The 141,240-nt window shown below is 37.5% G+C and overlaps 2 protein-coding genes, 1 long non-coding RNA gene and 1 pseudogene across 6 annotated transcripts; 2 read left to right on the plus strand and 2 right to left on the minus strand.

Annotated features, from left to right (window-relative positions):
* Positions 1–16,278: 16,278 nt before the first annotated feature.
* Positions 16,279–21,739, minus strand: LOC148876201 (uncharacterized). 3 transcript variants are annotated; one of them, XM_088965450.1, is made up of 4 exons: positions 21,037–21,504; positions 19,636–19,694; positions 18,446–18,635; positions 16,279–16,512 (listed from the first exon to the last, which is right to left on the minus strand). In XM_088965450.1, the coding sequence occupies exons 1-4, from the start codon at positions 21,291–21,293 to the stop codon at positions 16,398–16,400; spliced, it is 621 nt and encodes a 206-aa protein (XP_088821576.1). In that variant the 5' UTR covers positions 21,294–21,504; the 3' UTR covers positions 16,279–16,397. The 3 variants fall into 3 exon arrangements, 2 of the variants coding, with proteins under 2 accessions (XP_088821576.1, XP_088821577.1); XM_088965451.1 differs by lacking the exon at positions 16,279–16,512 and having other exon boundaries at positions 17,911–18,635; XR_016105271.1 differs by lacking the exons at positions 16,279–16,512; positions 19,636–19,694 and having other exon boundaries at positions 17,911–18,635; positions 21,037–21,739.
* Positions 21,740–25,280: 3,541 nt separating this feature from the next.
* LOC148876202 (uncharacterized) lies at positions 25,281–26,238 on the plus strand. The gene is made up of 3 exons (XR_016105924.1): positions 25,281–25,465; positions 25,574–25,654; positions 25,770–26,238. It is a non-coding gene; the product is annotated as an uncharacterized LOC148876202 (long non-coding RNA).
* Positions 26,239–27,835: 1,597 nt separating this feature from the next.
* LOC148876203 (PH, RCC1 and FYVE domains-containing protein 1-like) lies at positions 27,836–56,361 on the minus strand. Of its 2 annotated transcripts, XR_016105923.1 has the most exons (10): positions 55,623–56,361; positions 53,152–53,238; positions 52,142–52,231; positions 51,946–52,032; positions 51,706–51,825; positions 49,066–51,174; positions 48,828–48,974; positions 29,072–29,622; positions 28,630–28,854; positions 27,836–28,321 (listed from the first exon to the last, which is right to left on the minus strand). XR_016105923.1 is itself a non-coding variant. In XM_088966864.1 (9 exons), exons 1-9 carry the CDS (start codon positions 55,668–55,670, stop codon positions 28,683–28,685), a joined length of 3,411 nt encoding a protein of 1,136 aa, XP_088822990.1. In that variant the 5' UTR covers positions 55,671–56,361; the 3' UTR covers positions 28,444–28,682. The 2 variants fall into 2 exon arrangements, 1 of the variants encoding a protein (XP_088822990.1); XM_088966864.1 differs by lacking the exon at positions 27,836–28,321 and having other exon boundaries at positions 28,444–28,854.
* Positions 56,362–104,833: 48,472 nt separating this feature from the next.
* On the plus strand, positions 104,834–107,276 carry LOC148876204 (G-type lectin S-receptor-like serine/threonine-protein kinase LECRK3; annotated as a pseudogene).
* Positions 107,277–141,240: the final 33,964 nt, after the last annotated feature.

Raw genomic sequence — 141,240 nt, forward strand, 5'->3', positions numbered from 1 at the left:
TTGGGCCCACTCGAAGTCAAAGCACATCGAGAGGAAGTACCACGTACTACAGGAGATCGTTGGTAGAAGGGACATCCTAATTCAGAAGGTAGCATCAGCGGATAATGTAGCAAACCCATTGAATAAGCCACTGACACAAAAGGTGTTTGAGAAACACGTGGAAAGTATGGGACTCTGACTTGTACCAGATTGGACCTAAGTGCAAGTGTGAGCTGTTAGACAGTTTTTTATGCCCTTAGCTTCAATCGGATTTGATGTACTTTTAAGATTTTGTGTAAATAAATAAAGTGCATGTTTGATTCATGTTGTTTGGTATAATTCTGTGTAAGACCCTAAAATTGGACACTTATAGAGACTCGTGTTAGTTTTAAATATTCACAGCCATTGGATAAGTCTGGGGAGATTTATCCTACCAAGGCTAATACTGGTGTGCCACCAAGTGTTGGGATGGCCTATCTCGGCCACCGGGATAAGACCCAAGGCACATGCAGTATGGGATTACTTGAATCCTTGAACCAGACCAGATTTCTAGTATTGCCCTAGACCTTGGAGACAGATGGGCAAAACTGGAAAGTTACACCTGACCCCTAGACTCGATTATGACACTTCACTAGGTGTCGGATTGGGCTGTCTTTGATATATCAATCAATGAGATCCTTAGCGGGGGTCAAAACCTAGGCATGTTGGGGCAGTTTGAGAATTCATCTGAGTGAGTGATCATAGTGACAGGATCAACCCCTTTGTCGGACAAAGGTAATGATCGGGAATGCACTCTCTGATAGAAACCAAACTGCCGACAGTTGATTTCAATCATTGGAATTTTGTTTTGCAAAATTAATATATATATGTATGGTTTTAAAATGTTTGCAAATGGTTTTAATTCCCGAGATCCAAGTGAGTAGAGAGTGCAGCACTGTTCCTTGCAGCCAAGGGAGAGGTCCTATCTTGGCGGGCAATTCTTGATCATTAAGGGCCGAGAGGTTAAGTGTAAGACCATTTAGGATAGTACCTGATGGGCTAATCTTGCACCTGCCCACAGTCCCTGTGTTTTTATAAGATGGCTTGGCCCAGGGACCATTTAATATAAGTGTTGGACCCATAGGGTCCATGTGATGGGCTCAGGGGTTCATTGAGCTTTTTAGTGAATTCGGCTGGCTTTGTAAAAAATGTTGGGCCGAACCCATGTGGCTGGTGTGTAGATCAATGCTTGGGTCCCACGCCATACAAAGAAGCCCAACTAGGTAGCAAATTGGAAACTAGTTTAGCACTAAACACTTAATCGGCCAAAAGCCCATTTCGAGCTGGGCTACTATGATCACCCATCTATGGGGCGAATCTAAGATTAATGTTAGTAAAAGGATTGGACCTTTTACCTTATCCACTCTGGGAGACCAAATTCAAATCAGATTTGAATCTGGTAACCTCCTGATAAGATCAGGAGTAAGCTAACTTAATTTGCAAATAGGATTAAGATAATCCCCTATCCAAATACTGATTTGGATTGGGATAACTCCTAATTAGGAGGTTTCTTAATCAAGAAGAAAAGAGGAGAAACCCTAAGAGAAATATATCAGATTTTGAACCAGGGTTTGAGTGAAAAAGAAATTATCATGCGAACTGAGATTATATCTCATACAGACTCTAGAGAGAAGAGAAGCAGTTCAGCCATCTTCGTCCCAGGAGTTCTCTTCCAGCCGCCGCCATTCCCTCTTGAAAGATTTGATCTTTGCAACAAAAGGAAGTCATGAAATCAGTTCTTGACATCAGTCTGGCATGAAAGACTGAAAAAGATTCGGTGTACAGAGTTTCCAAAGGGTTCTTGCGAAGGATCCAGTGTGTAGGACGCACCCTGCTGGTTCTGTTCCACCCACAGTTGTGTCATTTTCAGCAGGAGCGGATCTTGGTGTCTTCTTTGGGCGTGAACACCAACTTTGGGAGATACTATTTCTTCGGATCAGGTATAATCCTCCCTTTTTCCTTTTGGTTCAGATCTGGTTTAATTATGGTTCAAGTAGGATCCTTAAATATTGTATTCTAAATTTAGGGAATGCGATTCCCAGTTGGGAGAATGTAGGAAAATTTTTGAAATTCGCCCACCCATTCCGCAACCTTTATGGCATCCATTAGATGGATCCTACAATTCTTTCACAATATACCAGGTTTTGACCCCCTCTAAGGATCTCACTAATTGGCATATCACAGACAGCCCAATCTGACATCTAGTACAGTACTATTAGATGGTTTTGCCCATCTGTCTCCAAGGTCCAAGGCAATACTAGAATTTGGTCGGATTTAGGGTTTCAAGAAAACCCACACTGCATGTACCTCAGGTCTCACCCTAACAGCATGTACCTCAAGTCTCACCCAAACCCACTTGGCGGCACATCAGTGTCAACCTTGGCAAGAAAAATTTCCCCAAATCTAATGGCTGTAAAAATTCTAAACTAACACGAATCTCATAAATATCCAATTTTAGGGTATTACATAGAAACATATCAATATAACATGAATTAAATATGTACTTTATTCATTTACAATAAATGTCATAATGTACATCAAGCTAATTGGAGCTAAGGGCATACACTAACATCTCATACAAACCCTATATTTACAACACTAGTTTTCAACTAATTCTAAATCAGAAATCCAATTTACATCGCTGTATCCTTTTAAAAGTAAAGAATAGCCGCAATAAAATAAGCCATAATTCATAGTTCCTTTAGGATATTTCAATAGTCTAACAAGAGCATGCTAGTGATCATTACTAGGATAGTGAGTGTACCTACTTAGTTTGCCAACAACATATGCAATATTCAAATATATCAAAGTTCAAACAATTCTAGAGTATTCTAATTGAGATACAACATTTCCTTTGTTCTTAACCAAGTGAATAATATGATCATAAGGGGTTTTAATTGGCCAAATCTTTCATATCAAATTTGGACATTAGAAAATCTTTTGTATCTTTCACAATAGACAAGTCGGTTCCCATGATCAACATGTAGGCATATTATTATCCTAGAATTGTCACTAAATTTGTTGTAGACACAAGTGTCATTGTCATTTATGATAAAACCATTAGAAGTTATTACAATCAAGTTTTTCATGCCATTGCTTTGGTTCTTGTTTAAGTCATATAAGGATTTTACTAATTTACATACCTTATGTTCTTGTCCTGGAGCTTGAAAACATTCAGGTTGATTCATATAAATTTCTACTTCAAGTTCTCTATTTAAAAATGTGGTTTTTCTAACCAAATTGTGTATAGAAGCTATGGCTATGAGTGCTCTAATTGTTGTTATTTTTGTTAATAGAAAAAATGTATCAAAATAGTCTTCACATTCTCTTTGTTTGTACTCTGTAGCAACTACCCATGCTTTTAATTTGTCAATAGTTTCATCAATCTTAAGCTTTTTTCTTAAAATTCCATTTGCATCCAATTATAAAATAGATTATAATTCACTATTGATTGTCTCTTTCCAAAGGCTACATTGGAAGATGTTATGGCTTCCATATAGGTTTTAGGATCTTCATCAACCAGGTATGTGAGCACACTATCACCCAAGTTAGTTTCTTTTCTTTCTCTTTTACTTCTTTTAAGATCAAAACTTGACTTAGAATTATTGTCAGGTACTTAGGTGTTAGGATTTTCAATTATTTTGTTAGTTCTATTTTTGAGTTAGTTTCATCCCTTTTATAAGGAAAGATGGTTTCAAAAAATTCTGCATCTTGAGACTCTAAGATAGTGGGCTCTACAATATTGCCTTCAAATTTTAACAGTAGAAACCAGTAGGCTGCACTATTTTGTACATATCCAATAAATGTACAACCCATAGTTCTTGGTCCAATTTTCCTCTCTTTAGGTTCAGGGATTCCAAATTTTGCTAAGCACTCCCATAATTTTAGGAATTTAAAATTTGGTGTATAACCCTTTCAGAGTTTATAGGGTGTTAGGCCTATTTTCTTACGTACGTAGAATTCTGTTTTGTAAATAGCACACAGTTATTATGGCTTCCCCCCACATATTTTGAGGCAGACCATAACTTATTAGCAAACACATCATCATTTTTTTAAAGTCTTATTTTTCCTTTTTGCAACTCCATTTGACTCAAGAGAACAGGGAGGAATGGTTTCATGTATTATTCTTGTATTTTCACAAAATTCCTTGTGAAAATACATATATGGTTTCATACATACAATATATATATAATATATATATATATATATATATATATATGGTTTGTCCATGTCACCATACCTCTTCTTGATTCAAACCCCCCTTCCTAATTTTCAATTTTTTTTGAATTTTTTATGTTTTAAATTCCACATAATTATCCATTAAACCAATTTCTAACAACCATATATATGTTTAACTATTTCTAACAACCATAAAGAAAGAGGGATTTGATTATCTAATGTTTAGTCATGTGGCACCACTATCCCCCACTTCCTCCTAAATTGTCTCTAATTCCTATTTACCTCTTAAATTATCTCTAATTTAGTAGAGAGATTCTCCCCTAAACTATCTCAAATTCCTACTTATCCTCGCCCCCACTTTTTATCTATATCTATCTAAAGAAAGTTTAAATTAAAAAAAATTAGAACTATTTAAATGTTATAACGAAATTATATACTAAATTTATAATATTTATTCAAAACACAAAAAATTAATATATTTCATAATATTCATATAATTAATAAATCAATATTTTTACAAAAATCATTAGAAATTATGTATTAACAATATAATTTATAATTTTATGAATTATTCAATTTAAATGTTATTCAAATAATAATAATTTAACATTAAAAAATAAAACATTATTTAAATATTTCAATAACTAAAAATCTTAACTAAAAACATTAAAAATAGCTAAATAACATAACAAAATATATAACATTATGTGATAACATTAAAATAAATAAATTTTAAATAATGAAAAATTTTAAATATTTAAATAACAAAATCTTTAACATGAGAAAATTTTGAATAGTTAAAATATCAAAATTATGTAATAAATTAAAAAAAATCTTAAAAGTACAAAAATAATTATAATAGAATTCATAATATTCATATTAATAATAATTTAATATTTTACAAAATTAATAATGAATTATGTAACTATCAATTAATAATTATAGAAAATAACTATCAACAAAATTATATTTATTAGTAATAATTTTACAATAAGAGTGTATATTCATTATATATTTATATATACTATAATTAATATTTATTTTATTTTCAGTAATTATTTATTGTCTTTTTATAAATATGCTTTCAATAATTATTTATAAATGTATTTTTATTTTGTTATTTAATAGAAATCATGAATAATTATTGGAGATTAAACAACTATTATTTAACTTTTTAAATTTAATTTATTATATTTATTGTATTTTTGCTATAAATGTATTTTTAGTAATTATATATTTTTATAATTTATAGATTAATACTTATTAGAGATTAAACTATTATTTAAGATTACACTATTTATTGACTAATTTAGTATATTTATGTAATTATTATATATCTATTATATTTTCATTATAAACTTATTTTCAATGATTGTGTACATTTGTTATAAATTTTCAATAATTATTGGAAATTAAACTATTGTTATTTGTTAGAGATTAGACTATAAATTTAGTCAAAATTAGGAGTGTTCAATGATTGATTCAGTTCAGTTATAGGCTATTTCGCCAACCAAATCGATCTGGTCAAGTCCATAGTTTGTCACTCAAAACCAATTGAGCATTAGCAAAAAACGCACCAACTCGAGTTGTATCGATTTGGGTCTATTTTTTGTTTAGCTTGTTTGTTCAAAAGATTTAAACTTAAAAATTAACTTTAAATTTCATAAATTACAACGATATTATTAAAAATAAATTCTAAAAATTAGCTCTATGATATAAAATATTTTAGACTAACAAATATGGGAATTTTCCTACTTTCCCGTATTACAAAATTAAATTTAAAATATAAAATATTAATATATATTTATTAAACCAAAGTCGATCTGAAATACTAGAAAATCGACCAACTTGGGTTGAATTTGATCAGATTGTTTATTAAAAAGTTAAAATATAAAACAATTATATACTCTTATGTATTTCTATTGTTTAACTTTCGCTTAACAAAGCACGGGTCCCCGTCACCATGCCGCATGCGGCCTGACACGATTTTGGACCAGCCCGACCCGGCATGGCACGACAGCTAACGGGCCGTGCCATGCTGGGCCAGGGGTTCGAGGCCCATGGGCCGCCACGGCACGACAAGAATATTAATATATATTTATTAAACCAAAGTCGATCTAAAATACTAGAAAATCGACCAACTTGGGTTGAGTTTGATCAGATTGTTTATTAAAAACTTAAAATATAAAACAATTATATACTCTTATGTATTTCTATTGTTTAACTTTCGCTTAACGAAGCACGGATCCCCGTCACCATGCCGCATGCGGCCCGACACGATTTTGGACCGACCCAACCCGGCATGGCACGACAGCTAACGGGCCGTGCCGTGCTGGGCCGGGGGTTCAAGGTCCATGGGCCTCCACAACACGGCAAGATAGCACGTGTCATGCCACCCACGGCCCGCGTGCCGACACTACCCGACCTGCGATACGACACAAAGCACAGCCCGCTAGGCCCGTAACGGGCCGTGCTCGACCCGCCCAAGAAAAATAGCCGTTGGGCCCCTTTGGGAGGGGGCCCAACGGCTAGTTTTAGCTTTTGGGGGGGTCTACAAAAATACCCCCAACAGCTATAAACAACCATATTAGGGGGGCATTTCTGTATTTTGCTTATGGGGGTTTGAAAAGAATGACATAAATGCCCCCCCAACAGCTATATAACAACTAGTTTAGGGGGGCATTTGGGTAAAGTTATAAGTAAATTTACAATGACCAAAATAACCCTCCCAACAACTAAATAACAGTTAGTTTTTTGGGTATTTTGGGCAATTGAATTATGTTCAATTCCTATAAATAGTCCTATCCTCCACCATTCTCATCACACCAATTCAACAATTCTCTTAATTCTCTCTCTCTCTCATACTCATACATTCTCAATTATCTGCAATCTGAGAAATTCTTATTAGCTGATTGTCTGATTCTACATTCTCCGATTCTCAAGTCTCAACTTTATCGAAGTTTCAACTTTCAACAAGAAGAAGGCTTGCTTAACCAGATCAAGTATCTCAATTCGGGAGGATTGGTTGTTGAAAGGCTTCAACCGTTAAAATCAAGTTGGCATTTTGAACCGGCAATCTGAGTAAGTCAAATTAGATTAATTTTTATCTTTTTAGAATTAAAAAAAATGGTCGGCCCTTATCAAAACCGATTCCCCGACATGTTCACCATGGATGACATTCAATCGCATGACGATAGTATTAGTGTTATCACTGATGCCGATGTATTTGATGTCGATTGAAGTGGAACTTTCACCCCTGGTAGTAGTGATACTAGGGGAAAAAGGAGGGATTTTAAGCTGAGTAGCCTGGTTTGGAAAGTTTTCAAAGTAGAGGATATTGAGGGGAAGGAGAAAAGTGTCGTTTGCCAAAAATGTAGAAAAGACTTTAGTTATTGTAGCAAGGGTGGTACAAGTCATTTGAACAGACATCTGCTCACACATGAGCGAGAGGAAGATGAAGGGAGAGAAACAACCCAAACACATATTAGGAGGGGGACTAGTTTTGGTACTTTTAGATATTCACAAGAAAAAATGAGACAAGAACTTTTTAAGTATATTGTACATGCAGAACAACCATTTATATTAACTGAAGATCCAAAGCTAGAAAAATGGTTGTATAGTTCTGTAAACCCACAATATAAAAAAGTTTCTAGGAATACTATAAGAACTGATGCTTTAAAATTTTTTTATTCATATAAACAAAATTTAATTTCTTTGTTAGCAAATCTTAATTCCAAAGTTACAATTACTTCAAATGTTTGGACATCCAAATTTAATATTACTTATATTTGTGTTGTCGGCCATTTCATTGATGAAAATTGGCTTTTGAATAAAAGAATTTTAAGTTTTATTAGGCTTAAATGGCCACATAGTGGCCCAGCTATTGCTGCAAGTATTTTAAAGACTTTGCATGCTTTCTATTAGTTTTGATAATGCTAGCAATAATGATTATGCAATAAATATTTTAAAATCTCAATTAAAACTATGCTTAAATGGTAAATTATTTCATATTAGATGTGCATGTCACATCTTAAATTTATGTATTCAAGATGCCTTGAATATTATTTCAAATCACATTTCAAAAATTAGAAATTGTATTATATATGTAAAAAGTTCAGGGGGCAAGAAAACAAGAATTTAAATATTTATGCCAAAATTATGGTTTAAAATATAAACATTTTATATTAGATGTAAAGCATAGGTAGAATTGTACCTATGCTATGTAAGACAGTTGTATATCTCATAAACAAATTCTTTTTTATTTTTATAATTTAAAAATGCCTAATGATATGATATTTGAGGAAGACTGGGAAATGGCAATCTGTATAAGAGATTTTTTAAAACATTTTTATGATGCAACAAATGAATTATCTGAAATTTATTATCCAACTATTTGTAATTTACCGTATCAATTAATGATAATTAGTGATTGTTTTGCCAAATATAGAAATAATCCACAATTTCAATGTATTGTTGAAATTATGGAAAATAAATTTAAAAAATATTGGGAGAACATTTATCCCCTTTATTGTTTAGCTACAATATTAGACCCTAGGATTAGGAAAGGTGGTTTAGATATTTTACTTGAAACGTATTATGAAAATATGAATATTGATATAGGAAATAAAAAAGAAGAAATTAATAATTTATTATTTGAAATGTACAGTTTGAGCCCAGTAGTAGAAGAGAAAAGCTTTTTTATTTAATAAGTAGAAGGCACAAATCTGCTAGTTCTACAACAAGTTCAGTTACTGAACTTAATTTTTATTTGCAAGCAAATTTTTCTGATTTAGGTGAAGTATCAAATAATTTTGATATTTTAGCTTGGTGGAGTGAACACTCAAAAAATTATCCGATTCTTGCCGCCATGGCATGTGACCTACTAACCTCTTCGGTGTCTACAATTCCATCGGAGTCTTGTTTTAGTGTAGGTACCAAGGTGCTGGATGACAAAAGAAGCTGCATGAACAATGAGAGCATAGAGATGTGCATCTGTTTCAAGGATTGGCTAGATGCAGAGCATAGAGATGTGCATCTGTTTCAATTTGGTTAAGTATTCTTTTTCATTTATGTATTAAATAACTTAGATTTCTCATTTCTTAATTTTTTAAATAGTTCATAATCCTCAAAGTTCATAGGAAAATTAAATATTTTAGTTTTACAATTTTACTTAGAAAAGAAATCAAAGTTTTCAAATAAAAAATAAAAAAAAACAATGCAGCCCGGTTCGGCCTAGGCCCAAGGCCCGCCCTGTGGCCCAACCCGGCACGACCCAAGCCCATAGCATGGCCTGTAGCCTGGCTCGGCCTAGGCCCGCATGCTGGCACAGGACGACACGGGCCCGCTTGGGCCTAGGCCATGGGTCGTGTCGGGTCGATCCCCAAAATTTCCACCGGGGAGGATGGTACGACCCGTGGCGGCCCTCGAGCTAGCACGGCACAACACGGCTCGCCTTTAGGGTGGGCCGCCAATGGGCCATGCCATACCAGCCCGACACGGCCCACTTTACACCTCTACCCTTCCCACCACTCCCATCAAGCCGTCACCCAACTACCTAAAAATATTCCTATAATCTCTCTCCTAAGTTATCTCATTTAAACCTATAAGAAAGTATCATGTTGCCCCACTCTAATCAATTCCTAAAATGCATCCCCCAATCTATATCCACTCTCCCTCATTTAAAATATTCATGTTAATCAATAAATAGTTAAATACAATTAATATTTAATCTCACCCATATTCAACGAGTATTAAATAGTGTTATTACCAAAAGTTAATAAATATGATTAGTAAATTACCAAAATTTAAATATTCTTATTAGTACGGTTGGTAAATTACCAAAAATTAATAAATATTGTTATTAATTAACTCATTAACAACATTTTATAGAAATTGAAAACTCTTTAACTAATTTCTATAAAATTGAGAATTACATTTAACAATTATAAAAAGTATAAAATTTTAGTTATTGTTATTATTATAATTAATAACCAAATACAAATGGGGGAACAAATTATTATAATGTTAGAAATTGAAATTATTAAATAATTTATATTGAAAAATAAAAGATAAATTAGTGTAATTTTGTTAGTAAACAACCAAATAAAAAATATATTTAATAACAATTTAAAAAAAAATCAATAAATCCCAAATGTAATAAATTTTTCAAAAATTTTCGTAAAATAACATTTTTGAAATGAAAAGGTATAAAGTATTTGAAAGTTTATTTAAATGCATTAAATAATTATCGACAATTATTAGATTATTTTGGAAATTTTAGGAAAACCTAATACATTTGATAGATTTTGGAAAACCATTGAAAAATTATGTAATTTTAATTGCAAATTATTGAAAATTATTAAACATAAATGACTATGGGAAATGGAAAACTACAATTTGAACAGAAAATTACACAAATTATTAAGATAAATTAGTATAATATTGGAAAAAGGAAATTATTGGTTAGTTTATATTAGAAATTATAAGATAAATTAGTATAATTCTATAAGTAACCATTTAAAAAGAAATAAATTATTTAATAAAAATTTAAATAAATTTGAATAAATTTTTGAAATTACACAAGTACAATAAATTTTCCAAAATTTTCATAAAATTACATTTCTGAATATTAAAGACAATTTAGTGTACTTTTAGAAATTTACCATGTGGTTGATACTCAATATATCCTTTTGATCATTTCTATCATCAAAATGAATATTGGATTGACGAGGACAATGTTTCCAAAACTGGATCAAACTATATTGTTAGACCAGAAAAATTGAGAACCGAACACTGTTTCACCTCAAAATCACCTTTTGTCCAAAAACTATTTATTTGGTTAGCGAACCGCTGACCTGGGTGGTCGAACCATTAACCCATACATTAATTTTTGGCCTTTTTTGTTTTTTAATTTTTTTTTTGTCAGAGTTGGTCATCCATTCGGACCGAACAGTCAGTTTGTTCGACCCTAGAACGGTTCCCTATCTGTAGGGTTGTTCACGGGTCGGGTTGGGTCGGTTTATAGGGGTTTTCCCAACCGACCCAGCCTGGTCGGGTTACATGAGGTGGAAACCAAAACCGACCCACTAATAGGCAAAACCAACCTGGTCGGTTTGAATCGGGTTGGGTCGGTTTTGGTTTTGCTCCTGTACAAAAATGATAGAGAAGCCTAGAACTAGAGGGACACCTAATTCTAATTGTAATTGCCTAATGGGTTGCCTATTTGGTATAAAAGACTATAGAAATTAGGATAGATACAATTTAGTCAAGTAAGAACTAGAAGATAGGGTTGTTCTAGTTCTAGTAGAAAACTAGTTAAGTAGGAAACTAGGAACTACCAAACTAGAAAACTAATTGGTTCAGTTTGGTTAAGGTCATTTTGGTTTTCACATAAGAAAACCGAAACCGACCTGATATATTGGTGTTGATGAAAACCTGACCGACTCGAGTTGGGTCGGTTCGAGTTGGTCGGGTTGGGCCTTCTTATGAACAACCCTACCTATCTAGTCCAATTTTAAAAGCCTTGGACTAGGAGTGGGTGCCTTGCCTTGAGCTTGGCTTGGTGTGTGGCATGGTCTGGCCCAAGGCCTGACACATGGAATGGCACGGGCCCGTGTGGGCTCGAGCCGTGGGCTATGCCGAATTGACCCCCAATATTATCCTAGAGGTGGTCTGGGACTCCTCGTGGGCCAGCAAGGCACGACTCACACATTGTGCGGGCCACATACGGGTCGTGTCGTGCCAACCCAACACGACCCAATTTACATCTCTACTTGAACCCGCCCAATATTGGTAACGAGGCAGGGAAATTCGAGGATTTTCCATCCTTGATGAGGAGTGGGGTGTCTTGCCCATGAACTCGCCCGACATTGAGGAGTGGTTACCTTGCCCTAAACCCGCGTGACACTGTGGACGAGACGGGTTGGGGTAGAGTGTCTTGACTATGGGGCAGGGAAAGGGATAGGGTGCCCTGCCTTGAACCCACCCCGTTGTCATTACTAATAAAAATGTTAGCTTTTATAATTATTTTTATTTATTTAAAATTAATCAAAATTTCATTTTAAAAATAATAAAAAGAATAAAAATTATTAAAATTACTACAAATTATTAATAAAACTAAATTTATTAAAAAATATTTGTTCATATTCAATTAACAATATTTTTTTTTATAAATCGACATTAAATGAAAATAAAATTATTAAATCTTTTAGAGTTCCCGTGCATCGCACGGGTCACTGCTAGTATTTTAGTAAATCTGAAGAATTCATCAACAAAGATTATGTAATACAAATTTTCTCCTCTAGACATAGTGCTAAAATTAGAAACTAATCCTACTTGCGTCATTTTTAATTATGGAACACTAACATGTCCTAATCTACCATGCCAAATATCAATAAAGTCAACAATATAAATAGAAGTAGAAACATTTTCATTCATGATTTCAAGTACATTCAGAATTAATTGACCATTGCTGCAATAACCCTTCCCGATAAATTTCCACTTTCTGCTAAGTATAAGTTTATTGGACTCAAAGGAGAGTTTTACTGCAACTTTATTGAGTAGGGAGCTCAAAATCAGGTTTCTACGGATGTTGGGAACATAAAGGACATTAGATAGGGACAAAATTTTCCTAAAAGTCAGTTTTAAGAGAGCCTTTCCTTTGCCAATAATGGGAGTGGGCCTAGAATCACCTAAGAACACCTACTCACCTTCCCCAATTGAAGTATAGGAGCAGAAACAACTTATGTTGATGCAAATGTGTCTTGTAGCCCCTGAATCCAAGACCCATTCCTTAGAATATGTTACCATACTAACCTTAAGAAACAAAAACTACAACAATTGCACTTGATTTAGTCAAATTAACTAAATTTTTGTTATTATTTCTATTTTCTGAGTTCTTAAGTTTGCATTGTGGTGTCCAACGTCCTTGCTTCCCGCATCTATGACAGACACCTTTCTTCTTGAAATTGGGGTTGAATTTTTCTTCAATTTCTTTCCTTAGTGGTGTTGTCCTCTATTTTATTCTTCGATTCTTTCATGCTTTTTACCTGTTTTATCGTCAATCAAGTTTGCCTTCAAGGCCATTTCATTGCATCAACCTGTTACTTTTCATCATTATTTTCTTCAATTCTGGTGTGAACCACCAATTCTTGCAGTGTCATTTCCTTCAACTTCTGCTTAATGTTGTTTTAGTAATGCTTCCAAGATGCAGGAATATTCTCAATGAGTCTCAGTAACAAAATGCTCTTGGGGTGTGATGCCTTTATTTTGCAGATCATTAATAATTATATGGTAGTCAGTAACAAAATGCTCTTGGGGTGTGATGCCTTTATTTTGCAGATCATTAATAATTATATGGTAGTCAGTAACAAAATGCTCTTGGGGTGTGATGCCTTTATTTTGCACATCATTAATAATTATATGGTAGTCAGTAACAAAATGCTCTTGGGGTGTGATGCCTTTATTTTGCACATCATTAATAATTATATGGTAGTCAGTAACAAAATGCTCTTGGGGTGTGATGCCTTTATTTTGCACATCATTAATAATTATATGGTAGTCATGAATTTGTTATGAAACAGACTTCTCCTCAATGAAGGCAAAGGATAGGAAGTTGCTAATGATATATTTTTGGTATCCCTCAACATCCTTAATAATATATTTAGATTTAAGAGCATTCCAGATTTCAACCACAATGGGGTGCAGACGGTAAACATCAAACAGTTGACTGATCATAGCATTCAAGGGTGAATGGAAACAGATTTTATCAGTGAGTGTCCAGGTTTGAGTGAGAGCAGATTTAATAGCTTCATATTGGTCTTCAATCAAGTTTGTCTTCACCAAATACGTTGGCAACACCATGGATTTTCAATAGAGAATAGATTTTGTGTTGCCAATGCACAAAATGAGTTCCATCAAAAGGCTTAATTTTGGAAACATCAAGAATAACAAATCCAGTAGCATCCATGTGAATAAACAAAACAAAGAGAGAAGATCAATTCTACTTAAGTTGTGCGTGAATGAGGATACTACCATGAGCGTGCAGATGACAGAAAAGTAAATGGAGAGTTAGAATGACTTATTAGCTAAGGTGTGTCTGAAACACTGTCCTTAAGTACAATTTCGCCTCCTCATGATCAAATGCGGTGCAATACAGGAATTCTAACATTCTGCTCCAAGATTCAATAACCTTGAAGGCACTCAATAATTGTGCACTCGAAATACTGAGTCTCACGACAACTTGGCAATGGAATGCAAAATGCAAAATGAGTGAATTGAGAATGAGGTCCATGCATGGGTATAAATAGATTTACCAATGCAAATAGCAAAAAAAAGGGTAAATTACATGGACCCCCTGTACTATGGGGTCAATGACAAATACCACCTTATATTTTAATTTGCGACAAATATTACCCCTTCATTAAATTACTAAAATATCCCACTAAATTTTCTTTATTTTCTTTTTCTTGCCATTTTCTCTTAAAACCTAAATGACCCAAAAATACTTTTGATCGTCGCCCGAAAAGGAAAAAAGTCTAATATTCTTTGGTGAGAAATCTAATTTTCTCACCGGTAATCGTCACTCGGAAAAGAAAAAAAAAATCTCTAGCAGTGAGAACTGGCTTCTATGTTTTTGGGAAATAGAGTACCTCCAAATTGAGACCAACATGAATGCCCTCAATTTCTTTCTAGAACTTAAGAAACAACTTCAATGGAACCGAATTTATGTTTTAAAGTTCCTCACATGAAGTCGGTTCTTCGTTGTTCAACCCCTACTTCAAATCCAATGGAATCACAAGCATTTGCTCTCTGCAGCCATGGCGATCTTCACTCAACCTGAGGTGGATCTCTTCAACAGATGGTCCTTGGACGATGTCTAGATTTTTTTTTTTTTTTTATCAAAAAAAAACAGTTTGCAGTTGTCTATTAACGCATGTACCATGTCAAATTCAAAGGAGCAACCAACAATAAAAGGCCCTAGCTCCATAAACCAGAGACAACAATCTCCTCAACTCTGTTTTCCTCCTTGTAAGAGTAGCATGTTGGTGAAAGTACACGTCCTTGAGCAACGACGCATTTACAATGTAATAGCAGAACTATGAAGCCACAAAAGTTTACCTTCAATTTATTTGCATTGCTTCTTAATGGTACTTCTCTAAATCAACACCAAGATCTTCTGCAAATATCTACTCACCACGGTCTCTTCTCCATCTACAGACCCTTCCAAATCCACGACCACCACCATCCCTTCGTTGTCCACTTCTGGGAACACCATTTGGATTTCCAAATCCGCCATTTGTAGTTGGTGGAACAGCAACATGCGTCATAATATTAGTTCCTACACTACAAATAGCGGCAGTTTAGAAGGGGGCTAAAGGCAGGCTGCCACTAGAAATAATATTCTATAGCCGCAGTCATTTAAAACTGCCGTTAGAGAGTATAGCGACTGTCGCTAATAAATAATGCGCGAATTTGGGATATTTCCTCCTATTTCATTTTCGATCCCATTCTCTTCCCGCCCTCTTTCTCTCTCGTGCGCTCTCTCTCTTACAGTCGACCTCTCCCCACCGGACGACACCCAAGGACACCAGCCAGCATGAATAGATAATAATATTTCTCTCTTTCTCTCTCCCTCTCTCTTTTCTACTGTCCATCACCAGTGGAGTTTGTCTCAGACTTCCACCAAATAGCACCAATTTGCGACTTCAACATCAGTGGTTGATTCAATCTCTTCACCACAACATTGAACCAACGCCTCGAAGGATACATTAAAGGTAGGTTCCTTCTTGTAAGTAAATTAAGTAGTAAAAGTAGCATAAGATACAAAGCTAGGTCTATCATTTGGACAAATTAGGTTTCCAAATTCCAATGTTGTCTTGTGTATACAGATCATAGGTTTCTAGAGCTATGTCTACATATTCCCCACTCTCAAGGTGAAGGAATCCTTACCACTAGTAACTTCTCCCCAAATCCGTTTTCAAAAGGGACAAGCCTATTGTTGAGTGTTGAATGAAAACTTAGTACAAAGCTGTTACACGTCATTACCAACTTCTGATCTCCACCTTAGCAGGAGTATAACGTTGATGAACATCTATTCAAACGGTTATCTACTAATTTCAGCGCTGCAGAACCTGGTTTTAATGCCCTCAGCAGGCCTGGTATTAGTCCAAACAAATAGTTCTGACTTCTGAGTAAGAGCCTCATCCATTTGAATTACAACTTTTCAGTAAGAGAGTATCATCCCTGTAAACTTGTTGTACTCGAAGGACAATGCTGAGAGCTTTATCATCATCGCCATGAAAACTGACAATTATCCTGAAACCCATTGTAACAGAAATCAATCGCTATCAATTCATTTTGGGTGCCCATGGTCGGGTTTACTGATTACTACTGGAATCAAACACTTGTAAAAATCTGAAATTTTTAAACATCCCTAGATGCTAACGGGTTTACATAGAGGCATTCCAAACTTCAGCCACTTAAAAAGCTCTTCAATTGAGCTTTAATTGAATTTGTCTTTCATTTTTCTTTGGTTTAGTATTTCCTAGCTACTCCCTAGGGCCTCTACATCCAGGTTCTTTTAATGTTTAATTCTATGCATGCAATACAAAGAAAAAATCTCAGCTTGAAAAAATACTAGGTTGGGTTCTAATTTGGATGTATTTCTATGAATGGAAGTTGTTTTGTAGTTCAGCAGTTTTTCATGGTTCTCGAAGCCTTCTAGTATGTAGCATGATAGCAAGTTGAATAAGATGTTGAAGCAAGTTGAAATTGTCTTCTCTGCATGTAAATAAAATTACCACCGTAACCAACCAGGAATGTCAACCATGGATGACTACTTTGCCATGCATTAATTTTTAATGTTTCCTCAAAATGTTAACCTACTGGATTATAAGGTTCATCTAAATTGGTTCGTTGGTTTTTGGTTGCCCCAAGATGGGCATCAGTTGAGTTATTATTCAATTCCTTGTTTCGTACTATGGGATGGTCTAAACTCTAATAACCATATGACATCTAATATTCAGTGTAATAGAATAATCATGAACTTGGAGTAGATGAATTTGTGGCGATTGGATGGGTATAACCCTTTAACATGCATCTTAGATACTTTGGCATCAATTTATTACTTTCATAAAGCTGGTATCAAATCAATTACTAGACAAACCTATCACTAATTAGCATTTAGCCTCATGATATATGATTTTGGCATCACCATTTTTTAGCCCCTCTTTTATGTTTTGTATGGGAACTAATGAACATGGAAATGTAAACTTCTAAGTTGTTATTTGTTTTCCCCATTTCCAAAGCAACACAGTACAACTTCCTTTCCTGCTCAACTTGGGATAAGATTTGTTTTCAACTTCCACTATACAATTAGACAAATCAGGTTAGAAGAATTATTTATGCATATGCTAATGTTTCTTGGATTATCAAATTGTCTATTCTTTACCAAATCTATACTGGCATCTCTGCTCTATTTGCCTGGCAAAGTAACTCTATCAACAATTATGTTGCTTGGATTTGGTTTGATTGTCCATGCACATAATTTCTTTTCTCTTCCTTTGTAATAACTTGGTTTATTCTGTTCTTGACTTTTACCTCTTAGAATTGTCCATGCACATAATTTTCATATTTTATACTAATAAAAAGCAATGGTGAAAGATATATCAGTGAGTTTTTGTGATTTTCTAAACATTTTGGAATATGAATTCCTTTTCCATGGAAATTACCATACCAGCTTGACATTCATAAATATTTTTTTTCCAAAATCCAGTGTTATAACACTTCAATCTTATTGTATGGAATTGATCTATTATAGACTAGTAGCTCAAAACTTATCCAGCATACTTATATCAGAATTAGATTTGGATTGAATCCCATATTACAATCTACTATTAGTTATTACTGAGAATTTTTTGAAATGAGTCATCAGAGATTTGGCTCATATCCTCTCAAGATGGCCAAAGCCTTGATGGATGTGCTCCCATCTACAGTATTGCCCTTTCAACTGTATAGAACTTAGGTCCAGGATGATGTGGACAAGACACAAATCATGGCAATGGCCCATATTTGTGCCAAAAGGTATGCCATAAACCATCTACAATAGTATGAAGTCTTCCTAAGTAAGATACCCATCCTCTTTCAGATCATTAGAAGGATACAGTAAGGCATATGAAAGAGCTTTTGAAATAAGGTCCCTTCTAATGCATAATCAAGTTTCTGCAACTCATCAACAAGAAAGGGATACCTAAACAATTGTTTCCCCTCCTCATTGCTTGAAGATGTCCTCCCCAGAACCCAATATTCAATTTCCTGTGTAAATGCATCAACATCAGAAAGTTTCCTTGCATAGTCTTTTAGACGCATGAACACTCTTCTAGAAATGGGAAAATACTTGCTTGAAGTTGAAACTTCAGACCTTCTATCAAAAGAAACACCTGAATAGCAAAGAGTTCATAACTGTTAATTGATAATCTCATTAACCATCACATACATATCTTGTGGATTTAGTAGCTATGGTTTACTTTTGTAAAACTTTCCTGTGAATTACAGAATATAGTGTTTTCATGGCCAAAGAAGAAAAGAGGATATGACCAACCGCAGTAAATCCAAGTTTTACTTATTCTACTTGTTTCAGGTGGCAAAGAAATTCATCAAATGGAATCTATAAGAACAACTTTTATTCGATAGGCCAATATTGTGTATGTATGAAATGAAGGAGCATCCAACTAGAATTCCCATAGAATGAAAAGAAAATGAGAAATGACAGCAAACATGCATAAAAGCTAGGAGAAAGTTAACCAATTATAAAGTAATAGACATATTGCAGAAACACCAAAAAATTAGTTGTTATTCTAGACTCAATTGTTTCAGGCTATTCTTTATGCTTAATGTTAAAATGTGTAATTGCCTATGTAAGGGCATCATAGCCTTTGTATTTTTTACTAGGTTGTTTGGGTTTAGATCTGTTGATTTATTCTTAGGATTAGGATTAGGGGTATTTTTGTCTTAATACTTATCATTACCTAGATACTATTCTTTAAGGGTGACTTGCATGACTAAGGTGGTGTAAAATTGTGCTGCTCCAAGTGCTCTTCATCCCCCAACAAACTACTACCCTCAGTTTCTAGAATTCCATAATCTAAGTACTCTGGATGTGGATTACTAAAAGATTCTCCACACTTTTGCAGGTGTCTTCTATATTCAGCATGAGCAAAGTGACCAGGTAAAAGGTCTACTTTGTTGCAAATGCATAATAATATGTCAAACTTCTGAATATCATTGCAAGAAACCCATTGCTGGAATAATAATATGTCAAACTTCTGAATATCATTGCAAGAAACCCATTGCTGGAGGATGGTAAAAGATGATAGCTATAAGTCATATCAATACAAGAAAGATAAGAAACTAGCCACATCCCAATAGAAAACTCCTCACCAAGATGAGCCATCCATATAGAAACATCAGCTATATAATACTTTGCATCAATAGTCCACCTAGTCAATGAAAACCATTAGCACTTCAGATGCAAAGTTTATCCATTTCAAAGAAAGTATAAACCAGGTGTTTCTTGCATAGTAAAAGCAATTTAATGTTAAGATCCTAAATAGTGGGCATCACCAAAAACATGTTCTTTCCTCCAAAGGTATGTTCTGATTTACTGAGCAATTCTAGAAAGATTTCCTTAACTAGCTATTTAAGTACTTAAAATACCTTCAAGTTACCATCATTTAAATTATAGAAAAGAACATAATTCTTTTGGAAAACTATGCTATATGAAAACTTTTAGAAATAAAATATTTAAGCCTTCCCCCCTTTTGGTACATAATGTGGGGAGAAAAGAGTATAAAAGCCAGGGATTAGACCTTCCCTACTTTCATCTAAGTGGGAGATCACCGTCAAACTTTTTAAGTAGAATGCTCTTTTTGGATAGCCAATCATCCATTGTTGCCTTCCCTCCAAGAGTGAGAGAATTGCTTCTCTTTGCAATGTGGAAATCATTAGCTATATTTAGAATTGTTGGCAATGATATAATGACTCAAACTTTTGTCACTACAGAAAGGGTTAGGGATGATTGTTGAAGGTGATTGCAAAGTGGTTATCTCATGGCTGTATTCTGAGGAATAACCATCATGGAATTTCAGGGTCTAGCCCCTACTAATTTTGATCGGGTATGTCCACTATCTATCTTACTAATTGAATACCCATTGCAACCATCCATACTTCCCAACCTTCAATTGGGCCAATTGGATCATGCAAATGGGTTGGATACCCTGCATCATGGCTAAGGCTTCTATGAACTTAGTCTGGGAGTATTTGTTTTCTTCTTAGGATACAGTAATAGTTATTTCATAAAAAAAAAGAATAAAAAACTAGTGAAATATGCACAAATACATATTTTATCAAGTTAAGAAACACGACTAGTGGAATATGCAGCTTCTGAGCAGTATCTATTCACTGAGCAACAAGAGTAGCTATTAGAGAAGCCAGGAAGGAGCTTCTTAAAAGGTGTAGCTCAGATGAACTTTATTCAACCTTTCAGTTGGACACCCCCACAACCATGCTTGTTGTTAAAGAGCTATGTGGACTTGACAATGTGGAGAGATACTTGCATGGAAAAGACGAGATGAGGGAGGATACATGATATTTGTATTAAAGAATCTATCAATTTGAAACTAAGATGTATTAATTTATGATTCAAATCTTTTGAATGGAGAATAGACTTCTAGAGACACTTCTTTTAGCAGCATTTTTCCGACTACCGCTAAAAGTCATTTTTCTTGTAGGGCTACAATCTCTATTTTCATTGGCTTCCCATCAAGCTGAACATTGTTATACCTCTTGAAAACTACCAGGCGTGAAAAGATAATTTCTGTTGTCCCCTTCGATCTTTCGCTTCTATCATAATAGATCGAATATTGTTTTAGGTCACCAGCCTCTAAAAAGAGCTCTTGATGTCCTTGTTCGAGACACCATAATCTAAGTTGGAGATGTAAAGCTTGGTGCCTATTTCTATTGTAGACGCTCGAGCCACCTGCGCCAGATAAGTTGTCACCTGATCTATGAACATCGGGAGCTTGAAACGGATTTATCATGAATAAGGGCCTGAACCGCTACCCCTGCCTCTGAAATTAGCCCCTCTAGAGGCATGGTTCTGCTAGTGTTTTGAAGCATCAAGTTGTTGATCTCTCTCCTATGAGGTGTGTTGACCAAGCAATATACCTAAGACTCTACTTTTAGGAGAATGAAGTCCATAGCTGAATGCTTGGAAATTGAAGAATGATCGCAAACGATGAAAAACTTAGCAAGTTCCTCGTCCGATGCCTTGTCCTCTCTTCATATTTTTGGTTTCTTGCTTTCTCCGTTTACGTTTTAGCGTAGTCACCGGTATCCATGGCTAACAAAAGGCTAACAGAAGGGGGTCTTTGCCTAACAGCTAAAGCTCATGGCGGTCTTAGGAAAAGTGGCTTAAGAGTGGAGGGAAATTTTGAAATTTGGCAAAAGTCAAATAAGCTTGTGTGAGCATGAAACAAATGTGGGTGTGTGCAAGAAGTGCAAAAGACAAAATAAAAGGTTTTTGATGAGATAAAACTATCCTTTCTAAACTTTTGAATCACAACACCTAAAACTATTACACAAGTTATTGGGGCTCACGCGCTAAATACTCGAACTCAACTCTATGTACTTGAGTCAAGTAGTTGGTTGAGCCAAGTTTGAACTTCAAACTACCTAGCTCAAGTAGCTCGTAAGCTTAATTGAGCTCATAATAAAATACTATTTCTTAATATATTTGTATTTATAATATAAATAGACATTAATTTTTTAACATTAGTTTATTTATAATACAATAAATAAATTTATAATCGATTTTCATAATATATTTTATTTATAGTATTTAGAATATTAATTAATCTATATTTTTTAAGACATACTCAAGGTTCTTAATATATTTTTGTTTTCAATCTGTTTAATATTAGTTTATTTATAATTTTTAATACTAATCAATTTATAATTGGCTTGAGCCAAGCTGAGCTTGAATAGCTCATGAGTACTTACTCAAGTCAAGTTTGAGCAGGAAACTTAAAATTTGGTCAAGCTTGAGTCAAGTTTTAAGCTTTAAGTTTTTGGATCAAGCTCAAGCTCGAACAACCCGACACTCAACTCGACTTGGCTCTATTACACCCCTACTCGTATCCACCAAAAACAAAACGAGGGTCTCTCAATTGAGGTGAGAGTTGAACTGTAGTCAGATTGACCTGTTTCGATGCTTGGTGGAACATGGGTGGCATTTAGATTCCAATTTGACTAAAGAGAACTAGAGAAGCAACCCCTTGTTGGTAGGGATGCAAATGAATCGGATCAGATTCAAATCAGGGTATATTCGAATCTGATCTGACTCTGTTCATGTAAGATCCAATCCAATCCGAAGATCCGATCAGATCTTATAGGACTCAATCTGAATTTGAATCCTATCTTTGGATCTGATTTGATCCGACTTGTTTTCTTTAAAAATTATTAAAAGAAAAAATAAAATATACTAATTTAAATAAAGAAAAAACAAAAAATGCATGTATTTTTTAATTATTTTCATCATATATATACATATTTTTATAAAAAAATAAATAACATAACAAATTTATAAAAATACAATATAAATAATATATCTATAAATAAATAAATAACATATATACATATGTATTTATATATATATATATGTGTGTGTGTGTATTTATAAATATATAACACATTGGATCGGATCTTCTCGAATCAGATAAGAATGATCCAAATTTGATCCGATATGAAGATCCGACTAGAGATGATCCAAATTCGACCAAATAAGATCGGATTGGATTACGATCTGATTCATTTGCACCCCTACTTGTTGAATCTATTTTGGCTTCCTCCTTCCTCCATGCAAAGTTGTGAGTTATGATCATTGACAAGAAGCTTTTGCCTATATGCCAATAACAGGGATGACTTGTGGTAGGAGCCCAGTCTTTCTCAGTACTGTTCCTATAGGCTATAGACACGGGTTTATTGAAGCATAAGAGATATGATTTGACTCTACCAATACGCTATATATACACATATATATATGAACTTTGCATAGTTAATTTGCAGCTGAGATGGATTCTGGACTCTGTTCTCTAGCAAATTGAAGTCTGTATGTATGCATGTCAGTCATAAAACAACAGTCTAGGGCTTAGATGGGAGCTTGGGGCCCAACATAATCTTCCATATATCTTCCATGAATGAAACCTTCATGTAACTGATATGCTAGCTTGTCAAATGTCAAAGAGGTCTTCATGGACAAAAATATATTCCGGCTATATTTAAGCAGTCAGAACCCACAAATAGTTAATTTGGAAAAGAGAAAGGATTAGCTGAACACCATTGCATTAATTGCAGAATCAATGATAATGATCCACGCCACGCCACGCCAGTAATAAAATACAGGGCATGGGAAATGGGATGGACAACAATTTAACTTTTCGTTGTGTACCATATGTATATGTATTTCATCATTGGCATATTTAGCTGAATCCAATGGCTGTTCGGCAGGCAGTGAAACCAATGATAATGCTCTATCCCAGTCATTACGTTCAGCTATGGGTCCAGCTAATCCGATTTCCTACAGAAATGATACGTTCATCCTAATTGAAAGCAAAATCTAGAGAAGCCATCGGCCAGTACCATAGTACCGTACTGAATAATACGTGTTTGAAGATAGAAGAAATAGGAATGGGTCTTTTACCATTAGTATTGTTGGATTTTAATCTTATTAGATATTAAATCCAATGGGTTTGATTGGTCAATTATATGAAAAATTATATATGTACACATGTCTTGAAAATAACTTCTTTTCTTACTAAAAACAGTTTTTTAAATTGTCACATATTGGAAAATTATAACTTTTATTTTGGGTGTTTTAATAGGAACTGATTTATATTGCTTAGATAAAGAGAAGAGAGTATGGAGGCTTACTACTATGTAACACGTGCGCAAGCGTGTATGCAGCACGATAGGTGCTTAGGCACACTTTGTTCACAAATGAAGGCTTGATTTTTGGTGTGAGACTGACTATTGATGAATCAACGGTCATGATTTGATCAGGTATGATCAAGAGGTACCATTCAAACTTAACAGTCATTTAAGGAGCACAAATCAAGAGGCATCATTAACCGTTAACTACCTTCTAAAAAAATTGTGATTGTTCAAGAGCATATTATTTAAGGAGCACAAGTCAAGCATTTGCATACACACAAAACAATTTTCAACTTTACTAGTTGTAGATTCTCGCCCAAGACTCTATTGTATCTTGGGAACGGATTTGCCTATAATGCAACAGCAAACTTAGTGAAACTAAATAAGGGCAAATAATGTTATAAAGACAGTATCTCCAGACATGCCTCAAAGCTTTTCTTCCAAGTTTTAGTGACCACATTTGTCAACAAATATTACATATCACAAATCCCATGATTCAAGGGTCGAGATTCACCATTGGATGCTTACCATGTGCACCTAGAAGATTAACTATGTCAAAAGTATGTATGGATTGTGATCCCAAATGTTTTTTGTTTAGTATATAGTTAATAAACTAAAAGAAAACATAGGAAAAAAATGTTTTCTAGGCCCCTCTTAGATGGGAGGGGGGAGGGGTAGGACACATCCAACATTGTGAGAGTTCTATATGCAATAAGACGAGTGAAAGTGATGGCTCAATCTTCTTCCTCCGTCGTTTTTCCTTGTTGATGATTTTTGAGGATGGTTAGAAAGGCAAATATTATGCATTGAAAATACTACTGTTTTCAAAACCGAATCGGACCGAACGATCGGAAAAGAAAAACTGGGAATCGGTCACCTAATCGGTTCTGTTTTCCTCTAAAACCGCTTTTTCCCCCTGGTCAACAAACCGTTGAATCGGCTGGTTAACCGTTCGAACAGTTTTGACCGTTTTTCAATTTTTTTTATTTTTTTTGTCAAAACGGGCCGACCGTTCAGGTCGAACGGTAAGACCGTCAGAACCGGTAACCGAACCCCTAACCGGATCGTTTTTAAAAACCATGGAAAAGACACGCTAAGAAACAAAGTTCTTGAGTCTGGCTTCTATCAGGATCAGGCAGGCTCTATACTCTCACCGTTCGTGCAGCAGGAGGGCGCACCACACATCTTTTGCCTCTTGCAGCTGCTTAAAGCGTGTGTCTTAGCGTAAACACCGTTGCCCATCAATGCCGTTAGACTTTATTCGAATTCTATACGAAAACCTGTAATATTTTGTTCCATTCTCCACTTCCCACTCCTCTCTAGCCAAACTGATTCCTCTTTCTCTCTCTCTCTCCAACTGGCGGAAACTAACAACAATCACCGGTTGCAGGAGAGAACGGACTACGGGGAGACCCAAGGCTGCAGGCTATCTCTGAAGCGATTCGAGTCGTGTCTCACTTCCCCAAACCAGGTCTTTGTTGTATTTCCTTGTTCTATTATTACTTCATGGAGCTTTAGTCGAACAACTCTGTTTTGAGTGTCTTATCTCTTTTTCTCATCTTTTTTAGTGTGGCTTTGTGTTTCAGGAATCATGTTTCAAGATATAACGACGTTGTTACTCCATCACAGGGCATTCAAGGATACTGTAGACATATTTGTTGATCGTTACAGAGACATGGACATCTCCGCTGTCGCTGGTATTGGTCTTTGGCTCTTCCTCTCTTGCATCATCACAGACACACACTTCTCTCTATTTTAGTCACTTGGGTCCCCCTCCCCCACTGCTGAGAGATGTGGGTTCTGTGTAAAATTTGATTTTTCTGTTTCTATTTCAAAGTCTTATTGTGGACTGGTTCAAAATTGGTACATTGGATTTGGTGGGTCTATTGTTTTTCCCCTAAAAGAGCTTGTGAGAACTGGGGTTGTATGTTTGTTTCTTTGCCCTATTTCACCTTTTTCTTCCTCTCGACATTTGTTTAGTCTACTTTTTCCATGTACAAATTATCTAAAGATATTTTTCTTCTCACTTTGGTTCTACCCGGTTTGCTTATTCCATTTGCATGCTTCTCTTTTTTACCAAACAAGGTTTTTTTTTTTCTTCTCTTCTTTAAATTTCCTCTTTTTGTCTGAAAGTTGGATCAAATGAAAACATCTACAAGCTTGTCTGGTTTTAGTTTTATTATTATAAAGAAGAAGAAAAATGACCCTGAGTTGAAGCTTCTGATCAGTGAATGACCTCTAAACTTCAACGTCTTCAGACTGAGGAGAATCAAAACGCTTCTTCTATTAATAATGTTAATATTGTGTATGGCCTTAATTGTTTCTGATTTGATTGTTTGGATATTTACCGTTAAGCCTGCATCAGCTACAATCATTATCGCAGTAAATCCTTGGAACCATCCAACGAAACATGGACACGCTCAATAGCAACCCAAACCCAAACCAGATCACCCAAAACGATGTCCATGGAATCCGGCTTCTATCAGGGCAAGCTCTTTCCTCCGATCGCCGGTGATAGTTGTTGGTCGCCACTGGTTGGAGAGAGGAATCAATTTGACAAGAAAGGAACGAGAAGTGGAGAATGAAACGAAATATTACAAGTTTTGTAGGGAATTCAAATAGTCTAACGAGGTGAAAGACACGTGGCACATTGCTGCACGAACAGTGTGAGTATGGAGCCTGTCCTGATAAAAAACAGACTTTGGCGATCTACCAAGTGCCAAGACTCCCAAGTTGCAGGTGTCAATTCATAGAGCACGATTAGTCGTGCATTAAAACATCTCGGTACTTGAAAATATTTATTCATGGGAAGATGTTCTCACTGCACGGCTAAAGCTTGCTGTGAAGAGCAAATCCAATCTCTGTAAGTGTGGCAATGCAGTGAAGTACTGTCTGCTGAAACCAGACTCAATCGGTGGAGTTTGGCTTCAGTCAGAGAGCAAGCCCATGCTTACACAGTTCCAACGGCCTCTTGTAATCTGAATATCTAAGCATGAAATAAAGCACATAAGTGGGAAATATTCCCAATGCAAAGCTGTAAAGGTTATTCCAATAGACTTTGCTATGACTGAAGTTGGACTTCAATGGTGCAAGGTCCATTGGAACAGCCTTTGTAGTCTTAGATTGAGAATATTTCCCCACGAAATAAACCACACAAATATGGAGATATTCCAAATGCAAGGTTAACCGCTCAAACAGCCTTTATAGCCTTTCATTGGGAATTTGCAAGTCAGGCCGGGTTAGATCGGGTTGAGGCCAACCCTAGTCCAACCCTAAGTTCTAAACTCTAACCCTAACCCCAACCTTAACTAAATTCCTTCAGCTATAAACCAACCCGAAGTCAATTTCAGGTTGGGTTGGACTCGTCTTCCCATCCTTTAAAACCTTATAGAATTTCTTAATTTTAGACATTTACTCCACTTTCACTACATACATTAATCCTATATTTCATTAGCATTTGTTGGTTGACGTTACTTTTTTTGTCATTTAGTACAAAATTTAAAAAAACAAGTGTTAAAAATTATTATAGTTTATTATGACTTGCGATAGATCTTTCTTGGGCAGAAAACAACATAGAGGAGGTGAATAAAATTTTCAAAAAACATAAAATAATGTTATTAAGGTTTTAGTCTTTCTGACTAGGATTAAGTGAAGTGATTATCTTAAAAGAAATACATCATACTTTGTGGTAGTGGTGAGGGCTATACAAATATCATGCATCTAAACAAATTAATGTATATTATATATTACATATAACATATATTTATATATGACATGTACTATAGAGTTGGGTTTGGATTGGATTGGATTGGCCAAGGGGTCAACCCTAACCCAACCTTAAGTAAAATCGGGTTCATGAATTTCAACCCTAGCCCAAATGCCAACCCGACCCAACCCAACCCAACTTTTTCGGGTTGGGTTCGGGCCAACCCAGCCCAAGTTGCAGCCTTACTGCTCCTACTACAATTTCCTCGTTTTGTTCACGTTGTTGTTTCACGGGTGGCGTTAAGCTTTCTTGCCTTCCACAACAGTACACTACATAAGATGGCTGTGAATATTAATCACCCAAACAAGCAGCTTTTAGATAAGAAATCTTATTCGGACCAGCAAATGGTGAAACCCCACAATCTAGTTCAGCCTGTTGATAGAGGAAGACAAAAAAACAGAGGATTGAGAAGATTAAATTAAATAACAATACAAGACTGGAGAACAGGCAAGGATGGAGTAATAAACAGATACGTATAACTATACCAGGAGGGGTAAAAATGAAAAAAAAATTCCTGCTCATTATCTAGGATGATTTTATATACAATATACAATACAACAGGTTGGCAAGGGCAGAGACCCAGAAATAAAATGAACGAACAAAAAAAAAACCAATAAATTGAAGAGGCATGGGGAAAAAAGGCGGTATCCCATCCAGTTGATCAGGGATTTCCTGCATACCTTCAAAACCATCACAATACAGGATCCAAAAAAGAAACATATCTGCTCTGCTGCTACGTTTGAGAAGATGGTGAAGTGGCTTCCTCAGGTCTGCGTACTGAATCTACTGATTGCCCAGTGGCACCTGATGATCTGTCTGACACCCTGACATTATACCTCTCATAAACCTTCTCACGGTTCTCTGACCACCAAATTTCTGCTTGGTGCTCTCCAAATCTTCTGCGGCTGTAGTAGATGCATTTCCAAATTAGTTGCAACATTACAAATGCTAGCTTTCAGACCTAATCTAGTTCTACAAGACCATATCATGGCGACATGTTCACAAAGATCATTTCCGTTTTCTGACAAATTCATAAATGATAAATAAGGGGCCTTATACAGAACAGGTATTCCCACCACACACACACAAGATAAGAAAATATGGATGTTTGAGCCCAAGTACCTGAAGCGCACCCTCTTTAGATCTCTAGTTCCATCACGTAGGGCCACAAGTGTTATATATACACCAGGTTCATATTGTTCGATCCATTCAGCCTCAATTTGATGGCTATTTCCTGTTAGAGAGACACTCCTGGATTTCATACCATTCTCACCATTCTGGAAAGGCTCAGGCTCCCTGCCATCAGCATCAGGTCTACTATTGCTACTATCATGTATTCCTCCATTACCATTCTGCAATCCCATGTCTGCATGGTCATCCATCCCGTTGGAAGCTAGAACTCCCTGATTTTGTAGGCAGGCATTGGTTTCTTGGGCTCCGGGTACATTCCTCGGCAAATGAGCCTGACCTGGAGTTCCATTCATGGCACCACATACGACTCCTGTGGTAGAAGCCAAAAGAGTGTCATGGGTTGCATCAGATCTTGAGTTGAGCTCTCCATTTGCATCAGGATGATGAATGCCATTTGGATCCAGGCCATTTGGTAGGTAGACTGGCCTCAAGCTTTCAGTCTCATAGGCCCCAGGTGGAAGCCTCTCAGCCATGTCTTTGAGCTGGGCGATGGTAAAAGGGATAATTAATAAAAAAAGAAAAAAACATAGCACCAGTTGCAGACTAAAACAACAAACATTTCTTGCATATTTATGTTTAAACTTAAAGCAACGAATCATGTAAAATATGAAAATAAAAATGAAAAGAAGTTTATGGTTTCTTTGTTTCTTTATTTTTATTATTTACTTATGATCACTTATAGCTGCGACCAACATTTGGTAATGACCTTTTATTTATAATATTGATGCTTGCATAGATGAGCATGTAACCTATTCCCTTCTTATTCAGTAGATACGTAACACCATACTTCTCCCCCAACACCTATTAATGAATTCAATGGGAATTAATTGTCTAAGAAGAGAAATTTTATTTAAACTAGTACAGTAGTGACTCAAGAAAAGATGACTGAAAAAAGGAGCCATTACCCAGTGATGGTCCAAAATATCCAGGCTCTTGGGAGGGGTACTGGATGTGGACCTAAATTTTATTAGTAACCATTCTTAAACTTGAACATGCATTTCCGTGTTTATTAGCTTGAGGCTTACCATGGCACCAAGTACCCTGTTAAGGGAAAATTGATATCATGGCTACCATTTCAGTGTTGCATTGGCACGAATCCTTTTTTACGCAAATCCAATGGTTGAAAGAGAAACCTTATTAATGGCAGGAAAACTTCTTTAGACAAGGAAGACTTATAGTGGTTGGGGATCCATTTTAAACCATATATTTAAATGCATAAAACCAACAGCAACAGACAGAGGTACCTACCTAAGAGCATGTATATTGGAATCAGGACAAAAAGCATAATTTAGGTAACTTCAAAGTGCACCAACCAAAACTGGTACTAATTGCACCTTAACCGAAGACTTGTTTTTTTATGAGTGATGCTCAAACCTTATCCATGAAAAGAAGAGGAAACTCTTATCCACTAGAAAGAACCAGTGAGAAGGACACCACAACAGTAAGAAACAAAACAGCATAGAGATTAGACAGAAATAAAAGCACCTTAAACAATGGTTAGTGACATAAATTTGTCAGTACTCAATGAAATGGTGTAAAAGGGTAGACTAATCCATCAATCCTGTTAATTAGGATTTTTTTGATAGACCTGTTAATTAGGATTTAGGCATTTCTTTTCTAATCATCACCAATTTTTATCATATGGATGATTGAGATGGCAAATCCAGGCCATCAATCAGATAGGGGAACTTCTAAATTGGCTATTAATTCACATACCCAATCTACAGCTCCATATTCCACCTCATATATCCCAAGTAAGAATAGCTCCATTAAGGCTATATTTGTCTGTACATAAAATGGGCATAATTTTTTCTGCCCGAAATATTCCAGCTATTACTTCTGCCCCTTCTGCAGTGTTGTTTTTCACCACTTGTAATTTGTTTTATGTAAATGGCAAGGCAAAAATAGTTTCTATTGTAAAATGGTCAAAATTATAGCTCAAATATTTTCAGCCCCCAAAAAAAAAAAAAATCCATCCATTTCATATTGTAGCAAACAGAGCCTAAGTTTCACTATTCTAATTCAATAAAAACAATGACCACAAAGAATGGCCTACTTTGAACCAAGGTTTTAAAAGGCTAAAAGCAGAGGCAAGGCATAAGAGAGAGAGAGAGAGTGAAACTAAATTTTCTCCTTTTTTTGAGAACAGGTAACAGGAAACTATCCTTTTAAAATTACATACCTTTTAATATGAATCTTATGTTTTTGAAACATTATTTTGTATTTTGTTTATGCTTACAACTTTCTCTACCCAAATCAAATGATCTGTCAGTTCATTTACACATATTTTAGTTTATTCATACTTTTTTTTTTAAAAGGGCAAGGTAATAAATATATTAAACCGCAAAAAACATGAAGGATATACAATCAGCCTGATTCCCTGTACAATGAGAAACTGTACTAAAGGAAAAACAACCCCTAGACCCACACAAAAAAGAGCCCAACATGCAAATACAAACAAAGAAACTATCCAAAAAAGAGCTCTTTGTTATTGATAAAAAAAAAGGAGCTCTTTGTCAAAAAAAGAGCTTGTATGTCTAGATTTAAAGAGTGAGTGGTTAGTCAGCGACGAACACAGAATGCCCATGATATTTTTAAGAACTTCCTCTTTTGTATGTTGACACCCTTCAAAGACTCTCTGGTTCCTTTCACACCAAACTGTCCAAAACACAGCAGCAGAACAGGTGTTCCATAGCACTCTTCCAGCCTTGTTTAAACCCTTTAACCACCAGGCAAACAGAAATTTCTTCACATCAGCTGGACATCAGAACTCTACCCCAAGCAAGTCCAGAATATTCCCCAAAATCCAGTGTGTGAACTGACAATGAATCAGGAGGTGATTAGAGGTTTCTGTACTTCTGTTGCACAGGGGACAACTTTCATCCTGCACTTGAATGCCTCTTCTGACTAGGATATCTCTGGTCTGAATTCTGTCTAGCACCACTGATGACACAAAGAATGATACCTTAGAAGGGACATTTCTTTTCCAAATTTTCTTATCTGGGAAAGCATAAGCACCCCCCCCCCTGTCAAGCTGTTATAGAAGGATCTGACAGAGAAAATACCTGAATTTTCAAACTTCCATTTCCTTTTGTCCTCCTCAGTTCTGCTTAGTTTGACATTATATAAAGATTGCAGCAAGCCTGAGAATGAGTTTATCTCCCAATTATTCAGATTTCTCTGCAAAAGGGGGTTCCATACCATTACTCCATTCTGTCATTCCATATAATCAGCCACTGTTGCATTCTTGTCCACTGCTATCTCGAAAAGAGCAGGAATCTGTCCTTTAGCAGGCCACCTTCACACCAGAAATCCTTCCATACCAATACCCCATTCTGTCATTCCACATAATCAGCCACTGTTGCATTCTTGTCCACTGCTACCTCGAAAAGAGCAGGAAATCTGTCCTTTAGCAGGCCACCTTCACACCAGAAATCCTTCCAGAAGAGAATCCTTTGACCATTCCCAACCTCATACTTAATTCCTTGTAAGAACTGAGAATCAATTTTTTGAACTGCCTTCCATACTGAGCAACCATATGAGAATCTAGAGTTCTCAGTCTCCCAATCTCTTGCTGTAGGACTATACTTTGCTGAAATTTACTTCCTCCACAAACTGTTTGGCTGATCATTATACCTCCAAAGCCATTTTCCAAGCATTGCTGTATTTACTTCCCTTAGTTTTCTAATGCCCATACATATTGTTAGAGTTTATGTTTTATTTAGGTGTGTGGGGACATGGGCAGAGTTCCCATGTTTGAGCAAGGATAATCTTGTCCGTCCCCTTTGACAACTTGCATAGGGATAGACTTGTAATTATGCTCTATGTCTAACAGAATATATATATATATGACACGTCACTAGATGGGGACTAATTTATAAGTCTCCACCTAACGGGAACTGGAACTCTTTCTCTATATTCTCTCTTTCTCTCTCTTCTGTATGATCTTCAATAATATTCTTGAATCTGAACCATTATTACAAATACATACATAATATAAGATCAAAATATAACTTTATTTGCAATTTCTTCATGGGTTTGGCATAAATGCCATTTCCCTCATAGCCAATTTGCATATATATTCCTTTATAATATGATTTACATGTTTTTAAAATTTTATAACAATTTCCTTTTAAATTTATAACCTTCTCTAACTAAATGAAATAATCTATTTAATATATATAGTTTTTTCATATAAACTAATTTATAAATATGTTTCGATGAATATTTTCTATTATCCAGAAGAGAAAGTGAAGAGAAGAGAGAAGGGGAGAAAAGAGAGATCTGTGAGCAAAACTTGGTGCTGGCAGTGCCAGCTTTTTGGTATTTATATTAGGGCAACCATAACATAATATAAAAGAGGGAGAATTACAATAGTACCCCTGCAATACTAAACAGAAATAAAAACAAGAGACAAACAGCCTATAAACAGCCTTTTAACACTCCCCCTCAAGTTCGGACATAGATGTCAATCATGCCCAACTTGTCACATAGATCATTATGCCGCAAGTGATGTAACCCTTTTGTGAAGATCATAGTTTTCAAGGCGCCAAGGCGAGGCTACGAGATAGGGGGTGCCTTGTCACCTAGTCACCCGCCTAGGCAATGGATTTTCATAAGAAAAGTATAAAATTCATGTTAACGTAAAGAAAATCAACATCTTCCAACATATTCGTGAGAAGAAAAATAAGAAAGAAAAGAAAATTCAAAAAAAATATAGGGGCTGAACCCCTATTTCTGTTATAGGAAAAGAAGAGAAGAATAGGTGGGAGAAGAAGAAGAAGAAGTGTCGTGTTGATTAGACAGCATTTTAAGTTCTTACTTATTAGTTCAGGTTTTGAAGTCATTAATGGTTCAATATAGCGTTTGGCAATGTTTGTGTTGATTAAACCCTAACACACAAAATGATTATTTTAGTTTAATAATGTATATTTTATAATTATAACCTCAAAAAGTTAAGAATATAAAAGTTTTTTATAATACACTATAGAAAATTGCTTGGCGATTAGGCGAGGCGAGCTCCCAAGGGCACCTTGTCGCCTAGGCATCAACTTGACAACTATGCTTGCACCAAGCAAAACTAAATTTTGATAGGAGTAGCATGAGTAATCCAGGGATTCTAAATATAAATGGAGCATTCAGGGATCAAGGATCAGGGACCTCTTCTTGTATTTGATTAAGTCTTTAATAAATGTTGTGTTATATATATATATATATATATATATATATATATATATATAGAGAGAGAGAGAGAGAGAGAGAGAGAGAGAGAGAGAGACTCTACAAGATCACCATTCAAGAAAGTGTTTCCGATATCCAATTGATGGAGATCCCAATCAAGGTTTAACAACCAGAGCTAAAAGGACTCTGATAGAATTAAACTTAGCAACCAGGGCAAAAGTCTCCCCATAATCTACTACATACACTTGAGTGAACCCTTTCGCCACTAACCAAACTTTATACCCTTCCATTGTGCCATCTACCCTTTGCTTCAATGTAAACACCCACTTAGACCCCACGGGTTCCTTTCCTTCAAGAAGATCCACCAACTTCCAGGTACCATTTTTGTGCAAAGTAGGGGTGTTCACATTAAATGTCAAACCGACCAAACCGGTCCAACTCAACCCGAGTTGGCCAATTTTTCAAAACCACTTATTGGTTTCGGCTTGTATGAGAAAATAAACTAACTCAGTTCGGTAACCAAACCGACCCTATATGTTTAAGTAATTATCAATGTTTTAAAATGCAGAGACGTTCCACTACCTAGAATCGTGAGGCGTAGTTTAGAAGGCAAGAGGCGTAAGCCTGTTAAGGGCCCGCAAATAGAATCTCGTCACAAGTCGGTCAATGGGGAGAACCTCTTGTTCCCCCTTGTTCCTCCCTTTTCTTGAGGTACCTATCTTGGCGCCTTAATGGTGATTGTCCAAGAGATCACCAACTCTCCTCTACTCTGTCTTGACTGAGAAATTCGATGCTTTATTGAATATCATTAGCTCCTTTAAATAGAAGATTACAAGAAGATAAGAATCCTACTTTTTGGAGGACCCCTACTGATCTATACTACTGAATTTAGATAAGAACACATAACAGATAAGACTCCCTACTAATCCATAGACTCCCTACTGATCTATACTACTGAAAACAGATAAGATAGACACTGAATTAGATAAGATGATAACACTGAGATAAGATGAGAACTGAATTAGATAAGATGAGAACACCCTTTACTGTTGTTGTCTGCGGCGATACTGCTTCCCAATAAAAGTGTCCATAAACATTACTCCCCTCCCGGACTAAGAGCTTGTCCTCAAGCTCGAATCCAAGAAATGTGTCTTGAAACTCAGTCAAAGGGATCCAAGTAGCTTCGGCCAATGGTAAGTTGGCCCATTCCACCAGGACTTCAAGAACACCTCGATTAATTCTAAAGCGAACAATAGTCCGACGTTGGGGAATGAGCTAATTTAGGAGCTAATTAGCTCCTAAAGCGAACAATAGTCCATAAAACTTAGGAGCTAATTTAGGAGCAGCCCTGCGGCTCAAGGAGCAATGTCGATAAGGCTGAAGCTTCAACCAAACAAACTGCCCAGGTTCAAATGACAGTTCTCGACGATGCTTGTCATAGGCATGCTTCATGCGTAATTGTGCCTGCTGTAAGCGAAGAGAAACTTCAACCAGAAGAGCATCTCGCTCTTGTAGGGAACGATCAATCTCCTCCAAACGAGTAGAACCAGGTTCATAGGACAACAAACGAGGAGGTTCACGGCCATAGACGACCCGAAAAGGTGTCATTCCTAGGGAAGAATGATAGGCAGTGTTATAGCAGTACTCGGCCCAAGGAAGCCAATCAACCCACCGTCGCGGTTGATCCCCAACAAAACAACGGAGATACATTTCGATCGTTCGGTTCACCACCTCAGTTTGACCATCTGATTGAGGATGATAAGCGGAAGAAAGAGCTAAAGTGGTACCATGTAACCAAAACAATTCCCTCCAGAAGGTACTAGTAAAAATTGGGTCCCTGTCACAAACAATCGATTCCGGTAACCTGTGTAAACGGAAAATGTAGGTGAAAAAGACGTGGGCGACAGAAGTAGCATTGTACGGATGTCACAAAGGAATGAAATGGGCATACTTAGAGAAGCGGTCCACCACCACGTAAAGAACCGATTTTCCCCCAACCTTGGGTAGTCCCTCTATGAAATCCATGGAGATATCGGCCCATATTTGTGTTGGGATCAAAAGGGGCTAAAGAAGGCCAGCGGGATGCAGATTTTCCCATTTGTGTTGTTGACAAGTAGAGCAGTTTTGGATAAAGTCCCTAATAGAAGCTTTCATACCTTGCCAATGGAAATCTGCTTGGGCGCGATACAGTGTCTTCTGAATGCCTTCATGGGTGGAGTTATGAATACCGGAGATGATGGAGGGAATTAAAGGGGAATCAGCTGGAAGATGCACCCAACCTTTATACATCACAAGCCCATCTTGAAGGGACAAATTGGGGTCGGCAGTTCCGGTTTGAATTTGATGAACAAGTATCGTCCACTCCGTTGATTGTGGCACCGCCTTCTTAATGTCGTCTAATAAGGTGACTCGGGATCGCGAAATCCCACAAAGAAGCATAGTGTCCTCGTCATGCCTAGACAATGCATCCGCGGCATGATTTAAAGATCCCGCCTTGTAATCGACCCGAAAATCAAACCCAAGTAGCTTGCTAATCCAATGTTGTTGGGAAGAAGTGGTAAGATGCTGCTCCAACAAGTACTTGAGGCTATAGTGATCAATTTTGACGATGAATGACCTTCCCCATATGTACGGACGCCAGTGTTGGACTACTCTAGCTAACCCGATCAATTCACGCTCATAGGCTGGCAATTTTAAATGACGATCAGCAAGTTTACGATTGAAAAAGGCAAATTGGGTGCCCTTGTTACTGTAGTACGACACCAATCCCTATGTTGGATGCATCGCACTCAACTGTAAACTCAAGATCAAAGTTCGGTAATTACAAAACTGGAGAGGGCATCCCTTAAACTTGCAAAAGCCGCATCGGTCGTGTCGTCCCAATGAAAGGCATTCTTCTTTAGTAGGTTAGTTAATGGGGCAGCCAACAAGCCATAATTTTGTACGAATTTGTGGTAATATCCCGTCAAACCGAGGAAACCGCGGAGTGCCTTGGCGGATTTGGACCTGGGCCATTCCCTGATTGCTTGAATTTTGAAACTGTCCACCGTTACACCTTGCCGTTAATGACATGACCCAAGTAATGAATGGCGCTCCCCAAAGGAGCACTTGGACCGTTTAAGGAAGAGCTTGTGTCAACGCAGGAGCTCAAAAACAATCCTCAGATGATGCACATGTTCTATCCAAGTTTTACTGTAGACTAAAATGTCGTCAAAGAACACTAAAACAAACTTGCGAAGGTGGGACTGAAATACCTCATTCATCAATGATTGGAATGTGGATGGGGAGTTTGTGAGACCGAACGGCATAACTAAAAACTCAAAGTGGCCATGATGTGTTCTGAAGGCAGTCTTCTCAACGTCTTCGGAAGCCATTCGGACCTGAAAGTATCCCGACCTTAGGTTTAGTTTGGAGAGATACTTGGCACCATGAAGTTCATCCAACAACTCGTCCATAATGGGAATAGGAACTTTATCCTTGACAATCCAGTTATTGAGTTCTCTATAGTCAATACTAAATCTCCAAGTGCCATCCCGCTTTGCCACCAACAATACTGGCGAGGAGAAAGGAGAACAGCTAAGGCAGATGATCCCTTGCTTCACCATTTCAGCACATTGCTTCTCAATCTCGTCTTTCTACAGATGTGGGTAGCGATAAGGTCGGACGACAACTGGTTCAGAGCCCGTCACCATAGGGATCCGGTGATCGCAAGCTCAGGAAGGAGGAAGTCCCTTGGGTTCTTGGAACACGTCTGAAAAATCGGCAAGGAGCCTTTCCATGGTTGCTGCCTGCATCATCTCACCTTGAAGCACATGTACTTGTGAGTTTTTAGCCTTTACCACGTTACCTTGCCAAGTGACTTGCTTCCCGTTTAAGCAGAATGTCATCAATAGGGCGCTAAAATCCCATAGGATTGAGCCTAGAGTGATCAACCACTTTACCCCAAGAACTATATCAAATCCATCCAAGGATAGCACAAACAAATCAACAAAGAAAGATTCTGAATTGATCTATATTTGGACGTCCTTATAGATGCCCTGGTTGTGTACTCTTTCACCGTTTTCTACGGCTACCTGCAGTCGTGGTTTGACTTCCATTGGCAACTTCAGCTGGAGGGTAGCTTGCTCGCTTACAAAATTGTGTGTGCTTCCTGAATCAACGAGGATCAATACTGGTTTTGAAAGGATGAGACATCCATCGTATGGACGCCCAAAGATTGCGGAATAAGGGGGCGAATTTCAAAAATTTTTCTCTCCCTTCAACTGGGAATCGCATTCCCTATTTTAGAAAATCATATTTTCAATGATCATTCTTGAACCATAAACTGAACCAGATCTGAACCAAAGGAGTAGGAGAGATTATACCTGATACGGAGAAATAGTATCCCCCAACAAAGGTGTTCACGCCCAAGAAAGGATCCAAAGACTACTCCCACTGAAGATGGCGCAGTGCAGGATGGAGGAGAATCAACAATGTTCTTCTCCAAGAACCCTGTCCTTCGCAAGAATCAGCAGGATGGCACGTGAGCACAGCTTCCTATCAATTCTTTCTCAAATAACTGATGTCAAGATCGAATATTGACTTCTCCCACAACTGGAGATCGAACTGGCAAACAGGGGCGGCAAGAACAGGGATTAGGAACTGCTTTTGTTGCCGCCCCCTCCTTTTGTTATCTTATCTGCAGATTAGATTAGTTTTCTCCTAATCTCATTAGAAGGTTTCTAGATCTGAATCACATTCAGATCTAGACTCTTTGAGTGGATAGGGTCACCCTATCCTATTTGCTAATCCATTTCAGAATTCGCCCCTTTAATTAACTAATTAAATAGCCCAGTTCGAAATGGGCTTTAGGCCCATTAAGCTTATGTACTCACTTAACCTTCCTAACTGTTGCCCAGTTGGGCTTCCTTGTATGGCGTGGGACCCAAGCATTGATCTACATATCAGCCACATGGGTTCGGCCCAGCCTTTGTCACAAGGCCTGGCCGAATACACTGTTATGGACAGTGCACCCCCTGAAACCCATCAAATGGGCTCTATGAGCCCAACACTTACCCTAAGTGGTCCCTGGGCCAAACCACCTTGTAACACCCAAGGACTATGGGCAGATGCAAGATTAGCCCATCATGTATTATCCTCAATGGTCTTACACTTAACCTCTCAACCCATAATGATCATACACTGCCCGACAAAAGAGGACCTCTCCCTCGACTGCAAGGAACAGTGTTGCACTTTCTGCTTATATGGATCCCGGGAATTAAAACCTTTTGCAAACATTTTAGAAATCATAATGTATATATACTTTTATATCTCATATAAAATATATTTTGCAAAACAAATCTCAACGATTGAAATAGGTTGCCGGCAGTCTTGGTTTCCATCAGTGAGAGTGCATCCCCAATCATTACATTTGTCCGACAAAGGGGTTGATCATGTCACTATGATCACCCACTCAGATGAATTCTCAAACTGTCCCAACATACCCAGGTTTTGACCCCCGCTAAGGATCTCACTGATTGGTACATCAAAGACAGCCCAATCTGACACCTAGTGCAGTATCATAATCGAGTCTAGGGGTCGGGTGTAACTTTACAGTTTTGCCCATCAATTTCCAAGGTCCAAGGCAATACTGGAAATTTGGTCCAGTTCATAGATTCAATTAGTCCTACACTGTATGTGCCTAGGGTCTCACCCTAGCAGTTGAGACAGGCCACCCCAACCGACTTGGTGGCACCACAGTGTCAGCCTTATTAGTCCTACACTGTATGTGCCTAGAGTCTCACCCTAGCAGTTGAGACAGGCCACCCCAACCGACTTGGTGGCACCACAGTGTCAGCCTTGTCAGGATAGGTCTCCCCAGACTGACCCATTGATTGTGAACATTATAAACTAACACGAGTCTCATTAAGTATCCAGTTTGAGTTTAAGAGTGATACACAGAAACATACCAAGGGAACATGAACTAAATATGCACTTTTATTCATTTACAATAAACTCATAAAGTACATCATTCTGATTGAAGCTAAGGGCATACAAAACTGTCTAACAGGTTTTCCCGTTATCCGCGTTTGAGAGGTTTTTATTCGTGTGATCGCATGGAGAGAAATCTCGAGTTCTAACGAAGAGGGTACATCCTCATCCTCCTCTTGCTGATCCACTAGGAGGCAGAAGTGTCTCTTGCACCTGTGTCCCGCCGAATAGAGATCGTCACAGTTGAAACACTGTCCCCTTGCCCGACGTTTTGCCATCTCAGCCCTAGACAAGCGCTTAATGGGGGGGTGCCACCACGCTGCTTCCCACACTGGCCGATCTGGAAACGTTGATCGTATGTGACTTCTGTTCTCGTCACAGGTCGGTCAACAAGGAGAACCTCTTGTTCCCCCTTGTTCCTCCCTTTTCTTGAGGTACCTATCTTGGCACCTTGATGGTGATTGTCCAAGAGATCACCAACTCTCCTCTACTCTGTCTTGACTGAGAAATTCGATGCTTTATTGAATATCATTAGCTCCTTTAAATAGGAGATTACGAGAAGATAAGAATCCTACTTTTTGGAGGACTCCTACTGATCTATACTACTGAATTTAGATAAGAACACATAACAGATAAGACTCCCTACTAATCCATAGACTCCCTACTGATCTATACTACTGAAAACAGATAAGATAGACACTGAATTAGATAAGATGAGAACACCCTTTACTGCTGCTATCGGCAGCGATACTGCTTCCCAATAAAAGCGTCCATAACAAAGCCTCCCGAACACAGAGGCATAAGCCTCCTTAAGAGGAGGGGGGCTAGGAGGAGGATGTAGAGGAATGGGGGATCTCATTTTTTTTTCTTTATTTTTAATAAAAATATTTTATATTAAGAAGAATAAAGATGCATAATGAAAGACTTTTACTGATCAAAAAAAAAAAGAGAGAAGGAAGAAGAGAAGAGAGAAAACATAAATTTGGAGTTCAAAAGGATGGGTTGGCAACACCAGCATTAGTATTTATACTAGGGCAACCCAATACGTAATGAAAAAAGAAAATTACAAAAGTGCCCCTACAGCACTAAAGCATAAACTAACGATAGTTTTAACACAAATAAAATGCATTGTCAACAACAGTTTTGTTTTCTAATCGTTAACAGATCACAAAACTTCTATCAAAAGTAAGACGATTTTCCAACTACAATGGGCACAAAAGTACTCCAACCATCAACTCACCCAAGTTGATAAAATTAGCTTACATACAAGTGGGATGAGGCAAAAGGGCAATTAGTTGCATCCAAAATTTCTTGAGACGTGAAAACAATTTTGCCCACGCCATTAGTGCAATAATTGATTATTTACCTAAAATTTTCTATCACAATTTTGCTATCCAAGTAAGTAGCACATAATTTAGTTATTTATGATGTTTTCCCATATATTGTATCTTCATTTTGGTGCTCCACCCTTTTGCTTCACCTTCCATTAGTGTACCACTTTGATTTGATGGATAATTTTTCAAGAAAATAGAACAGGCAATAGGGATATATTGAAGAACCATGTTGTCAATCAAAGCCATCCAATAACCCATGGATTGGCCACACATTCATTCCCTCAATCCACATCAGTCCTATACCCTCTTTGTTATTGGCACTTCCCCAAACTATTCAGGTCTAGCTCAGACATCAGAGTGCTGAATGGTTGGAGGTGTAAAGTGGGCTGGGCCAGGTCGGCACGGCACAACCCGTGGGCGGTTTGTGCGGGCCGTGTCGTGCTGGTTCGTGGGCCATGCCACCCTCCCCGGTGAAAAATTTGGGGGTCAGTCCAACACAGCCCATGGCCCAGGCTCGTGCTATGCCGTGGGTCAGGTTGGGTCGTGCATCGGGCAAAAGCTATTTATTTAAAAAAAATTGACAAAAAACTTAAAATTTTAATTTTATATGAATTTTGTGTATACAATTGCTTATATATATAATATTTAAATAAATTAGTATAATAAAATTTAAAAATTATTTATTTTATTAATATATTATATACTATATATTATTATATAATTATAATTTATATAATATTATATAAATATAAAAATAATATATATGGGCCGTGTCGGGCCGTGCTGGGTCGGGATGCAAGGGGCGTGCCGACCTACAGGCCACGGGTGCCACGGCTCGCTCGGCTTTATAAGTGCCATCACAAAATAAAATTGGATTAATTATGTAGAAATTACAAATCAAATATTGAAAATTTTTGTAAAATTCAATATTTTGTGAAGTATTGAACCTTTTTGCAAAAGTACTTTATTAGACAAATCTAAGGCATCATTAGGGGTGGCAACGAGCTGAGCTTTTCACGAGCTACTCGAGCTCAGCTCGGCTCTATTTCAGCCGAGCTCAAGCCTAATAGAGCTCATCTCGTGAGGCTCGCGAGCAGGCTTGAATATATATATAGAAAATGATATATATAATAAAATTATTATAATTCTTAATTTTTTAAATATCAAATAAAAAATATTTTTTATATATAATTTTTTATTTTTATAAAATATTTTTTCTCAAAATCGAGCTCGAGCCAAGCTGAGCACAAGCTTATGAGTTTTTGACTCGAGCCGAGCTCGAGCTCAAGGTTCTAACTCAAACCGAGCTCGAGCCTTGTACAATTCGTCTTGGCTCGGCTCGAATCCACCCCTAGGCGTCATTAATTTTTTTGTGAAATCTAGAATTTTTAGTAAATTCTTTTTATTAATGCTTTTAAAAACTTAATGATTTTGAGAAACTAACTCACATCTTACTATTCTAGTACATCTTTATTTTATTATTTCCACCAAAAACTGATTTACTATTTATAGTAAATCAAAAAATTAGTGATTGCTAGGACATTTATATATAGAATTTATTTTAGGTTAGTTTCTACAAGTATCATTTATAAAAAAAAAAGGATAAAGTATAATTGTATTAAAGGTCAAAAAGTATACATGGCCCTATGTACAAAGAGTTTCTTTACATATACACATCCCAATCATTAAAATTTCTTCTAAAATAGGGAGGGGCCCAAGTCAGAGAATCTCTCTTAACATGATAAGAGTCCACTAAAATCTCCTTATTGTTGGCCACTCTAAACAAGTCAGAGAACATATCTTTTAAGACCCTATCCTCACACCACGAGTCTTTCAGAATTTTAGTCTTCTAGCATTCCTTATTTTATTTAGAAGTAGTAGATCAAGGAATATCAATTTTCCTCTTCCCTTTCTATTAAGAGTCTTGGCAATTCTAGAATCAGATTTAAGGTAAAAAGGTTTTTTTATTTTTTTCTTTGTTATTATTCCCATTTTTCTTTCTTGAGAAAAATAACCACTAGGGGTTTTCTTTGAAGATAAAATAAAAATTTTATTAAATGAAAAACACAATTACAAAGGAAGGTGATAAGCAATGACCCGAGGGGAAGCAAAACAGAGACCCAAGTAAAGAAAACCCCAAACAAGAATAATCATTGTGACCCAGCTAAAAGAAAGAAACCATACTACAACACCAAGGCAAAACCCAAACCCTACCAACCAATATTAACCCTACCAACCATACTGCAACACCTGTCGGAAACCCACACCTATTGCCCAAACCCAACCAAGACTCCCACTCAAAAAACTCTTCTTATCAGATTTTTGAGAGCAATCTTCTAGTCGCCTTTTCTCTGATCTTTTGTATTTTTTGACAAGCTTAGGCCCAATGCCATATAAGCCTCCTTTTAAACGTACAAAGACTTTTGAAACTGGAACTTTCTATTGACTTTTTATATTCTTTTGAGCTCTTAATCTCCTAACTATATTAAGTGTTTTCATGGCTTCTTCCATACTCCTCTCTGGCTTTTGACCCTTATTTGAAACCAACATCCCCTCAGATAAATCCTCCTGCTTCTTGAAAGCATCCCTGCCATCGCTAGTTGCCCCACCGTCTCCTACAATCACTTCCTTTTCAGAATTGTTAGAATTGCCATCAAGCACTGGAATGGCACTTACTCTCTTTTTCCCCATTTTTGTCATCTACCGATCTGAATGCTTTCTTGGCGAACTCCTCCCCTCCTAAGAAAAACAGCCCCAAAATTTTGCTGACTTCCATTTCCTTGTTTATCACTTTCTATAAATCACAATTCTTCTCTACCTCATGGACCTCATCCATCGTAAGCTCTTCTTCATCAGCCTTCCCTGAACTTCCTTCTCTACTTTCTTCTTGTTAGACAGTCTTGTATGCCCTTAGTTTCAATCGGATTTGATGTACTTTTTAGTGGAAATAAATTAAAGTGCAGGTTTGATTCATGTTGTTTGGTATAATTCCATGTAAGACCCTGAAACTGGACACTTATAGAAACTTGTGTTAGTTTTAAATGTTCACAGTCATTGGATAAGTCTGGGGAGATTTATCCTGCCGAGGCTGATACTGATATGCCACCAAGTGTTGGGATGGCTTGTTTCAGCCATCAGGGTAAGACCCAAGGCACATGCAATATGGGATTGCTTGAACCCTTGAACCGGACCAGATTTCCAGTATTGCCCTAGACCTTGGAGACAGATGGGCAAAACTGGAAAGTTACACCTGACCCCTAGACTCGATTATGACACATCACTAGGTGTCGGATCGGGTTGTCTTTGATGTGTCAATCAGTGAGATCCTTAGTGGGGGTCGAAACCTAGACATGTTGGGGCAGTCTGAGAATTCATCTAAGTGAGTGGTCATAGTGACAGGATCAGCCCCTTTGTCGGACAATGGTAATGATCGGGAATGCACTCTCTCTGATGAAAACCAAACTGCCGGCAGTTGATTTCAATCGTTGGAATTTTGTTTTGCAAAAATAAGATATATATATATACATATATATATATATATATATATATACACGGTTTCAAAAGATTTGCAAAAGGTTTTAATTCCCGGGATCCATGTGAGTAGAGAGTGCGGCACTGTTCCTTGCAGCCGAGAGAGAGGTCTTCTCTTGTCGGGCAGTGTTTGATCATTAAGGGCTGAGAGGTTAAGTGTAAGACCATTTAGGATAATACCTGATGGGCTAATCTTGCCCACAATCCCTGGGTTTTTATAAGATGGCTTGGCCCAGGGACCACTTAATGTAAGTGTTGGGCCCATAGGGTGTGATGGGCTCAAGGGGGTCGCTGAGTCTTTCAATGAATTCGGTTGGGCCTTGTAATAAAGGTTGAATCGAACCCATGTGGCTGGTGTGTAGATCAATGCTTGGGTCCCATGCCATACAAAGAAGCCCAACTGGGCAGCAGGTTGGAAACTAGTTAAACACTGAACACTTAATGGGCCAAAAGCCCATTTCGAACTGGGTTGATATGATCACCAGTTCATAAGGCAAATCTGAGATTAGTGTTAGTAAAAGGATTGGGTCCTTGACTTTATCCACTCTAAGAGACCAAATTCAAATTAGATTTGAATCTAGTAACCTCCTGATAAGATCAGGAGTTAACTAACTTAATCTGCAGATAGAATTAAGATTAACCTCTATCCAAATACTGATTTGGATTGGGATAACTCCCAAAATATTGGGAGGTTTCTTAATCAAGAAGAAAGAGAAGAAAACCCTAGCAAAAATATCAGATTTCGAACTAAGGGGTTTGAGCAAGCAGGAAACACACCCTGCAATCTGAGATTTGATCTCTCACAGACTCCAGAGAGAAGAGACAGTTCTGCCCTCTTCGTCCCTGGACTTCTCCTCCTTCAGCCGCCGCCACTACCTGTTGGAAGATTGGATCTTTGCAGCAACAGGAAGTCAAGAAAGCAGTTCTTGACAATAGTCTTGCAAGATAGACAAAAGGATTCGGTGTTCAAGGTTTCCAGAGGGTTCTTGTGAAGAATCCAGTGTGTAGGACGCACCCTGCAGGTTCCGTTCCATCCACAACTGTGTCATCTTCAGCAGGAGTGGATCTTGATTACTTCTTTGGGCGTGAACACCAACTTTGGGAGATATTATTTCTCCAGATCAGGTATAATCCTTTCTGTTTCCTTTTGGTTCAGATCTGGTTTGCTTATGGTTCAAATAGGATCCTTGAATAAAGTATTCTAAATTTAGGGAATATGATTCCCAGTTGGAAGAAGGTAGGAAATTTTTTTGAAATTCGCCCCCCCCCATTCCGCACCCTTCTTGGCGTCCATTAGATGGATCCTACCATTCTTTCACTTCTAAGGGGAAAGTTCTGTAGCACTAGGGGTTTCTCCAACGTCTGTTTTATTCAATCCACTTTAAGGATTATTGAAATAACCAACTAGCTTTATCACTGAGACCCACCATCTTGACAGGATAGGTTAGCTTTCCTTTCTGACTCATAATCGATACTTCCAAAGCTATTCACAAACTGTTCAAGGATGTTCCTCACAATACTTAATTTGGTCCTTGTCGCATTGGTTATCCAATTGTTGGTATACCTAAGGGTTATCCTTAGGGATGATCAAGGGCTCAGCCAGACCAGGCCCAAGCTGAGCTTAGCACCCATAGTAAGGGCTATAGCCTGGGCATGGCACAGCCTGGACCCTAGACCCAAAATATAAGACCAGGCCCAGGCCAGATTCCGAGCCTATAAATATAGAATGGTAAATTGTTGAAACCTCCCCTTAAGTTTGGTAATTGCAATCACCTCCCCTGAACTTTCTAATAGAATTGCAAGTAGACCCCCTCTATTAGAATCCTCTAACAAGAGGCACAAAAATGTCCAAAATACCCATGCAATTACTATTGAGGATTTGAGGCTGGTTTCTGCAGAAAAAAAACAATACAAACTTTATAAATAACAAAAAAATAGAGAATTTAAAGTTGCAGCTATACCTTTTGAGTAATTGATATGAAGGGCAAATTTGGAAAATATATCAATTTCAGAAAAAGGATTAGAAGGGTTTGGGCTAGCGATTCATATGAAGAGAAAATTTGGAAATTAAACATTTTGGTCAAAAATAACTGCATGGGTATTTTGGGCATTTTCATGCCTCTTTTTAGAAGATTCTAACAAAGGGGGTCTACTTGCACCTATATCAGAAAGTTTAGGGGAGGTGAGTGCAAATACCAACTTCAGGGGAGGTTTCAGCAATTTACCCAATATAAAATATTAAATATATACAATATTTTATACTATATCACATATGATATATGCTTAAAATTTATGTTATACATTAATAATATAGCATGTTATATAATAGTATGTATTATAGGCGTTTTTTTTTTGAGAAAAGGTTAACCAGATTTCATTAAAAAAAAGCAGGCAGTACATGAGCAGACGTACTACACAGAAGAAAGAAAACCCAAACAGCTAAATAGAAAAATTACAGGGGGGGAAGCCTATTGCTGTACAGATTCTCTAGTCTTGCTCCAATTTTAGCTAATCCATCTGCAATATGATTCAACTCCCTCGATATCCACACCAAGCTTGCATTTAGATTTTCCAAGGAGTCTCTTGCCTCAGCCAGATAATGTCATAATGACTCAACCTCCAAGGGCCCCCCTCCTTGTCCTTCAGCCATTTAATGGTATAAGCAGAATCTCCTACAATAGATAAGTATTGTATTATAATGACTCAGCCTTTGTTGAGTCAGCATAACCGATTAGGGCACTAAAAACCCAACAGATATAGGTGTTATATTATAATATTTATATATAATATAAAATATAGCATAAAATAATACATATATTTAAATGTGTGTGGATCGGTCCTGAACACAAAACCTAGGCCCAAAGCTGGAAATTTCTTGGCCAAGCTATAAATGATCACCCCTGGTTATCCTCCATTTTTGCATACAATCAAATACAATACCTTAGCTCTCAGTCTTTGTGGGAGTTGAAAGCTGTTTTCCCTCCTGGGTGGATTGTTTTTTCTACCAGGAGCCTGTTGTACTATGATTTTCTTCTATCAATAAATTCTTGATTTTATGTTTCAAAAAAAAAAAAACTCAAATATAATACTTTTCTCCAAAAAAAGGCAACTCCGAGGCATTTTTTTGCTGGTCAGATTTATTCACATCAGGGTCTTCCAGAGAATTATAGCTAAAGCTGATTCTATGCTGGGGATGGGATGGCGTAGTTGGGGGGAACAGGGTCCATGGCTATTGTGATCCCATCATAGTTGTAGAACATCTTGTTCCAATGGTTGCTTAGATCCGCCAATCAGAATGCAAATGCCTTGATCTAAAAGCAGGGTCTTTAGAGATGAGTTTTATTCCAGATCCAAATCTATGTTGTATTGTTGTGAGTGTTGATCCTTCTCAATAAAACCACATTCTTAGCAATTAAAAGGAGATGGTCATATTATGGTTGAAAAGCATAAATCATGATCCAACTAATTAACCATTCAAGTCAAAAACCTCAAGGGGAAAAATAGAAGACGAGACTGGTTGGTCTACAAAGTTCTTTTAAATTTCCACTTTAAAAAAGGTCCAGAAACTGGTTTTTTAAGTGATCTGATTCAAGATCAATGTAAGAACATATATACTTACAAGACAACAGAGGAAAAGAGTACAAGTATAAAACTATAAATAGGAAAATTACCTGTGCAGTAAGGGATTTTATAACTTCTTTTGCAGCTTTGGATTTGGCAGATTCTTCTGCAGCCAGTGCAAGAGCTTCTTGAGCTTTCTTAGCTGATTTCTGCAGCTCAAATTCTTGTAGTTCACACCGTTGTCTCAAGCTATCAACCTAAACCATGTCCACAATAAAATCCATGATAATGGTAAGAAGTCTATTTTGCATCTGATGCTTAATAAGCAAAACAAAGAGAGTAATCTACCTGGGCACGTAATTTCTGCACTTCTTGACTCAAACGCTCATTTGTTTTCTTCAAGCTATCTGCAATGCTTTTGGAAAAAGAAAGACCTGATGTTGTAGGAATAGGTGTTGCAGAACGAGGCGGGCTAGGTTTCCTAGAGAAAGGTGATACGGCCCTTGAACTGATTGTAGAATGACCTACTGATGTGAGTACTGGTTTTGGAGCTGTGCGGCGCAGGTCAGTGGTAGTAAACAAAGCAAGATCCTTTAGCTGCAACAAAGTGGGTGCTTGGGAAGAACGAACAAGAGAGAAAGTGTCAACCTTCTTTCCATGTTTGAACGCTTTGCTATCTAGCTGTTTAATCAAATCCATATTGGTAGGCGTTGCAGACTTGGATAGTCTAATCTCAGCTTTGTCTAACTTGTCTTTATTTTCACCCGAAAGTCTGGGTATGGCATTCCTTTTGTTATTAGTACCTCCCGGTTCTGACACCTTGTTCAGTTTGGCATAACAAGAATCACACACACGATATGGCTTACCAGAATTTGGAGCTAGGGCTGCTCCTAAAGCTTTTCTAGAGCTACAGGAGTGGCAGTGTATCAGTCCACAGTTATAGCAATTGTGCTTCTTTCGAGTAAACCCAAATGCCTGTCTACAAGCTGAGCACTGAGACTGCTCTGCCCCTGCTACCCATTTATGGAGGCATATAGCTGCTGTGTAGTTTGAACCACAAGCAATATATTTAACATGTCTATCCTTTAAAGCTTCTACCAATGTTGGTGTTTTCCGATCCTCAATATCTCCATGGCCCAGTCTTCCATTGGCTCCCTTTCCCCATGTGTAAACCTCATTCCGTGATGTTAGCACTGCCACATGGTATGCACCACAAGCAACTTCTTCAACACATTCCCCTGCAAGCTTATCTTCCACCAAGCAAGGCAGCTTCCCATCAGAATGGGGATTGCCAAGCTGGCCATAAACTGAACTTCCCATGGTAAAAACATGCCCTGATGTTGTCAAGCCAACAGTTAAACTGTGCCCACAAGCAACCTTGTGAAAATTATATTCAATGAGAGAAGGCACACATGTGGGTTTTAACCGAGATTCTTTGTCTCCATGACCAAGGCGATTCTTGTCCCCATCGCCCCAAGTAAATAATTTCCCTGATGAAATACTTGCACTAGACTGTGTCACAATAACCTCCACCACGGCAGCAGTATGCCACACACCACAGGCAACAGCAATTGTCCTCAATCCTGCAAGAGATTCCACTTCTCTTGGATATGCAACACTTTCCCTGTTACCATGGCCCAAAACACCAAATGTTCCATCACCAAAGGTGAATAGCTGCCCTGTAGATGTTATCAAGGCTGTGTGCCATGGACCACATGTAACTGAAGCAACCTGAAGTCCCTCCAATGGACCAGAAACTCTCTTGGGTATCCAGTGGCTGACATCAGTACCATGACCAAGCAACCCAGCATTATGTGTGCCATCTCCCCATGTATAAAGTTCACCAGCCAGGGTAACAGCACAAGTATGGAACTCCCCACAGGCAACAAAATCAACATAGGAGACTGCTAGTGATTCAACCAGATGAGGCTGAACAACATCTTTCCCGATTCCATGGCCAAGCCGTCCACCAGACTCTTCACCCCATGTAAAAACCTCTCCTTGCCTTGTGACTAGTGCAGCATGTCTAACACCACAAGCTATATGATGAACATCCAAAACTATATTCGACTCTAATGGTCTAGGGAGAAGCACATCAGCCCTCATGCTGAAAGGATTTACAGTTTTATCAGCCCCAGCCTTAACAAAATCATCACATATAACCTCACCACATATGTATACATCGCCTAAAGCATCGCAATCATCCTGAGCAGAACCATGGCTAGATGTACTTGGAGCACTTGAAACACTAACTCGAAAAACCTCTGAAGCAGATCCCTTTACTTGCATATTTGTGTGATCCAATGCTACATGTGATCTGTCAGAATGCACAGAACTCTCAGGACAACTTTTAGGGAAAGTACTGTTAGAACCAACGGATGTTTCTGGAGAGCTAATATCTTGTGTGGCACTGACTGAACTGTCACTGGGGCTATTGGATGTCAGATCTCTACCATCCTGAAACAAAGCAAGCACAAAACCATGGATCATGAATGACTCACAGCTGAAAAAGATGACAGCAACATGCTATCTAAAGAAATATATGATAAACAAAACAACAGTACTGTGTCACAATAAACTGTATTGATGCAATTCCCAACAAAAACCTTAATATTCACAACTCACTTCCAGGATAAAAGAAAAGGAGAAAAGTTCCAAGAATTTAGTAGAGGTGCAATTCAGGTCTTCCAATTTGAAGAATCTGAACTATATTTGGCTTGGGCTCAATCAAAATTTAATAACTTCTTTTTTTGTGAAGGTAAATAAGATGATTGAATTAATTAATTCTTAACCCAACCAGACCCAAAAATGCTAAGATTTGAAAGGCTATGGCATGAAAATCAGCATCTAAATGTTTTTATCTTTTATCAAATTTAGAAGGAGAATGTTTGGAGAAATATTACAATGTTTGCAAGAGGCAATACAGAGAAAAGAACAGAATAATTTTAAAAGTTAAAGACCACAAGAGGTTCCAATATGTATAGTTACATCAAAAGAAAGTCCTCCATCACTCCATCCATCAATTTTTGAACGTCCACATTGACTGGAAGAAATCAGTGCCTTGAGGCCTGCAATCCACACCTCAGCCTCAACTTTGTCCTTGCAAATCTGAAAACCAACAATATATAATGAGATCCTTGATTAATGACAATTAGTTTAAGAAATTTCAAAAAAAAAAAAAAAAACAATCACATATTCACAAATAGGAATTCAGATAGTTACACTAACCAGATCAAGGGATCGCTTTCCATTGTCGTATATAAGAGAAAAAGACAGGTATTCCTTCTCAGGGCACAAATACCGTTTGAAAACAGACTACCACATACCAACAATGAAAAATTTAGTTCCAAGAATTTAGTGCTAGATGCTTTTTTTTCTTTTAATCAGCATGGTATAGATTGAATAAGTACAAAGAATATCTCACAGTTCTTTGTCCAGGAACAATTTTTGAAACAGAAGCTAACTTTAATTTCCTTTCTCCACCACTTGAAAACCAGATCAAAGACGATTCATCCTGTGAAATTCAGATACAAGAGCATTAACAAATATAAAGTCAAGCTTTCTAGATAAGGAGAATACAAAGGTACACTTCATGAAATCATGGATTGGAACAGTAATGAATATGAAACTGATAATGCTATTGAAAAGGATACTTGAATATGTTACATGTTCAATAAAAATAACAAATCCTCTTCTAAGCTATCATATTTTTCCTTTACTCCATATCTTTTCAAATTAGAATACTACCTACCAATAAGAAATCACAGTTATGAATGGCAATCATGGCAGAGAACTTGAGATTCTAAATGGCATACACTGAGAGGCCCCTGTATATAAGCCCATCTATAGATTCAATACAACATTCAGAACTCTTGGGCTTGGCCTCCTAAGCTAACAACTAACTATGAACCAACTCGTGTGCAACCTATCCATCATATCATAAGTGCCAATTTTATGAGCATATATGATATTTTATCAGATGCAGAAGTGGAGCTCATTAAATCACTTCAAATTTTAGCACAGGATACAGTCTATGTAGAAGTAGAACCAATAAAAGAGTTATGCCTAACTGCATCTTAAACACAATAGAAACTGTAGTAAATGTTTAAAACAAACTTATATTCCATCTCACAAACAAGGATCCACAGGATCCAGAATCACTAAAATATTATTTTAAGTCCTAAGATTTTGTATAATACAATAAAAATCTAAAATCAGACCCTAAGATCAATAATCATGTCAAGCCCTTGAATTTAACATAAAAAATGAGTCCTGTAAAAGATTCATCCACAAAGTTTCAACCTCCAGACAGGACCTAAGCACACCATCCATTATAACATTCAACAAGATAGAAAAAGAAAGACAAAAAGGAAATATGCAATATAATCCATCGAAACAAATCTGAAGAAAAACTGATTGGGGTAATAAACTTACATTTGAAAGTCTAAATGGGCAAAACTTTGGCTTTCCTTTACGACCATACTTTAGAAGTTGAGCACCTTTCTTCAGAGCAGTTAATGCCTGTAGAAGGTAGAAAAGATAATTGAGACCTTGAAACAGAACTTTCAGCAAATAGTAGGAGAAAGAAGGCATAGTTGAGTTGAAACATAACTTTTCGCATTAAATATTTGTTTGATCAATGATTTTCGGCATAAAATATTTAATGCTGCCATGGAACATTGCATCAGCACAGAAATTAACAAAGTACGTCAGGTTGAAATGCCTCCATGAAGAGCACATACATGAAACAGTATACTCTACACTACTCCCTTATTATTATAATAAAGATATATTGCTTATTAAAAGAATTATGTTGGACATACCTCCATCAGAAGATTAAACAGATTACATATTTATTAGGAAATGCAGAAAAAGAAAAAGAAAGCATGGATGGGAATTGGATGTAAATACATAACCAAAAATGATCAAAGAAATATGGATCCACCATTTTTTTTTTGATGAATAATAATAAGTTTATTGATTCAGAAGCAAATTAGAGTGAGTTCATACATCATCCCAACGAGAGGCGCGAGCTGCAGCCCCTCCTTGAAACTTACAAGTAAACTAGGAAAGAAAAACAAGAATCACAACTGAGCCCAAAATAATTCTTCCCTATTTACCCCTTGCTTAGCTAACACATCTGACAAGGTATTTGCTGATCTCCCCACCCACTGTACAGTGACCAACATATTCCTTGTCAACCAACTAAAATTCTTCATTTCATTCTTGTATCGCCACATAGCCTCTTCAGAATTTTTCAACCAACCCACCACCACTTTGGAATCCCCCTCGATTATTAGGTGTTGTACCCCCAGCAGGTTTGCAAATATGGATCCACCATTCATGACTATCAAAATGAAGTTAGATGTTAAACTCCCTTTTTTTATAAGCACCAACCTCCTAATAATTGAAACTCCATATTAACGACATTGAGGAAACTTGTTGCCCCAAAACAGTCATGCTCCATGGTAGTGAGAGTGACCTGACTTTCTCATGTGAAGGCCATAAAGGTTTGCATCTTGAGAAGGACAATAATAATAATGGATGCAAGTAAACAAAACAAACAAAAGAAAAAGAGAAGTTCTCAGGGGTGAGGAATGTAGCAATTCATCCATAAAATATAACCATTCTTATGGGGATGCAATAATTGCTCAAGACCTAAAGTCCAGCACAAAGCTTTCCAGGTGCTCCTCTACTCTTCTCTCGATTCATTTGCAACAAAAATGAACTAGCTAGCAGGAGGTTTTTTCCTTAATCTTTGGTAGTATCTCATATCAAGCACAACCAACAGACTATCATATGTCATATTTGCTATCACTTCCAAAATTCGGTACAGTCCATAATCTACTCTGCATCTCAGTATCTTCTTCGAAATCTTTAAACACACCCACAGGATCATCAGATACTCTGACCTGCCTGGCAACATGTCCAGCACTGGTTTTATTGTCCTTGTGTTCCCAACACTATTTAAGGAACTTAGAGGCTTAACAGAATGACAATCAAATTCAGTATATGATCTTCAAACTCTGAATGCATTTAGGCATAATGTAAATGAATGTAAGAGACACTATATATTGGGAGAGAACTCCTAGATTTCAATTTCAAGAAAAAGCATAAAATTCAATGGTCTTATAAATCCAAATGCAAACAAAATCATGACATTCTCCTATTTTGGCAAGTACAGATGAATCTAGCATCCAGTAGGAAAGATCAAGAAAATATAGAATGTAATAAGAAGGTCAAACTCATTTTGATAAATCACATTATGAAAACTGTCCATTTAAATTCTGTTTCAGTTGTGACTTTAGTTGTCTGAGACTGATAGACGCCTTTAACTTGTTAACCAACCCACTTCTGACTCGTCCTTGCTACAAGTGGTGCATACCATACACTCTTTCTCACAGATTCCTTATCTTCTCTCCACTTCTTATAGCCTAAATTACCGCATGTACCACAGTAATCCATTTGGATTCTTTTTCCTCAGCTACTCTCCATGCCTAATCTCCCGGGTCATCTCCCTCTTTTTCCATAGAACCCGCAGACATGCTAATTAAAATGGACAAGGAGGTTTTTAACGTTTCATTACAGCCATAAAAATAGTTCTACATGTCTAAGGAACTTTTTCAACAAAAGAACATAACCTCAGAAACCCACATTTATATCTTAATGTTATGATCAAAACACCCTCCCCATCAAGCTCAAATGGTAATCCATAGTCTTCATTTCATCATTATAATTACTTCGTTCAAGTACTTCTACATCATCTACTTCACGACCCAAAATCCACTACTGCAATCATTCTGTCTAGATTGGTATTGAAGGAGAGAACCAGAAATCAAGAAACAATAAATAGTAAAAAAATCCAATCTCTCCAACAAAAGAACGGAACTTTCCACGAGACTCACCTGCTCGACGTCTCGTTCCGCATTTCCGTAGCTAACAAGATCTGCCATTCCATGTGAGAGACTCTCCAAACCACCACCCGCATCGATCGTTCAAGAGTTTCAATCATCATAGATGACAGACTTGACCGTGAACAACCATCAATGTTCAACTCCAGATAAAAAAGAAAAAGAAACTCCTCACGTCTCCCCCCAAAACGATGAAAACAGTCGAATAAGAACAAGCCAAGCAGTCATAAGCCTCAGAAAAACGAAGCTTTGCGGATCTGCAAGTCTCCTGTAATCTGAAACCAAAATCCAGTGAACCCAAACCCTAAAAGCTCCATCGAATATGAAGTCTTGGAACAGTTCTCCTTTGATTTGTTATTCATTTAGTCTTTTTGATGCTGAGAAATGAGAACTGTTCTGAGTTGTAATAGTTGAAATCTGAAACCGTTTTGGACTGGAGATGAAGTGTCTTTGAAGTTGACGCCGCTAGAAAAGACTGAAGAGAAGCGATATCTCGACAAGCAGGAACAATTTCGCGGGGGAGAGAATATTGGTTTTCGGACAGGATTTCCGGCGAAAACCGGAGTTCCCGTCGTCGGAAAACCGGGCGCAGTAAACGGAGGGAAAGGGCAAGAGGAGAAAATCTCTGAAAAGAAGCAAGAGAATGGGATTTAACTCCGCGGTCGCGTCCGTGGAAGTACTAGTCAAAGATGAGAAAACATGGAATCGCCGAATCGCCTGAGTAAATGAAAAAATTAAAATTAAAAGTGCACCAAAAAAAGACAATTTTATTTTTTTCTGATTTTGATAAATAATATATTTTGAGTTTTTTACTGGGTATATCGGAATCGTGTTTGAATGGAGTTTCGGCCTTTCGAGTCGTATCGGTGCTTTACAGAAATTGTCAATTGATGAAAGGTAACGTTATGATACTTCACTTTTCGTGAAATTGGTCATGATTTTACAAAAGTGCCCTTGGAACGAGGAATGCATTGAAATTGCAGCTCAGATTGGCAGGCCAGTTCATGGTGACGATGGGCTTTGGACCCACAAACGGATATCTTTATCTGTCAAGGCATCGCAGCCGTCCGATAGGTAGACTTTCTTTCTCTTTTTTTTTTTTTTTTTGCTATTGTTCAAAGGGAATGAGATCTGCTATGAGGATTTAGATCTTAGAGATCTCGCTTGTGGGGCCCTCTGAATGAAGGGTCTTGTGACATCGACCTACAAGTCGTCTCATGCCGGTGTTGCAGACGACAGCATCGTAAAGGATGTTTGGATTTGATGTGATCTCACGGTTTGGCCGGTTACATGACGAAATTGATTGAGTGGGAGATACTTCCAGTGGAGCTCCCTTCTGAAACCGTACATTTAGAATCTGGATAACTCCGTCCACGACGTTGTGTTGACGTAATTTTCTCTTAGAGAGATCTGACGGTTAGGGATGCCTGAGTTTTATATGAGCTCGCACTGAATCATGATAATCATTACTAGATAGACCCTGCTGAAATGCAAAAAAGCAAACTTCCGAATCCAAACAATATGAGTGGCCCGACTCAATTCGAGCTTAGTGTAGACAAAACAATGTGATAAAGTCTCATACAAATACAAATATGTACAGGTTCTACAACATATATTTGTATTTGTATTTGGGAAGATTACAAATATAGTGCAAATATAATGTTTAGAAATATTATATACAAGGTTTTTGTATTAGATGTTTTTTTTTCGTAAGCAGTATTGTAGATGTTTGTATTTGTATTTGTATTTGTATGGTTACTCTAAAAGAATAGAAATAGTTGGGTTATTAATTGGAATATTTTTAATAGATATCAAAGATTTAACCATTTATATATGGAATGGTCATTTGAAGAAAGAAATGGAGAATGATGGTCCTCCCAAATTGTAGGTTTAAAGTACATTTGGGATCCAAATTAATGTCAATTCATCGGTGGATATGGGTGTATAGAGTGTGGATTTTGGATATTTTGAATGTTTATAGTTCTGCAGTAGAAATTAGAAATCTGCATTGGATTTATCTATATTTCTCCGAGAAAAAAAATTAGGGATAAATGGACTGCAAATTGTAGCCCCCTACTACTTTACTAATAGCCCCCCTTGTAAACCGCATCATGTTCGCAAATTTGGCATCAATCCACGGGCAGGATTCAGTCCACCCCTAGAAATCCTAGCTCCCCCCTAGGGGTGGACTGAACTATAAAAACCCCAAAAATTAATGATTTATATAATCGAAAAAATAATAGCATTTGCAAACCCAAAACCTAAACAAGCAACAACACCACCCCTACAAATCTTTTAACATGGGAGGTGAACAATTGATAAAAATAAGAAAAATAAAAAATGTGAGCTCTAATGCTATGAAAGTAGTAGCAAAATGTTTATGTTTTACTAATACACCAAAAGCCTTAGGCTGCATTTGGATGTAGTGTAAAACCCGGTTCGATGTATTTTTACACTCCGGTCCAATTTTGTGGTCGTTTGGATGAGATGTAAAAATACTTCAAAGATCAGTGTAAAAACCAATTTTGAAATTTATTTACTTTGATTATCGATGTATTTTATACATCAATTTTTTCGATGTAAAACTCGATCGAAGCAATCACAGTGCAAAAACACAACTACTCTTCGTCTCCTCTAATCCTCTCTCATCGTCGAGCACTACCAATTAGCACCCTCCACCATCGTTGAGATTCTCCTGGCCACCCCTTTCTCTTACAATCCCTCTCTTTGTCTTTCACTCTTTTTCTCTTCTTTTCTCATTGTGTATTCTCTTTTTCTCACAGGTTTGAACTCACTCATCTCAAAACACAGACTTAAGCATTTCATCATCCCCATCTCACAACATACAGAAGGTACCAGATCTAAACATTGTCATTCAGATCTAAGTCAACTCGTTTCAGATCTGGAGACAATCCAAAACAAATCTAAATTTTGTTTTTCTATTTGGGTTTTCTTAGATCTATGATTTATTATCATGTTTATGGTCTGCTATTTGTTTGTAGATCATAGATTTGCACCTTGTTTTTTTTTATTCTAGTTGTTAGATCTAAGATTTGGCTCGTGTTCTTTGTCTTTCTACAACTTAAATTCTATTCGACATTCAAACCCTAGGCTCTAATGTATTCAAAAGCTGGTATATTCAATTTTTTCTACCATTCACCTAGTATATTCAAAAGCTATACTTGATTCGGATATTAGAACGTTGAAGTTTGAATCTAGCACTCAGACCTCTAATCTCTAGTGTCCCTGGAGTTTAGCCCTAGGTGTGGATTCTAGTTTTACGTTTCTGTAAGACAACCTTTTCTATTAAAATCCAAAGATTGAAAACTTTAAAGGATTGGTCGTTTCTGGAATCACCACTCTATTAGTATTAGATGATGTCTGAGAGTTTAGATTCCTATTTGCATTGTAAAGTTTTTGCTTTCATGAGATCCCATTACATGTCTTATGATTCACACTATTATAGAGACTTAATAGCCTTGAGATGCAAGTATTCTTAAAGTTCTTAACAAATATATTTTCTATATTTATTTGAACAAAAAAATGTAGATAATCATTGCATTTGTTACTTTAAATAAAGATAGCAGTGTGGAAAGGCTTAGATGTTACATGCCCTTTTCTTTTTGCATAACAAATATTTGAAATGTACTATAGTTACATGACCTTGCCAATTAAGGACATTTATAGTTGCATTATTTATGTATCTTTTATTTATAATTAAATTTGTTGTGCACAACAAATATTTATATTTTCACATCAAATATTCACATTTTGCTTTGGCCTTGTTAACATCAGGTCATCTCATATAGAATCAACCAAAAAACTAGTTCATTATCATTCAAAGTAAGAGGCTTAACTTAACAGAGTGAATTGTTCTTTTTAAAATCTAGCTAGAGATAGGTGAATAGAGGATTGGCCTTTTTTAGCATTTTGTTGTTTTCGAGGGTGGTACATTGTAGAGAATAATTGCTAGAAACAAAGGAAGGGTCTCAGGGAGTAGAAAACATCATTAGTTATCATGGATCAATCCCATGGTTTCCCACTTAGGTTAATTTTTAGATTATAAGCATTTTGGTTATACATAGTAAGTTTCAAAAATGCAATGTGGACTCTACAGAACTTGATATATTTGGAATTTAGGGTAAAAGGCAATGTGAACTAGCCAAAAGGGGAAAAGAAAATAAAAACATAGGGAAATAGCCCCTAGGGAGCAAAAACACCAAAAAATTCAAGGAAAAACAAAGAAACACTATTTAAAATTCTTAGATTGGATTATCATATTGCCAGACTGTCAAACTATCAAATTCTTGGAGTTGGGAAAGTGTTCAGATATGGTGAAGGAAATATTTTAGCCATTTACCCTAGTCCCATAGGGCTAGGTGATTCAACCAGGGCAAAATAGAAGGTGGTATTACATCCATTGCATTAATTTGATGTATTCCTTTAGGTTTTAAGTGTGTTGGAATAGAGAGGGTACTTGTTCAAACGCTCTGATTATATAAATGATGGCTCTATAGGTACCTAGATTTTGAGGCACAAACATAACACAAGCAATAAATTTAGTATTCAAAATGCCTCATTGAAAAGGTGTTTGTTGAGGGAGATTTTCCTTTTGGCTTTTATGTTTTTCATCTTTTTTTTTTTTTTGCAATTTTTTTAACATGACCAGACTTCAAAAAATGGCAATTATATTCCTTGTACCTATAACTGATTTGCATATCAGCTTCTCTATTGGCCATTGTCAAATGGGTCTATGCTACTAAAAACATTTCTACCTACACACACACCATTAAAATAAGAATAAGAATAAGGGAGAAAAAATCAGAACTAGATGAGGAGTATTTGTTTTTTGTTTTTTGTTTACTTTATTTATTTTGATTGGTAAACTAGATGAGAAGTTTAGGTATTCAATTTGGTTTTTTAAATATGTTTCAATTATCTTCAACCCAAATCAAACATTCCAAATTCACTTAAATTCCTAGCTTGAGTTAAATAAGCCAAATTCTTAGCAACCCATTTCAACATGCCAAAAAGTACTTAGGTTTACATTGTTCATGTGCTTATTTGTTATTCTATGACCTACAGACATGAGGGTACCACCATACATTGAAGGATGTAGGTGGGTTATTGGGGCCTTTTCTGCAATCCTCAGTGTTATCATTACCCTGATAATGGTTGGGTACTACCGACTTTGTGAGCGTCCAGGAACAAGGGAAGTGAGGAACATAGGAAAAGGGAAATTTTTGAAGGTCATTTTTAACAGTAACAAGACATGCCTCTCGTAGATTATGATGAAAAAAAGATGCTTTGATTCTCTATGTGATTTACTTAGAATGCATGGGAATCTCACACCAAGCTCCTATTTGAATGTGGAGGAGCAAGTTGCAATGTTCCTTCACGCTATCGGGCACAATGCGTGGAATAGTACAATCTATGCTAGGTTTGGTCGATCATAGGAGACCGTTAGCCGGTATTTTCACAAAGTCCTCCGTAGTGTGATTAAACTATATCCCCTATTGGTTGTACAACCCACTGGAGATCGCATACCATCAGAAATCAGACATGACCTACGATTCATGTCATACTTCAAGGTATGTTCTAATATGTATTTATATCAATTGATCATGTCAACTCAATCCATCTATCAATTTAATGTAAATGTAGTGGACATGTAGAACTACATAGGTGCTATCGATGGAACTCACATCCCTTGCAAAGTGCCTATTGAGGAACAAGCTAGATTCTGTGGTAGGAAAGGGAAAACCGCCCAAAATGTGATGGTCGCAGTTACATTTGACTTGAAATTTACATATGTATTAGCTGGTTGGGAGGGATCAATTACTGATGCAACGGTTCTATATGATTCTTTGTAGAGGTAATCTAGTCTTAGTGTACTCAATGGTAATCTACACAATCCTTTTTTTTCTCTACATCATACTAATACGTTAAATGGTTAATATGTGAACTAATTCATAATTTCTTTGGTCTGAACATAGGCAAATACTACTCCGCAGATACAGGATATAGAAATATGCTAGGTTTCTTCACCTCAACGAGATTTGAGGTCGTGTGCTTGAATCCCCAAGAGAAATCTTTAACCATAGGCATTCCTTATTAAGAAATGTAGTAGAGCACGCTTTTGGTGTACTGAAAAAGCGATGGGCCATCCTAGACTCCACCCAACACTTTGATTTCAGGACACAAGTCAAGATTGTCATTGCATGTTGTCTCCTTCATAACCACATAATGGAAGTTGATCCAAATGATGCATTAACTCAGCAAGGTATTCGAGAGGCAGATGCTCAAAATTCCACTATTAGGAATGATGCCTTGGATGATGCACCAATTGGGGGCAACTTAACAGAACGAATCAATAGAAATGAACTTGTAAGGTGGTCCTCATTTAGAGATTGGCTCGTGGTAGAAATGTTTCAAGACTAGCAGAGAATCAGGCGATTACTTCAACCAAATGAGCAATGATATCTTATGAGTATTGTTATGAACATTGTTGTGATATTAGTATTGTCTACTTCATATACGCTTAATTAATGTTGAACTCTCTGGATTTCACTATTAGTATCTACTTTCCATTATTGTATTGTTTATTAATACATCTACTTCCACCAACATTAAACATGCTTTCACTTTGGTTTAATAGTAATGTGTTGGATGGTGTTGTTCTTTTCAAATCTGTTATGTTGAATAAATTTATTATTTACTTTTTGTTACCCAAATTCATGTCCACTCGATATCTCATTATATTGCTATGTTTAAATCCATTCATGGTGTGGGCATGGTTAATAGGAATAGTGTCTGGAAAAGAGACAGAAAGCTCATCTTTTGTTCACAGGGGAGACCAACAAAGGGGGAAGTCATTGTCTATGTCATGTTCACTAACAATGAGGGCAGATCTTAGTAAACAAATCAGTTGGAACAATGCAATGGATAAGGCCTTGATAGAGTTATTAGCAGAATAAGTTGCCCTAGGCAATAAAATTGACAAGGGCTTCAAGACATTGGCATATACCCATGTCTGTAGAGAAATGTCTAACCGGTTCCTAGTGGATATCAAAACCCACAACATAAAGACTAGGATGCACACACTAAAGCCAATTGAGGCAAAAAAAAAAAACTATTTGAGACATCTAGGTTTGGCCAGAATGAAGTTAGAAATCAGATTCAAGCAGATACACAAGTGTGGGACGAGTACATTCAAGTAAACGAAGGAAACTTCAATGACATGGTATGTAATAGTGTTGGTATCATAATGAAAATACTGGTTGTTGAATGCAGGCAGATCCACTTGCACACATTGTGAAAGGAAGAGTCATGAAGATATATGAGGGGATGCAGGTGGTGCTAGGTAATCACCAAGCTACAGGGGATTGTGCTTCAATAGGTATTGAGGTGCAAGATGATGCAGACATGGGTGATGATGATTATGTTGATGAGGTTGGTGATGGTGTTAATGATGATGAATCAATACCTATGGGAGTTACCGTTGTCATCAATGACGATGGGACTCAATCAAAGAACAACATACCTCGCCCTAGTTCTTCTTCATTGGGTAAACATAAGAGAACCCATGGTAGCAAGAAGAAACCACATGAGCATTTTATTGAGGCAATTGATTGTTTAAATCATAGAATCAAGGAGATGAGTGTCACCCTAACCATTCAAACAGAGCAGGATATGGTTAACACCCTATACCGAGAAATTATGGACCTCACTTCCGAAGGCTTTGATGTTCATGTACTGAATGCGGTTTTTGGGTACTTGGTGGAGAATGAGAAAGAAGCAAAGATGTTCATCGCCAGGGATAAAGACTTGCGAGCACAAATGGTTTATACAATTTTAACAAAGCTTCCTAAGTTTAGTGGAACGCATTAGATGTTCACGTGGGCAGTGCTTGGTGTAGGTTTAGAAGAATTTTCAGAGATAGACATGGGGTTGTGGTTGCATTATAATCAGGTTCCATAGGTTTTGTGGATTATGCAGTTCTTTTTATGGAATATGATTTCAGTGATTGAACAATTAAGCAAGATAATTATCATTTACCTTCTCTGCATACTGTTACAGGAACATAAATTATCATGTTTCTGAACCTAACCATTTGTTTGTGGTATCTGTTATGATGCTTGTGTACTAAAATATACAAACATGAACCATGTATGTTGATATGCTAATTTCTTTGCTACCTTCCTTTTCTGTGGAATCTGATAGGATGACAAAGTGAAATGTATGAAAAAATGGGCATGGTGTAGCACCCAAGAAGGGATGTTTCTTCAACTAAGTGTTAACGAATTATCCAGCATTGTATTAAGATTATTGATGATACATCAACACTCAACACCTTTACACGTGGGCTTTTATTCCAAAACGGTTGGAATTAATTATGGGTGTAGTTTTACACCCATGTATTATTCCAAACACACATAAAAATTACTCTCATATTCCAAATGTACAACAGTGTAAAAACTAAACATAATTGGTTCAACTTTTGTGATGATACATCTGGCCATTTTTTATTTACATCAGTGTATTTTTGTATTTACACCAAAAACAAATACAACCTTAAGATTTGATGGAATGCGGTTAAGCATTTTAACATTTAGACAATAGCATACTATAATACTTCCTCAATTAAAATCTTAGTGACTTCACTCAATGTAGTTCTCACTCTAATAGCAAGTATCCCTCTTCATTACAATTCACTCTGGTGGTTAGTAGCCCTTCCCTCTAGGCTTTTACTTTGTTTTAGGTAGCCCTTCTCACAAGCAACCTTCTTTTTACTATATATTAACAAAAAATAAATATGAAGTGTGTGTATTAAATTGAATCAAATGATTTGGATTGAATATGGGTAAAATCATATATAATCCAATTATAAACAAATTGAATTGAATTTAGAACACCCTTAGTGGGATTTAATTCAAAATCAAATTTGGACAATTGGATATTGTTTTAGCCTTAGCTAATTAGATTGGTGTTCTTCTCATGATTTGGGTTCTGGTTAAATTGTAATGTTTAATTAGCTTATGTAAAACTTTTGATTTAATTGATGACTTTGTTGATGTGAAAGGTTGAACCTATTCAACCCAATCACTAGATTATAACATCACACATTGGCCCATTAATTTCAATGGTCAAACTAGTTACCCATCCACATATAAGCTAGTGATGGTGGTGGTCTTAGCTCTTAAGTTAAGGAGATATGGGTAAGGATGAAGAAAGATTAGGATTAGGTCAGGAAAATTTAGGAAGAAAGAATGATCCCTTCTCATATTAGAAGACTCTCTATTAATATAAGGGGGGAAGGGCTCGTGTGTGCATGCAATAAAGGATTCCAAAATATTACTAAGACGACCATTTGCTAAAATGCACAAGTTGATTCATTTGGGACACACGTCAAATTGTAGGGTGAGAATTAGTTTTTAGCTTGTACAGACCACAACTACCACTTCTATGATTTTGCCACGTGTTGTTTGCAAAGTGTCTTTGTCTTTGCATGCCTATATGGCATTTTTGTTTTTTGTAGGCTTTAATTTTGTACCGCGACTTAGTAGTTGCATGTATCTTGTAATAGAGGAATGCAAATGCAACCTATTATATAAAAAGAGGATGAATATGATTAACCTTCAATGCATGATTGTGGTTGTCCAATGATAGAGTGACTATAATTACCCCATACTATTATATAAAAAGGGATAAGGATGGTATCACCTTTCGCCAAATGGCCGCCCTTTAATATATATAAGATTCTTCATTGAAAATTCTCAATGAAGAATTGATATATATATGCTACTGGTTTTGGGCCGATTGTTCGATTTGAATGAATGACCCGTTCTAACAACAAAATTATAAGCAAAAAACTATGGAACCATTATGGCCACCGGTTTTCGAGTTGATGGTTCGACTTTTTAGTTCGAATGGACAACTCATTTTGACAACAAAAATTACAGGGAAAAAATTGAGTGTGTGAGGTCCATTAAGCAGTATCATATGTGTTATGTCATTCAAGTGTGTGATTCATACGACCTGAAAATGGAACCATTTTGGCCACCGGTTTTTAGGGGTCAACGGTTCGACCATTCGGTTCAAACAGACAACCGGTTCTAACAACAAAAGTTTTAAAAATAAAAAAATGGCCAAAAACCATTGAATGGGTCAATGGATCAACAGTTCGACTACTCAGGTCAATGGGTCATTAATCGATTCAATGGTTTTTGGCCAGGGACCGGGATTAAGGTAAAACAAAAACCGGTTCCTGGATGATTCCCAATTAAAAATAAATAAAAAAATGGTTCAACCATCCGGTTCGAATGGATGGCCTATTCTAACAACAAAAATTATAGGCAAAAATTTGAGTGTGTGAGGTCCATTAAGCAATATCAAACGTGTTATGTCATTTGAGTGTGTGACTCATACGACCCGAAAATAGAACTGTTATGGCCATCGGTTTTTGGGTTGACGGTTCAACCGTCCAGTTTGAACAAATAGCATGTTCTGACAACAAAAAATAAAAAATAAATAAAATAACGGCCAAAAACCATTGAACGGGTCAACGGTTCGATCACCCGAGTCAATGGGTCATTGACTGATTCAACAATTTTTTGCCAGGTACTAGGATTGGGATAAAATGGAACCAAATTCTTGGGCAGTTACCAATTAAAAAAGAATAAAAAATGGTAAAAAACCATTGAACGGATTGATAGTTCGACCACTCGGGTCAATGGGTCGTTAATCGATTCAACGGTTTTTGGCCAGGGACTGGAATTAGGGTAAAATGGAACCAGTTGTTTGGAAGGTTCCCGGGACAAAATGTTTGTCTGTTCGGGTCAACGATTGTTCAAAAACCATGGTTTTTATGCTTTTGGATTTTCATTATAAAGGTTTCTTCTACTGTTGGCCTAGATGGCTCGGTTGCCTGGACGGTTCCTGGGTCCAAATGTCTGCCCGTTCAGGTCAATGGCAGTTCGAAAACCATGGTTTTTATGCTTTTGGATTTTCACTATTCAAAGGTTTCTTCTAATATTGGCCTAGATGGTTCGGTTGCCTGGACGGTTCCTGGGCCAAAATGTCTGTCCATTCAGGTCAACAGCGGTTCGAAAACCATGATTTTTATGCTTTTGGATTTTCACTATTCAAAGGTTTCTTCTACTATTGGCTTTATTTGAGCGTGTGCGATATGTTCATTTTTTTTCATTTTTTGCTTTTGTTTTTGTTTTTTTGTTTTTGTGTGTTTGGTCTTCTTCTTCAAGATCCTCCAAAACGGCCTAGGGTTTACCACCATTTATTTCTTCCCTTTTGTTTTTTCTTTAGGTTTTCTTGTACTATGTTTTTTTTTTTCTTACAAGATAATCTACTTTGTCTCTTTCTTTGATTGCATATCTATTTATCTCCGTTTCAAAGCGAAACTTTGGACTCGATTTTCTGATTTTTTTTCCTTAGCTTTCCAGTTTGGTGGATTTACTACCAATTTTTTTTCTATGTTTAAGGTCACTTTGGATTTATCTTTCAAGGTTTTGGAATCCCTTGCGATGTCCATCCTTCCCATGACTATGACTACAAAGTTATTTCATCTAATTATTGACATCTAGAAAAAAAAATGGAAATAGAACTATTCTGGCCACCGGTTTCTAGGTCAATGGTTTGACCATCCGGTTTGAATGGATGGCCCATTTTAACAACAAAAATAAAAAAAATAAAAAATGGCCAAAAACCATTGAACAGGTCGACGGTTTGACTGCTTGGGTCAATGGGTTGTTGACTGATTCAATGATTTTTAGCCAATGACTGACTTTGGGGTAAAATGGAGCCAATTGGCTAGATGGTTCTTAGGCTGAATAGTCCTACTATCCGATTCAACCGAGAGTTCTCGATGTGAAACAAATGACAACAATGAAGTAGAACTCAGAACTACCACTATATGATCGTATTCTTTTATATGAGATGTTTTGCTGAAGCAATATTTAAAAAACAAGTACATGATGATCTCTTTTAAGTCTTTATATGAATTTCAAGACTTAAGTACTTATAATTACAAGTTTTTTATTAAAAAACCATTGTCCTTTTTAATATAACAAATAGTAATGTTGTAATTCCATTTCAGCCCCTGCGAATCAGGGGGCCCCTCCGCTAGTAGTATGATTAAGATATATAAGACAATATCCTTACACCACCTAGAGGAAAAAGTGATTCGACATTACATGTCAAGGTTTAAAACATTAGTCCATAGTAACTAAAACAATTAGAATGATCAATAAGCTTAACAATGGAAGCTAAAGCTTTAATTGATCAAATTGAAAACAAAATGGTAATGAAGAAGAAGTGGACTATGAAACACATATATTAATTTCAATATTTTAGACGTTAATATTAGATGATTTATTGGGCATGTGAGATAAACCGGATGTGTTAAGAGGAAGTTTCAGGTGGCAGGATAGTTTGGGAGAAATTTTAGGAGAGGAGATTAGGTGATTGAGAATATGAGTGTTAGGAATGGAATAAGAGAGAGAGAGAGAGAGAGAGAGAGAGAGAGAGAGATGTTTTAGGAAAATAGGGAGCAAATTGAGAGTGTTAGGAATGGAATAAGGGAGAGGTGTTAGGAATCAAGGGTTGGGGTAAAGAAGAAAGGAGAGACCATCTAGCATGGTCATGTTTATATTTCTATGCTTATAAAATTATTCTTATTTATTACACTTATTTTTGTTTAACACGATGAATATACAAATACAAGAGATGTGCCTAAATATTTTTTACAATTTTTTTTGTATTTTTTATATTTTTGTGTGTTGTCATCTTTTTAATTTTTTATTATTATTTAGTAAAAAAGGTTGAGTTGTTGACTGACTACCAAACAATAAAACAACTACATTCTGGATTGGTTTGGAATTTGTATTTTATTTATATCACCAATAAAAATAATTATTCTTTATCACACATTTTTTTCTTTGATATGTTTAATTAGTATAGGATTCATTAGACTTAAGGATAAGGAATTGAATGAGGAAAAATGTTTCAAGTTACATTTTGTCAACCTCATGACCAAATTCATAAATAGGGGTATTTTAGTCATTAATAGAATTCAATGAATATGAATGAGAATTAACACCTTAAATATAAGACTTAGGTGGTGTGGAAACACCACGAGATATTGTGTTTTCAAACACGCCACCTGAAAACTATTAGTTTGGTTGCACTGTGGTGTAGATCAAACCATACTATATTGTGGATTGGTTTATACCATAAGGCAAAATATCGTTTACAGTTATTTCTCGTGGACAGTCCATGGCTACCATGAATATTTATCTCCTATTTGTTTCTATACTTTTCGCACTACTCTATAATGTGTCTTTTGATGCTTTGCACTATTCTCAACATATTATTGTTGCATTTAGGGCTCATCACTATGAAGCCCATGTCTGCTACCTCTCTATCTCACATCGAACACTATTGCTACTCCGAACCACACTGCATCATTGGACCATCAGATGTAAGTATGGTTTTCAAAACTGGACCAAACCAAATGGTTGGATTGGAAAATCAAGAACAAGTTAGGTGACCGTTTCTATTTTTCCCCAAAACCAGATTTTTGCCCAAAAAATGTTGATTTGGTTAGCAAACCATTTTTTAATTTTTTTAATTTTTTTTTTGTTAGAATGGTCAGACAGTTTGACCCAAGAATTGGACCCCTGACCAATTCGTTATCTAGGTCAGTTTTAAAAACCTTAGATGTAAGTGATTCATCTCTATTTTCCACTGTCATCTTGTTTTTTATTTTTTTGTGCAATATTTCCCTCTTACCCTTTGGTTTCATTGGTCATTACAAGGCTTGTTGCTGCTAATCCGTCGCTAGGTAGAAGCTTGCCAATGTTCACCATTTCCTATAGTTAGAGATGTGAACGAATCAAATCGAATTCGAATCAAGGTATATCTGAATCCGGTCAAATATTGTTCATTGTAGATCCGATCCGATTGGATATGATAGGCAAGGATTTGAATTCAAATCTGATCAAGAAGTCAGATATTCGGATCTAATCTGATCTGAATTGTTTTCTTTAAAAAATAATAAATTATTAAAAGAAAAAAATATATATACAAATTTAAATAAAGAAAAACAAAAAATTTAAGTATTTTTTAATTATTTTCATCATATATATACATTTTTATAAAAAAATAAATAGTATAACAAATTTACAAAAATACAATATAAATACTATATTTATAAATAAATAATATATATATTATATTTATATAAAAAATATATAACATATATATCAGATCGGATCTTTTCGGATCAAATAGGGGTGATCCGAATCCGATCTGATTTCTGATTAGATCATATTATTCGACTCAAAGATCCAAACAAGGGTGATCTGATTATTCGAATTTGACCAAATATGATCAGATCTTGAATCAAATCGGACCATGGTCTGGTCCATTTGCACCCCTACCCTCATTATATGTCGCTTCAACAACTATCATCACCATTGGTAAGAATTTATGCACTTGCTATTATAAAATTAGCTAGATTTTGTGAGAAGCATTCCTAATTTCCCATTACTGTCATATCGTGTATTAACTCATGTTGTAACTAAGATGCATGGAATCACAACACAAGGCGTGGATTGAAAATGCAACAAACCTTATACAATGCATAGGGAGGTGTGGTGTGGACGAAAACACACCACTCGATTTCTCATCTACACTATAAAACACCCCTTTAATAAGAGGGACTTTAATGAGGAGAAAAATGGTTATTCAAATTACATTTCTGTCCTTATGATCAAAGAGGGATCAAATTCAAAATTTTGGATATTTTGCTTAAACAAGAATTACACACCATTCACACTTTTAAACATAGTATAGATATATACTAATAGATAAAATCATGTCAAAATATTTGCTTCAATTTAATGACTTCTAAATTATTAGAATTCATATTTAGAAAAAACCTTCAATTCCTTAAAAGAAGATTCCCTTTCTCAAAATTATTTTATGTATCCATTAATCAGAGTTTTAATTAATGTCTTTATATGTAGAGCGATACACCTTTGATTGACATTTGGCTTTATGGATTTATGGTCCCACAAAGAGGCCATATAAATAACAGTAATGATGTTGTAATTAGGTTAGATTCAGATCGGATTCGATCACACTTGAATTCAATCTAATTTATTAAGACACTAAATGTGAATCCAATTGAATCTTGCAGCTTGAGATTGGCTTTGGATCCTATCAAATTTGAAATTTAATTCGAACCCCTTTCATTATATTTAGGGTAAAATGCAAAAACCTCGCCTGAAGTTTTTGACAATAATAAAAATCTCCCTTATAGTTTCATTTTAACAAATACCTCCCTGAATTTTTGAAACTCAACAAAAATCTCCTTTTTGTCACATAAATCATTAAATTGATGCACCAGTTTTTTCCAAACACCCATTTTACCCTTTTATAAATTATTTTACATACAAAATTATTAAAACAACCTTATTTTAACTTGAGAAAAACCTCCTTTAATGGTCATTTACTACATTTTTTTGTCGATTTAAAGCAAGGTTAATTTTCTTTTGTTTGGACATTTGATCTGATTGGTGGTAGGTTTTATCTCTCTTTTTCTTGCATTATATTGTGACTTTTTACTGAATTATGTTTTCTTGTGATGTGATATAATCTGATCATTTTATTAAATGAACTAGTAGGGACCTGTGCGATGCAAGGGATTTATTAAGCGAAAGCTAAACAATAGAAATGATCATTTATTAAAATACCCCTTATAGTTTCATAGATTTACTAAAATCTACCCTATAGTTAAAATTTATCTAAAACACCACTTATAATTTGCAATAGATTTAATCAATCTTCTATTAGATGACAATGGAAAACGATAGTGTTGACCCTAATGTTCATTTAAATAAATTTAATCAAAATAAAATAAAAATATCATTTTTGCCCTTTATAAGACACGAGCAACCACTCTATTGGCTGTAGTTGGTTAATTTTGTTTTCTATACAAAAAAAGTGTTAAGAGTATTTTTGGAATAAAAAATATAGGCCTAATGGCAAAACAAACACTCCTTAATGAAAAGTTGATTAAGTAAATAAGTTGTAAAATATGTGTGATGTTTTAATAAAATGAAAACTATAAGGTAGGTTTAAGTACATATATAAAACTATAAGATGTGTTATAGTAAATGACCTTAACAGAATCACATAAGAGTATACAATTGTTTATATTTTTAACTTTTTAAATAATTAATAATTATTTTTATTTTATAGACTACTTTTAATAATTTTTTTTATAATACAAAAATAACAATAATTAATTGCAGTTATGTTTATTTATCAAAATGATGAAATTGACCAACCTGAACAACTCGACCTGAGTTGGTCGGTTTTCTAGTATTTTAGATAAACTTTGGTTCAAAAGTTTCCCAATTCGACTAAATTGGATCAATTTCACTTTGGCCATTTTTAAACTAACCAAAATTCAACGACCTAACCATGGATATCTATATATATATATATATATATATATATATATATATATATATATATATATATATATATATATATACTAATATTTTATATTTTAAATATAATTTTCAATATGAAAAAGTAGGAAATTTCCCATATTTCTTAGTCTAAAATGTTTTATATCATAAATCTAATTTTTAATAATTGCACTATAATTTTTAAAATTAAATTAAATTTTTAAGTTTAAATATTTTGAACCGATTGACCAAACCAAAAAATTGACCCAAACTGATACAACTTGAGTGGGTCAGTTTTCACAAAAGGTCAGTCGGTTTTAGTTGACCAACTCCCCAACCTGACCAAGTCATTTTGGTTGGCCAAATAGCCTATGACCGAACTGAACCAACTCATGAACACTCATAATTTCAGCTAAATTAATAGTCTCATCTCTGATAAATAACAATAGTTTAATCTCCAATAATATTAAAATTTTATAGCAAAAATACACAATTATTGAAAATATATTGATAATGAAAAAATACAATAAGTACTAAAAATATATTAACTTAGTCAATAGATAGCATAATCTCAAATAATAGTTTAATCTTTAATAAATATTAATCAGTAAGTTATAACAAAAATACACTAAATAAAATAAGTACAATAAATTAAATTTAAAAATTTCACTAATAGTAGTTTAATCTCCAATAATTACTTAAAATTTTCTATTAAATAACAAAACAAAATAAATTTATACATAATCATTCAAAATACATTTATCACAAAAATAATAAATAATTACTTAAATACAATAAATATTAATTTTAGTATATATAATTATATAATAAATATAGATTAAGAGTTTAATATTATCAATAATAAATATTATTTTTTTTGAAAGTTATTTTCTTAAATTATTACTTGATATAAAAGAAATTAGTTATTTACAATATTAATTAAAAATATTAAATGACTATTAATTTCAATATTATGTTATAATTATTTTTCTACTTTTTCATATTTTTTTAATTTATTACATAATTTCTTTATTTTAACTATTTAAAATCTAGTTATGTTAAATATTTTGTTATTTAAAATACCCAGTTATTTAAATACTTAAATAATATGTAAAATATTAGTTATTTATGGAATTTAGGGGTCGTTTGATTGCACCTTTTAGATGTCTGAATCTGAAAATGCATTTTCAGGCCTCACCCCTTGTTTGGTTTTACCTCTTAAAATTAGTCTGAATCTTATTTTCATATCTGAAAATAATAGACCTTGGGCCGGCTCTTAATGCGCTCAGATGTATTTCAATGTTGGTGCATAGTCCAAAATATCCTTATAATATTTTGGAAATGACACGAGTTACCCCTGATAACCTCAAACCCAGAAAACCTAAACATTCAGTCTCTTTCTCTCTCTCTCTCCGCCCTGTCTTCATGCCACCACCGCTGCAAGTTGCAGCAGTGACTCTCTCTCTCTCTCTCTCCCCTATCTTCTCTCTCTCGCTCTCGTTCTCCCCCTTGTCTTCTCTCTCTCTCTCTCATGCATTAGTAGTGGTTCGATGAATAATAATAATGTTTTTATTAATTATTTTAATTTTCATTTGTGTAAATTATTAATTATTTTAACACTTTTATAGTCATTAATTATTTTTTATTTTAATCGTTTCATTTATTAATTAGTAGTTATTAATTTATTATTTATTATTTGCATTGTTTCAATATTATTTTGAGGTTAAAAATTATTTTTTATGAGATAATGCAAATTGAATTCAATATTTCCAAATAGTATATTTTAGGGGTAAAATAGTAAAATTAGTAAATTTTAGATGGTAAAAGGTTGATCCAACACAAACAAACTTATGGATTCAGAACCTCTAAAAAAGTAGAAAAGCATCTATGCCTCTTTTCAGATTTCAGAAACTTTTAATATCTTTTTAGCTTTTCAGATTTATCAAATGCCACCTTAATTATCCATAAAATCATAATTTATACCATTATTACATAATTTCATTATTAATTTTGTAATATATTAAATTATTATTAATTTCAATATTATGTTATAATTATTTTTCTACTTTAAAGAAATTTTCTAAATTTATTACATAATTTTGTTATTTTAACTATTTAAAATCTAGGTATGATAAATATCTAGCTATTTAAATATTTAAATCATCTATAAAATATTTAATTTTTTTGTTATTTGAATTTTATTTATTTAAAGCTATTACATATTATTAAATATTTGAAAAACATTTAATTTGATGATTCGGAAAAACATAGTTTATATTGTTAGTACATAATTTCGCGATATATTTTGTAAAAATAGAAAATTATTTATTGGATAATTTCGTTATTTTAACTATTTAAAATATAGTTATGATAAATACTTAGCTATTTAAATATTTAAATAATCTATAAAATATTTAAAATTTTTTGTTATTTGAATTTTATTTATTTAAAGATATTACATATTATTAAATATTTGAAAAGCATTTAAATTGATAATATGGAAAAAAAACATAATTTAAATTATTAGTACATAATTCATGATATATTTTGTAAAAATATAAACTTATTTTTTGTGTTTTTAATAAATATTTTAAAGTTATTATATAATTTTGTTAGAATATCTAAATAATTCTTAAATTTTTTAAACCAAACTTTCTTTAGATAGATATGGATAAAAAGTATTGGAAAGGATAAATAGAAATTAGAGATAATTTAGGAGAGAAACACTATACTATATTAGAGATAATTGTGGAGATAAATAGGAATTAGAGGTAATTCTGGAGAAAGTGGAGGAGGTAGTTTTAGGATAAATTTTAGGAGAGGAGATTATTTTGGTTATTGGGAAGGTGCATTTCATTGGTTGTTTAAAAAATGACATGGAATAAAAACAAAAAAGTTCAAAAAAATGAGAAAATTTCTTGACTACTTCATTTTAACATCTATATATATATATATATGCCTTTTCGATTAAAAAAGAATTAGAATATAATCCAATTATTTAAATTAATCATCTAGTTTCGGAATAATCAACTAGGAACATCGAGTTTCACTGGCAAGTGGCAACTACACCACACCACATGTGTGGTTGCAAAGTTTACAAGCATAAGAATACAAATGAAACAAGGAATCAACCCCAATCTATTTTGGATTAAGTCATTTTATCAACACAAATTATTCACTAAATGTGGATATACTAGCGGGGACCTGTGTGAATCGTGTAATGCACGGATTTTGTTAAATGAAAGCTATATAATAGAAATACATAAGAGCATACAAATTTTTTTATATTTTAAAAATTTAAATAATTAATAATTATTTATATTTTATATATTACTTTTAATAACTTTTATAATACAAAAGTATATAACAATAATTAATTTTAGCTAGGGTTACTCATCAAACCAATGATATAGACCAACTCGACCCAAGTTGGTCAGTTTTCTAGTATTTTCGATTGGCTTTGGTTCAACAATAATTTCCTAACTTGATCAAGTTGGATTAGTTTCAATTTGGCATTTGTAAATTGACCAAAATTGAACTCTGATGATATATATATTAATATTTTATATTTTAAATATAATTTTTTAATATGGGAAAGGGGAAAAATTCCCATATTTCTTAGTCTAACATATTTTCTATTGTAAATTTAAAATTTTAATTTATTTTTAATAATACCACTGCAATTTTTTAAATTTAAATTTAACTTTTTAAGTTTAGATCTCTTGAACCAACTAACCAAATTGAAAATTGGCTAAAACCGATACAACATGAGTTGGCCGATTTTAACTAGTGGTTAGTCTATTTTGGGTGACCAACTCCCCAACATGACTAAGTTGGTTTCGTTGGCCAAATAGCCTGCAACCGAACTGAACCAAACAACCTACAACTAAACCGAACTAACTCGTGAACACTCCTAATTTTAGCAAAATTAATAGTCCAATCTCTAATAAATAACAATAGTTGGATCTCCAATAATTATTGGAAATTTATAGTAAAAATACACAATAATTGAAAATAAATTTATAATAAAAATACAATAAAAACTAATAAAAATATAATAAATACAATAAATATTGAAAATATATTAAATTAGTTAATAAATAGTGTTATCTCAAATAATAGTTTAGTCTCTAATAAATATTAATCAATAAATTATAACAAAAATACATAATTACTAAAAATAAATGTATAAAAAATACAATAAATAAAACAAATTAAATTTAAAAAGTTAAAAAACAATAATTTAATCTCCAATAATTATTGAAAATTTTCTGTTTAATAAAAAAAATATTTATTAAAAAATACAATAAATAATTACTAAAAATACAATAAATTAATTTTAGTATATACAAGTATATAATAAATATAGATTAAAATTGTAAAATTATTATTTATAAATATTAAAATTTTGAGAGTTATTTTCTATAGTTATTAATTGAGATAAGTGAAATTAGTTATTTACAATATTATTTGGTTATTTATATAATATCATTATTTAAAATTTTAAAATATTAATTATTTATTGAATTTAATAATCTATAAATTTATAATTTATACTATTATTTCATAATTCTATTATCAGTTCTGTAAAATATTAAATTATTATTATAATTATTTTCTACTTTTAAGATATTTTTATATTTATTACATAATTTTGTTATTGTAAATATTTCAAATTTATTTATGTTAAACATATCTTTATTTAAGACATTAATTTATTTAAAATTTCAATAATATGTGTAATATTTAAATTTTATTTATTTTCAAAGTTATTATGTAATATTAAATATTTTTCTATAATCACTTAGCTATTTGTAATATTTTGTTGTTTAATATATTTAGTTATTGAAATATTTAAATAATACTATACTTTTTAATTTTAAATATTTATTATTTGAATAAAATTTAAATTGAATAATCCATAAACTTATAATTTATATTTAGTACACGATTTCTAATTAATTTTGTAAAAGTATAAAATTATTAATAATATGAATATTATAAATCTATTATAATTATTTTTTATGCTTTAAACTTAATATATAATTGTAATATTTAAATAATTCTTAGTATATAAATATTTTAAACTTAGTAAATAATTTTATTATAATATTTAAATATTTTTAAAATTTTTAATTCAAACTTTGGGAGGTGATTCAAGAAGGTAATTAAAGTGTTAAACTCAAAAGATAAAAAATTGATGAAATTTTAATGGGCACTCAATGGATCCAATCATATATAACACACATACACACACATGGCAAGATATAAATATGGAAGATGTTCCCAATGTACAATTGTAGTATCTTGTGGGTAGGGTATTTGTGGGCAAGAGATCCGGAACCCATATAATTCCAACTAGCTGAATTAGGTTCAAGCAACATATTTAGGATATCTGGGATTAGTGTCCCATTTGGATACCCATCTCAACCGGCCATGTCAATACTGTTGGGTTGGAATAAGTAGATCTCATATTCCAATTCCTGGGTTGTTGTTTAATGTGATGCTTAGGCCAATTGCATGTATGAAGTGCTGTATGGGAGGGTTTTAATGCAGTGGCTTTTGGCGTTGCATATTTGCATGAATGAAAAAATTCAGAAAGTTATCAAGTTGCATTTGTTTTAAGTCAAAAAAGTCTTAATGGGAAAATTCCCAATTAGTACTTTGTACTTTGGGCTTAGTGTCACTTTGGTCCTCGAGTTTTAAAATGTGATAAATCAGTACTTAAATTTTTAAAATGTGCCAATCTAGTACCCATTGTTAACCAGCCCGTTAGCCAAATGCTTGTCTCTTCTATTCGAGTGTTATCTAATTTTTTTTATCAACCATTCAAATGTTGATAAAAAATGAATAGTCCCAAATCCTTGCCTCTTCTATTCAAGAAAGTTGGAGTTACGTCTTAATGGGTATTGTGGTAACCCCAACTTTCTTGAATAGAAGAAGCAAGGATTTGGAGCTATTTATTTTTCATCAACGTTTGAATGGTTAATAAAAAGAATTGGATGACACTCAAAGGGCATTTGTATCTTTTCAAATGTCACTTAACAACTGGTTAAATTTGCATATTTTAAAAACTCGGATACTAAATTGTAAAGTTTTGAAATTCGGAACCCAAATTACAGCATACTAATAAGGAATTTTCACAAGACTTTTATGTGCCAAAAAAATTGACTTTTTCGATAAAACTATAATAAATAATTTCCTCCCAAACGGGTTCGCTATTTTGGATAAATTCAAATAAGGCTACGCAAAGCAAGACGAGGGAAAGAAAAATCACCAAGAAAATAGTGATTTAGTGCAATAAATTGTAGAAAATTTTGTTTGGGGATGAAGAAAAATTGTCAAGAAAATAAAATAGTCACCATCAGGGAGAGGCAGCATTTAGAGAGAGAGAGTTCCCTTCACGTGAAGGCATGAAAAGGTCCTCCTTGAAAATGCGACCCCAAATATGCCAACTGATTCACGTTGAAATGTTGAAATCAATTCACCTTTCTCCCCTTTGTTTCAGCGTCAATCAATGGAGGGTGGGGAAGGGCAAAGACATAATGAAAACAACGCATCTGTATATATTTGCTCCGATTGTTTATTTAAACCAGTCCTTTTCAATTCCAATCAAAACTTTGGCTTTTTCGTTTTCGAAACTTCGGCGAAAATATGCACATAAATACTATTATTAGAACCAGCAAGGCTGTAAAATGTTGCACCCCATGAAATCATACTTCGACAAAAATATAATTCACGCTTTGTTTTATCTTTTGAAAAACAAAAACAACAGCCAAATTAGCAAATAAAAAACAAAATCATACATACATAAATGGACGAACACACCCGGAAAGACAATTTCAGCTGTAAAGCAATAGGATTATCTAACAAAAGTAGTGAACGCAATTATTTCAAATAAATTAAAATCTTCATCATATCCAGGAAGCTCTCAAACTTATTAGCAATAGAGCAAAGAGAGTTACGTTGCAGCAAGAAAAGGAGCACATATTCTCTCCTCCCATGGTCGGATGTTTCGGTCTGACCACCTCTAAATCCGAGCCTTTGGCTTTAAATTTTAACTAAAAAAAATGCATTTCAGCATTTGGTCGGATACAATTCCTCCTAATCAGATAGGAACCAATAATTTCTCCAAGAAAGGGGGTTCTTCTTAGAACAGAAAAAAGAAATTAAAAAAAGAAAAAGGTTAGAAGAGTGCAAAATGCCATGATATTTGACAAGCGTTGTGGCCTACTGAAAATTGAATGGCTGATAAAAGTGTTTGATATAGTAAAGACATGGAGATTGGAGCCCTAGCTTTGTATTTGATCCAGTCTAGTTAGCTTTCAAACTCATTCGAGGAACAGCCGAACAGAGAAAGAGAGTTAGCCCACCTTTAGGCTTTACAGTGCTAAACAATATAATATTATATACTTGTCTGAAAGTTGGTGATCAACACCAATAGTGAAAGCAATAATTAATTGATCAAGGTGAAAAGCTGCCCTAGAAATCGTTTGGGCTATATATAATAATTTGAATCAAAAGGCAGACTTAGGACGCCGAGGTAAGAGCCTAATTACCCAAAGCCTAGACTTGGTAAATAAAAGAGGTGTGGTGTTAATGTGTTTTGACCATACCCACTTTTTTCTTGCAGGATACACGTGACAAACAAGGGGCATTCTTGGCTTTTCACTTCATACCCTGCTTATAAAAAAATGGGATGTGGCCTAAAAAACCGCAATCGAAATTGAAAAAAGAAAAGGAGAAAAAACAAAAGCATTCCAATTGCCTTGTTTTGTCATATCTACCTACCAATTGTGAGAGACACAAGGGAAAATAAAGTACCCAATTGGATTGGATTGAGCTTCCACTTAGACACAAACAGAAAAAGAGGGCAAACAAAATGCTTTTCTTTAGGGAGACTGGGAGGTGAGAGGAGGCTTCCAAAGGCTAACTTTGCGGGCAAGAAGCCAAAGGATGAAGTTGAGGTGGCCTCTTGAATTGACACTGGCTGTGTAACTTGGTCGGCCTTGTCAATGGCACATTAGGGACCACCCTTCATTGTCATCATTGTCAATTTGTCATTCGCCAAGCTTAAAGTAATTAACATCCAAAACATCATTAATTGTGTTGCTTTCTTACTTATTGCTTACTTTAGTTTGTTTGGATAATTCTTGAAATATTTCTTTAGTTGATGGGTCGATGATGTTAGTTTTTCTTTATTTTTTGTTTTCTAATTGGTATCCTTACAGTGCATAGTAAGAGTTAGGGTCGAGTTTGGGATGGGTTTGCCTCAACCCTAACTCCCTAACTCAACCATCGGTGGCCCAATCTGAACCTGACCTAATTCGGCTTAAAAATGCATAATTTTTAAATCCAACCTGACCTTATAGTGTCTAAAAATTATTTTATAGATTCGAAGGTGTAACTTTTTCCATTGATAGTCCTAAATCCTGACTTACAACCTTAACCGAAAGTCTGGAACTTGGTTTGTGGTATTAGGTGGAAAGCATATGGCCACATGGGTAGTTGAATAGGAGTGTATGAATTCATTAAGAGGCAACTGGCCAGCTTCACTGCAGCAAGTGCACACTCTAAACTTATGAAAGAAATTTATTTCTGAGAGCCACCCAATGTCTCAATACAGCAGTGCCCTAATTAAGGGAGCCCACAAGCCAACAAAAAACCATACAAGGGTGAAATGTGGGGTTATTGGTAGTACGATTTGTATTATAACTTATAAGCCAAGGACTGTCCTTTTTCTTCTGTCTTGTTTGCATAAATATATGGTGTGAAATGGGATCATGAGCCACCCACTCATGGACCCCAATTCAGAGATGTTACCAATTCCATCAATAGGTCGAAATCTGCTCAATCAAATGAGGTTACCGATATAGGCTTGGTACCATTGCTGTTTTTTCCTCAAACGTTTTAGGTAGATTAACATGTGAGACCCATCATTGATATCTATAATTAAGTATCAAATACTGCATTTCAAATAGAAAAAACATTTTTTATTTGTCAATCAAGATGTTTCGAGTAGAAAAAAATAATCGCTCACACAAATTTGTATCAAGGTTTAAAAAACTGGATTGGATACATAACTGTTTTGGCCATTGGTTACAGCTTGTTCTGATTTAAAAAAATAATTAAAATAAAAAATGACAAAAAATCATTGTTGAAATCGATGAATTGATGGGGTTTGACCACCTATCACTGATCAAGTCAATGATTTTTGACCTAAAAATGATTTTAGAATGAAACAAAACTAATTGTCTGAACGATTCCCAGATCAACTGGTCCAACCATCTAGTATAATTTGGCATTCAAAACCATGATTTGTATCGATAAATTCAAATCGTTTCAGACAAAATTAAACAGCAATGGTGCCATATTAAGGATTATTCCCACTTTCCCCTCCAAATGGTGCAATAGAAAGTTTAATTGGATTGGATGACTTGTTTTTTGGTCCGCCAACCTTGCCTAACCTACACCTCCCTGTCCAAGGCAACTATGGGTGAGTAGGTATTGCAAGCAGGGTGTGGGATCCATCATCCAACGGCTTCCACCTTGCAAATATTATATGATTCTGACCGTTTGCTTATTTTATTTTATTATTTTGTTTAAACATTTTTATTATGAAGCTAATTGGCCAAGGCTCACGTAGGCATGCTCAGTTGATCACATTCTAACTATTCCAATTGAACCCCAAGCCTCAAAGGCAAGTCTTGTGCGTTCATGATGAACAATGGAAGCAACTGGGAAGGAACAGAAATATATAGTTTTTCGTGTGGAATGGATTAAAGAAATGCGTGAAGCAATTCCAACTCAACCTAACAAACAGAACCCACGTCCATTCTATTGGAACTACTCGTTGGCTTGCAGTCGTCCAACCCTCTCAACAAGTTTGTGAGGGTATGAAATGTGCAAGGATGGCAGCAGTCGTTTCTGTCCCTACCTACTGACCTCATGTCTGAACCCATTATTTTTTTTGCTGGTTCTGGGTTTAGAATTCCCCAAGGTCCCGTTTGGATTTTTATTTTACTACCTACTGAAGAATTTATCTTAAGAATTAAGGCCCCGTTTGGCTCATGGGAAAAAGGGTTTGGAATCGGAATCGGAATGAGTTATTCCGATTCTAATTGTTTGGTTGAACAGAATTAGAATTCCATTCCCATTTCTGCTGGAATGACATTCCCTACATCTCCTTTGGGAATGAAATCCTATTCATATTGACGACAATTTCCACTCCCATTCCTGTCTGAGTCAAACAGACTATGGAAATGAACCATTCTGATTCTGATTTCAATTCTGATTCCGACTATAAACCAAACAGACCCTAATATATATAATATTATCCAAACGCCTGTAGAAGAAAATCTATTCCTGAGAAATAGATTATCATAGGCCTCAGTTATTTCTCATCAGGAACCAAAAACAGAATTCGAATAAGAATTTCCTCAATAATAGAAACAAGCAGGAGAGCCTAACTTGATAACTAAACAAACAGAGACTTCAGCCTGGAATACTCAATCAAATGCAGCTCTATCCATCATGACGTCAAATTCCACATCCAAAGACAACTTACTTGCCAACCTCCTTAATCGACCAAACAGATGGATATTCCACCGATAACATTTGGAAGGAATGAATCAAAATAACAATCATTGATTTATTTTGCCTTCCGCTGCATCAACAATTCCACGATCATGGGCATTGATTAGGTTGGACTTTGGAGATTGCCACAACTTTAGCGAGAATCCTAGTCTTTTTTATTTTAAGGATGTTTTCCTTGGCCAAATGGAAGAAACGCTAGCTCTCGAACAAAAGCAAGAACAAAAAGTTCATTCAGCAGACCACAGCCTCATAAAGACAAGCACAAGTAGTATAATCATATCTGACTCAAAAGTCCAAACTACTGGAGGGATGGAGGGACAGTTAGCAGAGAGGTGCAATATCATCAACTGGGTTGACAGTTTGTGTAGGCCTGATTAGTTTTGATGATACCAACAACCCAAGAATCCTCCAGATATTTGCTTAATTAGTGACGAAAATTTGCTCCACATGTTCTCAGCTAAAGTTTCCATCCAACAACCCACGTGCATGGCAAAGTAAGCTCTTTTAGAGCACTGAAAGATAACACTTGAATGGAAACGATTTACTTTTACTGTGACGTGGCCAGATTAATCATGGCCTTTGATGTTTACTATTGTCCCACATTGAATCAGATGAAGTGACGTTAAGGTGGGCCACGGGGTTGATTATAGCTGGCGTTTTCAGGGGGTCTTTGCTCTTTAGCAGGGTAGAATGGTTTAGGTGTAGTGTGAATAAATCTCTTGGGCCCTACCTTAGTGTGATTGAAAACCACCTGGTTGGAAGTTTGAACCAGAACACAAGGGTGTTTTTGTAACATGGTGCGATTGTCAACAAAATTTGCTGAGTATATTTTGATTGCCTTGCCGAGGACAGGACAAAAGCAATGAGATTATACAAGGGTTGCATATTAGGTCGACTCAATCTGAGCATAATCCAATTCAATCAAAGTTTTTGTACAGATTGGACTTTTAGTTTTTAGGTTTTAGATTAAGTTTGATTAGAAAATTCAACTCGATCTCACCCATATTATAAAATAATATATATTTATATAGATGTGTATATCATGTATTTGTAATATATACCTATGAACTAGGCTCAGGCCCAGAAAAAAAATATAGAATAGTGGGCCCAAACCTAGCTTGAAGGCTGAAAATCTAAGTCTAATCTGTACAAAATTGTAGATTGGGTCGGTCTTTAAGTCTATCCAAGTTGCAGCCCTAGTGCAAACCATATTTTAATATTCCCCTCAAACTTGACCAATCTACATAAGCCTAACCTAAATATATATATATGTGTGTGTATGTGCTCTTTTTTATAGGAAATGAAATCTATTCGTGTAAGTAGATTCTCACGTGAGAGCAACTCAGTAATTATTGTCATATAAATAACAGTGATTACTGATTATTATAGTAATTAATTACTATAATTATAAATATTGTTGTTAATAAATACTGTTAATAAATTTAGTAAATATTTTTATATTAAAAATAATAAAAAATGTTATTAAAAGTATTATTATTGATTATTTAATAAGATATTATAATTACTAACTATTACTGAAAAATACTATTAATTTAATTTAATTTTGGTAATTATTAATTTAATGAATAATGTTAATAAATCCTATTCATAATTTTAATATTTACTATTATATTAAAAATAACTAAATAATATTATTAAAACTATCATTAATGATTGTTTAATTAAATAGTATAATTACTTATTATTATTGATAAATGTTGTTAATAATGTTTTGACAACTGATGGTTCGACCGTTCGGTTCGAACAGATGACCCATTTTAACAACAAAAATTACAAGCAAAAAATTATGGAACCATTATGGCCACCGGTTTTCGGGCTGACAGTTCGATCATCCGGTTCGAACAGATGGTCTGTTTTGACGACAAAAATTATAAGCAAAAAATTGAGTTTGTGAGGTCCGTTAAGTAGTATCATATGTGTTATGTCATTCGAGAGTGTGAATCATACGACCCGAAACCAAAATCGTTTTGGCCACCAGTTTTTGGGTCAATTTCGACCGTTCGGTTCGAACGGATGACCCGTTTTAACAACAAAAGATTACAAGCAAAAAATTATGAAACCGTTTTGGCCACTGGTTTTTGGGTTGACGGTTCGATAGTCTAGTTTGAACAGACAACCCAATATGACAATTGACAACACAAATTATAGGCAAAAAATCTTGTGTGTGAGGTCCATTAAGCATTATCATACGTGTTATGTCATTCGAGCATGTGATTCATAGGACCCGAAAATGGAACTGTTCTGGCCATCGGTTTTCGGGTTGACGGTTTGACCCTCGGGTTCGAACCGACAGCCCATTCTGACAATAAAAATTAAAAAAATAAAAAGATGACAAAAAACCATTGAACGAGTAAGCGGGTTAATGGTTTGATCACTCGGGTCAATCGGTCGTTGACCTATTCAACAGTTTTTGGCCAAGAACTGAGATTAGGGTAAATTGGAAATGGTTGCATGAACGGTTTCCAATTAAAAAAATAAAAAAACGGACGACCCATTTTGACAAAAAAATTACATGCAAAAAATTGAGTGTGTGAGGTCCATTAAGCAGTACCATATGTGTTATGTCATTCGAGCGTGTGACTCATACAACCTGAAAATGGAACCGTTTTGGCCACAGGTTTTCGGGTCGACAGTTTGATTGTTCGGATTGAACGGATGGCCAGTTTTGACAACAAAAGCTTAAAAAATAAAAAAAATGACCAAAAACCATTGAACGGGTCAATGGTTCGACCACCTGGGTCAATGGATCGTTGACCGATTCAACGATTTTTGGTCAGGGACTAAGATTAAGATAAAACAAAACTAGTTGCCTGGATGGTTCCCAATTAAAAAGAAAGGCAAAAAACCATTAAATGAGTCAACAGGTCGATCGCTTGGGTCAATTGGTCATTGACCGATTCAATGGTTTTTGGCCAGGGACTAGGTCAACGGGTCGATGGTTCCATTTAAGCCATGGTTCCATTCAAACCAAGCCCCTGTGAAGCAGGGCTCCTCTGCTAGTATATATATTAAAGGGATTGCGCTGAGGGGATGAGAGATCCATCGTATGGACGCCCAAATCTTGCGGAATAAAGGGGCGAATTTCAAAAATTTTTCTCTCCCTTCAACTGGGAACCGCATTCTCTATTTAGAAAATCATATTTTCAATGATCAATCTTGAACTATAAACTGAACCAGATCTGAACCAAAAGGAGTAGTAGAGGATTATACCTGATACAGAAAAATAGCATATCCCAACGAAGGTGTTCACGCCTAAGGAAAGATCCAAAAACTGCTCCCACTGAAGTTGGCGCAGTGTAGGATGGAGCAGAATCAACAATAATCTTTTCCAAGAATTCTGTCATTCGCAAGAAACAACAGGATGGCACGTGAGCACAACTTCCTATCAATTATTTCTCAAAGAACTGATGTTAAGATCGAATCTTGACTTCTCCTACAACTGGAGATTGAACTAGACGTCTGGCGGCTGCAGGATGGAGGTGGCAAGAAAGATTTTTGTAGGGATTGCAGAAATCTTTCTTCTGTAATTTCAGCTCTGAAGAGGATGTGAGTATCTCTACTAAAGGCTGTCGCCCCCTCCTTATTTGTAATCCCAAAGGATCAGCTCCTAATCTAATTAGGAGTTGCTGATCCAAATCTTATTTGGATCAAAACATCTCTTTAGGTGATAAGGATAAACCCTTATCTTATCTGCAGATTTGATCAACATTCTCCTAATCTTATTAGGAGGTTTTCAGATCCAAATCATATTTAGATCTGGACTCTCTAAGTGGATAGGGTTAAGGCCCTATCCTATCTACTGATCCATCTCTTATTTCGCCCATATTTAACTTATTAAATAAGTCCAGTTCGAAATGGGCTTTAGGCCCATTAAGCTTATGTGCTCATTTAACATTTCTAACTGTTGCCCAGTTGGGCTTTCTTGTATGACGTGGGACCCAAGCATTGATCTACACATCAGCCACATGGGTTTAGTCCAGCCTTTGTCACAAGGCCTGGCCGAATACACTGCAATGGGATAGTGCACCCCCTGAAACCCGTCAAATGGGCTATGTGGGCCCAACACTTACCCTAAGTGGTCTCTGGGCCAAGCCACCTTGTAACACCTAGGGACTGTGGGCAGATGTAAGATTAGCCCATCATTTATTATCCACAATGGTCTTACACTTAACCTCTCAGCCCATAATGATCAAACATTGCCCGATAAGGGAGGACCTCTCCCTCGGCTGCAAGGAACAGTGTTGCACTCTTTGCTTATATGGATCCCGAGAATTAAAACAATTTACAAACATTTTAGAAACCATAATATATATACTTTTATATCTCATATAAAATATATTTTGCAAAAACAAATCTCAACGATTGAAATCGGCTGCCGACAATCTTGGTTTCCATCAGTGAGAGTGCATCCTTGATCGTTACCTTTGTCATACAAAGGGGTTGATCCTATCACTATGATCACCCACTCAGATGAATTCTCAGATTGTCCCAACATACCCAAGTTTTGACCCCCGCTAAGGATCTCACTGATTGGTACATCAAAGACAGCCCAATCCGACACCTAGTGCAATATCATAATCGAGTCTAGGGGTCGGGTGTAACTTTTCAGTTTTGCCCATTAATTTCTAAGGTCCGGGGCAACACCGGAAATCTGGTCCAGTTCAAAGATTCAATTAATCCTACACTGTATGTGCCCAGTGTCTCACCCTGACAGCTGAGACAGGCCACCCCAACCGACTTGGTGGCACAACAGTGTCAGCCTTATCAGGATAGGTCTCCCCAGACCGACCCACTGGCTGTGTACATTCTAAACTAACACGAGTCTCATTAGGTGTTCAATTTAAGGGTATTTCATAGAAACATACCAAGGGAACATGAATCAAATATACACTTTTATTGGTTAAAATAAACTCATAAAGTACATCATTATGATTGAAGCTAAGGGCATACAAAACTGTCCAACAGCTTTCACTTGCACTTAAGTCCAATAAGGTACAAGCTGGAGTCCCATGCTTTCCACGTGTTTCTCAAACACTTTCTGTGATAGTGGCTTCGTCAATAGGTCTACTATATTTTCCATTGACGTTACCTTCTGAATCAGGATGTCCCCTCTGCCAACAATCTCCCGCAGTACGTGGTACTTCCTCTCGATGTGCTACGACTTCGAGTAGGCTCATGGCTCCTTAGCCTGAGCAATGGCTCCATTGTTGTTACACAACAATGGAATGGGTGATGTGCTGGATGGAACTACTCCCAACTCGTGAACAAACTTCTTCATCCACACGGCTTCTTTGGCAGCCTCACTTGCAGCAATGTATTCGGCCTCGGTCGTAGAGTCTACAGTGGACCCCTGTTTGCTGCTTTTCCAGCAAATAACACACGATTCTATCGTGAAAACATATCTAGATGTAGACTTTCTATCATCTGGATCCTACTGGAAATCGGCATCTGTATACCCTTGGATCTGTAATGAGCTACCGTCGAATACTAGACAAAACTCTTTTATCCTTCGAAGGTACTTAAGTATGTTTTTCACAGCAATCCAGTGCTCCTGCCTTAAATTGGCCTAAAATCTACTTACTACACTCATTGCCTGAGCAATGTCATGACGAGTACAGCATGACATACATGATGCTCCCTACGGCAGAGGCATAGAGAACGTCTTTCATGCCATCAATCTCCTCAGAAGTCTTGGAAGACATCTTCTTGGAGAGAGTGACTCCGTGCCTAAAAGGAACATTTCCATTCTTGGAGTTTCTTATTAAAAAAACTATTGTCTTTTTTAATGTAGCAATATCAATGTTACAATTCCAACTCTTGTGAAGCAGGGGCCCCTCCGCTAATTACCATCTATGATGGATTGTTTCAAAACAAGACACAACCTTGAAAGAAGACCACTGATGAATATGATGTGTTCCAGTTCCAAAACTGATTAATCCATGCAATATGCACAGTACCAAACACCTCCTAAATCGTTGAAATTGAGCCCAATCTTACACATCTAAAATCTTTTTACTTTAAGGTTCCACTATGATATGGAAAAGATATAATAACTGAAAAACAACTGACCAATAACACAAAATCTTAAACGAGGTTAGGAATATAGTGTTATTTATGAAAATTCTTGTGTGGATGGATTTTGATCGATCAAAACTCTTTTCATACCATATCTTTTCCATATCATAGATTTTCCCTTTCAGGCTAAATAAATAATCTTGTGAAGTTCTTTTCTTCCTCCACTTTTATCAAACTTCCACGGGTATTACATTACACGTCTTTACACACGTGTAATGGGTCACTTACCGCACACACTTGGTAGTGCAGGAAAAAGTGCAGCCAATCCCAGTTGAACTGATTCATCAATTTCAACTTCTCATCTTTGGCGCCTCAGCCATCTGGGCAAACCACTATGAAAAATAGTGTTCAGTGAGCTAATTGCCCAATTCTTAAAAAATCAACGTTATATATTGACGTCAGTAAAGCAAACTCTTCAACAAAATAAACCATGGGGGAGTCTTGATGCTTTTGTCTGAGACAGATGGAAGATGGCTAAAGCTATTGAAGCTTGTAGCTTGTGCCAAGTGCTATGCGGAGATGGTGAAGATTTAAGGTGTTGTTCATTTAGGTATGTCCCCTATGTGTTTTGTCTTTGTCTACATATATACAAGCTAAGTATCTTAGGTCATTAAGCATTTAATTTTTAGGGGTTTTTTCTTGTTTATATGATATATTCCTGATATTTTTATTCTCGACAGGTGGCAGTCTTCAAGAGGACAATATCGATGACTTTTTGGGTTTACACCTCGCCTACCGGCTAGGCGTCTACCACCTTCAAGAATGTTGAAAAATTGAATTCAATTTCTTTCTTTCGGACACCCCTCGGACGGCCAAGAGACAGACATCCTTGAGGAGGTCTGAACACAGAGTACCCTCGTCTATCGTCTTCTGGGGCTGACATGCATGAGTAGTTGCATCCATCGATAGGCGCCTGGAAGGAGGACGAATTGTTGTCCTCGAAAATAAAATCACTAGTGTCAAAAACCTTTTTGACGAGATAATAACTATTCTGGCCCCTAAATAACTATAACCAGAGAGGCAAGGACGTCGACATAAATGCAGATAGAGGGTTAGGCTGGTTAGCAATTTAGCATCTATATTGACAGACATGGTAGCGTGCGGTAAGTGGTATCTGAATTTCAGTTATTTTGGACACTTGGGCCTAGTTTGGTTGCAGTGCAATTTCATTTGCACTGGTGCAAACGCATGGGAATGCAAATTCTGACCTTTTTTGTATTTTGTTTATTTGTAGTTTAAAGTAAAATAAAACATCACGAAAAGTAATACCAAAGTAAAAGTGAGCCACAATTTACACCTGAATTGCACTTCTATGCATTTGTATTAGTGCAAATGAAATTAAATCTTTTTTCTTCTTGAATTTTTACAATTAGGAGCAAATTTTTTATGATGTCTTTGAATTTACAACAAAGTTAAAGTTGAATCAGAAATTTTGGATAAAAAATTTGACAAAATCTTGAAATTTCAACAAGACTTTTTTGCAATCAATAGAAATGGTATAGTTTAGATTTTCCTATTTTTAATATTTCAAAAATAAAATTTTATATAGATAAACACCATGAGTTTTCTAGAAGTTTGTTATGCAACCTCAAAATAATCTCTCTTTCTCTCTCAACTTCCCTTGAAAATTTTAAAATCACTCAAAATAAGAATGAATTAAAATTTTAATTCTACTAATTAAATTTCACTACAAAAATGAACACAAACAATGGAGTTTGAAAGTTGAGGAATTGATCCTCCAACCTCAATAACCCAATCCCATTTCATCGCTCGTCCAAAATCCAAATACAGCCTCAAGTTGATAAATTGCATCAATCTTTTTAGCTCATCCTATATCATCCCCAAGAATATATTAAAAATTCCAATCCAACGGCTTTTATCTTTAGGATGATACGGTGAAAGCTGGTCTTTGTCCTCCTATGAAATAACACATTCACAAGCCATCCACTTAAAAGTAAACAAGCATACCCCACCAAGCATGGCATTGTCCCATCTGACAAATGACACCAATCCAATTGCTAAAACCTGAAAGAATTGACAACTACACTTGTTAAGAAAAGGAAAGGGAAATCAAAATGAAAAGAGTTGGGATTTGATCTTGACCACCGAGGAAGAAAGCAGTGAAAGAAAGATTGGAAGAGGTCCTCTCATATCCTTTTCCATCCGAGGGGGCCCATGATCAATTGGTCATGCCCTAATGTCCTTTTAGTGAGGCCCATTGTCTGGGAGGGATTGAAGATAATGCTGCTTGAATTCGTGGGCTGTGGTGGGTCCATGGGCCCTTGAATGGACGTCTGTGGGACGTAGTGTTGTCTGCAGCCCAAACCCATTAGTAATGGACTTATGGTCACCCCAAGGACATTTCAGATCATTCACTCCCTTCACCTCGGCATGGTTTAAACAGAGGACTCCATTTGACGCCTCGATCAATTCTTGTTCCGTAAGCTCTCTGGTCTGTCTGTCTCCAGTACAATCTAGTCTAGGCTATGCTGGGGGGCATTTGGCTCCACAGCGTGGCTTCTAGAGTTCTTGACTTCTTGCTATAAGAATCAAGGGTTTCATCTTTTGCACTGTTCAGCCATTATTTAGTGTCCAACAGCTGTTCCGTTTGTTTGGAGTGCTATTTCGTTTGTACTAGTACAGACGCATAGGAGTGCAAATGGGAATAATGAAAAATTTGGTTCATTTTTGCTTTGAGTTTTATTTAGCTTTATTTTATATCAGGGTTTATTTTACTTCGTCTGCAATGAAAACAAACAAAATAAGATACAAGCTGAAATAAAAACAAATCAGAATTTTCACTCCAAGGGTTTGCACTCCCATATTTTAGCAACAATATGAAAAGTATTGCACCGGAAACAATTAAACAAGGCTAAAGTCACAATGATTTTTGTCTTTATACCAGGTAGGTGCATAGGAGCTACCGCTGCTTGGTGGGTGAGACTGGATCTGCTCCTCACACTAAAGGGATAAGAAATCCATCACATGGATGCCCAAAGATTGCGGAATAAGGGGGCGAATTTCAAAATTTTTTTCTCTCTCTTCAATTGGGAATCAAATTTCCTATTTAGAAAATCATATTTTCAAGGATCATTCTTGAACCATAAACTGAAACAGATTTGAACCAAAAGGAGTAGGGAGAGATAATACCTGATACAGAGAAGTAGTATCTCCCAATAGAGGTGTTCACGCCCAAGGAAGGACCCAAAATCTGCTCCCACTGAAGATGGCGCAGTGTAGGGTGGAGCAGAATCAATAGTGTTCTTCCAAAAGAACCTGACCATTTGCAAGAATCAATTGGACGGCTTGTGAATACAATTCCCACCAATCTTTTCTCCAAAAAATTGGTATCAAGATCAAATCTTGATTTCTCCCAAGAACTGGAGATCGAACTACTGTAGGCGGCAGCTACAGGAAGGAGGCGGCAAGAGAGTATTTGCAGGGTGCAGATTCTCTCTTCTTGTGATTTCAACTCTGAAGACAAGAATGTGTATTGCTTGCATGTCTAAAGGCTGCCACCCCCTTCTCCTTTTATAATCTTAAAGGGATCAATTTCTAATCCCATTAGGAGTTGCTAACCCAAATCATATTTGGATTAGAAGTCCTTTTAAGATAAGGGATAACCCTTATCTTATCTGTAGATTAGAGCAACCATCTCCTAATCTAATTAAGAGGTTTCCAGATCTAATTAGACCTGGGACTCTCTAAGTGGATAGGGTCTGGGCCCAATCCTATCAGCTGATCCATATCAGAATTTGCCTTTTAAGTGACTAATCAAATTAGCCCAATTCAAAATGGGCTTAAGGCCCATTTAAGGTTATGTATTCATTTAGCCTTCCAAACTGCTACCCAGTTGGGCTTCCTTGTATGGCGTGGGACCCAAACATTGATCTACACATCAGCCACATGGGTTCAGCCCAGCCTTTGTTACAAGGCCTGGCTGAATACACTGTTATGGACAGTGCACCCCCTGAAACCCATCAAATGGGCTCTATGGGCTCTATGGGCCCAACACTTACCCTAAGTGGTCCCTGGGCCAAACCACCTTGTAACACCCAGGGATTGTGGGCAGATACAAGATTAGCCCATTAGGTATTTTCCTCAATGGTTTTACACTTAACCTCTCAGCCCATAATGATCATACACTGCTCGACAAGAGAGGACCTCTCCCTCGGTTGCAAGGAACAGTGTTGCACTCTCTACTTATATGGATCCCGAGAATTAAAACCTATTTGCAAATCATTTCGAAACCATAATGTATATACTTTTATATCTCATATAAAATATATTTTGTAAAACAAATCTCAACGACTGAAATCGGCTACCGGCAGTCTGGGTTTCCATTAGTGAGAGTGCATCCCCGATCATTACCTTTGTCTGACAAAGGGGCTGATCCTGTCACTATGATCACCCACTTAGATGAATTCTCAGACTGTCCCAACATACCCAGGTTTTGACCCCCACTAAGGATCTCACTAATTGGTATATTAAAGACAACCCAATCCGACACCTAGTGCAGTATCATAATCGAGTCTAGGGGTCGGGTGTAACTTTCCAGTTTTGCCCATCAATCTCCAAGGTCCAAGGCGATTCTGGAAATCTGGTCCAGTTCAAAGATTCAATTAATCCTACACTATATGTGCCAAGGGTCTCACCCCGGCAGCTGAGACAAGCCACCCCAACCGACTTGGTGGCACCACAATGTTAGCCTTGTCAAGATAGACCTCCCCAGAACAACCCACTGGCTGTGAACATTCTAAACTAATACGAGTTTCATTAAGTGTCCAGTTTAAGGGTATTACACAGAAACATACCAAGGGAACATGAATCAAATATGCACTTTTATTCATTTACAATAAACTCATAAAGTACATCATTTTGATTGAAGCTAAGGGCATACAAAACTGTCCAATAGCTCTCACTTGCACTTAGGTCCAATCAGGTACTAGCCGAAGTCCTACGCTTTCCACGTGTTTCTCAAACACTTTCTGTGAAAATGGCTTAGTCAATGGGTCTACCACATTGTCCGCTGATGCTACCTCTTAATACCATCGTCCCATAGGTCCAATGTTGTCATACAATAGTGGAATGGGTGATGTGCTGAATTCCAAATTCAGGAATGAACACCTTCATTCATAAGGTAGCCTCACTTACGGCAATGCGTTCGGCTTGGGTCGTGGACTATTAATTTGCTACTTAGGACCCCTGTTTGCTGACATTCAGGAAACAGCACACGATCCTATCGTGAAAACATATCCAGATGTAGACTTTCTATCATTTGGATCCGACTGGAAATCGGCATCTGTATACTCTTGGATCTGTAGTGAGTTACCATCGAATACTAGACAAAACTCTTTTGTCTTTCGAAGGCACTTAAGTATATTTTTCACAGCAGTCCAATACTCTTGCCCTGGGTTGGCCTAAAATTTGCTTACTACACTCACTGCCTGAGCAATGTCAGGACGAGTGCACAGCATGGCATACATGATGTTCCCTACGGTAGAGGCATAGGGAACGTCTTTCATGCCATCAATCTCCTCAGAAGTCTTGGGAGACATTTTTTTGGAGAGAGTGACTCCGTGCCTGAAAGGAACATTTCTTTTCTTGGAGTTTTCCATGCTGTATCTTTCGACTATTTTGTCAATGTAGGCAGATTGGGATAATCCTATTATCCGCTTTGATCTATCTCTATAGAGTCGAAGACCTAGTATACAGGAGGCTTTTCCAAGATCTTTCATGGAGAATTGCTGTGAAAGCCATACTTTCACCGTAGTCAACATTCCTACATCATTCCCAATGAGTAGAATGCCATCTATATACAGAACCAAGAAGGTAACCTTATCTCCACCGTACTTCCTGTAAACACGGGGTTCATTCGGATTCTGCTTGAAGTCAAACGATTTGACAGTAGAGTCAAAATGGATGTTCCAACTTCTAGAAGATTGCTTAAGTCCATAAATGGATCTATTGCTGAGCTCTTGTAAGCTGACATTTAGCTTGTTCATGTTATAGTTCATGATGAACGGATTAAAGGAAGAAGGCAAAGAATTAAGGATAGCATCTATCTGGGTCGTAACGTCAAGCCCGGATCCAAGAGCCTCCAGTTCATTGATGTATCCCATCATCCGAAGACAATGGTTGTGAACTTGTTGGCCCTTGGACATTTGTGCGGTCATGAACTGTTTCAAGACCTGTTGTTGAGTAGAACGATTATGCTCTTCATACATCGTTTTGAGACTGTCCAATATGTCCTTGGCGAGTTCGATCTGATCGAACTGCCTCTGTATTGGGTTGTCTAAGGAGGCAATGATGTAACACTGGGCAAGGGAGTTTTTCTCCTCCCATTCCAGATAGTCTCTCCTTCGGGTCTTAGAAGCCCTATCACCCAGATGCTCTGAGGCAGGATTCTTTGCCACTTTGTCCAGCTTTTCAAAAGTTAGGACCAGCATAAGGTTCCTGTACCAATCGGCATAATTTGATTCATGTTCATGTCATAGATATGGATTTTAATCTACGATCCATTTCCATTTATTCATCTCTGAGATTTCCCTCCTTTCTTAGTGATGGAGACTACGGGTTGTCTCTGGAAATGTGGGAAATCACATAGGGTGCATGGAGCCAACTGTTTTAGCTGCATAACCTCACCACCTTTCTGTGAAGGATCATATCCACTCATCATATGAGTTTTCCCTTTGACTTCTGTCAGATAAGGTTCAGAGCCGTTTTCAGGTAAACCTTTATGTCCAGTGAGTGCTTACCCACCATATTCGTGAACGCCAAGGTACTGTGAGAGAGTTCCCATTTTCTGGTGAAGCCCCTCCCACTTTGGTCTATGATGCCCCTATCATCTTTTGAAACACTTAGACAAGCCCAACAGCAAATGGATAGCCCATTTTCTGGTGCGTTTCCTCATTACTGAAGGACCCATCTTCATGCTAATGATGAAAGGCCTTTAGAGAGTTCATCATATGAATCTCCCTATCACGTGCACTCATATTAGCTGGAGGGAACAGTTAATTATGCCCTAATTTGATTTAGGTCAAACCAAAGTGGCTCCCGCTGACTTTCATAAAGTCAGATTTTGGTGGGCCTTTAAATCAGCTAGGGTTCCGCACGTAACCTCTTGATGAGGTATGGGGCCCATCACTGAGGGAGGTCATCCAATGACCAAAAGGGACACCATGGCAATGATGTGCATTCAGCCATGGTGTGCGCAAGAGCCATTGTCGAATGAGCATGGGCCAAGCACTTATGGCCCATGCATGCAGCACATCACACATCCAAACATCTCATGCAGGGATAAATTGATCCAATCAATTAATTATTTGTAAGGCCCATTGGAAGCCCATTTTAAATCCATAATATTAACCATTAATATTATCTAGGTATATGGGCTGAATTAGTGTTACCCAGTTTGGCCCATATAGCTTTATCCTTTGAAGTGGGCTTTTAGCAGTTTTAACCATTTAAAACTGGGCCTTTACAGGTTGGGCCAAATTAACCATTTAATTAAATATCAATCCTGAGGCCCATTAGTGGGATAATTAAGGCTGACTTCCAGCCTTGATTAAACCTTGGATTTGGTCCAAACAGTTTGAACCAATCTTGGTTTGAATGGGTCTAAGGTTTGATCTTTGATTAAATCTTTAATTCAAGAAAATAATCTGAAATTAAATAACTGATAAAAGAAAATCAAGAATTAGTTAAATAGGGCTGTTCGCACACTCCATCCTACAAAACAGAGGTTAGATCACAGATTACAGTTTCACAAACTGCAAATCACAGATTCTATGTCTCCCATCTGCGAAATCTCCTTTTCTGTGAAATCTCCCTTTCTGCGACGCCCTCTTCAATCCAAAAATAAAAATAAATAGAAATCCTATTGCTATCAATAATTACATCAGATCGAATGCCTATACATTGAGTTTAAAAATAAAAAAACTTATTTACAGACCAAATGTAATAAATAAATTCAAGAAACTGCAAATCTTGCAGTTCTCCCTACGCAAACCAAGAATTCAATCTCCTCTTGTACGAACAACCCATAAATCAAAAAAATTATAAAGAGCCATTCTAAACAATAATCAGATTTATATAAAATTAATTTCAGATTATTTGCCAATCAATTTTGGGAACAAATTTCTGAAAACCCATATTTGCGCAAATTGGGTAGAACGCTTTCTCCCTATTTGTGCAGGTTCAGATCTGAAACAGAATGGTTCAAGATTTGGACCATGGCTCTGATACCACTGAAGGGATAGGAAATCCATCACATGGATGCCCAAAGATTGTGGAATAAGGGGTGAATTTGAAAATTTTTTTCTCTCCCTTCAACTGGGAATCGAATTCCCCATTTAGAAAATCATATTTTCAAAGATCATTCTTGAACCATAAATTGAACCAGATTTGAACCAAAAGGAGTAGGGAGAGATAATACCTGATACAGAGAAGTAGTATCTCCCAATGGAGGTGTTCACACCCAAGGAAGGATCCAAAATCTGCTCCCATTGAAGATGACGCAGTGCAGGGTGGAGCAAAATCAGCAGTGTTCTTCCAAAAGAACATGACCCTTCACAAGAATCAACTAGACGGCTTGTGAATACAACTCCCACCAATCTTTTCTCCAAAAGATTGGTATCAAGATCAAATCTTGATTTCTCCCAAGAACTAGAGATCGAACTGTTGTAGGCGGCGGCTATAGGAAGGAGGCGGCAAGAGAGTATTTGCAGGGTGCAGATTCTCTCTTCTTATGATTTCAGCTCTAAAGACAAGAATGTGTATTGCTTGCATGTCTAAAGGCTGCTGCCCCCCTACTCCTTTTATAAATCTTAAAGGGATCAACTCCTAATCCCATTGGGAGTTGCTAACCCAAATCATATTTGGATTAAAAGTCCTTTTAAGATAAGGGATACTGCAGATTAGATCAGCCATCTCCTAATCTAATTAAGAGATTTTCAGATCTAAATCTTATTTAGATCTTGGACTCTCTAAGTGGATAGGGTCTGGGCTCAATCCTATCAGCTGATCCATCTCAGAATTCGCCCCTTAAGTGACTAATCAAATTAGCATAGTTTGAAATGGGCTTAAGGCCCATTTAAGGTTATGTATTCATTTAGCCTCCAAATTGCTGCCCAGTTGGGCTTCTTTGTATGGCGTGAGACCCAAACATTGATCTACACATCAACCACATGGTTTCAGCCCAACCTTTGTTACAAGGCCTGGCCGAATATACTGTTATGGACAGTGCACCCCCTGAAACCCATCAAATGGGCTCTATGGGCCCAACACTTACCCTAAGTGGTCCCTGGGCCAAACCACCTTGTAACACCCAGGGACTGTGGGCAGATGCAAGATTAGCCCATCAGGTATTATCCTCAATGGTTTTACACTTAACCTCTCAGCCCATAATGATCATACACTGCTCGACAAGAGAAGACCTCTCCCTCAGTTGCAAGGAACAGTGTTGCACTCTCCTTATATGGATCCCGGGAATTAAAACCTATTTGCAAATCATTTCAAAACCATAATGTATATACTTTTATATCTCATATAAAATATATTTTGTAAAACAAATCTCTACGATTGAAATCGGCTACCGGCAGTCTTGGTTTCCATTAGTGAGAGTGCATTCCCGATCATTACCTTTGTCCGACAAAGGGGCTGATCCTATCACTATGATCACCCACTTAGATGAATTCTCAGACTGTCCCAACATACCCAGGTTTTAACCCCTGCTAAGGATCTCACTGATTGGTACATCAAAGACAACCCAATCCGACACCTAGTGCAGTATCATAATCGAGTCTAGGGGTCGGGTGTAACTTTCCAGTTTTGCCCATCAATCTCCAAGGTCCAGGGCGATTCTGGAAATCTGGTCCAGTTCAAAGATTCAATTAATCCTACACTGTATGTGCCAAGGGTCTCACCTCGGTAGCTGAGACAAGCCACCTCAATCGACTTGGTGGCACCACAGTGTCAGCCTTGTCAGGATAGGTCTCTCCAGACCGGCCCAGTAGCTGTGAACATTCTAAACTAATACGAGTTTCATTAAGTGTCAAGTTTAAGGGGTATTACACAAAAACATACCAAGGGAACATGAATCAAATATGCACTTTTATTCATTTACAATAAACTCATAAAGTACATCATTTTGATTGAAGCTAAGGGCATACAAAACTGTCTAACACACACAGGGTGCCTCATACCAATTTCACATCCTAGTATGCATTGGAAACATCTCCTATACTTATAAGTTATTATTTACGGGAGATGTTCTTAATGCATGGTGGATGTGACTGTGAAGCGCCCATGTGTGAAGAGCAGATCCCATTTCTTTGTGGATTCAAGTTTATGATTCAATGACCTTTTTATTCTTATTATGCAATAAAATGGCATTTTTATTTACAAGAGCAAAAGTAAAAAGTAAAATGCTTGAGTTTGTTCGGTAGGTTCGGTTGGTTTGTGAAAATACAAATACAAATATATACAGTATAAATACATACAAAATAATATAAAATACAAGCTTTTACATTATATCTATTTGTGTTTACACTCCTAACTCAGTTTGGGAAGAGTACAGATTATATTCTGTGTGAAGAATGGAAAAAAGTTAATTGCTTCAATTTATTCTATTGGCTCAGTTTGGAAAGATTACAAAAATAAATATGTACAGTGCTAAACTTTACATCTATATTTTTAATACATATTTGTATTCATACTTTTCGTAAAGGGAGCCTATTGTTGGGGTTATGTATTTGTTAATGTTCCTATTAACCTTTGTTCTCCATGTGAATAGTCTCGTTAATGGGCTATAATGTAAACTGTGATGGACCAACTCAAAATTAGCCCAGCCCAATACAAGGTTGTTGGGGTTGCTTCTTATGACCATGGGTTGGGATAAGGTTGAGGCCCTAGAAAAGCTGAGCTGGCAGTCTAGCACACGTCAGTGAACTGAAGAAACTTTAGCTATTGGGGGCCAACAGCCTATGCTGTTGAGAGAATTTCTGAAAATGCCACGAAACCATGGTAATGTGTAAATTAGTAATTACATTTTAATTTATTTTGACTAAAAACTAAAGCATGGGCGTGAATAGGTGAACTGCCCGGAATGTGCCTAACCTAGAAACTATTTCAACAGCCTATGCTGTTGGGCCCCAAGCAAGGTTCAAAATTTTGTCACGGTATCGTTCCATCAAGTTTTTGGCATGGTACATGGTACCAAATTGAATGTGTCGTATCTATTTGTCGTTTTGAGGCCGTATCTTGCATGTATTGTTGAGTATTGGTGTGTTTCGACACTGTATCGGCCAATACACTTTCGATATGGTAGCGTATCAACCGATATAGTAGGATTTTATTGTGGCGGAAACGCAAATAAAACTCCCTTGGAAAGAGGGCTTCTAAACCGAAACCCTTCAAAAAGCTTTTTAATATTTTTAAAGACTCAAATCTTGTAAAAATTTGCCAAAACATCTATAAATTTGCAAGGTTCAACAAGTTTTTCAAGGTTGTGAAAAAAGGAGTGAAAATAAGTATGTTTTTTTCAAATTTCTTTTACATTTTCAGCCAATGTTAGAAAAGATAAGGGAAAAGAAAGTGGTTTGCCCCCTACCGCTTTGGTGAGTGAGCAAAGCGAGCTTGCCTCCACTTCAACAAGATCCCCCTTTTAATAACTATTATGCATTTTTTTCTTAATATACAAGTTTTTTATTAAAGATAAAGAAAAAAAAATGAAATCTCCCCTTCCTCCTTCCTCCTCTTAAGAAAGCTTATGCCTCTTGCATTCTAAACTATGCTTCACACTTCTAGGTAGTGGAATGCCTCTGTGTTTTAAAACATTGATATATATATTTTTTAATTTTTAGAATAAAATATGCAAAGTAATTATTTCATTTATTATGTCTATAAATCTATTCAAAATTTTGTTACATATTTAGTTTTCTTAATTTTAATTTAAAATTTAGAATAAAACATGCAAAATAATTATTTGAATAAAAATAAATAATTATTTAGTTTTTAGAAAATTAGAATAAAACATGTAAAATAATTACTTGATCTATTATGTCCATAATTAGATAGTATGTTTCTATTACCAACTTCCCGTTTATTGATTATAATATGTTTTTTCATAAAACCCACTAAAACATGTTACTTTTATGCATAAATAGCTCATTTATGTCTTTTATTTAGTGATATTGATGTTTATTTATGATTTATTAGAGTATTTATAGCATTTTTATGTGTATCCATGTGTATCTTATTTTGTCATCTGTATCCATGCATATCCAAAACATATCCCGATACGTCTCTTAAATTTGCCTCTCCGATATGTATAACGTTTCTAATACTTTGAACCTTGGCCCCAAAGCCCCCAATAGCCAAAGTTAACCGTGAGTGAACCTGGTTTTAGTTGGATTAGCTAGTGGTATTGTTTTGTGATCCCTGAACGACCTGAGAATCACTCGCCAACTTGTCTTGAGGTGGGCGTTATTATTGGTTAAACAACCTACAGCCCTTGATACAGCCATCAAATATAATTCATCTACTTGCAGCATTTTCCTACATTTCTTCATACACTTCCATTCCACACTTTTTTTCCTACGTAGCTTCTTTTCTGTTAATGCTTTTCAAAAATTTCAAATGTTCTCTTGATAGTTTTCACTTTCTTGTTCTACTGTTCTACATTTGGCCATGTTTATTCTGTTGACGATCAGACTAGCTAATAAGAAAAGGTCAGACAAATCATCTTTGAAAGAAGCTTAAGATAAGCCCATCTGTTTCTTGCGCCACAATGTGTAGTTCACGGTTCGGCCGGGCTTACCTTTTCATAAATACAAAATTATCATGCCTGAGCCCGAGGCCGATCTAACCATCAGGCTTATATATATATATATATATATATATATATATATATATATATATATATATATGCTACGCTCAGACTCAAGCCAAGCTTATTTGGAAAGGCCCAATCTGACCAAAAAATGGTTGGGCTCGAAGTTTAGAATCCAAGTTCAAACCCATAGGCTTAAAACTAAGGTTTTAAAAATCCATTTGGAAACACAGCCACTTTAGCCATTGGTTTCAGGGTCAGCAGTTTGACTGTTTGAGTCAAACTGTTAAAACGATTTGATTAGATTGGAAAATTAGGGCTTTACTATCCTTAGTCTTCTATAAGAAAAAACAAAAAAAAAAGGCATGTGGTTGTCGTCAGCTGAGAAAGAAAGAAAGGAAAAATGAAGGAGGGAAGAAGTTGGAAGAGGAGGGGGAGCATTCGACATTCACCAGCGATGGTGATGGCGGCAGCAATAGAAAATGCAGTGGCAGCTTCGGATCTCTCTGAGATCTTAGAATTGAATCTGAGATCTCAGATCTAAAATATTGCTTCTCTCTCTTTGTCTGGGATCTAATCACAGATCTGAGTCTCCATCTATCTCCATTTCTCGATCTCCTTTAATTCTATAAAAACGCGAACCATTGCCCAGCTTGAACGGGTCAACAATTTGGCTGCCTAGGTCAATGGTTATTTGGCCAAACCAACGATTTAAGGGTAAAATGGAACTGATAGCCTAAACAGTTTCTGAGTCGAATGGTTCAACCATCAAGATCAATTACGATCCAAAAAATTGCTTAAAACTTTATTTAGAATGCACCGAGCTGGTGAACATGCCAATATTCCTTATACAGAGGATGAACGGCTCTCAACAAGCTATAGGAAAACCGAGAAGTATGGACATGCCTAATGTAGAATTCTGAATTCTGTTGTAACTTTATAAACATTCAAAAGTTCAAAAACCCACACCCTATGCACCCATACTTGCCTGTGAATTGACATCAATTCCGAACTGGCACCTACCCCAATTATATTTTGGGCCTATGAGTTCTGACCCTGAGCTGAATGGTCATTCTCCCTAAAAAAAAAGGCTAAAGTGGGTACCCCAGGCTTCAACGGGCTATCTATGTGGGACCCACACAGACAGCCAGAAGCCACTGCGCTTCAGCCCTTCCATTGTGTAAAGCGTCTTCATTCCCAACTTGACTTTGACTTTTTTTAGGTCATTGAACTATGGAAGACATAATTAAATCAATCTTTGGGGCTTTGGCCAGCAACCATATTGGTGGTGCGCGATCTAGCTACTCCTACCTGGATGGCGATCTGAACTCCAATTGGGCAGTGAGCTGAATCAATTTGCAAAACAGTGGATCAGAGAACCTGGGGTAACTAACTCGACGAGGTCGCTCCGATGCTTAAGTCAGTACTTATGCTATGAATGTGAGCTGAATGCTTGAAAGATTGAGTGCTAGTGAGTAGAGTAATCACACGTACCTTTGCCTTGAGGTTTCATGTCTTTATATACTAGAGCAGTCATAGGCCCTACGAAAGATCTCCGAGATCTCCGGGCTATGCAGATAAGGTTTGCTCCGTTTTTGAAGGAGAGTAGTATGTTGATAATGCTTATCGTTTTACCTCCGACTCTGGCGGAGCTGGGACGAGTTCTCATCGTGATCTCAGGAAATTCGGGATCTATTAGCTCATCGTGATCTCGAGAAATTCAGGATCTGTTGGAGAGGCCTTTGGAATCGATTACGTAGCAATTCGAGTCATTAGCTTCGAATTAGAACTTTGATTCTTTAATCCCGAACTAGATTGGGTGTCGAAATGCCTTTACACTGAGGTGGATTTTGGGCCGAGATGGCTGAATATCCGAATTCCAAATATCGCAAAATAGACTTGGCAGGCTGAATTTTCATATGTATATCTTCGCTCAAATATAAATGATGGAAATGGACCAGCTAACTAACGACTTCAAGAGTTAATCTGAACGCATAATGCACATGGACATGAAAGGACAGGCATTCATCAAAATGTCTCATGTCCCATGGTGTTAATTAATGCTGCATTTTGCTTAAATGTTGAAAATCAAGAAAAAGATCTTTCCTTTTAATTTTTTTGATCACAGACTGTAGACCATTCATTAATTTTTTTCTTTGATCGACATACAATTCATTAATCTGGCTCATGGTAATGCTTGTTTTATTTACTAAGAATGGAGTTATTCCATGTACTTGGGCTTTATTAATTAATAATGGTCGTGTGAAAATAAGCTCAATCAAATGTTACGTGCAATGCTTTGAAAATTGGATCGGAATTATGGGCTGCGCTCCAAGCCTATATCACCTGGAGCCCAGATTTCTTACTAACTTTTCCTATCCACTCTGTACCCGTTATGAATTTCAGCCACATATCTCTAGTAATTCATGGCGGGTAAAGAGTGGGTAGGAAAAGTGAGTTCCTGAGTGATATAACCTGCCCTTCAAATCCACTGCTCGAATTGTACCATTGAATGAGATTCCTTTTTAGGCTATGTTTGGTTTGAAGGAGAATGCAAGGAAAGGAAAGAAAAAATAGGGAAAGATAAGAAGGAAAATGCTCTGGATTTTTTTTTTACTTGGCAAATAGCAATCCAGGTTTGGTGAAAAGATTTGGTGGTGTAACTGTGAACTTTGCATTTGATAATTTATTTATGCTGCACTCAATCCTATATCTAGCAAAGTCTTTGAATCAATCAATTTTCCATTTAAAGTACATTCAACAACAACCTCAATCTTGACGACTATTGGGTCTGTTATTAAATTCCTTTTAACCTTGTCCATGTCAACTTCCTTTCAAAAGAAGAAGTTGTAAGAAATATAAATATGTCAACTTATATATATATTTCATTTATAATGGCCTCAAATAAACCAGACAGAGGGCTGTCATCAAGAAGATTTTATCATCAATTCACTCAGTCCACAGTTCAAAATCATATAAAATTAGACGCTATATCCACATTAACACTAACAACTCTTTTATAAGAAATAAATAAATAAAGGGGACTAATCTTCTTTCTTTTAAAACAGTACTTTCCAGCTAATTTTTAACAAAAATGAGATGTGCCCAGATCAATCTCATTAAATCAAAATCTCAACTTTCTTCAATTACGCTATGATATAAATCTACAAATTTTAAACTTGCAATAAATTAGAAATTTATAACGTGAAAGCTACATGCCAACTAACAACTGACAACTTGTAAATTGTAATAGATAAATTTCTCTACCAAAAAACTTCAAATGCGGAGAGAAATCATCAAGCAAGATAATGAGAAGCGTTGTCATCAACCCCATGGCTGCTGCAGCTCTGTTTGTTCTTGTTTCTGCACATTTTACAGCAACAACTGCTCAACAGAGATCATCTAAAATAAGCTAGGGCTCCTCTCTCTCCCCCACCACCAACTCATCATGGCTCTCACCGTCCGGCCAGTTTGCATTTGGATTTTATCCATATCTTGGTGGCTTTGCTATTGGAATCTGGTTTGCTCAGATCCCGGGAAAGACGGTTGTGTGGACTGCATTCAGAGATGACCCACCACTACCAGCAATTTCTACGCTGCTCTTGACAAGCGATGGTAACCTCAGCCTGCAGCCCAAACAAGGTCCAGCCAAATATATCAGCTCCCAATCCGCTTCCTCAGCTTCCATGCTCGACACCGGCAATTTCGTTCTTTATGATTCTAATGGGAACATCGTATGGGAGAGCTTTCCTTCTCCGACAGACACCCTTTTGCCAGGCCAACCTTTGTTGACCGAGGTGAAACTGAAATCTAACATCTCCGAATCAAACCACTCAACCGGAAGGTTTGTTCTCAGGATGCAGGACGACGGAAACCTGGTGCAGTATCCGATTGATGCTGCTTTCGGGAAAGAGAATTCTTACTGGTTTTCTGATACATATGGCACTGGGAAGAACGATACTTTGAATCTTGACAACAACGGAAAACTTTATTTGCTGAACGAGAGGAACGAAACTGTGAAGACGCTGTATGAAGGTGGATCTGCAGCTGCAACCAACTCCAACAAAGCAGTCGTTTATCGCTTAACAGTTGATGTTGACGGCATCTTTCGACTCTATTCATTTGAACAGAGTGGCAACTGGACAACTGCATGGGAATCATCCAAGGATAAGTGCGACCCTAAGGGCCTGTGCGGCCCAAATTCGTACTGCACCGTCGTGGGTCAGCAGACTAATTGCACTTGTCTTCCTGGTATTGATTTCATTGATCAGGGTCAGCCAAGTTTGGGCTGCAACATCACTTTTACCCCAGAAATCTGCAGAAACAGGCAGATCAATATCAATTATACAACGCTTACAGTGGAGAATACAGTATGGGAGAATGGTGTACCGCCATCTTTTGTATCAACAGAAGAAGATTGTAAGGCTACTTGTGTTGGGGATTGTAACTGCCTAGCTGCTTCATATGATAACGGAAACTGCACATTACAGAGTTACCCATTAAAATATGGGAGAACAAAACCATTTGCCGCCACCTTCATCAAAGTAGGTAGAGGAACAAACCAACCCTCACCTCCAACTCCAGTGGGAGCAGAGAGCAAAGGATTTACAAAGGGGTTAGCAAGAGAAATTCTGTTCATTGTTGTTCTTATACAGAGACACCGGGTCAGGAGAATAGAGGATTGACAGAAGGGATTGCTCTGCAATCATTTACTTACGCTGATCTTGAGAATGCGACGGGAGGTTTCAAGGAAGAGCTGGGGAAGGGATCGTGTGGTACAGTCTATAAGGGAACTTTATCTAGCGGTAGGGGCCAGGGGCAGATGCTTGTTGCAGTTAAGAGATTACACAGGTTGATGGATGAGGGGGAACGAGAGTTTCGTACTGAGATGAGAGTTATTGGGAAGATTCATCACAGAAACCTAGTCCAATTGCTTGGTTATTGCAGTGAAGGTCCCAATAGGCTTCTGGTGTATGAGTACATGAGCAATGAATCACTTGCAGATTGCCTCTTCAAGCATGAGAAAAAACCAAGTTGGGACGAAAAGGTGGGAATTGCACTCAACATAGCTAAAGTGCATGAAGAATGCGAGACCCAGATCATCCACTGCGACATTAAACCACAGAACATTCTCATGGATGACAGTCTGTGTCCAAAGATTACAGACTTTGGACTGGCAAGGTTACTGAAGCTGGATCAAATAGGGACCTTCACTGGTATCAGAGGGACAAGGGGGTATGTGGCACCAGACTGGTACCGGAACTTGCCAATAACAGTGAAGGTGGATGTTTATAGATTTGGGGTTGTGTTGTTAGAGTTAGTATGCTGTCGAATGAATGTTCAGGAGAATGTTCCCGAAGATGAAGCTGTTCTTGTGTTCTGGGTGTTCGATTGTTTTGAGGCTGGTGACCTAGGTAAGCTGGTGGGTGACGAAGTAGTGGACAGGAACAGATTGGAGAGGATGGTTTGGGTGGGTCTTTGGTGCATCCAAGAGGAGCCATCTCTGCGTCCCTCCATGAAGGATGTGGTGTTGATGCTGGAGGGGAACGCAGAAATACCAATTCCTCCTAGTCCTTTCTTAGTTGCCGTTTAATCCATGTCATTGTTTGGCCAAAAATTAAGAGATGAGAAAAGGGGAGCTGAATGCTTCAAAGTTCCTCCCCCACCCCCACCGCCCCTGTTTTACCAGCTCTAGAGTAATTTCTTACTTGAATTCAATAATGTAAATCCGTGGCTTATATGTTCTTCAGACCTCACTACCTGGAATTCTACCTTTTAAAAAGGCAAAAAAAAAAAAAAAAAAAGACTTCACTGCATACAAATATGCTTATGATTAAGGGTTGTGCGGTTGGATTGCGATTTCTTTTAATTCAGTTATGGGCACTCCAACCGATAGGCAATTAGGCATGGGCTTGGGTCTTAGCCTTGTGTTCAAGCCTGGTTCCAGGTCAAGTCCACATCGGGCCTAGAAATTTGTAGGCCGGGACTTGGACCAACACTTCAGGTTGGCCCGGGTCCCATCCAAATTATAACATAACAATGAATTTAAAGACAGCCCAAAAACCCGGTCCATAAACCTTGTGATAGGTGATAAGCCCGGTCTGCCCATAATTAACCCAACTGTATTCGTGACGACAGGTGGTTTATTGCATTGGAGCTTGGCCTATAGGCCTTTGATTTTTTAGAAGGGATTGGCTAGGGTCTGGGGACATAGTTAGAGGTGTAAATTGGGTTGTGTTGGGCCAGCATGGCACGACATGCATGTAGTCTGCACAAAGAGTGGGCCGTGCTTCCCTCCCCTAAGATAATTTGGGGGATTGACTTGGCGAAACCCACAGTCCGAGCCTGTACGGGCCCATGCCGTGCCGTGCCAGGTTGTGGGCCTGGGCCTGGGCCGAGTAGGCTGTAGGCAGTGTCGGATTGGGCTATGGGCCAGGCCTTGGCTTGGTTGAACCGAGCCAAACTTTTTTTTTTTTTGTTTTTTGACATTTTGTTTTTTTTTTTTAGTTTTTTTTCTAAGTAAAACTAAAATACTTAATTTTCATTTGGGAACAAATTGGAAAAATAAAAAATTCTAACAAAGAAATGAAAAAGATACTTAACAAAATACAAAGTGGACAACAAATTGGAAAAAATAGAAATTTTATTTCATCTAAATTTGAACAATAAATGGTCAAAAAATACTTAACAAAATAGAATAAAATATAAAAAATATAATATAATTATAAATTGAAAACAAAAAATTACATTGTTCAAAAATACAAATAATTTTAATAAAATAAAAAATAATTTAAAAAATTTTACAAAATTATTGAGTATACAAAAAAAATATCGACTCCATTTTTCTTCAAGTTCCACGTGCATCTCCATCTCATTGACTTTGATCATATGCATTAAGTGAAACATCAGGGGTAGTGTCATGCCTTCCTTTATCTTGTAATCTATCCTTAGCATCCTACCAATATTTGAAGTAGATGCACATTTTCAGACTTTTATCATTCATGCAACTTCTCTTGTTGTCCAGCACCCTAGTACCTGCACTGAAACAAGACTTTGATGGAACTATAGACACCGGTGAGGTTAGTAGATCATGTGCCATGGTGGCAAGGACTGGGTAATTTTTTTTCATGTCCACTCCACGAAGCTAAAATATCAAAGTTATTCATTTCCTCTGACTTAAAAGAATCACTTAAACTAGAAAAATTTACTTGTAAATAAAAATTAAGTTTAGTAAATGAACTTATTGAAAAAGTGGCATTAGATTTCTGCTTCCTACTTATGACCAAAGTCTTTCTTTTTCACTATTGTAACTAGTTGTTTTAGAAGTAGAAGTTGCACCTATATAAGTTGCAGATTTTTTATGCCCTATCATTTGAGATTTATATAAACTATACATTTCAAATAATAAATTATTAATCTTATGATCTAATATTGTTGTTAAAGAATAAAGAGGAGAAATGTTCTCCCAATATTTTTTAAATTTATTTTCCATTATTTCAACAATGCTTTTAAATTATGGATCTCTTCTATATTTTTCTTCAATATTCACTAATCATAAATAATTGATTAACTAAAAGACAAATGGTTGTGTAATAAACACTCGAAAATTCATTAGTTGCATCATAAAAAATTTGTAAAAAATCTCTTTTACAAATTGCCATTTTCTAGTTTTTCAAGTATAATATCATGTGACATTTTTGCATTATAAAAATCAGTAAAAATTTGTTTGTAGGAAATACAAATTTTCAACATAAAATAGGTAGAATTCCATCAATGTTTGAACATCTAATATAAAATTTTAAACCATAATTTTGACAAATATTTAAATTCTTGTTTTCTTACTCAAGAACTTTTAATATATATAATATAATTTATAATTTTAGAAATATAATGAGAAATAATATTTAAAGCATTCCGAATACATAAATTTAAGATGTGACAAGCACATCTAATATGAAATAATTTACCATTTAAACATGGTTTTAGTTGAGATTTTAAAATATTTATTGTTGAATCATTTTTACTAGCATTATCAAAACTAATAAAAAAAAGTTTATATTCAATTCCATAAGCATGTAAAATATTTAAAATACTTGCAGTGATAGTTGTTCTAGTATGTTGGCATTTAGGCATAGTAAAACTTAAAAATTCTTTTATGTAAAAGCCAATTTTCATCACAGTAACACAAATATAACTTGTATTAAATTTAGAGGTCAAAATATCATAAGTAATTGCAACTTTAGATTTAAGATTTGATAAAATAGAAATTATATTTTGTTTATATGACTAAAAAAATTCAAAGCATTTGTTCTAATAGTATTTCTGAAACTTTTTAAATTATGGATTTACAGTATTACGTAAAAAGTTTTCAAGTTTGTATCTTCAGTCAAAAAAAATGGTTGTTCAACATGTACAATATATTTTGCTAACTCTTGCCTCATTTTTTTTAGAATACTTAAAAGTATCCAAACCCCCACGCTCAATTTATGTTTGTGGTCTTCTTCTTCTTCTTCTTCTTCTTGTTTCTCATGGATGAGCAAATGTCTATCCAAGTGGCCATTACCACCCTTGTTATAATAGCTAAAGTAACTCTTACATTTTTGGCAAATGAACTCTTTTTTCCTTCCCTTCAACATCCTCTATTTTAAATGTTTTTCCAAATCGGGTTAGGCAACTTAGTGCCCTTATTTTTCTTTCCCCTAGTAGCAGTACTAGGGGTGAGAACTCCGACAACGTCAATAGCATCCATATTAGTGCTAACATTATCATGTTGCGATTAAACATTGTCAACATTGAACTGATGGGGATTGGTTTCAAGAGAAGCTAACCATTTTTTTTTTAATTTTAAAAAATAACAATTAATTTAATTGCACTTACCCAAATTGCCATTTCAAAATCTCAACTTGATTTCAACGGTTGAAGCCTTTAAGCCTCCCAAATTGCTAACTTGAGATACCTGAGCAAGGCTTTTTCTTGTTGAAACTTGAATAAACTTGAGAAATGGAGAGGAGAGAGAATGTATTGAGAGTGTATAAGAGTGTATAAGAGTGTATGTGAGATTGAGAATGTATGAGAAGAGAACTGCTGAATTGGTGTGATGAGAATGGTGGAGGATAAGACTATTTATAGAAATTGAAAATAATTCAATTACCCAAAATACCATAAAAACTATCTATTTTTTAGTTGTTAGGAGGGGTATTTTGGTCATTATAAAGTCATTTATCACTTACTCAAAATGCCCATCCAAAACTAGCTGTTATATAGTTGTTGAGGGGCATTTTTATCATTTTTCCTCCCCTAAAGTCAAAATACATAATTACCACTCTATATAGCTAGTTTCTTGGGTGGGTTACACTCGGCCCGCAGGTCGTATCGATATGCGGGCCATGGGCATTACGACCCATGGACTTGAAACCCCAAGCTCAACATGGCCCACAAAATCATACCGTACCTGGCATACCCTGCATTTCGTAGTGCTAGACTGGTCCAAAACCGTGTCCGACCATGCTAGGCCGTAGGTGGCTCGGCTTGAAGTGTGGATCACAAAAAGTTGGAAGTGTGGATCACAAAAAGTTGGAAGCGTTATTATGAAAAAATAGTGGGGCACCCTTTGATAGCTTGGAAGTGTGGATCACAAAAAGTTACTCAAAATCCAAAAATATAAATATGAATGGGCCATTGGGGGGGCCAACCATTAGGGTGGGGGGAGGGAGGGAGAAAACATATATATCGAAGAATGAGGATTTTTGGGCCAGGGGGGTGGGGTGTAATGGCTCCCCTGGTTCCCCTTGGCTTTGCCCTTGCTCTAATGGAACAACTGAGCACAAAATTATAGCCTCCCAAAGTTTTGATATACATCTAGGCCTCGTTCGTTTACAACTTTGTAAGTTACCCTAGTAAGTGCACTTACCAATTTACCTGGGTAAATTCACTTGCCCATGTTCTTTTAATTCCTAAGATTCTTAGGTAAATGATAGAATGACATTTTCACCAATAAAAAGTTAATATTAAAATGGACAAAGTTGTCTTATTTTGTATTATAAAATTTCCCCCAGGTGGAGAAGTTATCCACCCACTTGGGAGATGGATAAGTTTTACTCAAAAAAAAATAGAGCTGATTTTAATATAGGGCCTATTACTAAATGCAAAAAAAAAAAAAAAAAAATCATTGAAAAGTGGCCAAGGGAAAAATGATATCCATTAACACTTATTTAGGGGTAAATCACAGGGCCCTAATGTGTAACTCATGACTGACTGAGTTGAATGGGTCAATGTGATTCAACGGGTTTCGATAAAATCAACGGTTTTTAATCAATTTTTAATTTTAAAAAAACTGGACTTAGAAAAGGGGCTTGGTGACAGTTTGATCATCCGGTTAATGGCGGGTTGAAATTTGAAAACATTGTATTGAACAGGAAAATCTTTTCAATCCATCATCTTGACCTGACTTCGAGAATCGGGTTTATGCAAATCCGGGTTGGTGTTAAACCTACTTCGGCCATTCCAAGGTCAAAGTGGATATGGAGTCTATCCACATCTAAGAGAAAAATGTGAAAGGAAATAATGATTTTATTTCGTCCTTCAAACCTGAGAGAGAAAAAATGAACATACTCGGTTTGATACGAATTCATATTTGCATAAAATTGATTACATCATCAACCAAAATATAAATATTAAATCAGAAAGACATGGTAGAGACACTTAGGGTTTAAAGAAGAAAAAAAGATTTTCTTATTGGAACCCAAATAATTAAAGAGGCTTTGAAGATGCTATTCTTATTGAAACCAACAACGAAGAAGATCAACAGGGGAAAGAATGGGAGATTCGTCGGTTTGGTGGTGTTTGCTATGTTTCTTGGAAGTTCTTTCACAGCTTTGAGGTGCACTTGAAGACATGCTGAATGCTGACATGGAGGGCACAATGTTCTATTTTCAAAATTATTAAGAAAAGGAAAAAAAGGGAAAAGTTAGTATGGGTTTGTAGCAAGGAGAGAGACTCCTACGTGGCATAGCTTGCTTTATGCATATAACATAGATACTAAAACAAAATTGCTGCAGTTAGGCATTTATATATATCTACAAGTTGCGAACTTGCAATAGACTAGAAACTTAGAACGCGGAAGCTGCGTGCCAACTGACACCTTGCAATAGATTAACTAAAGTCTTCAAATGCCAACCAAATGCTTTCTTCGATCCCATGGCAGCTGTAGCTCTGTTTCTTCTTGTTTCTGCACATTTTATAGTAACAACTGCTAGTTAAGATAATAAAAGAACTGAAAACAAGAAAATAATGTTGATGGTCCGGAATACCACCATACGTATGGTATTTATAGCTGAGAAGTTTACATAGGACTGGAGTTCTATAAGAATTGAGAGAATGTATACATAAGAAGATAATCACAGAATGGAAGAGTTACAGAAGGGTTAGGATAGAGATTATCCTAAGTAGCGGATAGAGATTATCCTAGGAGGATAGATCCGGATCCTTAGAGGACTCTTGATTCGGATTATCCTTAACATGCCCCCGCAAGCGAAATGACTTTGTGAAGACATGCAGCTTGGATTGTAGATGAAGAAATCGTGGTGTTGGAAGAGCCTTAGTCATGATGTCAGCTATTTGGTCTTTGGAGGAGATGAATTTCACCAGTAGTTTTTGTTTGAAAATTAGATCTCGCAAGAAATGAAAATCAACCTCTACGTGTTTGGTGCATGCTTGGAACACCAGATGTATAGCTAGGTGTGTGGCCCTCACATTGTCACACCAAGCAACTGGAGGATATGTGGATGAGAACCCCGGATTTGCAAGGAGGGACTAGATCCATATGAGTTCTGTCACTAAATTTGCAAGGGCTCGAAATTCTGCCTCTGTACTAGAACGATCTACTGTTGCTTGTTTCTTGGCACTCCATGCAATGAGATTGTTTCCCAAATATACACAATAGCCACCTGTGGATTTATGATCATCAGGGCATCCGGCTCAATTTGCATCACTAAACGCATGGAGCTGAAGAGAAGTGGATTTGGTGAAATGAAGACCAACGTCTAACGTGCCTTTTAAGTAACGGAGAATCCGTTTGACAGCAGCCCAATGAACATCTGTGGGAGCATGAAGAAATCTGCAAACCTTATTAACCGAATAGGCTATATTTGGTCGAGTGATGGTGATGTATTGGAGTGCACCCACAATACTTCTATATTCAGATGGATCTGGTAGAGCTACACCCTAGAGAGGATAATTTGCATGAAGAAGCCATGGGAGAAGTAATGGGTTTGGAATTTGCTAATTTGCTTCACTAAAGTAAATCTGGAATGTAGGATCGTTGCATTAGGACCAATCTTGTGGAAGAGAAATAAGCTTCAATACCCAAGAACAAGTATAGGTTACCCAAGTCCTTTAGTGCAAAGGTCTCCAAGAGTGAGGAGATGATGTGTGAGACAGTATGGGGAAAGGTTCCAGTGATTAAGATGTCATCAACATAAACCAAAATAAATATGGAAACCTTACCCTACTTGTATATTAATAAGGATGGGTTAGCCTGGGAGCAGTGAAAACTGATGTTGCGCAATCCAGTCACTCCTAGCTGGCACTCACGTGGCTCTTGGAAGATACCCGAGAAGAAGAAGATTCCCTGGGGGAGTTACCCGGCAGGAACACTCCGATGATTAAGTTAGTACTTGATGGGAGAAGCAAGGAGAAGAATGAAGGCTAAGAGTGAAGATAGCGCGCGTACCAAAGATGAAGATCCTCTCCTCCTTGATACTAAGCTCCTTATAGTAGAAATCTGTTACCTCCTGCTCATCGGCCTCTGACAGGGCGGGTATGACCACCACTGCCAACCTGCCACAGCCGTTATTGGCAGAGCTGAGGTGGCACGCATGGAGCCATCACTGCTGGGTACGTGTCTATCAGGTGTAGGACACCTTCTAAAGGTGGTAGGCATGACGCTACCTGACGAGGGACATGGCTACTGTCACCAGATTTGTAGGGTATGGCGGTCAGGCAGGAGATCTTCCTGCCCTCCTTTATGCGGCTCGCCGAGCTGCCGCATATTGGGGTGCTTCGGGGCAGATAGGTCCCTGACTCGAAGCACCGAGGTGCCCCCTCCCAGGTGGGGAAAAGCTTGGCATCCCTTAGGGGAGAGCTCGGGCTCTCCGAGCTAGGCGGGGGACCGACTCACTGAGGTGTTAGCCCTCGGTGAGTTGTCAGTCTTCGACTTGGCGTTTCCTTCCCATCGAGTTGAGATCATGCTGTAAGGCTGGAATGTTCACCAAGTTAGGTCATGCGCACGTGTTCTTGGTTCATGGGGTTGAGCCAAATCGTCCTCCATCAATTGCCCCCCACTCCCCGTGCTGGGGACGGGGCCCCAGTGTGAGGAGTTCACGGTTCATTGGGCAAATTTGGCTCAGTTACTCACGCTGCCATGTTAGGCGGTTCAATGGCTGGATCGGCTGGGCATTCGGTTCTTTACGGGGGAAAAACCCATGTTTCGTGCAACTCACGTGTGGACGTCAGGCACTTTATGCTGCGCGGATGCCAAAAAACACACTAAATTAAATTCACGTTGGGAGTCCCACAGCCGGTTTCTTTGAGGTCCGTTGGATTGATCCAATCTTGACCGTTGGTCATCGGGCCCCGCGTCTATAAATAGCAGGGTTCTAGCATTCTCTTCGCTGCTAAGTATTTTTCGCCTTGAGCTCGCGTCTAAGTTCTCCAGCTCGGGTCTTTCAGCTCGTTTTCACCTATTTCAGGTGAGTCCCTAAGTCTTTCCTTTCTTTTTTCTTTCTTCTTTTCTCAGCCTGTTCTCCCTTATGTCTAGCGAGAGTAGCTTTTCGGATGAGCCCGGGATGGGCACTTCGGGTCATGGTGATCCTTCCTCGTCCCGACCTACCCGCGAGACACGGGCAGCCTTGGGTAAGTTGGAATCCACCTCCCATCGAGGTCAGGTGCCAGACCAGTTCAGTCCCTCTACCCTAACACCGGAGAGGCTTCGAGACCTAATCCAGCAGTTCAACCTTCCTTCTGAGTACTCCTACAGCTTTCCCACTGGTAATTTCCCCTGGGAGCACGGTCCGGATGAGGTAGTGATTTTTAGGGAACAGCTCATCGGCGGGCTTCGTCTTCCTCTTCACCCCCTTATCTCCGAGGTGTTAGGGCGTTTCAATATCACATTGGATCAGCTCCACCCCAACTCCATTCGGAATTTAGTGGGGACCATTTCCCTCTGCCACGAAAAGCAGTTCTCTTTGGACGCAGACATACTCTGCTCCATACTGCTGATAACAAAGAGCACCTCTAGCGCTCCCCCCGAGCACGGGCAGGTCTACTACTTGTCTCCTTGCCCAGGCTTTAAGCTACTGCATAAGTTCCCGAGCAAGGTCCCGGCTTGGAAGCGATACTACTTTGTGGTCCGGGCCAGCACAAGGTGGCCCTTCCTTACCAGCTGGAGGGTGGCTACCTAGGCGACCAACATTGCCCTCAACCAGCAGACGTGGGAGACCTTCCACTCGTGGGCTCATGTTGAGCTCGATCATCGGGAATACATCACTGAAGAGAAGCTTGTTCAGGCTGGTTTGAGCTCGGGTAGGTTTATTTATGTCTTTTGGCACTTTGCTTTTATCTGCTTGTCATTTTTGGATTTACTGAAGCCAACTTTGTTGTAGGCCCCATGGACGAAGAAGACAGAATCACGGATACCAGGCTCCTTAACCAAATGAAGAGGAGGAAGAAGCCGACTGCCAAGAAGGCCGCCAAAAAGGCTCATGTGGAGTCACCAAGGGCTCCCTCCCCCGAAACCGATCATTCCTGGGCTCTTTCCCCTGAGACTAGGCTCAACAATACCCCTTCAGTGATAGATATGGAGGGTGACTTTCCACCCCAAAGACCTGAGGCTGTGGGGGGGCTGGAGAATGAGCCAACCGGGGCTGCTGCTGAGGCTCTAAGCCCTGCTGGGGCGGCTGCTGAGGCTACAGAGGGGTCGGCTCAACATACTGTAGACGCTGCTGCGTCTAGCTCAGGACAGAGGAGGAGGAGTCCATCTTGGATCCCAAGGTCAGCCTCGACTGAAGTAAGAGGGGCGTCATCAATGCAGAAGTCATGAGTTGGGCTGAACTCTCCCCTAGGTCAGCTCTGGGGTCGCGCTGCAACCCACATCATGGTGGTAAGTTCGTTTTCCATGAGCCAACACTTTATCCCACTTCCCTGCTTTCTCCTTTATTATTATTTTTTTTTATTTTTTTTATTTTTACTAACTAGATTCCTTTTGTTAGGCAAACACTATCGTAAAGCCTTAACTTTCCAATCTGACAAACACCTGAGGCGTGCTTTGGCTGCTGAGGAGTCATCCTGCGTGGCTCATGCTGAGCTGAAGGCAGTACAGGACAAGGTCCATCAGTTGGAGAGTGCTGCCGCCACCCAGAAAAGTCTGAATGACACCTTGGCACTAGAGAGGGAGGAACTGGCCCGGGAACAAGACAGACTGAAGGCTGAGGTGAAGGGCTCCGAGTTGGTCAGGAAGCCCTAAAGCTTGAGGTGGAAAGTCTCAAAATGGCCCAAAAGGCCTTGCAGCTCGAGATGCAGGCCCTCAAGGAAACCAAGGAGGCCCTAGAGCGCGAGGTGGAGTCTCTCAAGGCCGATATCGAGGAGAAGACAGAGATCTTTCATGATGCTCTGGAACAGACCAAGGTTCAGTCCATCATCGACTACGTCAAGTCCTCGAGGTTCGACAACATAATGTCAAAGGCCTACTGTAGGGGGTTCAAGCTCGGCTAATGGTGGATAAGGCATACCTACCCCAATCTGGATATAAGTGCCTTCACTTCTTTCAACATCACAGATGACACGGCATGTCAGGCTACGGATGACCCAGACTCTGAAGATGATGGCGGCAACAGGGAGGTTGACGCCACCGATTTGACTAATTCTTCTGAGGAAACCCCCGAAGAAACCCCGAGTAAGGCCGTTGAGCCTCCCAAGTAGTTAGGTGCTCCTTGTATTCTGGGCCAGCGAGCTCGATTTCCCTCTCTTTTGTATTGGATGTATTTATGTAATGGAGCTTATATAATGAAGAACATTTTTCCAAACACTTGTGCAATTTTCTTTTACTTGCCGAAGTGGTTGTCTTACTCTGAACTGTTAGGCTACTATGCTGATTACCCGGAGTGCGGGTTCCTCAACTATCATGGTCCCAAATTGTATTCTGACACTTAGTAGGGGTAGCCTTGTGTACACCGAGGTGAGTGACATAGTAGGGTACATGCCCGACCTGTCTGCACCCGGGTCAAGTTGGCATTGGTTGTCCCTTACGGGTTTAACTTGTTGCACGCCAGGGTGGGATATCCGTCATAGGGTTCCTGGCCGAAATGCTCGTGCCTTGGGCATTGCAAGCATTTAGCCTATGCCAATGAGATAACTAGATATTGTATGCCATCGAGGTCTTTTCATTAGCTCGGCGTTCTAGCCCTTAGGTTGGAGGAGTGGCTCGTGACCCACTCTCAGATTCTGCCCATGCCATAGAGGTGACTAGATCCTGTTGTGCCGAGGTCACGTTAGCTCGGTATTCTAGCCCTTAGGCTTTGGGAGTGGCTCGTGGCCTACTCAGTTCTTATAGATAGTATTGTCTTAAGTTGACAATATTCCATGCTTGAGGCACTTGTTTCCCTTCGAGGGTCTCGAGCTTGTATGTTCCTTCCCTAAGCACTCGTTTCACTCGGTAAGGACCTTCCTAGTTGGACTCGAGCTTGCCAGCGCCGGGCTTAGTTACCATAACTTTACGAAGGACCAGGTTGCCAACGCGGAGGTTCCGCTTCTCGACCCTGGCGTTATAGTACCGAGCTACTCTTTACTGGTAGGCTGCGATCCTGATGTATGCATGGTCCCTACTTAATCAAGTAGATCGAGGTTGGTACATAGCTCATCTTCATTTGTCTGATCGTTGTACGCTTCTAGTCGCAGCGTAGGGACTTCGATCTCTGCGGGGATGACTGCTTTGGTCTCGTAGGTGAGGCTGAAGGGTGTTTCTCCCATGGTGGTCTTCTCCGTGGTCCGATTGGCCCATAGAACACTGGGTAGTTCATCTGCCCACAACCCTTTAGCTCGGCTCAGCTGCGCCTTCAGTCTGCGGAGGATGGCTCTGTTCGTGACTTCTGCCTGACTGTTTGCTTGAGGGTGTGCGACTGAAGTAAAATTCTGTCGGATTCCCATGTCTTGGCACCAGTCTTGGAATTTGATGTCCTCGAACTACTCGTCGTTGTCAGAGATCAATACCCGAGGTAACCCAAAGCGGCATACAATGTTCTTCCAAAAGAAGTTTTGGACGTTTCGGGCTATGATCGTTACAAGGGGTTCAGCCTCTACCCACTTGGTGAAGTAATCCACTGCTACTACTAAGAACTTCCTCCCACCTGTTGCTAGCGGGAATGGCCCTAGTAGATTGATGCCACATTGTGCAAAAGGCCATGGGCTGGTGAGATATTTGATGTCGACAGCGGGTTGGTGATGAATATTGGTGTGCTTGTGGCATTTGTCACATCTACCTTCATTGCTGGCCAATAATACCCCTGTCGAAGTACCTTTTGGGCAAGGGCCCTGCCCCCCAAGTGTCTGCCGCACAGACCCTCATGAGTGTCATGGAGTACGAGCTTGGCTTCGGTAGGTCGCAAGCAACGCAGGTAGGGGAGCGTGTAGGATCTCCGGTATAGCCGTTCGTCTATCATGACATATTTGGTTGCCTGGCGCTGCGCTCTTTTGGCTACATTGCGATCTGCAGGGAGGGTCCCGTGTAGCAAGAAGCTCGCGAGCGTGTCAATCTAGCTCGGCTTTGCCTGAACGACGGAAGCGACCTCCTTTGCCCCCACGAGAATGCTAGGCTGAAGAAGGTCCTCTATGTACATGGTTCTCATGGTGATGTCGCTGGTGCTGGCTAACCTGGATAGGGCATCGGCCTCAGCGTTCTCCAACCTAGGGATTTGCCTGATAAAGTGTGATTGGAAGTTGAGCAGGGCCTTTCTGACTTTCGCTAAGTAGGCGATCATGGTAGGCCCGCGAGCTTCGTACTCGCCGGTGACCTGGTTGACCATGAGCTGGGAGTCGCTGTAGATAACAATGTGCTTGGCTTTTACTTCTCTGGCTAGAGCTAGTCCATCTATCAACACCTCGTACTCCGCTTCATTGTTAGATGCCGCAAACTCGAAGTGTAGCACGTACTCCAGTTTTGTTCCACTTGGGCCGTGCAGGACTATTCCAGCTCCGCTGCCCTGTTGGTTCGAGGAGCCATCTACGTGAAAGATCCAAGGCTCCTCATCCCAGCTTGCGCTTGGCCGAACTAGGAGAGATGCCACTCTGACTACTACCTCACGGGGCTCAGACTCGATCGGCCTGGGAGCTTCGGGCTCACCTGAGCTGGGAGCCTCGTGCTCAATCGGCCTAGGGACTTTGGAGTTGAATGTGCACTCGACGATGAAATCTGCTAAGGCTTGGGCCTTAATGGTAGTTCACGGCTGGTACTGGAGGTCGTACTCGCTGAGCTCAACGGCCCACTTCATCAACTGACTAGAGACCTCGGGCTTAAGTAAGACTTGCCTCAGAGGCTTGTCGGTGAAAACGATAACAGTGTGAGCCTGGAAGTACGGACAGAGCTTTCGAGCTACAATTACCAGTGTGTATGCTAGCTTTTCTATCTCTGGGTACCTCGTCTCTGATCCCTGCAATACTTTACTAACATAATAGATGGGTCGTTGAACCCGATCTACTTCCTTTATCAGTACCGAACTGACTACTTCGTCGCTTGCCGAGAGGTACAGTTCTAAAACGTCGCCCTTCTCGGGCCGGGTTAAGATTGGCATACTAGCGAGGTATTTCTTGAGCTCATCAAACATGAGCTGATAGTCTTGGGTCCATTCGAACCCTTTGCTCTTGATTGCCTTAAAGAACGGCAGACAGCGGTCTGCCGATTTGGACATGAAGCGGCTCAGGGCGGCTATGCGGCCATTCAACCTCTAAACCTCCTTCAACTTCCGGGGTGGTCTCATATCTAAGATAGCCTTAACTTTGTCCGGGTTGGCCTCAATGCCATGCCGGTTAACGATGTATCCTAGGAACTTGCCTAAGATCACACCGAATACACACTTGTTTGGGTTCAATCTCATATTAAACTTACACAAAATTTCAAAAACAAAATGCAAGTCTTGTATTAATTTGTGTGAAAATTGAGTTTTGACGACCTTGTCGTCTACATAGCATTCTACTTTTCTGCCAATTAATGGCACATGCAACTTATTTACAAGTCTTTGAAAGGTTGCCCCTGCATTTTTCAACCCGAAGGGCATAACCTTGTAACAGTATAGACCGAACTCTGTGATGAAGGTAGTCTTTTCTTCATCTTCCGGGTCCATCTTTATTTAGTTATAGCCTGAATAGGCATCTAAGAAGATCAACAACTCATGCCCTGAGGTCGCATCCACCAAATGGTCAATTCTGGGGAGCGGGAAGCAGTCTTTCGGGTAGGCTCGGTTTAGGTTGGTGTAGTCGACGCACATGCGCCACTTTCCATTAACCTTCTTTACCAGAATGGGGTTGGCTACCCAGCTCGGGTAATGGACTTCTCTTATGAAGTTAGCTGCGAGAAGCTTCTCGACCTCCCCATCGATCACTTTCCACCGCTCTGGGGATAGGTTGCATTTCTTTTGTCTAAAGGCCTAACTACAGGATCAGTATTCAACTTGTTAGTTATAAGGCCGGGGTCTATACCAGGCATCTTTGCCACGTACCATGCAAAAATATCCAAATTTTGAAGTAAGAAACTTACCAGTTCGGATCGTAGAGGTTCTTGGACGGAAGCACCGACCTGAAGCGTCTAGGCTGGGTCAGCTGCTGAGGTCGGGACTGTGACTGTTTCTTCTGTGGGAGCGACTCGTTCTTCACCTTGTTCCATAGGCCGCTCTAGTTCGAGGTCGTCGGCCACCTTGGTCTTTCCCTTCAGGGCGGTGACATAACACTTGCAATACTCGAGCTGGTCGCCCCGTGCTACTCCCACACTGAAGTCTGTAGGGAACTTCATAGCCAAATGATAGGTGGAGACCACTGCCCGTAGGACATGGGTGATCGACTGACCTATTATGGCATTGTATGGGGAGGGGGTCGCGACCACCAGAAAGTTGTGGTTGAATTTGACCACGCAGGGCCATGTGCCAACTTCCACATGTACCATTATTTTCCCAAGGGGTCAGACTTCTTCTCCACAAAATCCCACCAAAGGAGTGTCCGTGGGCTTCAAGTCACTTTTTTGCAACTGAAGCTGGTCGAACGTGGCTTTGAAGAGAATATCCGCCGAGCTACCCAAGTCAACGAGTACGTGCCTGACCTCGAAGTCGTTGATCCTAAGCTTTATCAAAAGTGTGTCATTGTGCGGGTAGTGGACCCCTCGCGCATCATCTTCTGTGAAGAAAATTGGCTCTTTTGTCCTCAACCTCTTTGGAGGATTCTGTCCTTCCCGGGTGGCTTCACGAACTGATGTCCGAGCTATTGCTGAAGTACAACCCGCGATGATTGAACCTCCCACTATCACGTGGATGGTGCCCCGAACCGGCCTCTCTTCCGGAGGCTGCCTCTGTGACTGTTCGGTCGGCCTACTACTGGACTTGGGTGCATCCTTACCGTGCTCCCCTTGTTGACTTGTTTTACTATTGTTATTACTATTATTATTATTATGTACAAAATTTCTTAAATATCTGCGACGGATGAGCTCTTCAATCTCATCGCAGAGGTTTTTACAATTTTCAGTACTATGACCGTGATCCCTGTGAAAACTGTAGTACAAATTCTTATTTCTTTCATTGGGATTCCCCCTCAAACGGGGTGGCCACTTCACATACGGCGTATCTTTGATTACCATTAGGATTTTGGCCCGCTTTGTGTTCAGTGGGGTGTAGTCAGTTTGGTCTGCTACTGGAGCTCGGAACGACTGACCCGACTTTGCTCCCTGGGCTGCATCTTTTTTCTTTCGGCTGTCTCCTTGGCTGGGAGGCTCTCCTTCCCTTTTCCTCTTCTTGGGTGTGCCCTCACCCTTTTGGTTGATCTCTTCCTCCGTGGCTATAAACTTGTCCGCGAGCTTAAGAAATCAGTTATGGTTGCCGGTTGGTTGATGACCATGTGTCATTTGAACTCTTTATGCATCACACCTTTCTTGGCTGGTGTGAGGCGCACGACGGGGTCCAGGCGCAGTATCTGCATGCACGCATCGTTGAATTGCTTGATATAACTTCGGATGGACTCTCCCTCTCTCTTCACTATGCTGAGGAGACTTTCTTCAGTTTGCGGACACCGTTTGCTAGGGACGAAGTGGGACGTGAAGGCTTGCACGAACTGTGCCCAACTTCTTATCGATCTAGGTGCCAAGTTCCAGTACCATGTACGGGCTTCTCTTCTAAAAGTGGTGGAGAAGGCCACACACATGCACGACTCACTAGCTCTTGCTAGGTGCATCTATGACTGAAAAGCGTCCACGTGATCATTTGGGTCGAACGACCCATCGTACTTGTCAAGAGGGGGGAGCTTGAAGTCTTTAGGCATTGGGATTGCTAGAAGCTCGGGAGATAGTAGAGACTGGACTGAAAGGAGGGGTGCCTTGGCTTCACCTGAGCTTACCTCTTCTTTGCCTCCGAGCTCGGGCAGGTCGTGGGTGGCAGATCGACTTGCTTTGTGGAAGCATCTCTGCTTCTTGGCGGGCTCGGCATGGTGTTGCTCACCTCCATGCTGTCAAGAATGGGGTGTGCAGTAAGTAGCTCAGGCCGCTTGTGCTGGCTGCGGGCAGAGGGATCCTGCTTGGAGTCTGCGGCCAGAATCTCGAACCGGTTCTCTAGGAACGGGGTATTGGGCTTCGAGGGCCGAGGAGACGTGGACTTGGCGAGCTGGGGTCCTCCCGACCTGATTGCCCGCAGTGAGGCTGGAGTGGCTGGTCTTCCTTGTCTGCTGTGGGAGGAGGTCTGGCTCCTAGGAGGGTTCTGGGGGGCTCTCCTTGGCGAGAAAGGTGTTCCTCCTGACGGTGAGACCTGGCTTGCTGCGAGGCTGGGTGCCGAGGAGGGAGCTGCGGTTGCTGATGCTGAGGTTGGGGCAGCTGAGGGAATTGCTGCTGATATTGGTACTGGGAGACCTGGTGCAGCACCTGCTACTGATAAATCTAGAATTGTTGAAATTGTTGCATTTGGGCCTGCATGGCCCGCATGCATTGCACCAGGTCCTCCAGTTGGTTCGGGTTGGCCGCTGGGGGCACAACCGAGGGTTCAGTGAAGACCATGGTAGGGAGTCGAGCAATGATAGGTGCCCCTGGAAGAGGCACATTCAAACTAGGGATCCCGTCTGCTGAGAGAGGGACGATGAACTGTCCGATGCAAACAGTAGGAAGCTGGGGCTGTTTCCCTGTAGTTATCCATCTCCATGCTTCGTCCGGCATTGCTTGAGGAAGCCATGAGTGTCAAGTTTTCGAGGAAGAAGGAGCTGTGAGGGTTTAGAGAAAGGCTTTTCCGAGCGTTTCCACAGACGACGCTGAATGATGTTGTGTAATCCGGTCACTCCTAGCTGGTACTCATGTGGCTCCTGAAAGATACCTGAGAAGAAGAAGATTCACGGGGGGGAGCTACCCAGCGGGAACACTTTGATGATTAAGTTAGTACTTGATGGAAGAAGCAAGGAGAAGAATGAAGGCTAAGAGTGAAGATAGCGCACGTACCAAAGATGAAGATCCTCTCCTCCTTGATACTAAGCTCCTTATAGCAGAAATCTGTTACCTCCTGCCCATTGGCCTCTGACAGGGCGGGTATAACCGCCACTGCCAACCTGCTGCAACCGTTATTGGCAGAGCTGAGGTGGAACCTGCGGGGCCGTCACTGCTGGGTACGTGTTTGTTAGGTGTAGGACACCTTCTAAAGGTGGTAGGCACGACGCTGCCTGACGAGGGACATGGTTTCTCTCACCAGATTTGTAGGGTACAGTGGTCAGGCAGGAGATTTTTATGCCCTCCTTTATGCAGCTCACCGAGTTGCCGCATACTGGGGTTCTTCGGGGTAGATAGGTCCCTGCCTTGAAGCACCGAGGTGCCCCCTTCCAGGCGGGGAAAAGCTTGGCATCCCTTAGAGGAGAGCTCGGGCTCTCCGAGCTAGGCGGGGGACCGGCTCACCGAGGTGTTAGCCCTCGGTGAGTTGTCAGTCTTCGACTTGGCGTTTCCTTCATGTCGAGTCGGGATCATGTTGCCAGGCTGGACTGTTCACCAAGCCAGGTCATGCACACGCATTCTTGGTTCATGGGGTTGAGCCAAATCGTCTTCCATCAAAAACCAAGACTGAGGAGAGCAGAACTCAATCGAGAGAACCAAGCTCATGGAGCTTTCCATAGTCTATATAGTGCTTTGCATAGTTTACAGACATGAGTGGAATTCGAAGGATCTTCAAATCCCTTGGGTTGCCATACATAGATGTCCTCAGAAACAAATCCATTCAAGAAGGCATTGTTAATGTCAAGCTGCCGGATATTCCACCCAAAGGATATGACCAAGGCAATGATTGTACAGACTGTAACTGGTTTAACCACGGGACTAAAAGTATTAGAAAAGTCAAAACTCAGTACTTGGCTGAAACCCTGTGCCACCAGGCAAGCTTTGTGATGTTCAATAGAGCCATCAGATTTATGTTTGACTTTGTAAATCCATTTTGTTCCGATTACATTCATATTGGGATGGCATGGAACAAGATACCAAGTATTATTGGCCATGAGGGCACGATATTCCTATTACATAGCATGCTGCCAGTGTGGATGCTTGGCCGCACTAGAATATGTGGCCGGTTCACATTGCCCTGGTGTGATGTCTACAAGGAGGGCTGTTGGAATAGGATACCTGGTGGTGGTCGTCGCAAGGGATGCTGTGGAGCTCATCGATCTGGTGACCATGGTATGAGTTCTTTGTGGAGGTGGAGGTGCAGTAGGAGTGGCATCAAGAAGCTCTTGAACCAGTCTGGTTCAGTGAGGCGGCTCAGAGGCAGATGATGGATCATCGCTGGGAGTAGACTCAACTGATAGAGTAGGAGCCACATGGGTCTTTGATGGCACCAAGGGTTGTCGGTGGAGATCTGATGATGGAGGGGAGACATCACCGGATGGAGAAGAGACGCCAATTGATGGTAGAGTTGCTACGTGCAGGTTCGGTGGACCTGTAACAAGTTTGATGGGGGTACTTGAAGGAGAAGTGGTACGATCAGTACTGGAGCGGTTAACTGGGAAGAGTTGCATACCAGGAAACTGTGATTCATCAAAGATGACATGCCGACTGATGTATTCACATCCACTAGCAGGATGCCAACACCTATAATCCTTATGAGCGGCATTGTATCCCAGAAAAATACACTGTTGTGACCAAAATTCAAATTTGTGGTGATTATACGGTCGTAGAAGAGGATAACAGGCACAACCAAAAATTTTGAGGAATGTGTAATCCGGGGTTCTTTGAAACAGTACCTCATATGGAGAGCGACCGCGAAGTGTTTGAGTGGGAAGCCGATTGATCAGATATATTGCCATATGTGCGACATCAGTCTAGAAGGAAAATGGGAGAGAGGCAAAAGTCAGTAGAGATAATGCATACTCAATAATATGTCAATGCTTCCTTTCAATAGTACCATTTTGTTCATGAGTGTGTGGGCACGCCAGACGGTGATGAATCCCTTCAAAGTTGAGGTACCAGAAGAGAGAGTGAAATTATCCTCCCTAGTCAGATTGAAAGATTTTTTTTTTGTGGACAACAAACATTCCACATGTCTTTTGAAGCTCAGAAAAGCATCCATGACTTTAGATTTCTTTGTGAGTGGGTACAACCAAGTGAATTTTGAAAAACTATCCACAAAAATAACATAATATCTGAAACCTTTAATTAGAAATAGTTGGGGCTGGTCCCCATACATCAGAATAAACGACCTCTAAAGGATGAGTTGCAATAAATTGTGAAACTGGAAGATGATATCTATGACTCTTATCCATTTGACACGACTCACACACAATACTACTTGTACGACTCTGACAAGGTAAACCAAATTTCGAAATAATCTGACTCACTACTTTGAATGCAACATGACCTAGCCGTTGATGCCATTTGAAAGGGTAGCGCGTCAATCGAAGGCAATTACTTTGTTGTTGTCTTGAGTCCCTCTAGGAAATTGATAGAGTCCATCTCTACTGGTTCCTCTGATGAGAACTCTCCCCATATAATCCTCCACAAGAAAGGAATCACAATGGAATTCAAGATAAATATCATTGTCTTTGGTAAATTTGCTCACAGAAAGCAGATTCTTGGTGATGTGTGGAACATGATAAATGGAATTAAGAGCAAATGTATGATTATTATGTGTCAATGATGAAGATCTGAAATGTAAAATTCGCAAACCTGATCATTACCAACAGTAACCTGATCCAGACTCATGTACTCGACCAATTCTATAGATTGTCTTCATCTGGAGTGAGATGATGAGTGGTGCTTGAATCTGGATACCATGTGGGATCAACCTCATTCTCAACACTTGTATGATCCACAACAGATCCTGAGGGAGTTTGTTGTTCTTCTTGATATGATAAGTCATAGCACCTCTTGCAGGTAAGAGCACCATGGCCTGTTTTGTTGCAGACCTGGCAGATAATTTGGGAAAAATTACCTTTCCCACGACCACCACAGTTATTTCTGCTGCCATTATGCTGGTTAGGATAACTTCCATGGTTGCTGCCACTGCCACGACCTCTGCCACTGCCGGGAGCAGAACCACCCCCTCGGTTTGTATTTTTGGAGTTCCAATTATTTTTATTTTTGCTATGTGCAGAAAAATTTGTTGAAGGAGGGTTATCCATGGCGGGCTGATTGTGTTGTTCCAACCATGCCTCATGATTTGAGAGAAGTCCTAGCATATCATTAATAGTAAGAAAATCAAAATCAGTCCTATTGGTGATCACATTGACTATGTACTCATACTCGGTCCCTAGTCCAGAAAGAATGCAGAGTATAAGATGTCGGCAATTACCTTGGCTCTCTTGACATACTCAATTATTGATTCTGACCCTTTCTTGATGCTCTACAGCTGTCGCTTTAGATGTAGTGCTCTTGACCTTGAGATGGCGGAGTAGGTTGTAGATAAGGCCTTCTAGACTTCGGCTGATTTGGTCAAACCAATCATTTCTGTTACCACACTTTTCATGAGAGAAGAAATGATCCACCTAAGGACAAGTTGATCCAGTTGCACCCAGTTATCATATTCTGAATTCATCACTCTCTGTCCATCAGGACCATCGATATGGGTTGGAGGAGATTGCATGGTTCCTTCTACAAGACCAAGCAGTTTGTGAGTTTTGAGAACTGGAATCATCTAAGCCCTCCAAGGTAAGTAGTTGTTGTGACTCAGCTTGATGGTAAGTGAATGGGGAATGTTGGGGACATTAATCACTGATGTTCCCAACGCAAAACTCAGGAACTGATTGGAGCTTCCTGTGTTTGAGCTTGCTACCGAGTGCACGCCATTGTGAGCCATGGCTCTGATACCAAGTTTAGATAATAAAAGAACTGAAAACAAGAAAATAATTTGGGATCAAGAATAATGTCAATGGTCTGGAATACCATCAGACGTATGGTATTTATAGCTGAGAAGTTTACATTAGACTGGAGTTCTACAAGAATCGAGAGAATGTACAGATAAGAATATAATAGAATTGAAGAGTTACAGTAGGATTAGGATAGAGATTATCCTAAGTAGCAGATAGAGTTTATCCTAGGAGGATAGATCCAGATCTCCAGAGGACTCTTGGTTCGGGTTATCCTTAACACTACTCAACATGGATCATCCAAAATAAGCTTAGTCTCCACTCTCTCCCCCACTACCAATTCATCATGGTTCTCACCTTCTGGCTAGTTTGCATTTGGATTTTATCCATATCTTGGTGGCTTTGCTGTTGGAATCTGGTTTGCTCAGATCCCCGGAAACATGATTGCCTGGACTGCATTCAGAGATGATCCACTGCTACCAGCAAGTGCTACGCCGCTATGGACAAGCGATTGCAACCTCAGCTTGCAGTCCAAGCAAGGTCCAACCAAATATATCAGCTCCCAGTTTGCTTCCTTAGCTTCCGACACTGACAATTTTGTTTTTTATGATTCTAATGGGAATATCATGTGGGAGAGCTTTCCTTCGCCAACAGACACCCTTTTGCCAGGCCAACCTTTGTTGATGGAGGTGAAACTGAAATCTAGCATCTCCGAATCAAATCACACAACTGGAAAGTTTGTTCTCAGGATGCAGGACGACAGAAACCTGCTTACGGGAAAGAGAATTCTTATTGGTCTTCTAATACATGGGGAAGTGGGAAGAAGAATTATACTTTGAATCTTGACAACAACGGAAAACTCTATTTGCTGAACGAGAGGAACTGTTAACCCCAAAGTACACGTGTTAGTGATGCGATTTACAATCCATTATATAATGAATAAAATAATAGGAAATGCCGGTGTGGCATTATTAAATTTAAAAAATTGAAAAATTGTAAGTGAGATCCACTAAAAAAATAAAAACCATTTAAATTATAAATTAATAAATGTTAGAAATAATATATAGTTAGGTCTCATTTGAAATTTCCTTTTTTAATAAAAAATAATCAGCAGATCCCAATTTCAGGTGGGACCCACCTATAATTTTAAGTGGGATCCATCAATTATTTTTATTAAAAGAAGAAATTTTAAGTGGAACCAACCTATATATATTATTTCTGACATTTATTAATTTATAATTTAAATAATTTTTATTTTATTCAATAGAACCTACTTGCAATTTTTCAGTTTTTTGAATTTAACAGTACCGTATTAGCATTTTTTATTATTTTATTCATTATTTAATGGATTGTGAATGATATCATTAACACTGTGCATTTTGGGGTTAACGCAGGCCTTTTTCTTGAAGTCTAAGGTCTAAATTGGCCCCTATAATTGTAGAAGGGCAAATGTGGCCTTTTTACAAAGTATACACGATACATCCTTTAATGTAATCATCATCATCATTATCCCAAGTATATATATATATATATATATAGCATTTACGACTTACCATGTCTTCTTGGTATGATAATGCATGAGGGAACAAGTAAAAAAATAAAAGAGGTTTCATGGATATATCTATGCCATATTTTTTGAATTCTAAAATTATACACAGTAAAATAAGTTTTAATGTATATTAGTTGTGTATAAGATAGTATTGAGTCTCCATTAACAACTCAATCATCTTGAACCATGACATCATAAGTCATATAATAATAATAAAAAATAGATAAAAATGAAAAAAAGTAAACAATTTATTAAAAATATTTACTATGTTTTTGATATTATATATTCATCATATGAAACAAAAAAAAAACTAATTGCGGTAATTAAAAATATTTTCAATAATATAAAAATGATTGAAATTTACATTAAGTGAATATATAGAAAATTAATAAAATGAAAGTTTACATTATATGATGTATTATATATAATATGGGCTCAACTATGATACTAGGAAGACATAATATTGGAAAAAAAATAAATCAACCAATATCATAAAAGTGGTAACCAATAAGGTGGTATTTATCAAAATTCACAAGGGGGTTTGATTGGTCAAATCCTTTCATGTATCATGTCTTTCTAGCACCGTAGGTTTTCTCATATAATGTGACAAAATGATGCATATATGGAAAAGTTGGAACAAATTTATTTTCTAGAAAATGAGTTAACTCCAAATCCAATACATATACTACTATATACCTAGTTGAGGGAATTAAGGATTTCTGTCATTCAGACCAAATTAGAAGGTCTTTGGTTGGATGTAATGGCACGATGTAGTAAATTAGTGAATTAATTTAATTTTTATTAATCCAATATTCTGTTCATTTGATTAGAAATTTTATTTAATAAAAAATAAGTATAATGTATAAGAAAAAAATTAAAAGGCTTCCTTTGGATATGTCTATGCCATATTATTTGAATTCTCAATTTATATACAGTAAAATAAGTAATTCAAAGAAATAATTAGCATAGCATTAATGTATATTAATTGTATATAAAAAAGTATTGACTCTACATCAACAATTCAATACTCTTGGCATATGAAATCATAAGTCATATATTAATTAAAAATATAAAAATAGACAAAAATGCAAAGACATAGACAAATTACTAAAAAAATCGATTGCATCTTTAATATTATACATTCATCATATTAAACAAAAAACAAGTATGGTAGTTAAGAATCTTATTAAAAATACATAAATAGATTGAAGTTCACATCAAGTGAATATATGGAAAATTAATACAATAGAAAATGATTACAGAAAAGTAATTAACTAATTAATTAATAAAATGATTAGCTATTATTTAATTAATTAGACCATGAGACTAGTGCATGCATGAGAGAGAGAGAGAGAGAGAGAGAGAGAGAGAGAGAGAGATGCATCCCTGATACCCATACTCATGTAGGAATGGCAATGGGTACCTGTGCAAATTGCCTTACCAGTTCTCAAACCCGCATATGTACCCTTGATCCCAAACCTATCTATGAGAGCCAATGAAAGTGGTGAATTCTCATTGAATAAATTGCAGAGGTTACATGAGTTTATATAGGTGAAGATTCAGAGTTTGAAATTCAAATTTAAATGTATAGATAAAATGATAAGTACAACAAGATAATGATTCATAAGTTGATAACAGGATAATTGTTATTTGGGATTGATAAGTCCATAGATAACAAATTATTGTTGTTATCTAACTGATGATTTGGCCAGTGTGGAGTTATCTCTAGCATCTCCCCTCAATCTGGACAGAGGTGGACCAATGGTCAGCTTGCTCTTGAGATGAAGGAACCGTGTGGAGGGAAGCGATTTAGTAAGCAAGTCAGTGAGTTGATCACTGTTGAGATCGTAATGGATGGAGAGCAGTTTCTTGGCAACCAAGTCTCTAATGAAATGCACATCAAGTTCGATGTGTTTTGCCAACCATGATGAATAGGATTGTAGGCTAAGGATTTAGCACTCATATTTTCACACCAAACAGTAGCAAGAGAGAGCTGAATGCCAAGTTCAGATAGGAGAATGGTAATCCAAGAGAGTTAGATAGTAGTGAGGCAAGGCACCAATACTCTGCTTTCGTACTGGACCTAGAGACAGTGGATTGCTTCTTTGAGCTCCAACAAACAAGACTGGGGCCCAAAAATATAGAATAACCACTTTGAGACCGCCTATCAATGGGGCAGCTTGCCCAATCAACATCAACAAAGGAAGTGAGAGTGAGAGTTTTGGATAGAAGAAGAGAGAGTCCATGTGTGATAGTACCCTTCAGATAGCGAAGTATGTGCTTGACTGCTGCCCAGTGAACGGTGGTGGGAGATTTAAGAAACTGACAGACTTTGTTTGCAGAAAAACAAATGTCTGGCTGAGTTAATGTCACATATTGGAGCGCACCAACAATGCTCCTATAGAAAGAAGGATTAGAGAGAGATTCACCTTGTGAGGAGTCAAGCCTAGTGCTGGCAGATATCAAGGTAGGGGATGGTTTGGCTTCATCATATGAGCATGTGTTAACAAATTTGATATATACTTATGCTGTGACAAATGAATACCAGAAGAAGAGTGAGTCAACTCAACTCCCAAGAAGTAGTGTGTGGGGCCAAGATCCCTCAAGGTGAACTGAGATGATAAATCAGCAATGAGAAAAGAAATAGAAGCAGAATTGGAGCCTGTAATCAAAATGTCATCGACATAAATATGAGAATAAGAGTCTCCCCTTTAGTACGCTGAAGAAAAAGGGAGGAATCAACCCGGGATTCAATGAAGCCCAAGGTGAGATGATGATCTCGAAGCCTAGTGAACCAAGCCCTCGAGGCTTGTTTGAGGCCATACAAACTACGATTAAGCTGACAAACATAGGAGGGGTTCCGGGGATCAACGAACTCAATGGGCTGCTTCATGTACACCTCATCAGTCAAAATACCATGTAAAAAAGCATTACTTACATCCAATTGATGAATGCCCTAGTTGTAGGAGAGAGCAAGTGAAAGAACAATACGGATCGTGGTAGGCTTGACAACCGAACTGAATGTTTCATCATAGTCGACACCAGCCTCTTGAGTATACCCCTTAGCGATTAGTCAAGCCTTGAAATGTTCAATGGTACTGACCGCCGCTTGATCTTGTAAACCCACTGATTGCCAATGATGTTTTTGTTGGGAGGAGGAACCAATGACCAAGTATTATTGGACATTAATGCCTTATATTCATCGGCCATGGCAAGAACCCAACAAGGATCTTTTTGAGCCTGAGAACAGTAGATTGGCTCTGCTCACTAAGAGTGCTTGCTTGTAATGCATATTGAGGGTTGGGCTTGAAGACACTACACTTAGAACGAGTGTCCATAGAATGAGTGGAGATAGTAGGAAGCACATTTGCAAGAGTGGAATCAACGGCGGCAGAGGGATCTGACAGTTCAAGAAGAGGTGTAATACTCACAGTGGGGGTGGGGTTGTACTTGTCGCTGAAGTAGGGCTATGAGAAGCATAATGAAGTGGTGGAGGACCAAGGATCAACGTCGTAGAGATAGGAGATGTAGACAAATCTGTAGAGATAGCAGCAAATGGGAAGTTCCCTTCATGAAAAACAACATTGCAAGATATATATAAACGAGCAGTTGGAAAATGAAGGCACTTATAGCCTTTATGATGAAGATTGTATCCCATAAACACACATTCATCAGAACAAAATTCCAGTTTAGAACGCCGATAGGGTTTGAGGTATGGATAACATGAGCAACCAAAAACCCTAAGTAACATGTAATCAGGAGTAGTTCCAAATAGTTTAAACCACGTGGAAGCCATGGAAAGAGTAAGAGTAGGCAATCTGTTTATGAGAAGAACCATAGCCTCAAAAGCATCATACCACATGTTTTGCGGAACAGAAGCCATAGCCATGAGAGTTAGGCCTGTCTCCACAATAATACAACGTCGGCATTTTACAACACCATTTTGTTGGTGCGTATGAGGACAGGAACACCGATGAAAGATTCCCATAGAATGAAAAGCATCAGTTAGAGGCTTATGCTCTGTACCTTCATCAGTCTGAACAACCTTGATTTTACAGTCCAATAAATTTTCAACATAATTTTTGAATGAAAGAAATAAGGATGGCGCTTGAGATTTAGCAGACATAGAAAATATCCAAATAAATTTACTAAAGCATCTACGAAAGATAAATAGTATTTAAATTCTTCAATGGAAGTGGTGGGTGCAGGACCCCAAACATCAGAAAAAATCAACTCTAATGGTTTCATAATAATTGAATTACTAGAAGAGAAAGGAAGAGAAGAATGAGCTTTCCCTCTAGGACAGGCCGTACAGAAGGAACAATTTTTATTGGAAACAAGTAAATCATATTTGGAAATAATGTGAGAAGTAATCCTATGATTGGGATGCCCCAAATGCAAATTCCAAACATCCTTAGAGGTGTGTTCTCCAATCAAAGCTGTAGGACTGCTAGAAGTGATGGATTGCACCTTGTATAAGCCATCTTTAATTGGTCCTTTGAAGAGAGTATTCTTCATCATCTGATCCTTTAACAGAAAACCACAAGCATCAAATATAAACACTGCATCATTATCCTTGCAGAATTGGCTCATTGACAACAGATTCTTAGTGATCCGAGGTACATGCAAGATATTATGTAAATTAAAGGATCTAGAGGAGGAGTGAATAGTGAAAGAACCAATGTGAAAGATAGGTAAATGCATATTATTACCAACAATGATTTTCTCAGAACCATTGTATGGATTATGCAAGGACAAATTATTGAGATTTGCAGTAAGGTGATATGTGGCGCTAGAATCCGGATACCAGACTGAGTCACGAGAAGACATTGCAGAAGAGGTGGTACGAGAAGCCACATTGGCATTCTTGTTGGAAAATTTCTTCACCCCTAGAAGCTCTAGATATTTCCTACAAGTGGCAGATATGTGTCCAACATATCTACAAATCTGACAAACAATAGAAGTATCCTTACCACTGGGTCATTTAGAACCATTGTTGAAATGTTTCTTGTTGTCTGAAGAAGTGAACTACCAAGGTTTGTTTGAATAATGTTGCTGTGAGTGACCAGAAATATTCCCCTTTTCTTGCTTGCAACATTAGCAGAGGGAGAATCAACAGAAATAGCATGGCAGGCTAGGCACTTCTCAAAATTAAGAAGTAAACTCTACACATTTGGCATGGTTGAATCATCCAAATGAGTAGTAATTGTGATAACAAAAGTATCATATTCTGGTGGAAAGCCACCAAGAAGATAATGAATGAGATCTGAATTTGATATAAAGTAATTAGACGCAGAAAGAGCATAAAAAATCCCTTTACTTTTTTGAATATAATCTGCAACTAACAGATCACCTTTTTTAATATGTGCTAACTCCGACTTCAAATCATGGATCCTAGATTTGTTAGTGGAGGAAAATAAACAGCTGAGACGGTCCCATACTTCGTTGGAAGTTTTGCATCCTACAACTTGAGCAAGAACATTCTCTGTAAGAGAGGAAAGCCAGCTTAATATGAGCTGATCCTGTTCATACCAGGCGATGGAGTAGGGGTTGATCTGTTGATCATTAGTGTCAGGGAGAAATTTCGATGGATATGGTAGTGATCCATCAACATAACCAATGAGTTGATACCCATTGAGTGAAGAGAGAAATTGTATAGACTATAAGAGATAGTTGTATCTATCTAGATGAACTGTGATGACATTCATGAAACTGGACAGAGTAACCAATCCATTACTTCTGGAAGAGGACTCACCTTGAGAGTTGATCGAAGAATTTTGAGCAGAAATGATGTTAGTCTTCTAGGGCTCTGATACCATAAGAGAGTCAATGAAAGTAATGAATTCTCATTGAATAAATTGTAGAGGTTACATTGGTTTATATAGGTGAAGATACAAAGTTTGAAATTCAAATTTAAATGTACATACAAAATGATAAGTACAACAGGATAATGATTATCATTAGTTGATAACAGGATAATTGTTATCTGGGATTGATAACTCCACAGATAACAATTTATTGTTGTTATCTAACTGATGGCGTGGCAAGTGTGGAGTTATCTCTAGTATCATCTCAAACCCGTCTAACATTTTCTCTCAATTTCCCAAATCTGTCCCATCCTAAACCCGTCCCGACTCATCCTACCCAATTATCATATGGTCAATATAAAAATTTAATTTGCAACAAAAAATATAAAAATTTAACTGTTAGCAGCTATCACATAATGTGGAATTATGGATTAGTAAAAGACCAACTAATTGATGATTTCTCCATGTAAAGATAAATACATGGAGAACGATTCTAGTATGGAAACAAAGATTACTACCATTGATTATGGCCTAGATTATCTAGAAACAGAGATTAATATTTCATTTGGTGAAGAAATAGAGATTAATAAAATAATAAGTATTATTAATTCAAATAATTTTTGAATTCTGGAAAAGACAAAACCAGCGTCCAATCCAACAACAATTCTTTTCTTTTGGGTTTTATATACAAGCAACAGAATGCCAAAACCAAAAGATGCATTGTGCAATGGAGTTTTAACTTCTAATAGGGACCGAAGCATGCTTGTATATGTTTACAACAAAAAGAAAAGAAAAGAAATATACTTACCTAGGCCAAAAACAATGGATGGCAATGATGCAAAACCAACGTCCAGCAATAGTTTATTTTCTTCTGGGTTTTGTATGCAAGTTGCAAAATGCCATAACCAATGGTCACAAATGGGTTTCTTCTTCTGGGTTTTCTTTCCTTTTCTTTTTTCTTATTTGAAAGTTGAACCTAGAAGAGTGACAGCCACACAGGGCGCAGGCGTGTGGTGCGGTGGAATAGTTTTTGATTTTTTCGGTCTTTACTCATTATAGTTTAGACTCTTTAATTTTTAAACTCTTTATTATTTACAAATTATTCTTCAGTCTTTGTGAAACATAACCATTAACTCATGAGATGGATCCCGAGAGAGTTAGGAGACAAAATGTCCAACAATTACATTCAAACTTTATTTTGTATTTTGTTTTTTTGCACATTCAACCATTCAAGTAATGCTTTTTGAATTCAAGCATTCGTTTGGATTTTATTTTTCTTTTCACATTCAAGTATTCTTAATTCTTAAAGTCCTAATTCCTAAAACCATTATGTATTTAAAGGCATTATTGGTGATTTAGTCTATATATATATTTATCAAAAAAGTTATATATATATATATATATAGGTACATGCTAGCATGACATTCTCTATCTTGTTGTGCCATGTATCGTCTTGTAGGCTTGAACACCCAACCTTGGCATGATTCATGTGCTGCAATGATTAGCTGGGCTCGCGGGTGGCATGGCCCAATTTACAACTCCAATTGTAATGCTTCTCGATTAACCTAAAAAGATTAATTGTTAATTGAAATGATTTGGTACATATATATCTTAAATGCACTCCTTTTGGCTGAAGCCAAGGCCCCTTAGCCTGGACTTCCACCACGGCCTCAGGAGTGGGGGCCAAATGATGTAGGCACGCTTGGCTTGTCCAATCGTGGGACTACATGTACGAGATGATGTGGTTCAGAGTGGACCCAATCAGGATGCGCATGGGATAGAACTTGGTGGGCTTCATGGAGCCAATGGCACTGAGTCACGTGGCAGCCTCGGATGGCTGAGCTCCCTGCGTACGGACTTCATCGCCCCCCTCCGCCCCCCCCAAGGTAAAGGATTGGAACTTAAGCTCTCAAGCTAGCACTTGAGATCTCCTATTCTCTCGTGACCTTGTCTGAGTGTTCATACTTCAGACCTCGTCCACTTCGCACCTCCCAGTACTAACTTGATCGTCGGAGTCTTTGCCTCGGGTACCAAATCCAAAACCTCCTCGTAGGTTTGACTTGCTAATTCTTGGCCACTCTATATACCTCAGACTTCGGACACCTCAATCTTACATCGACTAGGGAGTGAATTGACAGTGTTATCCTCGACCATTCCGAGCATCAACAACTTTAAAAACAATTTTATGTGCACACCAATCAATGAAGAAATGTTTGAAAATTCTGTTCCCTAACTCAGGCTGGAAATATAAGCTCGGGACCAAAATCATAAACCATGTAATCCCTTTTATTTGATTAGAAACCTTGATTCTCTGTCCTTTTGTGAGAGACAGCTCTTATGCCAACAAATGTTCTACAAGTTCTACGGGAAAAAATGGTAACCTATGTACTCGAAAATTTGATGATAGAAAAAGGTTGATGTGCATTACTGATATGATGATAGTGGATTCATGCTGATAGTCCTAATCAAAGTCTTTTGGTCAATGATTTAAAATTTTGGAAACCTTGACTTGCATATTTGGGTCAGTCAATTCCCAAAGTGACTTTACGAGCTCTATTTTATGGCAACTTCCCACTAAAAGATTCAAAAGAAAAAAAGTATGCCAACTTGACATGGATATTGTTTCCTTACGAGCTCTATTTTGTTTGACCGTTGGAGTCTGACAATGAGATAAATGCCCAAACTCCCAATAGCCATGTTGCAATAATGAAAATTAAAATCTAAAAAGCCTTTAATTAATTACAACTTACTTCAACACAGTTGGGATTACTTTTAGGCTATGCTTGGTTTGTAAAGATTTTCCAACCTTCCCTTACTTTTTCCTTCAAACCAAACACAGTCAGGATCCCAATGCAATGTCCGGCAGAAGGGGTACTGAAAGTGTTCAGCTGAGTAAGAAAAGATTCTAATTGCAGAGGAAAGAGAGAGAGAGAGTTCCCTCTATTTAAATGGCCTCTTATACTGACTTCATTTAAATGGCCTTGAATCAACAAAAAAACATTAGTAATAAATACGTACATTTAAAATAACGAGACAAATCAAGGAGTGGATGAACAATTAATTTTGAACCACCCTAATAAAGTAATAATACCAATGCCTACACTGCATTAATTTTATGTGGTACGGGTGGCAAATGAGTGGATTGGGTTGGGTAGGGCAAGGGTTGAATTATCAATCCACCCATATTGACTCATCAACTCACCATGACCCATCATCAATCCTTGTTAAAGAGTCATAATCCACCCTAAACCTGATTCATCCATATTGACCCACTTGATTCATCCATATTGACCCTTAATCACCCTCACCCATATTGACCCACCTACCCTCACCTATAAATACAAAAATGGGTTGGGACGGACTACATACCCAAAATAATAATTTTTAAGAGGAACATCTCTCTCAAGGTTGTCACGTGACAGAAACGGGTGGGGTGACCCGTATAGTGAAAATAACAAATTTTTGAGAGGAATAACTCTCAAGATTGCCATGTAACAGAAATGGGTCAGGGCAACCCATATACTCGAAAAAAACAATTTTTGAGAGAATAATCTCTCTCAAGGATGCCACATGAAAGAATTGGGCTGGGTTGACACGTATTCCCCAAAAAAATATTTTGAGAAAATAATCTCTTTTAAGATTGCCACATGACAAAAATGGGTTGGGTTGACCCATATATCCCAAAAAACATTTTTGAGAGATCTCTCTCAAGACTACCACGTGACCCAAAAATGCAAATTTATAGATAAATGCAAAAAATAGCAGAAAATGCAAAAAATTGCAGAAAGTTCATAAAAGTATAGAAAATACCAAAAAATTATGAAAAGTGTAGAAAAATACTAGAAAATGCAGAACCTTTGTAGAAAAAATGAGAAAAATGCAAAAAAACTAGAAAATTGTAGGGAATGCATGGAAACACTAGAAAATGCAGAAAAGCACAAAAAATTGTAGAAAATGCAGAAAAATACCAAATAATTATAGAAAATGCAGAAAATTGCAGAAAATGCAAAAAATGCATAACTTTTATAAAAGTGCTTCTGTAAAAGTACTTTTATAAAAGTAATTCCCTGAAAGTTATAAAAGTGCTTTTATGATTTCACAAAAGTACTTTTATAAAAGTGCTTTCGTGTAAAAGTACTTTTATAAAAGTGTTTTCGTAAAAATACTTTCATAAAGTGCTTTTGTGTGAATGTTCTTTTGTAAAAGTAATTTTATAAAGTGCTTTCATGTAAAAGTACTTTTATAAAAATGCTTTCGTAGAAAAATACTTTTGTAAAAGTGCTTTAATGACATAATGGTTTAGATTTATAATGAGATGTGTGTGTGCTATGAGACCAGAGTTTGAGTCACTTCAACTATTGTACTATTGAGATTTAGCAAGTATAGACTCAACCCATACTGTCCCGTGAGACCCAATCCACGCTGACCCTAATTGATTATTTGATCCATATTGACCTGCCAATAAATGGATGGGTTATGTGTGGGTCAAATGGGCTGGTGTCAAGATTGCCAATCCTATTAATTGGAGCCACGTAAGTGCACGCAATCCATGTTATGGTGTGAAATTTTTAATATTAATCTTTTTAATATGAGTTACTGCTCTTTTCATAAAATAAAAATAAAAAAAATGCTCTTTGTCCAACAGTTCAACGCACAAAGGGAAACTCGGTGGAAGGTCTCTACCAATTTCCACAAACTCTATGTATATTCCGGCTGCACAAGAACTGAATTGCACTTCTAGCATGACTACTACTATATTTGTGCTTTTCCTATTTCTGATCTTTTCCACTCTAACAACTGCTCAACAAACATCATCCAAAATCAACTTAGGTTCCTCTCTCTCCCCCACCACCAGCTCGTCCTGGCTATCCCCGTCCGGCCAGTTTGCATTTGGGTTTTATCAATGTGCCAATGGCTATGCCGTTGGCATTTGGTTTTCCGGAGCCCCTACAGAAATAGTGGTTTGGATAGAAAATCGAGACGAGCCACCACTGCAACAGGATGCTAAGTTGGTATTGACCAGTGACGGAAAGCTGGTCCTGCAAACCAAAACACCCCAACCCAAATTCATCGCTGAAACCTCTCAATCTGCTTCGTGGGCATCTAGCTCGACACAGGAAATTTTGTTCTCTACAATTCTCGTGGAAATGTTCTATGGCAAAGTTTTGATTTCCCAACAGACACCCTTTTACCAGGCCAGTCTCTTGTGGTGGAGGGAAAACTATTTTCTAGCATCTCCGTAACCAATCACTGGAAGGTTTTACATTAGAATGCAGTAAGACGGAAAACTTGTGTAGCATCCTATTAGGTTTTAATCTCTATTATGTGGGCTTATATATTCAGTGAAACAATTGCATTGATGGACTATTTTGAAGTGGGCTTAATTAAGTGATTCATTTATGCAAAGCCCATAGACTTTAATAAGAAGGTATGGGATTTAATGAGTGGATACCACATTTTGACCCATATAGGTGAAGCGTTGAGAGATCCATCCCATGGACGCCCAAAGATTCCGGAATAAGGGGCGAATTTCAGAAATTTTTCTCTCCCTTCAACTGGGAATCACATTCCCTATTTAGAAAATCATATTTTCAAGGATCAATCTTGAACCTTAAACTGAACCAGATTTGAACCAAAAGGAATGGGAGAGAATGATACCTGATACGGAGAAGTAATA

The sequence above is a fragment of the Nelumbo lutea genome, chromosome 1 (assembly GCF_056320005.1).
Source record: "Nelumbo lutea isolate HS-2025 chromosome 1, American lotus-T2T, whole genome shotgun sequence".
NCBI classification, from domain to species: domain Eukaryota; kingdom Viridiplantae; phylum Streptophyta; class Magnoliopsida; order Proteales; family Nelumbonaceae; genus Nelumbo; species Nelumbo lutea.

Coding starts and splice junctions, on each gene's coding strand:
- LOC148876201 (XM_088965450.1), bottom strand. CDS start 21,293: ATGATAAATCCGTTTCAAGCTCCCGATGTTCATAGATCAGGTGACAAC. Junction 19,695..21,036: donor CGCCTGGTAGTTTTCAAGAG/GTATAACAATGT, acceptor TTCATTGACTAG/GTGGACTATTGATGCAAAGT. Junction 16,513..18,445: donor GAGGGGAAACAATTGTTTAG/GTATCCCTTTCT, acceptor AATGGGTTTCAG/GATAATTGTCAGTTTTCATG.
- LOC148876203 (XM_088966864.1), bottom strand. CDS start 55,670: ATGGCAGATCTTGTTAGCTACGGAAATGCGGAACGAGACGTCGAGCAG. Junction 52,033..52,141: donor TTGTTCCTGGACAAAGAACT/GTGAGATATTCT, acceptor GGTATGTGGTAG/TCTGTTTTCAAACGGTATTT. Junction 51,175..51,705: donor ATGGAGGACTTTCTTTTGAT/GTAACTATACAT, acceptor GCTTTGTTTCAG/GATGGTAGAGATCTGACATC.